At 42.6% G+C, this 141,792-nt stretch overlaps 13 protein-coding genes across 46 annotated transcripts in view; 6 read left to right on the top strand and 7 right to left on the bottom strand.

The window, feature by feature from the left end:
• LOC120902966 (synaptotagmin-7) overlaps positions 1 to 25,659 on the top strand; it is a 26,286-nt gene extending 627 nt beyond the window's left edge. For 2 of the 6 annotated variants that reach the window (XM_040312083.1, XM_040312082.1), the window contains exons 2-8: positions 181 to 553; positions 16,770 to 17,305; positions 17,432 to 17,515; positions 20,064 to 20,460; positions 20,567 to 20,757; positions 22,439 to 22,675; positions 22,760 to 25,659. In XM_040312083.1, coding sequence (XP_040168017.1) covers positions 16,868 to 17,305; positions 17,432 to 17,515; positions 20,064 to 20,460; positions 20,567 to 20,757; positions 22,439 to 22,675; positions 22,760 to 23,044 — 1,632 coding nt within the window. In that variant the 5' untranslated portion in view covers positions 181 to 553; positions 16,770 to 16,867 and the 3' untranslated portion in view covers positions 23,045 to 25,659. Of the gene's footprint in view, positions 554 to 16,533; positions 16,645 to 16,769; positions 17,306 to 17,431; positions 17,516 to 20,063; positions 20,461 to 20,566; positions 20,758 to 22,438; positions 22,676 to 22,759 lie in introns of those variants that run through there. The other 4 variants (XM_040312081.1, XM_040312085.1, XM_040312084.1 and 1 more) reach the window with 4 other exon arrangements.
• Positions 25,660 to 33,175: 7,516 nt separating this feature from the next.
• On the top strand, positions 33,176 to 76,259 carry LOC120900780 (reversion-inducing cysteine-rich protein with Kazal motifs). 6 transcript variants are annotated; one of them, XM_040308240.1, is made up of 7 exons: positions 33,176 to 33,366; positions 36,021 to 36,909; positions 60,747 to 60,802; positions 69,804 to 70,284; positions 70,363 to 70,779; positions 72,864 to 73,973; positions 75,152 to 76,259. In XM_040308240.1, the coding sequence occupies exons 2-7, from the start codon at positions 36,708 to 36,710 to the stop codon at positions 75,949 to 75,951; spliced, it is 3,066 nt and encodes a 1,021-aa protein (XP_040164174.1). In that variant the 5' UTR covers positions 33,176 to 33,366; positions 36,021 to 36,707; the 3' UTR covers positions 75,952 to 76,259. The 6 variants fall into 6 exon arrangements, with proteins under 6 accessions (XP_040164174.1, XP_040164169.1, XP_040164173.1 ...); XM_040308235.1 differs by having other exon boundaries at positions 33,177 to 33,366; positions 35,874 to 36,909; XM_040308239.1 differs by lacking the exon at positions 33,176 to 33,366 and adding an exon at positions 33,434 to 33,604 and having other exon boundaries at positions 35,874 to 36,909.
• Positions 50,549 to 51,913, top strand: LOC120900783 (general odorant-binding protein 45-like). The gene has a single exon (XM_040308244.1). It carries the CDS (start codon positions 50,778 to 50,780, stop codon positions 51,828 to 51,830), a length of 1,053 nt encoding a protein of 350 aa, XP_040164178.1. The 5' UTR covers positions 50,549 to 50,777; the 3' UTR covers positions 51,831 to 51,913.
• Positions 52,214 to 53,804, bottom strand: LOC120900781. Its single transcript, XM_040308241.1, has one exon. It carries the CDS (start codon positions 53,614 to 53,616, stop codon positions 52,282 to 52,284), a length of 1,335 nt encoding a protein of 444 aa, XP_040164175.1. The 5' UTR covers positions 53,617 to 53,804; the 3' UTR covers positions 52,214 to 52,281.
• On the bottom strand, positions 56,195 to 57,554 carry LOC120900782 (general odorant-binding protein 45-like). The gene has a single exon (XM_040308242.1). It carries the CDS (start codon positions 57,517 to 57,519, stop codon positions 56,350 to 56,352), a length of 1,170 nt encoding a protein of 389 aa, XP_040164176.1. The 5' UTR covers positions 57,520 to 57,554; the 3' UTR covers positions 56,195 to 56,349.
• On the bottom strand, positions 68,256 to 69,708 carry LOC120900784. The gene is made up of 2 exons (XM_040308245.1): positions 69,118 to 69,708; positions 68,256 to 69,042 (listed from the first exon to the last, which is right to left on the bottom strand). Exons 1-2 carry the CDS (start codon positions 69,676 to 69,678, stop codon positions 68,854 to 68,856), a joined length of 750 nt encoding a protein of 249 aa, XP_040164179.1. The 5' UTR covers positions 69,679 to 69,708; the 3' UTR covers positions 68,256 to 68,853.
• Positions 76,260 to 80,446: 4,187 nt separating the features above from the next.
• LOC120902156 (digestive cysteine proteinase 1) lies at positions 80,447 to 83,024 on the bottom strand. Its single transcript, XM_040310698.1, has 4 exons — positions 82,848 to 83,024; positions 82,065 to 82,385; positions 81,676 to 81,933; positions 80,447 to 81,597 (listed from the first exon to the last, which is right to left on the bottom strand). The coding sequence occupies exons 1-4, from the start codon at positions 82,888 to 82,890 to the stop codon at positions 80,576 to 80,578; spliced, it is 1,644 nt and encodes a 547-aa protein (XP_040166632.1). The 5' UTR covers positions 82,891 to 83,024; the 3' UTR covers positions 80,447 to 80,575.
• A 731-nt stretch (positions 83,025 to 83,755) lies between these two features.
• LOC120902157 (39S ribosomal protein L39, mitochondrial) lies at positions 83,756 to 85,209 on the bottom strand. Its single transcript, XM_040310699.1, has 5 exons — positions 85,066 to 85,209; positions 84,802 to 84,984; positions 84,489 to 84,731; positions 83,973 to 84,418; positions 83,756 to 83,877 (listed from the first exon to the last, which is right to left on the bottom strand). The coding sequence occupies exons 1-5, from the start codon at positions 85,124 to 85,126 to the stop codon at positions 83,818 to 83,820; spliced, it is 993 nt and encodes a 330-aa protein (XP_040166633.1). The 5' UTR covers positions 85,127 to 85,209; the 3' UTR covers positions 83,756 to 83,817.
• A 1,610-nt stretch (positions 85,210 to 86,819) lies between these two features.
• Positions 86,820 to 94,499, bottom strand: LOC120901134 (sister chromatid cohesion protein PDS5 homolog B). Its single transcript, XM_040308843.1, has 8 exons — positions 94,262 to 94,499; positions 91,994 to 92,471; positions 89,602 to 91,915; positions 88,696 to 88,832; positions 88,542 to 88,618; positions 88,209 to 88,471; positions 87,779 to 88,132; positions 86,820 to 87,709 (listed from the first exon to the last, which is right to left on the bottom strand). The coding sequence occupies exons 1-8, from the start codon at positions 94,497 to 94,499 to the stop codon at positions 87,566 to 87,568; spliced, it is 4,005 nt and encodes a 1,334-aa protein (XP_040164777.1). The 3' UTR covers positions 86,820 to 87,565.
• Positions 94,500 to 99,576: 5,077 nt separating this feature from the next.
• On the top strand, positions 99,577 to 108,160 carry LOC120899971 (flocculation protein FLO11-like). Its single transcript, XM_040306375.1, has 2 exons — positions 99,577 to 100,913; positions 106,091 to 108,160. The coding sequence occupies exons 1-2, from the start codon at positions 100,683 to 100,685 to the stop codon at positions 107,990 to 107,992; spliced, it is 2,133 nt and encodes a 710-aa protein (XP_040162309.1). The 5' UTR covers positions 99,577 to 100,682; the 3' UTR covers positions 107,993 to 108,160.
• Positions 108,106 to 112,838, bottom strand: LOC120899970 (centrosomal protein of 131 kDa). The gene is made up of 6 exons (XM_040306374.1): positions 112,689 to 112,838; positions 110,313 to 112,572; positions 109,964 to 110,240; positions 108,811 to 109,887; positions 108,437 to 108,730; positions 108,106 to 108,346 (listed from the first exon to the last, which is right to left on the bottom strand). The coding sequence occupies exons 1-6, from the start codon at positions 112,713 to 112,715 to the stop codon at positions 108,214 to 108,216; spliced, it is 4,068 nt and encodes a 1,355-aa protein (XP_040162308.1). The 5' UTR covers positions 112,716 to 112,838; the 3' UTR covers positions 108,106 to 108,213.
• Positions 112,839 to 114,503: 1,665 nt separating this feature from the next.
• LOC120901921 (signal recognition particle receptor FtsY) lies at positions 114,504 to 119,962 on the top strand. 2 transcript variants are annotated; one of them, XM_040310285.1, is made up of 5 exons: positions 114,504 to 114,884; positions 115,955 to 115,966; positions 118,330 to 118,571; positions 118,648 to 118,857; positions 118,932 to 119,962. In XM_040310285.1, exons 1-5 carry the CDS (start codon positions 114,866 to 114,868, stop codon positions 119,016 to 119,018), a joined length of 570 nt encoding a protein of 189 aa, XP_040166219.1. In that variant the 5' UTR covers positions 114,504 to 114,865; the 3' UTR covers positions 119,019 to 119,962. The 2 variants fall into 2 exon arrangements, with proteins under 2 accessions (XP_040166219.1, XP_040166220.1); XM_040310286.1 differs by lacking the exon at positions 115,955 to 115,966 and having other exon boundaries at positions 114,507 to 114,884.
• A 4,575-nt stretch (positions 119,963 to 124,537) lies between these two features.
• LOC120900070 (plasma membrane calcium-transporting ATPase 1) overlaps positions 124,538 to 141,792 on the top strand; it is a 65,578-nt gene continuing 48,323 nt past the window's right edge. For 10 of the 23 annotated variants that reach the window (XR_005739138.1, XM_040306619.1, XM_040306618.1 and 7 more), the window contains exons 1-2: positions 124,538 to 124,666; positions 132,318 to 132,980. The gene's annotated coding sequence lies outside the window, so the exon portion shown is untranslated. The other 13 variants (XM_040306599.1, XM_040306601.1, XM_040306605.1 and 10 more) reach the window with 13 other exon arrangements.

Here is a 141,792-nt window from a genome sequence, read left to right as displayed (position 1 = left end):
ATTTACATCCATCCTAAACGGCGCAAGAACGTCCACTTTGTGGAAACTTGTGCAGAAGATGTTCAATATTGGGTCAGCTTAAATCACGGTTGGAAAGTGTCTGTGTTTTTTTTTGTTTTCTAGTTTGTGGTGCGGTTTTTGCAAGTAAAATCAATCTCTGTTTTAACCCCTGTCTGCAAGGTGATGATGTAACCAGAACCAGTAGTGCATTTGGTCAAGCGATGTGTAAAGTGCGATGAAGTGAAATGTAGCAAATAGTGGAATGGATCTCGTGTAACCAAACTTGAACCTAAACCGTGCTTTTGCATTATTGAACAACTTTGTCACTTCATTCACTTACTGGACGACTGAGGGCTCGTTGTACTTCTACGCCCTGCTGGATCAACTTCAAGGAAACAGCTGTTAAACTAGCGCTGACCCATTCGGGGTCGGTCTCTAAATTGGACCTTCAGATCAACGCAAGAAGTGAAGTGTGAAGACACCCGGACCAGGACCGGAAGCAACGTTTGCCGGCTTGGCTTGACGGAAACCATTGGTGGCAGCGTTTGAAGCGGTGAGTAATGATTAGGTTTGACGTTCAACTTGCTCCCTAGACACGGTGTAAACCGTGTTACAGCGAAACATGCTCCATGCTTGTGTTGATCGGGGTTTAGTTTTTGCGTTGCACACTAACGAAGACGGAAGTAACTCGGTCCGTTAGTTTAAAAAGAGAAGAAGAAAAAAAGCCCCATGTACTGCAAGACGCTTGTGTATTGAGTGTTCCTGGCAGCAGTGTTGCTATCCTCGCTCCAGTACCGTCCAACATATTGCAGTGCAGTGGATCGTCACTAATGCAGGCTGAAGGTTTTCACCTGTAATGCTATCGTTTACCGTGAGCAACCGACATCTCTACCGGTTTGTGTCGGTGTGTTGCCGTGCGGTTTATAGACACTCACGGAAGGAGTTAGCTCAGGTTCGAACTAAATCGACATTGAAGGATATTCGCTCGATACACGCTCGAGGTCACGTAAAATTGGCATTTTGCTTAAAGCTCTGCAAAAGAAAACGGCAAAATCAGTCGCTTTGCTACCACAGCACCGTCGGGAATGGGTAGAATGGTTTGGTAATTTAATTTTGAGCCCCCTTTTCAAACCCTTTTACCTGCAATAAAACCAACGGGGCAGGGTGGCTCTAGAATAACTTTTTGCTTTTGAAAGCCACTTAAAGGACTTTTATTTTATTTGTTGGTGCTCGTTTTCGGCACCAAAATGCCTCGCATTTCTTTTGTTGCGTGGCTGTATCGAATGTACAATAGCATATCAAATGTGTGAATCCTTCCAAAAGGCGGAAAAGTTTCATCATGTTGCAAAAAAAATGAAACACGTTGCCCTTTGATTGTGACCCTCGTTTCGATCGAGAAAAGATGGGGAGAGTGTAAAATATATCGATAAACTGTATCTTAAAGGGCAGACACTGTATCAGAACAGATAGCTGTTGTTTTTTTTGTGTTGAATTTAAACGTCAAATGAGTAAGAAAAGTGTCGCGGTATCATTTTTGAGCATCGAAATAACCTTTTTGGTTTGGAATGTAATAACAAGACTGATTTTGATGGATGGGAATGGGCAGCTGGGCATTGTTTTGAACAAGTTTTTGTTTCGTTCGAATAAGGAAGGTATGCAAACTGCTTGACAAAATTCCATACATAATCTAATTTGTAGCTTTAGGGTAGAATATGTTTTATTTTATTTTATTTTATTCTTTTGATGTTTATGTTTAGGTTAGGAATGCTTTGAATTGTTTTTTTGTTTTTACAAATATCGCAACAATGGGCATACCGAAATAACTTCTCTTGTTAAGAATCATTCGAAGTAAGCCTTTGATGTCGAAGCTTCTGCCGTTTTTTTTTGTTTGATAAATTTGTTTACTAGAACTTATCCCTAGACTATATCATACCAAACAATAATATAAGAAAACAATATTTAAAAATTAATGAAAAACATTGATTTTTTAAGCAATTGATCCTACAAAGCAAGAAAATAATACCACCAATTATTTGAAATTCCTGAAGTCTGTTATAATATTAATAATAATAACGTTATTCAATATTTTGAAAGTTTTATTCAGTAGTGATGCATGACTGTTGTTTAGTATTTTCAATTAATTCCTATACGAATATATTTAAGTCAGATAGAATCCGATTTGAAAACAAAAAAAAAGAAGATAAATACACATAAGCGCACCAGTTTGTTACCCCAATAGAGTATAGAGCCGTTAAGTCAAATTTATCTATGACATGTCGTCATATTTACGTATACCTTCTTTTGTACACCCTATACCATTTTATTTCTTTGCCTAGTAGCGGAATTTCGGGCAAGTGTGCCATAGGGGCAAGCGTGCCACCAACAATTTTTTAACATTAAAATTTAGTAAAATGCCCACTTGTGTATACATATGGTTGCGTTCCAATGACTAGCTATACTGTGCCGAATTGCAGATCAATCGATTTTCTCATTGTTTTGAACTGTTTTATGTTGAGTATCAAAATTGAGCAGAAAATTATAGTTTTATAGCCAAATACCAAATAAGCTCTCAAAAAACATAAGAACAATCAACCGATAATATATTTATACCACCGTATATCTGAAAAATCGTAAAATTGTTTGTGGGGTAGCTGAAAAAAATGGTAGTAAAATGGCTTTGAGATTTAATTCGGATTTTGATAAAAAAAGTTTTAGTGAGTTATAACAAGAAATGCTTAAGATGGCACACTTGCCCCAAATTCCGCTAAGTTAGTTTTTAAATTAAAAAAAGTTTTTAAGGTGTAAACTATTGCATGTCTCTAAGCGCTTAACAATCACGTCCGAGTGTACCTTTCTTAAGAACTAAAGTTCTAATTCCACACCCATTTTGCATACATATAGGCGCTTGGTAAAGTCTGTACAGCGTTCGTTATTCAGTTTTATCTTTTATTGTAAATTTTAAATGCATAAATATTAAATAAGTTTTTTTTCAAACTTTTTTATTATTTTACCTACACTTTCATTTGAATGATTGAATGATAGCAATCTTTTCTATGTAACTACGAACAACTGAAGTCCATAAATCTGGTCCGTAACTTTCAGAAAACCAAGATACCATCACAATATTTCATTCTGATTGACGCAAACAAATTCTTTCTCGCCGTGCTAAACAAAAAACGAATACTCTTGCATGTTACACAGCAAACTGAGTGAAAAAGCTTGTCCAGCTGGTTTAAAGTTCGCATGTCGTTGACTGAATTATGGACTGCCACATCGAACCAGAAAGCTTAATCGAACATCGCCCTTGAGAATACACGCGAAAGAAAGAATCGCAATGAATTATCGACCGTAGCACGATTTACCACAGAACGGATGATGTGGGGATGATTTTGTTCTGCTTTGTTTTGTGAAAATTTATTATCCGCCTCTCTTTGTTTTACCAACAACAGTAACAGGTCTAGGATAAACGAAGGGTACTTTACACGGCACCGCTACTGAGGTATGATGAGGTGAACACGCGCATCAACACCATAACCGTTGAGGCGGAAAAAGTGACAGTAATGGCAGTCGTGAAGGGTATAGTAAGTGGCAGGATTGATGTCATGAAAACTGCTTCTATCACCAAAGGTGTTTGCTTGCAAAACTTCCATAAACTAATCAACAAGTCAATCGAGCTCTTTGTGCGTTACTGCAAACTGAAATTGCCACGTACATTTATTTTACATAATGTTTCGCGATTCCTCAGTAAATCAGCCGGAAGAGCCTGCGCTGAAGATGACATAAGGGTTTGACGAGAAAATGGTTTCAACTTTGCTTCCCACCGTGTTAGGCAAAAGTTTTATAACCCTTTTGGTATGTTTTTGTTTCGTTCAGGCGAGCACGGGTAAGTCACGTGCACGCTTGAAACTCTCACACTTGAAGAATGTACGAAGGTTGGGGTCGTTCATCATCAATATCGTGTTTTGGAATAAGGCAAACTCTTTTTTCTTTTGAAAGAGGTGCAGATACGTATTCTGTGCTGAGCAAAATTGAACAGCCAATATCAAATTCCAACCAATCTCTAGTTCGCTTACAAATATCGCTAAAAGTAAACGCATGCATATGACGATAAAAAAGGCGCATTAAAGTATGAACCAAGCATAAGGTCTAATCACCACTTTTTGTTGATAAGATAGCTAAAGCAAGATTAGGCAAACAGCGATTATTCACACGAGCGTAGGATTGACGGTGCAATGTATGCTTCAGAATGGAAAACGAGCTCCGAAGTAGATGTAAATCTTTCTAACGGGTGCTTTAGGAAAATATGTTTTTCACTACCGCATAGCGTCGGCAAGACCGGATCACCCTATAATCACGTTTCGATACGCACGTCTGAATGCTGGGGATCATTTCGGGGAAGGAAAATCTCGTTTCGTGGTGACGCGAACGCATGAATGAGTTTGCTAACCTACAAAAACTTCCACTTGGAAGTGCGAGTCAAGACAACACCCGGTATGTAATACAAACGACGATGAAAATGATTAGAATTGATGATAGTAATTTACCGCCGTCCATTCGGTTGCTTCAAAGAAGTTTCAAAATATCGTCCATGGAAGTGTGTGCGCGCGCGTAACTGTGTGGGCGCGTGCCAGTGTGTATAATACCAACGGAAAACTTTGATAACAGTCATTATCATCAAGCACGGTGTACCACTTGTTCAGTAAGATACATCGACTAGCTTTATGGTACTCGGCTGTGTGTCTCACAAATGGTTTATCTTTCATAAAAAATGAGTTAAGAAAAGATAGAAATGAAAAATTGTTTTATTGTAAATATTACACAGCACACCAAAAAGTAAAGCTTAAAATTACCAGCACACCCAAAAAGAAGTAACGAACAATATCTAAGTAGGAAGATTTTATAATGTAAATTGTATAACTGTAGGCGGTAGCATTAAAAGAAGCTGTCGTTAGTCGTGTTAGCAGACTTTTTAAAATTTTATTTAAAATTATATTATTTAACAATGCTCAACATATTTCGGAATTGCATTTAATTTTCTTCTCTTGATAAACAATATGATGGCATGTGAAACATTTCAGGAGGTTTGTTCACTAAAAGCATCATTGTTTGGCAGGAAGCAACAGGCAGGTGCGTGTGCAGTTAGGTGCGGTAGTGGAGGATGGAAATGGGATGATTTTGATTTTGTTGTTGGATGTTTTGAATTTTTGCTTGCTCTCTTTCTCTCGCTTTAACGTACGGGAAAACGCTAAGGAACGCACCATATTAATGGTAAAGCATGTTGCTTCCCCTTGTTTTATTTTTCCGGGAAGCAAGAAAATCAGTGACGTGTGCAGATTCGCTAGCAATGGGCGAGATGATAAAAGATGTTTGTGTTGCAAATATTTTCTTTATTGAAGAGAGAATTGACGAATGGCATTCACTTCATGAAAGAGGATTATTTTTGCCAGAAAAAAAGATGAAATTTTGACGAATAATGAATGAATATAGAATGAAAATTTTTAATTTATTTCAAGAGACTAGAATATGAGGAATATGGAATGAGTTTTGGGATATTATTGTCTGAACAATGTTTGTATCATTTGAAAATGTTTTTTTTTTAATATTTACATTCATTTTATAGATTACAAAAAAAAACAAAATATTAAAATGAACTCAATTATTTTTTATTTAGTATAAATGGCTACACATTTTTTTAACATAAGTTCAACACTTGTGTAACCTTTAACTTTACGACCGGATACCTAGGTATGATTTTCATTTTCAAACTGATATATGTTTTTGTTTAAAAATGGTAGCTACTTTTTTTTTTCACGTATCGTTAGAATTTTTTTAAAGGGTTTATTTTTCAAAAATTCCATATTGTTTTTTTTAATATTTTCTTTTGATATCCCTTATCTCTACGACTAGCAATACCGGATATCCCATACATTTTGTATGGGAAGTGATAGCTATTAATTTTAAAACTTTAATGACTTTTGATGTAATGAATATTAAAATTTCAAATTTGGTTTGAAGATAAAAGCGTAAGTCTTATTTACATTGTTTAAGAAATGGAAGTTTAAAGTTTCGTTTACTTAAAAAAATCAAAATATAAAAAATAAACTTATAAAATACTGTGTATATTATTTCGTTATTAAACAGAGAAAAGCGTTGCTGAATTAGTATTCTTTATGCAATTCTCTTTTTATGAAATTGTACTTATCAAGCATATATTGTTAAAGTATTGACTTTAAAACAATATAAAACAATAAAAAAATGAAAAATTAATTACAAATCACCTGAAATTTTGATGAAAAAAGATGCTTTCAATGTATAGAACAACAAAAAAAAACTTCCATTGTAAAAGCGAGTTTTTAAACATCAGTATATTTAACAATAGTAAACGAGATTTTAAAAATCTCATTTGTTTATTGAAGTAAAAAAGACTAATGGTTGTACCTTTGTACCAAATTTGAAATTTTTAATTCAACAAAATTTATTGAAGTTTTGGTTTAAAAAAAACTTCTTATATAAAATGTATGGGATACCCGGGTATGCCGGTCGTAGAGATGGAGGTGTAAATTTGGTCATTGAGACAACAATTAAATTATTTGACACATTAATCTTAATAATGAGCAAGAAAAATTGGTAAATCAAGAACGTAGATCGATCCACTGATCTCTTCCCATATTTCATTGCGAGTTTTTTTATTAATTAATTGGTTTACCATTATAGATTTTAATTAAGAAAAGTAAAAACAACCCGATAAACAGAAAACATATTTACTGTTACTGAATCCTTTTTAATAATATAGAAAAAAAAAACAATTACATAATTACTCAAAAAGTTCCAAAAAGCACGATGCAGACCTTTGCATCGCGAAAGCTCTTCAATTTTGTTTTCTATGTTCAATGTAGCATTCTTCATCCCTTGGCATTAACCAGGGCAGCCATTGTGTTTAATGCTCAATGAACTATTAACTAGTCATACGATCTATTATCACCTCTGCTCATTCTTTTTGAATAAAGGTTACAGTCTGGTTGTCTTTAATGCTGCCTGGGAAACATCACACATTACCAAACACATACCGTTGGGCTTTTATACCGTGCTCCAGCCTAAATAAGCACACGCTCATACCATAGGAGTAGCACATTTTTGAACTACATCAAACAAATCCATACCCAAATACTTTCAATGCACAGAATTTTATTTCCCTTCACTATGTGGGTTACTGTGCGAAACAGATTCTCACATTATTCAGTTCATAGAACCCTAGCAGACCCCGTCTGCTGCGGTCACTGTGCTCAACATTAAATTACAGTTTTTTATCAGTGCGCCAATGGGTTGGGTATGCCGCCCAGTGCAAGCCTTCCCTGCATGTAACCGCCACTCATTTGGCCACATTTACTGGATGAGGGTGAGCGAAAAAAACTCTATCCCCTGCCGATGTGAAATAGAATTAGGCCGCAGTATGGGAAGGAGATGGACATGGGGTGGGTGCGAAATAGGGATTCAGTTGATTCCGACCGGTGGGGTAATATGTTTTTGCTCGGTCCATCACTCCCGTCGTGATTGAACGAGACAAAATCATCCGCTCGTAAAGCAATTTTCCAGTTCATTAACATGGTCGCTCACTGTAACTACGAGCCTGCGTGTGTGTGTGAGTGTGTTTGTGTGTGGAAGCATAAGGCTCATGAGAGGTTTTTTTACTTCCCTCTCCTAATGACCGTGTGTAAGCCGTACATGCATGCCGTCGAAGACATCTTGCAGTGGACTGACCTTTTTGCCGAAGAAATGAAGCAATCTTGATGAAGCTCATTGCGGGTCAGCATTGTATGTCCTTTGGGTGATAGCATCGTGCAGCGAACGATATGGAGCGCGTTCATTAGGAAAGCGAAGGACACTGCCACTACCCCCGCTGCCCTTACTAATGCACTTAGCGGCCAGTGGGATTGACAGCACGTCGAGACCGGTAGAGAGTGGTGCAGAAAAATGGATATCATTTTTTAAATGGTTTTTAGCAGTATTTTTACCGAAACTGTTATTACTTACATTTACCGAAATAGTTTTGATAAATCATGGTTATAAAACACACAGATAATGAGATTGCCCAAATCATCCCATTTCATAAAGATCTAATTTAAAGTGGCCATTAAGCGAGGACAACATGATTCTCCCTGAGCAACGAGCGTACCGTTCGTACGCGCACAACTTCATTACAACCAGCTGGGCTGCAACAAATGAAGCTTTGCTGTAGCAGCCGCTCTAAATCTCTATCTGTAATTGGTGGTGTATGAGTAATTACATTTACCCGCGGACAAGATACAACCACACGCACGACGTACGTTTGGTGGACGGTCTGCCTGAAACGGTCTGTTTCGCCATTGTTCTTCCGTTCGCGTACGTTGCGAGCTAATGCAGAAAATTAGTTTTACCACGGAAGCGGGAAATCACATAAATTAAACAGTGAAGCCCAGCGATGACGAACGATTTGCGTATTGTGTGAGCTTTCTGCGGGCTTCGTGCCGGGGATTTATTTGGAGTGAGTTATTTTTGTGTGTTTTTATATCACATTTTATTTTGTGTATGAAAAATTATTCGTTTTTATGGTTGTTGAAATTAATAATATATTATCTGTTGAATAGATAATACATATTATACCCACTTGGCTCGAATGTCACACTCTTCTACCAAGGACCTGTCGTACAGAAATGTTGAACCCATTAATCAGCACAACAGCACACAAACAGACTAATTTCCAGCCTCCAATTGCGCCCCGAAACTGGTACGGCTTCTTCCCATCGAGCACCATCGACGGACGGACGACGCGTTCGTTGACGTGATCGTGCTGTGCGCCACCAGCCGTCTCCATTAGCTCGACCATAGCGGCACCATGCGTCTCCATCGCACTCCATCGGCGGCCAGCGGCGCTCACTCGAACAAATTTGATTAATCCCCGGCGGGAGATGCACATCCAACACACACACACACGACACACGACCAACGGGCTCAATGTTTCGTTGTCACCCGCTGAAAGGTCACCTAGCAAGTGTAATTGACACATTTAGGTATAATTGTCGTTTCCGGACCGAGAGAAGAGCATCGCCAATACTCAGCAGAGACATTTCGTGCCAATGTGTTTGCTGCAGAGTAATGGAGAACTAAACCGAAAACTCCAACCAACCCCATTCTCATTTGCTGTGCAGAAAAGCGGGGCTTGGAGAGGTGTGCCTCGAACGAGCAAACAGTGCGGGACGATGATACACAAACCGTTTGAGGGAACCTCTTACCTTTTGAAATCGATTTTCGGCACATTGACGCGCATCGATCGAACTGAGGCAAGGAAAAAGATCAAATGGTGCAACGTTCTTTTTTCTATTTTTTTGTTGTATGGGTCGCATGTGAGCTTTGCGATAAGCGTTTGAAAGGCAAAATCGTTTTGGGTGATAACGACTTTCCGATAGCGCCATTGATGGAAGTTTATTTTTGGGTACGCGCCGTCAATTCGCTGGAAGAAAAAACTGAAGAAAGAAAAAAATAAAGTTCAATTCAAATAGCAATGTTGTTTGAGGCGTGAGCTTTATTGCTTGTGTCGTGTGAATGAATGCCGATTGTCGTTTACATTGCTTGCTGTGAAATCGCATGGGTCTGGCTTAACATTTCGATGTCAATAAGCTAGTAAAGTTGTTACTTCTCTGTGCTCTGACACAACAACTTGACGCGAGTAATTCGTTTTTGTTGCCTAGATTTTTAAATGATTCGGTTTTTTTGTCTTACTTTGTTTTACGTTTTCTTGGTCATCAAACAAAATATTAATTTAACGCTTCCAATCAGTTGCATTTCAAAGCTTATCAACAAAACTAAACAAGCCGCTTTTGATTTGTATTAGTAGCATTAAAGACTGGTACTGTAGTCCAACAAGGATCTTATGTCACTTGTGCAGCATTGACTATTCTTCAATCGGGCATTCAATCTTTAATTGATAAATAAGACCATCAGTGGCAAAAGCAAGCTTAGGCAGCGCTAGTTAAGAAGAAAAAACTATTCTCAATACAATATTCTCTTTTTCTTAAAAAAAAGTAAAAGAAAAAAATATTCAAGATGTTTATTAAACTTATGCTACTGTCCACGTTTCCAACGCTCTTCGTTAGATTCGGACCAGTCAATTGGGTCGTGTTCATTTTATTTGGATACAAGACAACGCAATGCAGGTCCAAAATTGGAATGATCTCAAAATCGTACGCTCATGAGGTTTTTCGTTCCAGTTAAGTCACCCCTAGGCCGCAGTCTTAATCCTTCGAAGTTGACTCCGTTCGGGATTAGTATTTGTAGTTTTAAAATGATTACTCCTAAACTCACCGCATTGTTCAATAAAAGTATAGCTACATATGTTCTTATCTCTTTCGTGGTACAATTCGATATGACCTGTACAACGAAGAACTAAAAGTAAACAGCAATTGTGCTACATAAAATTTAATACGAATCCATATGACACGGCGATTATATTATTATAAATATTTTACGAGATTATTGTTCTTCCCTATGTCCATGTCTTGGATCTGGCCTAATGATTGTATCTTATTTGGTGCCAATCCAAGACCTATAGAGAACTAAAACCGTCTAAATGAATGGGTTTGTTGCTTAAAGTGATCAACATCAGGTCTTCTGTTTTGTTCTTGTTTAATGCTCTACCTGCACACGCATCGCTTTCTCTTACACTAAACAATAAGCAAATCAGGTCCTTTCTTTGATGGAAAACCTTCCTTGTATTAAGGATCACTTTTTGTAAATCCTTAAAATTTCTACATTAAATTTCCCTACCAACTGTTTGCTAATTATTTAAAAAAATGTCTCTTAGCGCATATACCCATACATTAATTCATTTAAAGTTGTTCAAACGATTACAATTTTGGGATCGTGTTTTGTTGCTGTTGATTACATTTTTGACAATTACTCGACTGTTTGTAATTTATATCATTTAATAATTCATTTAGTAATTATTTTAGTTATTCATACTTTTAGTTGTTTCTTAAGGATTTGTAGATGTTTAACGAATATTTTGGATTTGTTCCACGATGTATTAAGCATTTTTTAAAATATTTTGAATCATCTTCTTTTAAAATTGCTGACACGATCTCAATAAAGCTTGAAAATGATTCAAAATTATGTAGAAAACCATAAAAAAACTTAAGACGAATCCACACAAAAAAGTATCGGGAAACAACCATAAAACCATGGAAAACACTATTATTTTGTTAGTTATGATAAATGCTCTTTCATTCATCAATCACAAATTATCAATTTTAATGCGATGATTATCATTATTACAATGAAAATTGGTATAAGAAGGATGTAAAAGCAGGGGCAGTACCGTGATACATTCGTCAACATGGAACTGCGTGAGACTGAATAAGTCTCAAAAGCCGTACATACCGGCATGTCTGCGTAGCACGTTACGCGAAGTAGAAGAAGAAGATGTAAAATAAAGCATTATGAATAATAATTCATTCAAGCAATTTCGACAGAAATGTTGTACGGTACTATTTCGTAAGATTTTGTTTTAAAGGAATGGAGGTTTGTGGGAGCGGTGCCCACTTTTCACGCATTATTACTGCATACTACCGCCCATTCAGTAGCGATTTGTGGTATTAGCTCGAAGCAGCAAATTTTGTTGATGATGAGAGAAGGGATGGGTTGAGGATTTCGTAACAGTGTTGGAATTGCACATGAACCCATACTGGGTTCTGGGCCTAATCACGAACCCATACCAGTCCTAGACAAGTAGCTGAATCTAAAATGTTGGGAAATGTTTAGGTTCCTGAACAGTGCGTGGTCCGATCCTGTTACTGATTCCCATGATCACATGATCGCATATGGCCGACATTTCCGACAGCATATGTGCTGTGCAAAAATTAGGCCATCTTGAACCTTGAACCATCTGGCAGTAAATCAGTTCAATTCAAGTATTGTAAACATGGAGATTTAGAGCAATATTTAAGCCTGCTTCTTTATTACGAAAAAAAAATCATAATTATCTTAATAATCCATTAAATTTCCTTTAATAAAAGACGTAATTTTTATATATGCTACTGTTTGAAACCCAAAACATTGCGAACACATGTTCTTCATAGCTAAACTTAAGCAATCGCGATCTACTTTTCATTTGACCTCACAAACCACGCCACAGGTTAGGGCACATGCCAGAGCAAAAGAGGTAATGCCATTACCTCGCTTCAACATTTGCAACTTAATCAAAACCGGAACACACCCTGGGGAACTGAACCGAACGGAAACCCTGGATTTGCCGGATAGATTATACAATCAATCACTTTAATGCTGTAGTTTGGTTTAGATCGCATCTACCCAATCTGTGTTCCAATGAAACACACATGCACACACACATACGGGTTGGTGTGCACCCTTGTCTTTGTATTATTTTCGGGCGGAAACGAAAGATTGGTGCTGAAATTGAAATTGATCGACGTAAGATGACACTCCACAATGGCTTTATCAACCTTTACCTCCTCCGTTCGCGTGACGTAGGAAAATGTAAGGTTACTCGAACTCGAATTTCCCTAAACTTTCGTGCCAGTGATTATCGATCAATTTTAAAAGTAAATAAAGCACAAATTTGCCATTGTTTGCAATGATGGAGTGGACGACGGGGAAAATAATGCCGCATTTTTCGAGTCGTATTTTTTTTGCGGAGCGCAGATCAAGAGTCTTCCCCTAAGGCAAATCGGTTTTAAGCAATTGAATGCTTTTACTTTCCGGTTGGGAAATGATACGGATGGAATAAAAAAAAGTTGTTGTTTTTTTCACCATTGTATAAATGTTATGTTTAACGACTGAACGAAGCGACAGCAACGAGGAGCCCAATTATCGCAGCGTGGAAGGCGTGCTTTCAGTATTAGAGACGATTGATTTTAATTAATCAAAGCACCTGGGTGGTGGCTGTTATCGAAGGAAAGCAAACAATCCCTTTTGCAAGCTACCATTCTGCCCAGCACAATAGTAGTTGAATGGCATTTGGTATTTCCCCGAATTAAAGCGTTTTCGCCGTAATTAAATGGATCCTCTTTGTCGGCAACATTGTCTGCAAGACTGTTGAGAGCAGCGCTTCGTTGTTCTGGTGGTTTCTGGTTTAATTTTCATATAAAAGAAGGATGGAAAATGTATTTCCATTTTATTCTATAGTAAGGATTCTTCTTTGTCGGTTTTGAAAAAGGCTTACATTTTCTCCCGAAACACCGGAAACTAAAACTTTGCTCAACTTTGCTTCCATTGGTACTAAGAAAACATCTCTGCTGGAAGAGGATTTTCCAGTCGAACGACTGAATTTGTCTAGCACACCAATGAAAAGGGGTCGAAAGTGAAAACTTTTGCGGTCAGTTTGCATTTTATTTTCCGTGCATAAATTACATTCCTCGAACCAACTGCTTCCCTTCCCGTAGAAAGACAAGGAAAGCTTCAACCAGCTGAAGCAACCGTAATGTGAGCTTGAGCAAACGAAGGTAATTTAAACCTGCACACTAGGTACGCGCACAAACACATTCTCCGAGCCGGGTGAAGAGTAGGAAGCCAATAAATGACATTTTATCTGAAAAAACGAAGGAGAGAGAAAGATAAAAAACAACGTGCACTCGGAAATGTTTCCCGCTGTCCACCATTGATTTTCCATTTCAATTTCCGCGCGCCAACCGGCTCGATTTCCGTCTTCGGTGTGCTTCCATCATCTTGGGTCCCCGGGTGACGGTCTTCCGGCGGATATGATTTCCAAAGACAGGCAGACAGACAGTGTCAGTGGTCGTCATGCCATAGAAAACCGGGCGACAGTTTTCCATGTTTCGTGCAGGAGGAAGCTAATTTTTCAACAGAACTGCTTCGTTGAGAGCAAATCAGTGGTACAGCAAATACCCAACAAAGCATTTTAACGAGTTGAATTCACCGCAAAAGCTCAATCCAGTTGGTAAATCATTCGCCTTATCTTTGTGGCATCTTTAGCCGATAATTGGCTGCATTGCTAGAGGATTTAGCATTCGACTGCTGTTAGTGGAGAGAAAATTTGGTCCAAGGGCTTTTCCCGGCATAGCGATAATAGCCTGTGCGAGCTTAATTCCCTCAATAGTGCACGTAGGTAGTGCCGGACCTCGAGCAAAAGCAAATTAGTTTACGGTAATTAGTGCCAAAGCACGAGCACGAGGCTTTGAGGTGAATTGTGTGGCCGTGATAAGTGTTTCCTCCTTGCCGTGGGTCCGCAAGTGAAACCAATACGTTGTGGCGGAAGTGAAAGTGGACTGGTGATAAAAAATGCATTACCTAATGAATGGGTCTCGCTGGCGACAGGTGACCAAGCACATTACGGTTTAGGCAAGCACGTGCACGATATTCGAGACATGATTAGATATGTTTTGTCGAATTGTTGAATAAGTAATCTATCTCACGGTGCTGTTATTCAAACCACGTGCGGCCTTATACATGTTGATTTGTTGTTTGTACGAATCTTATCTCGTGCCATAACGTGAACTAATGCTTTCCAGGAATTGGCCCCAAGCGAAATTTGTTACTGAAATGCATTAATCATCAATGGAGCGGGCGTAAGGGTGCTCGGTAGGCTCGATGTTACCCTTAATTTATGAATTGCATATTTCATTTGAAAGATGAATGATGACAATAGGCACTAAGTATCAATAAAGACATTTTATAGAGTCGATAATTATCGCCTAAATTTGGACAACTATTTTTATATTGCTACTAATTATATTTTTGAGTGTGTTTTTTCAACTTTTTACGAAGCTTATTACTGCTATGAAATTTAACGAACTGAACATAACAACAGTTATGTAACAGAATTAGGAAAAATAGCAAGTAAAACTCTTCAATTCATCTTAAACAGTGGCTTACTTACGTAATGGTAACATTTTCGAAACATTTTTGCTTTTTTTGCAAATAGCGTCGCTTGTTCTAAGACTTAAATATTTAATGCCATTAGGTAGATAACATTTCTTCGCATCGATTAAGTTTTATAAAGGAAGAATATCTTCCTTCATCTGTTATAAATGATATACCTATGATTACTCTAGTTATAGGAAATGTAGGCAAATATCCGTAGACGATAACGTTCTGCGCCCGAACATTTCGCAACCGACTACGGAAGGTTTGTCCGCCCAGCTTTATCCGGAGTCGTTTGGAATCGAAACCGCTCGAAATCGGAGCCGCCCGGAATTGCCCGAAGTCGAAGTCGGAGTCATCTGGAGTCATACGGAGTCTGCCGGAGTTGGATTCATCCGAAGTTGTCAAGAATTAGAATCATCCAGAGTCATCCAGAGTCGAAGTCATCTGAAGTCATCCGGAGTCGTGCAGAGTCGTGCAGAGTCGGAGTCATCCGAAGTTGTTCAGAGTTAGAGTCATCCGAGGTCGTCCGGAGTCGGAGTGATCGGGAGTCAGAGTCAATGTGACTCGTCCGGAGTCGTCCGGCTCCTGCTCTGGTGTAGTCAGGCTCATGCTCCGGTCGTCCGGCTCCAACTCCGCATCATTCCGACTCTAGACGGTACTAGTGATTCCGATTTTTCCAGAGTCAAAATCGGCCTAACAATAGCCGGTGTCGGATCGGAGTCGTGGGTGCGCTCCAAAGAGCACACCACTAGATTACTCAGACGAATGTACTACCTTTGTCGACATATTTTTATTTTTATGACCATTAAGTGCCACTGGTTTATTCAAACTACATACTAACAACAGCAAATGTCTGTATTGGGCTGAAACAGTTTCATTAAACTCATAATAATGAGGGAACAGCCAAAGGGAACTAATGAAAATATGTCTAAAGTCACACACTCTAAGCTCATGGATAATGACTTAATTTTTAAATTAAGTCAATCTTTGAATACACTAACAAGCATCAACAACATACATTATCTCGAAAAAGACAATGCTGTTAGAATAGAGCATGTTTAATGGACTGTACTAGACTGTCCATGAGACTCAAATCAACTGGAAAACATCTTTAATCACTTGAATGATGATTACACTTTTTGAATTGAATAAACCAATCTTAAAAATTTGATCAGTAACGATAATAATTGTGCTATTTATGGCACTGGTGGTTGTATTAAGTCGTGCCAGTTAACAACTGTACCACAGGACTGTACTACTGGACCTATAATAACTATTTACAATTATAACTGATGATGTTTTACATCGCATGCTAAAACATAAATATTACACTTCTATCACTACAATTATTTATGCACTTCTTAGTAACCTAGTAACCAACATCTATTTTTGTCATGTGAACCCTCTCTTACTTGAGAGGCGATGGGAATGTCGAATAGGAGAGGTTTTTAAATTACAGAGGTTGAAAGTGAATGAAAGGTCCATACAAACAAGAAAGAGACAGAACATTTAGTATGCAGCCTTAACTGTTGCTATAGGAAACTGTGCATACGAGCATACATCATTCAATAACCATGGCAACACCATACACAAATAAGAAGGACACAGATTTTAGAGGTTTTCCAAATTAGAGGAACAAAAATGTACTGGAAATCAAGGGACTGTGAAAAATGTTCAAATAAGAGAGGTTTTTCAAATTGGAGAGGTGTCAAATAAGAGAGGGTTCACTGTATATTGATAACGGTGGTGTTCATCCAGGTGTCTGATGATGTATAGCATTTTTTCTTCATCTTCCTATTCACACTGCCTACCATCTACCCGCAATATGTCATACTGAACTTCATCGTTCGCGTCGCATTAATTCATTTACTCATCTTTCTTTTCATTTCCATTAGAGAAGTATTCCACTCATCGCAATACCGATAGCCAGTGTATCCCTTTGGGACATTCCATCGAGTGTTTTTCATCGTCAGAATTCCCACCGTCCGGCACGATGGTGTTCGTCAGCTCGGCTGTGCTCGGTGCAGCCGCCGGTACCGGTTTGGCCTTGCTGGTCGCTGTCACAATCGTCATGTACCGGTACTACGTGGTACGCCGAAAGGGTAAGGAATGGGCCGAGCTGGACCGACTGGAAGAGAAAAAGGCAGCTCGGAAGATCAATCTGCAGGACTGTAACGTGACGAGCGGTTCCGTACCGATTCAACCAGCCAGCAGCGTAGTTCATCATTCAATTAGCTCGGAGACGCTGGGCACGGGTGCAGTCGAAGTAACGCCCAGCCCACTTCAGCCGACACTGTCCGCTACGGGTTCGACGAAAAAATCATACGGCACGAGCGACACACGCACGGGACCCGGTTGTCGACCGGCTCATGCGGCGGCCTCGACCGCCTCACGTAACAACAGCATGGAGAGTGTTCATTCGAGAAGTTCGGTAAGTTTCCTTGGAGCCAATTTGATCATCTCCGTTATATTACATGTGCTACGGATGAAAAGGATTTATTACAAAAAAAACATATCTGTGTGTGATCGATGTTTTTACTTTCTCCATCTCACGCAGAGCTACCGGGAAAGTGTGCCTAAATTCATGACACACGCTAACAGTGACACTCGCTCGACTACTTCTGATAATCTAATCCTTAGGGTAAGTAGTTGGAATAACTCACTAACACACTCAATATGTCAACATCTTATTGTACAATACAATTCATGTGTGGTAATGCATGTTTATTGCATAGTTTGAGGTGTACGAGAACGTACGTAAAAAAGGGTATAACAAGAATTTTATTTAAAATCCTCTTTAAAGGTTATGGGTTTGCGCGTGTTAATATTTTACACAACATTTCTATCTCTTTCATAAGAGTCGAATGAGAGAGATCATTCCAACAGGCTCAAAGTCACTATAAAAATAAAAAATTAAAATAAAACATATAGGGGAAGGTAGGTAAAGACGGACGCCATTTAAGGAAAATGTTAAAAATCTAGGAATATATAAAAACACCGATTATGAAAATGTGCATACATTATCTTAAACTAATGTTTCACCAGAAAATGTGTTGAAACTTTTAAGTTTCTATCGATTTTTATGGTTTAATTTCATAAAATAAAAGCATGTTTTTTCGTGCAGTCCTGAAATGTTCAGGTAAAACGTACACCTGATATGGGAAAGATGTACACCATATAAAGGGTAAAATGAACACCTTTAGGAAACGTTGGGAATTGAAGAGGAACTTCCCTTTAGGAAATTACTCCGCGGAAAGTCCCCGACCCCAGCATTTTTGTGGGACTTGTTAATAGGACTAGCCATTTTTTCCACCATGTCTAAATTTAACTTTTTGATATTTGTAATCCCATAGATTCTCTGATCTATTCGTTAACGATGTCATATCAGTGCTTCTTCTTTTTGTTAATTAAAGTAGTCCAAGTCGTGTCAAGATATTGGGTTTCGTGAAGTGCCTCACCAGAGTCGAGAGAGTAATAGCATAACCTGCATTTTGATCAGTATTTCATTTCTCGCTTATTTCAATAACTTCACCAGTTGCTGGATGGTTTATACCTTCGGAATACTCTTACATGAGGTGTTTGATGAAATATATTAATTGCCAATTGATGAAAGAAGCAAAAACAATCGTTGTTTCCTGGTTACCAGATTCATAAATTACCAAAAAAAAAATAATAATATTTTTAATACTTTCATTCTAGTTTTTTCGCCAGTTTTTTTTAAATAATTTAATAAATGTAATAAAACTTCCGAAAATCTGAACAAAGCATGTTACAGAGTTTAAGATCCGCAGTAGTCCAATTAGATCCACATAAGTATGCATGATAGAAAATTTGTTTGCCCAATTGTAGATAAATTATGCCAAAAATGTTCTCAAATATGTTGTTTTATCTTCAGTTTGGATGCTCCATTTTTGAATTTTTCGAAAATTACCTTTTGTATGCATTTATGAGAAGTATCCATCCTACCCGTAGTGCCCGTCTTTACCTACCTTACCCTACGTATCACAAAATCCGGTAAATCAATGATATTACAATCATCGAATTTAGTACGTGACGCTGCCATGAAAGTTACTCATAAACCAAACAAAAACAGTTAAAATGAATACACGATACAAACAGAAGCAATATAAGCGATTACGATTGTTCATGTTGTGTGTACGCCTAAATGTATGCACAAATTTGAGACAATATTAAATATTTTCCATTTGCTTTATCATTTCAAAAAGAGCGTGAAGTCTGTTCCCAAGATAGGGGGTTTTGCGTTCCCGAGGAATCCGCCTGAGTCGACTTTCACGTTATTCTGTAAAGATACTATTGAGAATTCGGGGTTTTTAACAAAATTTGGCACTTTATCACGTGCAAAAAATTGTGATATTTGTTGCTTTTAGGCGGATTAATTTTGTTAGTAAAAATTCAATTTAGATTGCATTGGACCATTTTTGCAGGAAATTTTACTGATTTGACATTTGAGCTGTGAAATTTATGAAAACTGCGTATCTCCGAACACGCTTGAGTCGATAACCGCATAACTCGGGAACAGACTTAATGTTTTAAGCCTGAAAAAAGAAATTCTCAGCTTGAGTCTATTGATTAATTTATTTTCTGTGTAGTTTTTTAGTTAATCGATACAGTCAGTTTGCTAGTTACACGGTGTATACAGTCCGATACTACCAATGAATGATTTTCGCTGCAGTGGGTGATTTAAATTATTTTATTATAGACTATATTATTTTTTATGAAATTTTTATTAAAGTATTCAATTAAATTTGAGTAAAATGGTAAGTTAATGTGCAGGTGTATCAAATCAGAAAAAATAACAAATGCTATATCTATTGCAATCTGCCTTAGGTGGCTTTAATTCATGAAATACCATATTGCTTGATTTGATTTAAAAAGAAAACCCCCCGCTACTAGTCAGAGCTGTGAGCTATGTCGCGAGTTTGCATCATTTAATTTACAAAATGTTAAACATAATATAAATAAATATTATTCAAACAAAAAAAGGTTCCCACAAATTTACATTTTTTGTATATTCCATGCATACATTTAGGCGCCATGTCACAACATACGAGGGGAATTATTAAATTGAATCAAACCAATGAAAATTTTTTTTATATAAAAAATTATAACATTCACATAAATCTTGTTCAATAAAATCTATCTACTACTCTACAATGCTTTTTTTAAAGAAATCCCGATCACCAAGTCCGATGCGTACGTTCAGCCTGGAGGGACGTTTTCCTATCGGTGGCCCGAGTAATCACAGTGCTGCTGCAGTACTTGCCGACGGTACGGAACGGGGTAGCAAAGCCAGTCTAGCATCCGTCGTCAGTGGTGGTAGTCCACGCGATTTCAGCTCACCCAAGAAACGCAACAGCACCTTCTCGGGCGTCGTGTCACTGGCTGGCGATGGGAACGTCCCGGACAGTCCCATCGGTTCCATCCGTTCCGATAGCAGCCGTTCGCCCCGACGACGCGTCCCGGTGATTCTAGCGGCAAACGACATCCACTCGGTACTTGGACGCTTTCATCTGCGGTTAAAGTACGACGGCAGCAAGGAAGAGCTGCTGGTACATTTGGTTGAGGGTAAGAGGTTATTCCAAGTCTCTCTCGTGTGACATTATGTTCCTCTACCCGTTTTGGCAAAGCGAAAGCGTGTTCTAACTAAATATCTCTACTCATCTCCTTACAGCACAAGATCTAACTCCGGCTGGAGATACCGGATTCCGCGATCCCTACGTAAAGATGTACCTGGAGCCGGATGAGGAGCAGCGAACACAACAGACGGCTGTGCATCGTACCGAAACGCATCCGTACTTTGACCAGCAGCTTTCCTTCCCGCTGAAACCTCGCAATCTCGTCAAGAGCAACTTTGTGCTGCAGGTTCGTAAGCATGTTTGCTGCTGCAATTTAAACTATCTTGGCAAATCTCGTTAGACGCTTGTGTAATACCACTTGCCGTGACTCTCTGTGCAAAAACGTAAACCTTGGAATACGCAGTGAATCTCGCGATAATGTCAGACAGAAAAAAACCACAGCACTTGTCATTAAATGAATCCTTGTGGAGGAAGGTTGCTTTCCATCGCTCTTCACCATTTATACGGCGCAAGAACTTTCTCGTCGCATTCATTCGGAAACGTTCAAGGATTCGCCAGGAATTTCGTATCCATTCAAAATATGTGTGACCTTCAACCAAGCAACCTCATCCCATCAATCATGGTGCTCTTTTGCAAAGATATCTATGAACCTGCTTAAATCTTGTGGGAATTGTCATTGTGCATGCTCAACACCTTAGACAGCATAGTGTGGTATAGTAGTCCTGGGTCTTCCAAACATATAATAAAAAGCTGATCTGTTGAGCCTTGGCTGTCGATCCATTGTACCCAGTTTGAGATGGGTGTAAAATATTCGCAAAGCTCTTTTGCTTCATTGTTGGCATCTACCGGCGAATTTCATGCAATTTATATTCGTATTATTGTTGGGTATCACCGGTAAACGGTGAGGTTTTTGTTAAATAAATAGGTTTTTATAAGGAAAATATAATTTATCATAGAAATGGGATTTGAAAAGCAAGTATGATTGTTACGTGTGCTATAACAAATACAATCAATCAAAGGAGTTATTGGAATTATTGGAAAAAATATGTAAACGTTTTCTACATTATTTAGAATACCACAAAATTGACGATACTAAGGCAAGCTTTATTCCATAAAGATGAATTTCGGTCCCTATGAGAATCGAATCATAGGGGCATCTGCATCTGGGCTTGTAGGATTAAATGTCATTTGATTACCATCTGCATTTAAAGTGTTTAAAGTCAGGAATCTTCTAGAATATACTTATCAAACAACTCTATAGTTTAATATCTAAATTTGTATACAATATTCAATTTATTAATGATTTCATAGTTTTCATACACCCGTCTCTTTAAAATAATCATTTTTTATGATTTTTCCCAACTTTTGGTACATTCCCAACGTTTTTGGTACATTTTTTGTTGAATAGATTTAAAATTTAGATTTTAGAATTTAAAGAAAATTAAGAATAGAAAAAAAGATTAATTTCAAACGATGAAATATTTAAAAGGAAGATACAGGGAAACTTGTACACGCTGAAGATTGTTTCTTGTTTGATGTCGGCTTAACTACACTCTTTTTTCGTAGGACAACAGCATTGAGATAGTGGGTGAAATTTACAGTAAACAAATATTGCTGATTGGTATCCATCCACACAATTCTGTTCAATGGATTTTATTACATTGAATGATGTAATTTGAAGCTAGTTTTACTTTGAAGCCAATGAAGTATACGAATGGAGCCTTTTTATTTCACAACAATTTCATTCAGTTTAAAAATAGATTTGATGCAGCACACAATTTCGACCAGGACAAAGGTGCACACACGGATTTGAAATGTATTTTTTGTCCCCAGACTTTCACTCTCTGCATCATCGTTATTATAGCTATAGAAAATTAATTCCACTTTCTTAGGAATTTGTAGTGCTTCCTATTTTCACATTTTAATTGATTGATTTCTCCTCCAACTTACATTTTTCGACCGTCTAGCTGTTGGACTATGATCGGTTTTCACACGACGAAGTCGTAGGCGAGATTCGGTTCCTGCTGAACACGTTGGACCTTTCAGGCTGCGAGCTGTGGGGTGATTTGATCGCCGTTCGCAAACCCTCCGAAACGACGGCCGAGCTGCTGATCTCCCTCAGCTACCTTCCCCAGGCCGAGCGGCTCACGGTGGTCGTGATGAAGGCAAAGAACCTATCCATCTCCCATGAACCATTCGTTAAGGTAAGTGTGCGCTTTTTGGAAAGTTTCATAGCCCACAACAAAGATCGTAAACTGTTCGGTCTCTTCACCACGTGCTCTGTATAGCTATATCTGTTGGTAAACGACAAGCGCACGAAAAAACGTAAAACCAGTGCGATCCGAGCGCTCGACCCAACCAATCCGATATGGAACGAGGCGTTCACGTTCGAGTTGCCCTCGTCCCAGCTGCAGGATGCCGGCGTGGAGCTATTCGTAACGTCGAACGAGGCCGAAGGGCAGGATCTGGGCTGTGGGGTGGGTTTACGCGAAGGTGGCAGCGGTACGCAGCACTGGCAGGATCTGATGCAGAACAATCGTAAACCCATCGCCATGTGGCACGTTCTGCGATAAGACGCACACGCGGAACACATACGTGTGCTTCAAAACGCACACACAAATCCACGTTGACTAAAAGCTGTAAACGAAGGAGAAAGGGGAAGGGGTGGAAAAACGATAAACGATCCTTTCGGGAGCAGTAAAGAAAGGATTTGGCGAGATAAAAAGAATAGTGCAACGAAAGGATATAACACCCGGCAAGAAGGGCAACGTAAACCTTACCATCCCCCATAAAACCAAAGAGATGTAACTAACCTGTGAAGCGAACAAAAAAACAGGAGGGCTCCAACTGACAGAACGGGGCCGCGGAAATGGTAAGGCATTATCAAGGTAGTTTTGTTATGCGTATTACATATTTCATGCATGTAGCATACAGCTGTTTTGATGCGAGCCGATATTTTGCCTATCTTATTAACATTGCGCCTAAATGTATGCAATTTGTATATCAAAAGGTATCATTTTTGTCAATGTGGGTGTGCATCACTGAAGCGAACAGCAGACGCGCTAAACGAAAGAGTAGAAAAGAAAGAGAGGACGAATTATGCCAGCATCTGGCTGTGGACCTGTAATGTTTCACGAATTCGTTGGCTTTTTGTGTTTGCAAAATTGTATTCCATGTCGCAATGAGTTAAAGATTGCTTTCGATATGAATCTTTCCAGCCAAAGTTTGCAGATCATGTTTCAAAGCTCTTGTCGGAGGGCGATTTCCATAAAATTTTGCACAAAAAAAATGTTTCAGTATTTCGATAAACAGGACATATAACGGAAGGATCTAGTTATAAAATTGCAAAAGATAATACCCAAAGTATGTTTGCTGTTACGCAAATGTTTCATTCTTTTCTTTGTTCTTTTGGTTCGTTGTTCTGTATGGTCTTATACTTAAAAACTATTTTTTAATTGAATTTTTGCTACTGATTGCTGTGCATTCATTTTTTTTTATTTTTGAACCAATTCTAAATATTATGTTCTATATTTAAGAAACAAAATCATAAGAAAATGACACAGTCCCTTGGATGGAATAAGGCTTTGATTAAAACAGATAAAAGAAATTTGTATTTCGCATAAGGAGATGTAGTCAATTATGTTTTGGTAATGTTAATAAATGTTTCTTCAATTAAAATATCTCAAAAATCATTGAAAACTATACACAAAAACTAAAAGCCTACACAATTCATTGCTCGAAAAAAATCGTGCAAGGTGTGACTAGAGTTGTTGTGTTTTTTTTTTAAGATATGTTATCAAATGTTAATGTCACGGTTTCAAACATTGATACATATTTCAGTAATTGTTGAAAACATAATGTTTTTATAATCAAACAGCATAAAGCAGAGTTTTCTAGATTATATCGAGTTCTGTTTTATTGAGAACAGTTTTACTGATTTCATACAACCATACAAAAAATTACCTTAAGTACTTGCACAAACACCGTTGTAAAATGTAGACTGATGAAAAGTATGATTTTATTGAAATCAAAGGAAAAACATAAAATAAACGAAAATGCTACTAAGAAAGCAAAAGACACATAGAGATAGTATATATTTATTCAGCTCAAGTTCAGTAGAGAAACGTTTATGAAAGGCCTCATATTAATGAACGGAACAATGTTAAATACACGCCAGAGAAAACGAAATCGCTTTGCCTATGAATGCGGTACAAATAAAGAGGGGAAAAAACCCAAGACCCATCTAACGAAAATGGAGCTTAAACGTGGCAGAACAGCAAAGCTTAAATAAACAAACGAAACCAAGTATTGTGAGTGTATGAGCATATATTTATATAAAATATTTTAAAACAAATGTCTAAGCTGGAAAGGGTTAGGGAGAACTAAAAAAACAACAAACTAAGTAACTAAAAAACCAAAAAAAATAATACAAACGCTTCAACACACAGTAAACTATAAATGTTTTATATGCCGTAGGGAAAACAACTTGGAAGATGGACACCATATGAAAGCGAGGAAATTAGACTAGCATGTACAAGAGTTTGGCGACTGATGTAATGAGATGTAGGAGGACAACAACAAACAAAAAACAAAATTAACGTGAAAACGTAATGTGTGCGTGTATGCGTGTCCCATATTATATTCTACTGTAGTAACGTACATTTGTACGCATTCGTATGATTATACAAAATGGCACTATTTATACGTATATTGGTACATATTATAAATATACATATATATATATACACAAAACTAATGGTATGATATGATCATAGAAAAGAAGAACAAACTGCGATCGGTGTCTGTATCAAATACGGAACTGGATCATAGAATTACGTGTACCAATCACACTTAGGATGCAGCTATTTTTGTGAACCACCACTAAATTACTCCCTGTTCATCAATAGCGACAAACAAACATAGAAAACACACATAAAGTGGATAACTATAAAGAACTATCAATTGTACCTTCTGCCGCACACTGAACGTAGCTTCCATGTAGACAAACACAACTAAATAAGATGGCAAATTCACCTCAACAAATTAACACACGAAACAGAAATTGAATCCCAACCTCAAAGGATTTGTTTGAATGCTCATAGATCCTTGCTAGAAGTAAATGGTGGTACTGTAATTAAATAATCAATTACAACACTCAAACAACCCTGCTTGGGCGGGGGGCAACGTGTGTCAGTGGTTTCGTCTCATTCCATCATATCAGAAAACCCCCGAAATCGTCCTAAAACGTGTACACACTGCTCCCCCTCCTCCCAAAAATAAAAAAAAACTCTAAATATAATTGTATTAGACGTCTATTTATCACCCGACCCGACATCTAATCCAATGCAAAGCGTAAAGCTCCTTACAATGGAAAACCCTCTTGCTCCATAACTAATCCTTAAACTGAACTGCTACAGCAACCGACTTGAAGTGTTGAGCTTCAACAGGCTTGTGACTCCTTGGCGGAAAACTTTCGTATTACGTGCTTGTTCCTAAGAGGGCATATTTGCGTTGCGTCAAACACAATACCCCTAGTATCTCCATTCCTACTTGAGCGCACGAAGTTTTCATGTAATTGTACTAACAACAGCAACACTACTCTGTGTGGCAAAGCGTGACAAAGCGTAACATGTACCGAGCAACGAGCAAGTTACAGACAGAGAGGCAAACAAAAGGACTAAAACAAAACATTAAAATGGAAAACAAACTGTGTTGTACTGTGTAATACATCCGCACGGCGGCGGGGTGAAAATATTGGTTTTTAAATAAAAAAAAGTCAAAATACACACTCACACACACACAAACAACAGCAACTACCGGCACAGCACTGTTTCCGTTTCCAGCTATTCTCCCATTGGGGCGGTTCGGCGGTGAAACTCATCTCGTTTGTACGATAGTTCCTGCATTCCGATGAACACCCGATTCGACATTGACCTTTTACCATTTGCATGCCATTTTCATGATTTTACTGAACAGTAGTTATGCCAACGAGGACGGTGTCCACAAGCAAGCAAAGATCCGAATGTGTGTGGAGCAAATGTTGACAAAACTGTGCGCAGTAGTAATAGTTTGCGAGTACCAACCACACAGTGGATTGCGAGAGGTAAGTGTTTTTCCCCCTATGAAACAGAACTATGAATAATGTGTAATACTAATTTAGAAACAAAATCAGAGTAAGGGTCCCCGTGACCACACTGCCCCATTTACTCATTTGACACGTTGGCCCATTGACTTCTATCCTGGAATGCTTTTGCTGCCAACAGCATCATTGTGCTTACTTTGAAAAGCCATAGGAATTTCAGTGCGGTCATTATTTCAGTTTCCTGTGCGCTAATTACACTCACGTGTCAGTGTAATTTAGTGCGACAACTTTGAGTTCCCCTCCCCACAAGCAAAAAAGGTACGTTTGTGTCAGAGCTGCAGCAAGCGATGATTGAAAATGCATGAAAATGTAATAATGTATGATTTGAAAGATGATTTCAAATGAATACTGGCATGTAAGTTTAAAGAGCTTCATTAACGCCTTAACCCTCAAAGCTCCACAAACTACAGGCGTCGCACCACAAGACTTTACAATTATTTTATGAAACACATTTGTATTTAACGTTCTTATTGCGCAAAAATAAGTCGAAGAAGGCATTCACAAGTAAATAGTTAACTTTAAAATTGATTTGGGTTTGTTTATTAACCTTGGGTTAAAATAAAGCTAGTAAACACTTTTAAAAATTTAAAAACTTCCTGCTTTACAAAATGTTAAATGCTGAAAAATTATTAGTTAGTATACGTTTAGTAACCCAACAAAGCAACGAAAATAACAAAAAAATCATTCGAATTCGAGTCGGGTTCAGAAATGAGGTTCGATTGTATTTTAAAATAGGGGAAGGTAGGTAAAGATGGATACCGAATTTATTGATTTATTTTACTTCTTATATCAATTGGTCATGAATAGATTTCATCAAATACGTTAAATAAGGGTATTTGGAAGATATAAACCATCCAACAACTAGAGAATAGCAGCCATCGCTCGACTCTGATGATGCACTCCACGAAAAATATTTTGCCATAACTTGGACAACTTTCGGCAACAAAAAGAAGAAGCACTGATATGACATCGTTAAGGAATAGGTCAGAAAATGTATGGGATTAAAAATATCAAAAAGATGAATTTAGACATGGTGGAAAAATTGCTTGTCCTATAGCGCCTACCACAACTAAGGGAAGGTGGGTAAAGACGGACACGTTAAGGGAAATGGTAAAAATCTAAGGATATATAGGTGCAACGACCATGAAAATGTACATACATTATCTTACACTAATGTTTTATCAGAAAATGTGTTGAAACTTTTAAGTTTCCATCGATTTTTGCGTATTTTTCATGAATGAAAAACATGATTTTTTTCGTGCGGTTTTGAAATGTTCGGGTAAGACGGACACCTGATAAGGGAAAGATGGACACCATGAAGCCTAAGATGGACACCTTTAGAAAACGTTGTAAATTGAAAATTTTTAAAGTATTTTCACAAATTCTATCGCTTTCCACGTCCTGGTACGTTTATAAACCAATTCTAGGCCAATTGCAACGACGATTCATTCAGCCGTGAAATTAAATTAAATTAAAGTTGTTCAAGTCGTGACAAAATATTGGATTTCGTGAAGAACCTCATCAGCGTCGAGCGAGTAATATCATAACGCATGACTGCTATTTTGACCGGTGTTTCATTTCTCGCTTATTTATTACTTTTTCTAGTTTATATCTTCAAAATACCCTTATTTAAAGTGTTTGAAGAAACATATACATCAGCAATTGATATCAGAAGTAAAATAACTCAACAAATTCGGTGTCCATCTTTTCCTATGACAAAGTGTCCTTCTTTCCCGCTTTGGTGTCAGGATGTTTAAACCAGTAGAAAACAAGATTTTTTAATTCTTTCATTCTCATTCTTTCGTCAGTTTTTTTTTGCTTAACAATCATGACAAATCGTTCATGTAATAAAATTTCTGAAAATATAAACAATGCAAGTTACAGAGCTTAAGACCTGCAGTAATCAAATTAGATCCTCAAAGGTGCGCACGATTGAAAATTTGTTTTGTTCGTGAATTCAACCAATTTCGCATATATTACACGGAAAATATTCACAAATGTGTTGTTTTACCTTAAGTTTGGATTCTATATTGTTGAATTACTCGAAAATTACCTTTTGCATGCATTTACGAGAAGTGTCCATCTTACTCCCAGTGTCCGTCTTTACCTACCTTCCCCTATATGGACAGTCGTTCATAAGAGATAGATAAAAACAGTAAATGTATGAGTTATGCAGAATACTATTTCACATCTTTGTATATTTTTTTTCAATTTTTTCAACACGTTTTTACACGACTTATGATGAAAAAACAAATTTATGGTCATATTATAACTATAAAGACACTTCCAAAAACAGGTTTTTTGCGCTAACTAACGCATTTTAAAATCGTTCAAAAATATGAATAACATATTTTAGAAAGGTTTTAAAGAAATACATTTTTGAACGATTTTTGAAAAGTTTTTATAACTTATTTTAAGGTTTATAAGTTTTATAAAAGTAAATATCAAAATATATTTCTTTTAAATATAAAAAAATACAAAATTTTTGTTTTCGCCTGTAATGATTATTTTAAAAATGCAAACTAAAGTATGTAAAAAGTTTATCAAAAGCTATTTTGAAATTGCCATGAGAACCTTATCAATTTTGTGAACAACGGTTCAAAACTGATCCGATCAAACAAAAGCGACACAAAAAGCTCAAGAACGATTTTTTAGCATAATCTAGATATTTGCTGCTGTTGCATCCATAGTTGAGGAATGTAATCCTAGCCCGATATTTTTTCCCTCCCATCACCCACTTTACCATCGATGTTCTTTTAGACCACTACAAAGGCGCCCGTAAAAGTTTTGGAGGAAGTGCAGACGAACACGATATTCAATTGCAATGGGCCTAGAGTATTACTCTTTGCACATATTCTTACTGGCATTACACATACTTATCTAATACATGTAAATACCACATTACTAATTCAGCCAGTCCTTAATTAGGCTCATAAACTACCTAACGAATTCACGACTAAACTCTACAAGCAGACGGCTACCGGCGACTTTGTAATCGTCTATCCTTCAGCTATTCATTTTAATCCAAGAACTGGCCGCCACGCAAGATTTTGAGCTTCGTTCTTCGTGCTACACCTGAGTAAAGCCACATACGATTCCTTCTTTTTCTTCTTCTTCTTATTTAGCAAGGAAAGGTTTATCCTCCTATGTTATATCAGACGTAGGTTCGAAAAAAAAGACTTGAGACGCAGCCGGTAGGATCCCAGAGGGAATCTGATTTCGAGTCAGACGCCTTAACCACTCGGCCACGACTGCTTCTTACATACCATTACTGCGCGATATCGATTGAACCGTATAGTATACTAGATTTTGTTGTAGAAAAAAAAGTCAAATTGTGTGTCGATGTATTAATGAAGAAGAACACCATGAGCCCATCTGATATATACATTCACTTTGGGTAAAACTAATCTCACTATATCAGTCTAGATTATTTCTGATTGAAACATTTGTAAACAAACGCGGATTCGTCGCAGACGCGTTCAGGTTAGCTCATGAAGGTTTTTTTTCCTGAAGAATAAATATTGTGGCAAGCAAGGGTAAAAATAGTTTCTATAGACTTTTTTTAAGTTTGATAAAAGTACTATAACACATTTCGAGCAGAAAAAAAGAAAACGTAACAATTTTAAAATCCATCTTTGCTTGTACACAATTCTAATATCCAATAGGACGGACCATAACTGTCACATGAAGACAACAAGGAAGATGAATACTCTTCCACCGAGAGGCTGAAATTTCAGCTCGTTGGTTGGAAAAAGAATAGGCCTGATTTTTTGAGCAAAAAAGCAATAATTTTAATTTTTTTAAATATAAATAACCTTTTTGCACGCAAGGAAAAAGCAAAACAAAGTCCAAAAACGTCTCGTCTTTTTGACCATAGTTAATTGGAGCTTATTTGGGACAGCTCTCTAGAGTTTCGAGCCGTTTCGTGTAAGATTTTTTAAACTTCCTTTTGTTTATTTTGTTGAAAACTTTTTTTTGAAGAAATTGCTATTCTTTTTAGTTTTTTGTTGAGACACTGAATGCATTGTTTGGTACCTATTTCAACAAGAGAGTATAATGGCAGAACGTGAAAAATGGAATATTAAGGTTTCATCATTTTCGTATACAATGATTATCCAATTTTCATTCTACTTTTTGGAATGTCATACAAAACAGTAATTTTTTAATACACTGAAATCTTAAGAAGATGTAAGAATTTCAGCATAAGGCGAATACAGTAAGAATACGATAGTTGATACTTGATACTTGATAGTTGACTGGCATTCGACATTCAACCAGTGAATTCAGACTGTATTCCCTAAGCTGCATATGCGATTTGGCTGCCTAAATTCTTTGAGATCATTTTTTGAATGGAATCCTAGATGGTTGGGTACTCCATTGAATGAATATTAAAATGAATATTACTTTACGTAGACGGGCCTTTGGAGTTTCACTTCAGAGAGACTTCACTGTCGTTCTATATCTGTAAATACGCGGACTCAATGTAAGTACCCAAATAGCCAGAACGTACTTTAAAGCTGATTTGAGACTGTTTAACAAATCATACAAATCATATGCCCTTTTCGAACCGTTCCTCCAGAATAAAAAAAAAGTTAGTTCCGATTTCGTACATTGTGGGTGATTAATAGATGCAGCGGTACTTGATGGAACCATGAAGCTTTTTAACTAGCATTCGTACTCTTTCGAACTTTCCAGCTGATTAGACTTATCTGTATGGTTTGCGATGAAACTCTTTTTAAGAAGGTTTAGGGAAATTAGTGGAATTTTACAACATTTTAATGCATGACATCGGTACAAGGTGGCTCTTTTCAAAGTGTCAAAAACTAACGCCGTCAATCATTTGTAAGCTACTGCACAAGTTAGATTTGTTATTTGAAGAAGGAACGTTGAGTGAAATGATTACAGTCTGTTCCCGAGTTGATTACACGGTTCTCGACTTACGCGGATTCGGAGATACGCGGTTTTCTAAAATTGACATATTAAATGTCAAATCAATAAAATTTGCTTCAAGATCGGTATAAATTGCATTTTTGCTAACAAATTGAAACCGCTTAAAAGCCAGAAATATTAGAATTTTCTGCACGAATCATAACAAATAAATGATAAAGTGTATACAAGTACTACATTAAATCAAAAACTCGGAGTAATCAATATAATTTTAGTCAAAAAACGTGAAATTCGACTTACGCGGATATTCGAGTTACGCGGATATTCGAGTTACGCGGATATTCGAGTTACGCGGATTCGTTGGGAACGCAGAAACCGCGTAACTCGGGAACAGACTGTATAGTTTTTAGTCAAAATATGTGAAATTGTGTAAAACTCAAGAGTGTTTAGAGTATTAGTTAATTGTGTTCACACAATTGTTTATTGCATTGATGATGCCTTACTTGAAAATGGCATTGGGAAGCTGCTTAAGCGCTATTTAAAAGAGCCACCTGGAACTTTGATGCTGTTTAACTACTACAAGAGGAGAATTCGAGCAGCGATCTTTAACGTGTCAAAATGAGCTGCTTAAGCAATTCTGGCTATTTGGGTTGTATTTCTGTCACAACATATTGAATAGTTACTAAAACACAACAGTAAAATTTTTGAACATTTTTCAAATGCTTCATTCCGTGTGTTATATTTTAGTGAGGTTGAAATTTTTTTTTCTTTCTAAATTAAAAATGCTACATTTTTTCGATCCCAACTGTAGATGGCTGTCGCATGCGGGTATGTTTTGTCGCTTAGCAACGGGGTGTCACGCGAGAGCAAACCCGTGAGCGAACTCAACTGACAAAGACGGAGAGTAATTTTTGCCGGCGAGATTAGAAAGCATCTAAACAGAGAGAAATGACGCACGATGATAAAAAAAACCTTGCAAACGAAACGAAAGAAACTCATGACTAGGTTGTTTAAGTTTGTTTTAAGAATTTTGAATTGTTATATACATTAAACTAATTTTAAAAGAGCTCCACAATAAGCTCAATTCTTTTGACTTTCGGTAACGATACGCTCGTTATGTATAAATGTTGTTTTTTGAGTATATTTTGAATTGACAATAATGAATACGTATTTTAATAATAAATAATTAACATTAAATTAAATTTGTGGATTAGTAGGTTAATATAATTTGTAGTAACAATTTCATGCTTCTTCAATAATAAATCGCACTGAAGCCATAAAACCGTTAAATAAATATAAAAGTAAAGTTGATTTCCACAGACAAATCTTAATGTTAGTCAATAATGAATCAATATTAGGTCATCAGAAACGATCGACATAAGCGCGATAAGCACGTCAATCCCTATCAGCTATAACACATACACACAGCATTCATTCAGAAAGCAAAAACAATCACCAATAAAACCTAAAACATTGAAATATTTTACAGATTCAAAATGCGCATCTGATTGCGCGCGTGATGCTGTAAGATGCATTTTCTCTCTGAATTTCTTCCATCACGCACACACGCGCTCCACGGTCGTTCTCTCTCACGCGCGCGTTCTCCCGTTCTCTTATGTTGCCCAGACCAACGTTCAGCCCTGTTTTGGAGGATCCAACTGATCGTGGCACCTCAGCAGGCCGTTAGTTTTGTTTGCGCCGCGGCGTTCGCTTGTAGCAACGGCTGGACGATCAGTGCGTTACGTCGGGAAGTGGTGCGCGTGCCGCTTCAATCGTCAAATAAAATACAACAAAAAGAAAAAAAAAACCGTGTGTCCACCGAAAATGTGAATCATCATTGTTCGTGAAACGGAGTGTACACAGAAGGTTAGCAAACAATAGTGCGAAACATACGAAAAGGAAACATCAAAAGTGACCGAACAATGTAAAATTTGAATACGTCATCCCGCCACCACTCTTCGGTTGACCACAACTGCAGAATGAAGATAGAATTTGCATTCGGTCTTTAAATTTTACGCACGTACCCTCTGAAATTGCACCATGAAGAGTTACGGAACGTCATTCCATTCATTTAAAATATGATCATCTAATACTCGAGTGGCAAGTAAAGTTTCGTTTCTCTTTGATGTGTGCTTAAGTTTATTGTCAGTTTGAGAAGAGAATACAAAAACAAAACTACAATACAATGATCGTCCGATCACCATTCGTGGTTTTGCGAAACGATAACGATTATTTCATATATTTTATTACCCTCACTGTCGGGATAAAAAAGCTAGGAGTGGCGCCTCGATCGAACGTATCGTACCTAAGTGTTTGTCAAATAAACCAAGTTGCCGCCACCGATCCGGGTGTGTGTATGAGACAGTTGAGAAAAAAACCACACAACCCATACCCTCATCGCATGCCAAGGCACACAGGCCACAGTAATAACAATTTAAACGTACAATCATGGCAAATGGGCACGGTGATGCCCGGGTGCACTTGTGGCGGTACGGAAGGATGCAGTAACACTCTTGATTAATTAATCAATTGAACAAACGGCGACCGTAGTCTGCAGGTTCGCGGAGTAGAAGCAACACTCACTCGCTGTGGCGGTTGGTTAGTTGCAGTGTCTGCGTGAACGGTGAATGGATTTGTCCTGTGACCGTGGCGTTAAAGATACTGGGAAGACTGGGGACATTTCAAAGCAAACAAAATTCAATGCAAAACCCAAAAAGTACAAACAAACAAGTGTGCGTCCAGTGTGGAATTCGTATGTGATCCATTTTTCATAGTGACAGTTTGTCAAACTTTCAGGTTTGGGCCATGCTAATGGACACATCGTTTCCGGTGAGCCAGCAGCTTACCGCTTGTGCTCTTGTGTGGTGGTGGTGTGTTCGTGTCTGTTTTCGCATTCGCGCTGAAAGTGTGTCATTCAATCTTAGAGCTGTTCGAGTTTTGCATTTTGACTTTGTTGTCGTTTTACTTAGGAGTAAAGGTTAGTCCTTTTACTTATGAAAGCAAGCGACTGGAAGCGATACGATAAGGCAGTTGTCCTTCCACCTTCATACTGCTCGCTGATGTTTAGGTTTGCACGCAAGTACTAGCCGTTTATGCAGTGTTTTTCAACAAAAAAAAACTGTCTGAACATTTACTTTGGTAATGTAATTAACAAACGTAGGTAAAATATTTGAGCTTCTCGAAATTGTTTTGAAATAATAATATAAATTATAGAACAAAGTAAGGACGTAAAGGGCGGATGAGGTTCTATTCCTATTTGGAAGAAGTTGCGTGAAAATAGAGTATAAATAAGAGTATCTAATTTTCGAACAATCAGAAACGATAAACATTATTTCTGTCAGTTTCCAAATTATCAAATCATCCAATCCAGTTGGGTTCTTCTTCTTCTTCTATTCGGCGTAACGTCCTACACGTCCTACACATGCTTTCGAAACTTTATTTATTACTACACATAGTCAATCTATCCGCTTGAAAAGGCTTGAACCCATGGCAGGCATGTTATTGAATCGTTCGAGTTGACGACTTTACCACGGGATTCAAGTTGGGTTAGCTAAGTTTAAATTTGATTTGAATTAAGTAGTAGTAGCTCATATAAAAAATCAAATTTCCTTCATTAATGTATTTGTTTCGATTCTGAAGAGGGGAAAACTGGGTTCTGTAATATTATTATTATGAAGCATATTATTTTAGTAAAAAATAGGAGTTTTTTTCACTTTCGTGGCTATGTTTATACATGTGGCTATATGTTTTGTTCATCATGAGATCCCTTAAAAATACCAAAATGGCACACAGAATAATTTTTTACTTTGGAATTTACTTTTATTTTGGTGATAAGCAAAATGGACCCGATTTTAACTTGCCGACCTTTCTAAAAGTGTCCTAGACCATTTTTAGACAAGCATCTAAGAGAAACCAGATTTGAATTGAACCATAGATTATTCCAATCAGTTATACACATGGTCTGACCTTGATTTCAACGCATAGAGTGTGCTTCACTGTGTTTCAGACCACTTGTACTACGCAGCAGCAAATGAATTTAATTTATAATCTGAAGTTTACAAATGAACTCTATCGCTAATCGAATTAATAAACAAAATTAAAACAATTGGCTAACAAAAGATCTTAAAATTTGGAAAAATATATAAATTAAATTAATTTCATACGTAGGACTGACTATCCTGCTATGGGGGGGAATCAATTAGTCACTGAAAGCCAAGCCCATAAGTGGGTACAGGCAGGCCTTGACCGACATCGGTTGTTGAGCCAAAGAAGAAGATATAAATTAAATGAATAACGAACTACAAACTCTACGTTAGTAATTATCAATTACCATAGAAACTTATTAAAACACCTGAACTATTCTTCATTAACAGCATCGCCGTTTCGCTCCCGAGCTGCTCATTCATCCACAATCACTCCCATGCTGCCAAATATGTCCCAAATCCGATAACGTTGTCCTGCTACTCGGATTTGGAAAGGGCACACGAACCACTTCATCGCCGATATTCCTCTCCTTGCAGTAATTATAAACGCATGCCACGCAAACTCCCTCAAAGTGCAGGCTGCAGATCGCAAGAGTGGTGCGTGAATAAATGAGCGATATTTAAAATGTGTTACAAAAAAACGGGACTGCATTCTCAGAGTGCGAAATAAACGTGAAGAAGACAGCACCGTAGCGTGGTGATGAAAGAGAGCAAACAAAAGTGTCGTGAAAGTATTCTACCGCGCATCGAGGGGCAGTGCAATGTGCAGCGTATTGGAAAGGCGTCCCTTCGTATCGTGATGCTGTCAGAGGGAAAGGGTTTCAACCTGCACATAGTCTTTATAGACCGTGACGTCGGCTGTGGTTCTGTGAGCTGAAAGCTGATCATTTTACGTGAAACAAATATTCAAATATGCAATCCGTGCGGTGAAACGTTCAATCGTGTGTGTGTGTGTTTCTGTGTGATCGTTTGTGTGTGTGTGCGTGTCTTGATTCGTTAAATCATCGATAAAAGTTGTATCAAAACCACGAGCAGCTCGCATTGGATCGACATCCTTTCTACTCCTTTTGCTTTTGGCTTCGTTCGTTTGGTCGCGCATTCGTTGGACATCCTGTGTTTTGCATCAAAATTGCCCACCAGCGGCTTGTGACGGGGTGTGTGACGTGCGCACCGTGGTGACCTCATACCCTTGCCATTGTACGTATTCCCCTCCCCGGAGACGCGATGGCGCGATCGATGTTAATATGCTGGCGTTATCGGTTGGCCATTGTTTGTGGATTATTGCTGTTCCGGTGCGAGCAGCTGCAGGCTTATGCTAATCAACATCCACCACTATCATCGCCGGCGACACAGCAGGGTGAAGCTGGTGGCAGTTCGATCGGAGCTGCCGGAAACGGTGCCGACACGAGTGGATTTGAAGCGAGCGGTAAGGACTACTTTTTATTTTATTTTATTCTTTTGTATGCCTTTGATGCCGTTTTTTGTTTGTGAATTCAGTTTTAAACTATTTGAGCACATTTCGCTTGCGGGGATGATAGTTTAAAAATAAATCCACTATTTTATAAGGTGCAAATTTGATGGGTTTTGCGATGAAATGGAGATTGCAATGCGTGATCTATTGATCTATACCAGCGGTCGGCAAACTTTGCGACCGGAAGAGCCAAATTCGTCAAAAATGTTCCTAGAGTTTCACGTGAAGTGCCAAATTGTTAAACCAAGAGCAAAAATACGTGAAAGTTCTATGAAATATATGAACTGGTAAGAGCCACCATCTCGATATCAAAGAGCCGCATGTGGCTCGGGATCCGTACTTTGCCGATCGTGGATTTATACCATACATTCACAATAAAGTTTGTTTGAAACAATAGTCTTGAAAAGCTGGCTGGGGTGTAAACATGTTTCCACAAATTAACAACAATTTTTAACCCAGCGATAAATTAAAGTAAAGCCAGCTGCAACTACGTTGAACGTAATTCGATGTCTATCTAGATTGCCCTTCCAGATGTAATATTCATTATCTAGGATTGAACATTCATTCAATAAGAGTCACCTCTAAGCCACTTGAAACCCGATATAAATGTTAGGTTATAATGCAAATAAAGAGAAGAAACCCTAAAATACACTATTTTTAGTTACAATCTCATGTAGCGTAGTTACTCTATCGCAATGATAAATACAGGTTTCCTCCGAGTTACTCTATTAATGTGCACCGTAGGCAATCACTTATCTCGAATATTCAGGTACAACGAACTTCGAGGTTTTGCAGTTCAATTATTGCAAATATTCGTATGATTTTGCTAAAAATCGTAGATTTTACCCACTTAATTATTATTTAATTTTTGATTATTATTATTAATTATTTGATCTGATTTGAACTGAAGATTAAATTTTTTACCAATTTGTTAAAAAAATATTAGAATTTTGAATATCACGTATAGCGAAATTGCGTATATCGAGTATGGTGTATATCGGAGAACCCCTGTTTAACACGTTTTACAGTATAATTTTGTATATATAGCGAAGCATAATTTGTTTTATTTTGTCATATTTTATCTGTACTTCTTCTACTATTTAAATAAACAGTGATGACAACATCTTGTGTTTAAAGGCTTTTACATAGTTAGCAATACAGAGTGGTACTATTCCAAGTAGTTATTCCTATGTAATTTGACAAAATCCACCTAAGAATCCAATATTTTGAAAGAGTGTTTTACAATTTAATGAGTTAAAAAATTTATAGAGAAAAAAATCTTTAAATCTCTTCAAATTAAAGCTTAAAAATCTCTCTCTTATCTTTTTAAATTCTCTCAGCAACAAAAAAAAAACAAATCAAATCGAAAATGCAGGAAAGTTTATACACAGTTATCGTAATCAACAATTGAGAAACGCATCTATCCATTCGATATGAAAAATACAATCTGGATTATAAATGTGAAAAATACATTTTTGGAAATCGTATTCAAAATTGTAAGTGAAATTATTTATTATAAATTATCCATGATAAATTAAACCCCTGTTGAACGCGTTTTACAATTGACAGATTATGATTCATACATTTTTTGTAACACTGCGTCTTCATTTTTTTCATAGTCGAGTCGCAGCGCCATTATCACTAAAAGTGTATTCTTCGTTTTCTTCGATTAGAAATACTGCCTCTTTTTCGTGCGAACGAACATCAAAATTACCATGCAATCAATCCGACTGTTTGAATACACTGTGCTTTTATTATCCTCCACCTTCAGATTTTACTTAAAAGCTGTAAAAGCATAACAAACCTGTTGGGGACAAAAAAACAGCAGCAAAACTGTTTCGATTAAATTATGCCGTTAAACTTTCACAATGGGGCTCGTAAAGTCAGAAATCATTGTCGTTTGTGCGGCAACTTCCTTTCGTTTTGTTTGATAATGACCTACAATTAATCCCACGCGCATATATGCAAATTGATTGACATAAAATGTATTGCACTCTGTTTACGACCCACTCTACACACCACATATTGGTGATGTATCAATACCATATTATTCAAATTTATATCAACATTATGCGCTATAACACCGTAGCTCAAATCTCAACGATGCTGAAGCGAAAGCCTGCTTTTAGTGGAATTATATCTTGTAGATGGCAGTCATCTTATCGGTCTTGGCTATTATAAACTTCTCAAATCAAAGCAGGCGTATTTCGAAGATGATAAGCTTAAGCCATACATTTAATCATTTTTAATTAATCAACTTGATCTCTAAACATACGAACCAGTATTTCAACACCTTGTAGGTGGATTCGGATTCGAGCATCACAAGTTTGGCCCACCAGATCTGACCCAAACTGCGTTGCGTTGCGTGGGGCAGCAAACCGTGCTGACCTCTCATCAAATTTGCATAACATGGCGATTAGCGAAGAATGCCGTGCATTTGCCGTGCGTTGTTTCGCTGGAGTGATCGAACGTTGTTTATTTTTATTTTCCTGTGCAATATTTTATTTCTTATGGTGTCCAGTTTTTGTTTGGCGAAACCTTCAAATCACATTGACTCGGGCAGGGAGATGCCGTGTTGTTTTGTTTTGTTTTTTGTCCCCGCTTGTTTTTGGCCGCGAAACGTTTGATGTCTACCGACGATGACGCTTGGCTATAAGCACAGTGCCATGTCAAACATGTAGTTTTTGTTTAAAAAATATAATAATTTATTTATTTTATTTTTTAACTTCATTTGCGTTTGTTTAAGTTATTAGCAATGTAAGACTATGCGGCTGCTTTGAATTAAGCTTCATACAAAAGTTAACGTTAATTATTCTTAGATGACAGCCTCTAATTAGATGATTATTTGCAACTTTGTGTTGTCTGTTGATTTGCTGCTCCTGCGATTGAACTATACAGTGATCCCAATCACAAAATGTTTCTTTGTTGCTAGCAGCAACTTAATAAACTGTAATAAACTAAACCCAGAATAGCAAAATAGGACACCGCAAATTAGATAACGACGGGTGACTGTCAATACGATCGATTCTGGAATTCATTATATGGCATTTTATTAGCCTTCCCTAGGGGAGGTATGCATGATGGTGTGTTAATTAGTGTCGGACTAGACGCTGGCAGCCTAATTAATGTGTTTCCACTTTTATCGCTAGGAAAAATGGCATAATCGATCTCATACTATAATTAGATCGCATACATATCAAGCCTTTTGAATTTGTTCACCTTGGGGATATTTATATTGTAAATCCTGCTTTACAAAAAATATTCTTTTTACAGTGATATCGCTGTATGCTTGATTATTGTACAAGATTCCTTGAAGATTTTAAACATTTAAATTAAATACAATCATCATGCACCCAATTTACCTAAACATAAATACAGCTATAAGCTCATAACCTACATCTTAAAAAAAACAGAGTTCTTGATTTTCCCATACCCATCCCAATCGGCTTCTTTATGATAATTTCCTACTCGTATCTCGTTTGAAGATATAAATTGAAAACTTATGTCACTTTGTAACAGGGGATTGTGCGCAACACACTGCAGATTAATAGCTGAAAATGGGTAAAATCTATCACGCGATGGTTAGAAACAACACCCTTCCCCTTCCATTCCTACGAAAGCTCGTTTCGAAACGAGCTTTGGAGGTTATATGTGGAGCACCGGTTTGTGATCCCATTTCCGGCGATTCGCAGCGAACGCGCGAATGTGTTGAGTTTACTTCTGTTCGCGTTTTAACAAACACACACGGCGTGCTGCGCGAACATACGATCGAAGATGATCACCGTTCAGGGCAGTAAAAGGGTGATCGTAAATTCGTTGTGACATCTTTAATGGGTCGATCGTTTTGGGGTGGGAACGGGGAATGATTTGCTTCTTGCCGCTTCTTTGCATCGCAACGGAGATACATTTTATTATGATTATGCTAAATCATGAACATAAAGAATATCGCTAGGCTATTATCTTTCTCAGCACGATAATTTTAAATGCTTCGTTTAAATATTTAAATGTTTGTGTAAAGGAAACGGAGGAACGAAACTACTTCTTTGGCTGTTTATACGATCATCGCATCGAGTGATATTTTGGGCTGGGTCATTGTTCAGCCCAATATAAACTTGTCTTAACTGTAATTTTAATAGCTTAAAAAGTACTCAACAACCTACCAAGGGGCATGAGCGTGATTGAAAGCACAACTTTACCGCACAAACATGCACTCAGCGTGGGGCGTCCGTCGATTAAGCGAACAAACCAACCATCAATTGCATGCTCCGGGGCAAGAGAAAAGGGCTTACAGTTCGCCAATGCCAAACAGGTTACATTAAGTTATCATTTATCTTAAACACCGGCCGATACAGTGGTACCGATTCACGCACATCTCGCTTTATGCAAATACTAAGATGACAGTCGATCGACAGACGACGCGGATCGAACAGCAGTGAAGCGCGCGATGCGTTATAATAAGAAACTTGCGGCGCTAATGTACTTATCAGCTCGTTGACAAATGAACGGCTAGGACGTGCCGGAGGCAAACCAGACAGTCGGCGCGAACTGGCGACCGCGTCGAATCTACGGATGGATTGTGATTAGGCTGTCGCTGGCAGGCGCAGCGAACGTTTTTAATGTCAGAACCGGATCGATCGTGATGGATGTATGTGCTTAATTATCAGCTTAAAGGCTTAACTCGGTCGGATTGCCATCGTTTATAGCAGTTACAATTGTTGCTAGCCTAACTGTGCTCACCTTCACAGGGAGTGTAACTGATGACGTCTTGTATTTCACGCGTTATGTCAAAGCTGTTGCGCTAGCGCTGCATTGATAGCCGCTGTAACACAATCGATTAGGGCACGTGCGATCGAACAATGAATTTGTCATGCATTTGCCATATGAATAAAGGAAGTGTCCTTTATCTTTAACTTAAGCACCGTGCAACAATCGAGTTCTAGTCAGTCACGCGTTCAATTTACCAATTCCACCGGGACCTGTTTAGCAGTTTCGGTTAAGCACTGCACGGGCACACCCCAGCCGCAACACCCGTTTGCAGCATACTAATGGTCGCCATTAGAGCGTTTTTAGCATTTCTTTTGTCTTATTTTACGACCCATCGCAACGACCGGTTTCATCTTGCTCGAGCAATGCTCAAGCTAGATGGTTAAGAGAGTTTTACATTAATAAGCCATTCATATTCCTGCCGAACGATTCACGCCGCCCAGGGGAATGCACAGCGGACCGTTTGCGCGTCGTAATGGTTGCCGGGCTGTTTTGCCGTCGTCGTCGCTGCTGCACACGGATCAGGGAAAAGGTTATCGCGGCTAGGGCGCAGGCACAGGAAACGTCAACGTGACGATGGACAGCGCGAGGGAGCGCTGGACTTGGTTAGGGTTTGTAACGCGAGTATTTGCTTTGCAGAAAATTACCAGCTTTACGACTTTAGATTTCCACACAAGTTTTGTTTGTATGTTTTTGTACAAATCTAATTTAAAAGAATTGATAAGGATTTGGTGGAATAATTACTCAACTTCACAACTCTCCTCTTATTTCATGTAACAGCTCACAGTTGTGGCAAGTTGTACTGGGTTTCGTATTGCGTATCTCGTCCAAGGCTAAGAAAAGTGTAAGAAGAAACAGACAGCTATTTAGCGATAATACAACAAATACTACACAGAAAATTTTCTCATCCTGCTTCAGGAAAGTTTTTTTTTAATGAAACGGTTCAGTAATAAAATATTTTACTGATTTTCAGCATGAATGTCATGTTTTTACTGACATTCAGCAAAATAATTTACTGAATTCATTTCAGTAATACGCATTTTACTGAAAATCATTAAAATAAGTGTCAAATTAGTCGTTTCACTGGATATCAGTAAAACAAATTACTGAAAATGCAGCAATTCATTCTGTCAAATCGACCTGTCAGTTAGAACATCAAAACAAAACAATGTGATACCTACTTGCTCGTGATGTGCAAAAAGTTGATTTTGTAGGCGCTTACAGGCGCCCTGGTGAAATTTCGGCTTACGGGATTAATTTAAAACAATTGGCAGCCGTGTTGGTGTGTAAAATATTTGCTACAATCCACTGTGCTTGCTGAAATTGCGTGGTGTCTGTGAGCGCTTACTGAACCATCAAAACTTGCGGCGGCAAAATACAGTATAAAAACTGTATAAAACAACACAAAACATGTATGAATGTGAACTGAAGGACTGGCAATATCTGCGCATCAATAAAAACTCAATTTAAAATAAATATTTCGTCATTTTTTAATCTCCACAAGTACGGAACTTGAGCTCCTGACAAACATATCCACCTCGAAAACAGGGCAGATCGTTTCATCATATAACAGACAACAGTCATATAATGCCAACTCTTCTAAAAGGCTTATTTGTTCGTTATGGATCATCAGGACACAGGCTTTGAAATCAAACATTTCCTCCAGCTACAGTGTGATCAGTTTGTATCCAATGTGTTGTCGATTATTTGAGCAGAAAATTCTCTACCTATGGTCGGTTGCGATTGGTCATTTGACAAGATTAATAGGCGCAATCATGATTTTTTTGTAAAATGAGATTAGACCAGATAGTTCGTTGGACATCACTATCTAAAGGCATATTGACAATGAGACATGAAAGATTAAATGAGACGTGAAAGCTCTTCACGTGCGTCATCAACCCTATTCAAGAGATGTGAACTTTAGATGTAGTATCGGGTAGAACCTTTTCCCAACACACAATGAGTGTCACAACAAACGACCGGAGGGAGTAAAACGCTTCCTACGACACCATCGAACGAAGCACCGTTTGCACCCGACAAACAATCAACATGAATGTCTACACGGACGGGGTCTTTTTTTTTGCATATGCACAACATATTAAACCACAACCATTTATTCCCGTCCCATGAGCTGCGCTGCGCTGCGTGCACTACTTCCCCGGTGGGTTGGATTAATTTATGCGTCTGCGGCACGGCATCGAACGAAACAAAAAAAGAAGAAAACCCGTTCTAGCTCAACTGCAACTCCAGCTGACAAGTGCTCCCGTCCAAGCGTCCAAACCGTCGACAGCCGGGAGACTCGAAATCTTGCCGACTGACCGACCGACCGAGGGCACCGGGCACCGATAAATCGACTGGCAGCTACAACCTATTTGTCAAACAGGAAAATCTGGCTTTCAACACGATCGCCAGCACAAAAAAGGCGCCCCGGCAGGACACGGCATGTGGCGCGGCCGCATTTGGGCGGTTGAAGTTGAACGCACCAAAAACAAGAGCAAAAGTCGCTTAAGAACACTGTTCGCCTTTTGCCTATAAAAAAACCGCTACTGGTATTCTGTAATATTTCATGCAATTTTATTGGATTTTTTATTACCTTTCTCTCCTTCCCTTTCTCGCACACACACGCACACATATACTTTGCTCGCGGTTCCCGTAAAGGAATTCGAATCGAACTCTATCAAATCGTTTAAATGCTGTCCCGTGCTGAACAAGTTTATTTCCGCCGCCGCACGCGTAAGTGGCCGCCCGTTTGTGTGGGATTTCATTTCAATCCGATTGCTTACCGCTCATTGCCGATCGAATGTCGGCTTGCGCACGGTGACCGTAGGCGTGTTTTTTTTTTTTCATTGCCCCGTGTTTGGTATTTTAAAGCGTCTGCCGAGTTAAACTGTTGCCTCATAAAATGTAATTTACTCTTTCATTTTTTACCGTGGGATCCCCTTTTGCAAGAGTCGGTACAGACAGGCAGGGCACTGCAGTTCCATCCGGTGCAACACTTAGCCTCAGCGTCAGCCCTTGGTCTTAACCCGTTAATTGATTGAAGTGATATAAAACGGTATATCAGCGGTCCATTTCCTCCCGTTTTCGCTAGCCAAAGGCTTTTGCCAGCTGTCAGCAAGGAGTAAAGCTTCACCGTTCTCTTGATGCTTTAATTAAGCTGTCAAGCGTGGAAGCGCGGCTCATGCAATGTAAAACGGCTCACGGTGTTATTTGATGCAGACGAAATCATCTTGCATCTTGTGTTGGGGTGGAAGTAAACCATAAAAATCATGGTTTAGCAAAAATGAATGATTGGAAAATATTTCACACCACTCTCTTCAAAAGGAAGTGTTGCATTGTTAATAGTTATTTATTAAAATAAATTAAAATAAAGCTACTTCCGGTGCATATTCCCTGATGTTGAGTGACAGAGTAATATTAAACAACATTAGTCTGATGACGAAATTTAATATAGAATCATAATTGGAATGGCTGTTTAAACATGTTTTATTGCGTTCATCACATCCAACCTTGGTACGATGGTACATAGACAGACGGAATTAAAAAAACTGAAAAAATGTCTGAGCGTATTCATTTAATCATAAGTGGGAGGTATGCAACGCGGCACAAGTAGAAGCACTCCTTTCCAATTCATTTACTAGCACATGTTTTTAAACGCGAAATCAAAAGGACGATTGCATTTTATGGTGCAATATGCAAGACCTATTATATTACTGCAGCTTTTGATAATATTTGTTTCGTATCGCTTTGATTTCACATTCCATTCTGCTGGAATGCATGCAATAACCAACGCTTTGATTATTCAACAATTGAAGCGTGCTTAATGTTCGCTAAGCTCAGCCATCAATGGTATGTTTTGAGCAGCTATGCAAATTAAATGGTTCAAGAAGAACGTAGACATCAGATGTAAGCTGTAATTAAAATTTATTCAATTTATTTTACTGGGTGAGATGAAAAAAATTGCAACAAGCTTTTATTATTTCCGACTGTTATTATTTCTGAACCGCTCATCTGAAAGATGTCAGATTTATTCCAGTGGCAGCTCATTATGTTTGAAAAGATTTGAAAAGTTAAAAAAAAACCTAGCTTTGCCACCAGAACTTAAAAACCCGAAACAATGTGAGCTGCCATAACCGCCGATGGTCGTATAGACACTCTCTATCAAAAATAGGTCACAATAAAAGCAAAAATCTATCGCCAAAATATTTGGGAGCTAACCCTGGGCACGGAAACATTTTGGCCACATCCCTTGGACATCCCAACAGAACTCAGTACAAACGCACGCAGCATGCACCAGCCACGAATGGTAACAAAACGAGGTTGCTCGATTCGTTTACACTTCACGATGGCCATCAATATCACTAAATGCCAATCCGTTGGACTATTGTGATACTATTGTGACAGTAAGGTTTACACTAAAAAATAATCAAAGTGTCAACCCCCTCAAGCAAGTGATTCGCCAAGAATGGGCCAAAATACCGCAGAACATCCTTCGGACAGCGTACGATGGCTTCATCGACCGTCGGAAGGCCATTATTTGAGCCAATTCGAATAAATTAACAATTGATTCTAAAATATGATGATATTTCCAAGATGTTTTGCTTTCCCTTAAAATAATTAAAATTTGAATTAAAAACATATTCAGTTTTACTTTGTTGCAGTTTTTTCATCTCACCCTGTAGTTTCCCATGGCTGAAGTTTTCGTTAACATGATAATATAATGTTCTACTTTCAGTTTATATTCTAATAATTTATAAAGACTGCAATGCCTCAGCCAAATTACAAAAAAATGCGCCTCAAAGTTTATGTATATTGAATTTTCTATTTAAATAACACTGAATTAATATTTTTTTACGATTAATCGGAATAATAAGATCAAACACGTTACGCTTCATTACAATTGAAGGCTTCAACACCTTTTTTATGTGTTTGTATGCTCTTTTTTAATTATTAATAATTAATATTTTGTTAATGTAGTGCCATTAATCCGAAAATGATTGTAAATTATTTTTTGATCGACTGTGCCACCATCCACGGAAAAGATTTTATCCTTTCTTGCTTCAAAATCAAGAAATTGACAGATTTTCCATTGGTTATAGTAGCTTTGTTGCATAATTTTGTTTATTTTTATACACGCATATAAATATAATTGAATAAAGCCATTGTATACAATTAGAATCCTCAAGTGGAAATGGTATGCTAATATTTAATTCTGGCTTCTAAAATCATGTAATGTTTCACTCTAATGAACGATTTTTCCTGTAACTTGCTCTAATGATATTGCAAATACGATACAATTAAAAATATTTTCATATTTACTTTAACCATGCAAATAACAGAAACCAATTTCTCCATACAATACAGTAAGATGGCTTACTGACTGCTCCACGGACACTACGTAACCCGTCGTTCCACCGTTTGTCACCTTTGATTAGAATAAATGCTGCTTTAGCTCAGCTGAAGCCAACAGCAACAGAAAAAGACAACCACACAGCACGTAACCCTTTTTTTCTCGAACGATCTTATCCAATCGCCCATTTATAGCTGTCACGTTGCATTCCGACGCACATGTACATACCACACGTCCCAGCTTACCGTGCGCACATCAAGCTGTCCGATTCGATCATGCAAACTGCAATTGCATTAGCCGTCCCATCGCCCACCGTACCCGAGGATCGTGCGGTTTTGGCTCTTCCGGAGCATGATCGCCACGACCCACGGCAATGCATTGTAGAACATTGTGGCCAAGCGCAGCCGTCCCATGGTTAGCGCAGGCAGCGAGTTGATTCAGCTTAACCATATCCTTTGCCCTGGGGGCGTGATGAGCCGAAACACGGTATTGCACCCTCAGCGTGCATTTGCATTTGGTTGAATCTTTCCACCAAAGTGTGAGAGCATCGGACTGCGCGGTACGGTATGGTAGTGCTGCGTACACTTCTTAGTCGCACTTTGACAGACGATTTATTTTCGATTTTTCGCAACACGCCGGGGTACCATTTTCCGTGGCCATAAGTAAATACGAGGAGAGACGAACAGGACAAAAAAACAACAAACCACAACTCGCCTGCAAATCCCGTCAACTGCAGCACGCTCACGCGCCTGGCAAAGTTGCGTCGATAAACCCTGCAAACCACCACGAGGGTCATAAATTATTTTTGTGTGCTTCGCACAAAAATAAATCCCAAACCGCAGCGACGTTCCCGGGGGCTCATGTGAGCTGTGTGAGGAGACTTTAGGGATGGGCAGAAGACACCACCAGAATTGGAGAACCTTACCCCTCTGGCGCAGGGTGAAGGTTCTCGCACATTTCGCACAGTCCCGCTTTCATTCTATTTCTCCTCCTGTTATTGTCGCTTGTTGCGCTTTGTTTGTTCAATTTTCTCAGCGACACTTCCCGTTCCCCAAAACGGTGTGAAAATAACGGGCGCGTGAACGGCGCATCGAAGCTGATGAGTGCGTGAGCAGGGCATGTTTTTGTTTTAAAGAGATTTTGTTGAAGGTTTTTTGTGTTGGTTTTCGTACACTACTTTGCGTAATTCTATGTTTGATTTAATCGCACCACTGTCACACAGTTCCCGTGGCTGTGTAATCCCAACGAATCGAGAGCATCCACGGGCCACAGCCCACGGCATGTTGGTAAAACATGTGTAATAAATTAATGTTGCTTTCGGTTTGGCGGCTACGTTGGTTTAAAAAAAAAAATATATATATATATATATATATATGATCGGGCACGATCACCACTCGGCCAGGGCCATACATCCTCCGGACGGCGGTATGTCAACGTGACAAATGTGACAGCTTCGCACAGAGTATCAGGCCATTTTTCTCCACTGCTCGTTGTGCGTACGGGATTAATGACGCTTCCTATGCCCAGTGTCGTGTCCAATGTCGAGCAAATCTTTTGCCATGTAGGAAGTAAAACGGTGAATAAAATCCCTTCTCTAGCACTCATTTCTTTCATTTGGTGAGCGTATGTCTTTGTCCCTCACCTTGTGTTGATTTGTTCAAAGACTCATTGGACAATTTTATGTCCCCGATGAATCTGGTTTTTGATCGAATCTTCCCTTGCCTAACTCAGCACGGCCGGTAAGCGCCATACGGTGCGTGCGTCCAGTGCGTCTCGTGCGTCCATTGCGTCCCAATAGGGCTGATACATGTAAGGTTATGGTTATTTATTTTCCTGAAGTTAATGACGGTTCATTAGGGCGAATCGGGCGGTGCACACAGCCCAGCCAACTGGTCCGGCAGTTTTTAACGCTCGATTTCAATCAGGCGGTAATAAAATAAAGCGCTTCATTAAGTGCGTGATCCGTTGGCGTGATCTCGGTACCGGACGCAACGACCAGCAGCAGCAGCAACAGGACGCCCGGTTTTGCTAGTTTCTGGGGACGTCTACGAAACTCTCCGACGGTTTTCTTGATTTCATGGGCGGAGATGCAAATTATAGGGAGTGGTGCGTGCGTCGCTTCTTGCGCATATGCTTCTCCCGTTGTTTGGTCCCGTTTCACGTTGCATCAGTTTGTGCGACGCGCTCTCTCTCTCGCCTTCTTTTCTTGTGCGAACCCTTTTTCTTTCGCCTGCAAGGGTTGCATACAACGCAACCCTGACCACAGTAGGCTGTAGATGATGAGGATTACTTTGAGTGATTTTATATTCCCGTCCCGGTGCCGTAATTTCAATGACGCTGGTTTATGATGAGAATTTAATTAACTGCGCAATCGCGAAAACCACGCTGGTCTCCGATCGGCCGAAGCACAAATCGGGGCCCTTTGCTTTGGGACAGTAAAATTTATACCAGTATTGCTTTCAGCTTTTTTACCTGCTATTATTGTTATTATGATCGTTTTACATGCAAGAAACAAAAAACACGACGCTACATTCCGCGTGTGCACCTGAGGGGTTTTTCATTAGCAATCAGAGCTGCGGTTTGCGATAAAGTTGTTAAGTTTGGAGCTTTGGAAGGTAGGAAGATAGGGATAACGCTGGGAGAAGAAACACCGTAAATGAATGCGTTTTTGGTTTCTTTTTTTTTCGGTTTTCATTTTTCAAGTGTGCAAAAGAAATGAAAACGACTGACTTTTACACGTGAAAGCGTTCGAAAAATGTGTCACTTTTTTGACACATTTTAACGATTCATTCATGAAAGTTTGTGATTGGACGTTGGAGATACAACGTGAAAGTGCAAATTTTTTGGCTATTTGACTGGCAAAAACTTATCTTTGGCAACTGGTTTTAGTTTAATTTATTGTAGCAAAGAAAAAACAGCATCATTGTAAACTTTTAGATGACAACAAACCAGTTTCGATGCAACACGACACCGCTTGGAGCATTTAAACCATAACAAAATGGCATTTTTTTGCACTTCCTGTAAACACACGTCTGCGTCGAAGCGTGTTGATTTTATTTGCATTAATCATATAAGCCTGATTGTTTGCAAACGCATAAGAACGTACACCGCGAACTGTCCAGTTGGCCTAGTAACCGGAGCAGGGTTCGATAAACGTTGCGTTCGTCTGAAAAATAAGAAACTAAAGTGTCGGATAGTGCCGCAGTGGTGCTCCACCGTCCACTGACCTCGGTACCAAACCTGATGGAGGAGAAGGGAGGCAAGGGAGGAGGATGAATTGCAACCCCTGATTGCGTCACACCGCACGCTGCACGTGCAGTTTGGAGTCAACATAGCCCGCGACGGCGGACCCTCTGCCGGGACACTTCGGGCTAGTGCGGCGGGAAAATAGATGAGCGACGGATGCGCCACAATCGGTGGTACAATCCAGTGGTGAGCAGGACTGTGCACTAGGGGAGGCAGACCGAGACGCAAGGGGTGCCTATAAAAGCTCATCCATATTCATGTCGGTCGTATCAGTTGAGCGTTGCCCGGGACCAGGACCACCCGCCACCAGCAAGCGCACGGACACTCGACCCCGACCGGCAGCGATTTACGGGAGAGCGCGCGTACCAATCGGGACCGATCGCGCACATTAGCGGTGCATCGTAATTGCCGTACAATTATTGGTAATTTCTCATAATATCTTGCACACGCCATCGTCAGCAGCATGCAGCGACGAAACGCCAGTGGAGGGGGGGTTGCCGTATTGCTTACGGCGATCATGGCACTGCTCCCGACCGGATGTGACGCGTCGCTCGATGTGCCGCATCTTACCCTTTCGAAGAGCTTCTCGCGCGCGCTGCAAGACTGCATGGAGTACCTGCAGGTGCCGGGCTACCGGTACGCCGAGTACGCCGCAAACAGCTTTCCCGACGATCCCGAAACCAAGTGTCTGCTCCGGTGCGTGGGTCTGAATCTGCGCTGGTGGAACGACACCACCGGCATGCAGACCGCCGTCATCGAGGGCTTTTTCCATCCCGATCCACTCGACGAGCTGTACGAAAACCGCACGGCGGAGTGTTTGCGTAAGGAGCTGTCGCACGCCGATACGACCGACTGCTGCTGTTTGGCGTACGACAGCTTCCGGTGCTATCTGCAGCACTACGGCAACTTGGTACCCTGCGCCCGGTTCTACCCGGAGGATGAGACGAGATTCGTGCGGGCGGCACAGGACTGTATCGAGTTTCTGCAGATACCGCACAAGCTGCTGAAGAGCTACAGTGCCGGCAGCTTCCCTGATGCGCCCGAAACGCGCTGCCTGCTGCGATGCTTCTTCCTGCGCACCGGTGTGTTCCACGTCGACACGGGCTTCGATGTTGAGCGGTTGTATACGCGTGACTACGAACAGCCGGACGAGCGCTATCTGGCACAGGAAACCGAAGCCAGGCTACACAAGCTGCGCGGTTCCACCGGTGACCAGTGCACGGAGGTGTACCTTGCGTATCGGGATGTGCTTGGCGAGTTGGGCAGAGCGTACTATGAATACGATGTGCTACAGGCGGCAGCCGCCAAGATGACGGTGTGCGAGGTGGCCGTAGAACCACCAGCAATGACCACCACCACTCCCACAACCACTACAGCGTGTCCTTCCACGACCGAGTTCAACTACAAGGAGCTGAACTGTCAGAACTGTGGGCGATTGTTCATATCAAACAACGGTCGAGTGTCGTGCTGCAGGTGTATGAAGTCCTCCACACCGTTCGGCAAGTTCTTCTTCTAGAAGCTCGTGTGTTTGCTTTGAGCGCTAAGTTTGGTTTAATAATTTATTACTCTATCAGTTAATAAAAGGTTTAGTACACATTTGATGAAACGCCTATCTCATTCTAAGCTGCATAATTCCGGAATGTGTTGTCCATGACATGAGATGTCCAAACCGCACGCGTAAGCGCGGACTTGTTTCACAACAATTAGAAGCCATCCCAACACGGACAGTGGCCCGCTAGTGACCACACAGTGTTATTTATGTCTTGCCACTCCAAAACAAAACGTGCGCTTTTGTGCCACATTCCTCGTAACCAAATGCATTCCGTGCGTATGACGCGTGAGTGCGCGTTATGTAAAAGAGCTTTTGGTTGCGTATGTAAAACAAATCAACACAATGCATTAAAATGTATTTCGTTTATTAAAAAAACATAAATATCAAATAGACAACATGGCTATGGCTATACTACCTAAAAACTACGTCCAAAGTGTTCTGCCTTGCATGTACGGTGGAAGGAGGGATAGGGCGATCGTTGTGCGTATGATCGTGCCGGCAGTGCTGACAGGGCCGTTGCTGGCTTATTGATTTTGTGTGATATACTGACAGGTGCTGGTTTCGTACATGGTAGTGGCAGCTCAGGATAGACCATCGGTTGCGGGTTTACTGTTTTCTCAAAGGGTCCTGTCCTACGTACCGCGGGATACAACGTTTCGACAGGCACTACCTTTGGGACTGATCCACATGTAGAGCACACCGGTGGCCGATGGCTGCATGTAGGCGACGTGCACTTAACAACGTGCACAGGTAGTGTTGGCTTCGGTAGTATTGGTGGGAAAGCTACCCTTGGCACGACCGGTTGATAAGAAGCGTAACTGTAACCTTCTTCTTCTTCTACTTCTTTTACTACTTCTGCAGCAACTACTTCAACTGATAGTGGAAGCACTTGTTTGTCCTCGCAGCACACACCAAGATTCGTGAGTGCGATGCGGGACGCCTCAGCAATGATACCGCTCGTATACCCATCAACACCGATACCGCTCAAACAGTCGCGGTGCGTGTTGTACACTTCCGAGCATACATCACAGCCGGACATTCGAACGCGATCGCGGCAGGCTTTCGTTTCCTTGCTCAGGTACCGCAGATCGTTCACCTCTAGATCGCGCACGTAAAACCGTGACAAATGTATGCCACTCTCGGTAGTGTACAGGCCGGTTCGGTGATCGATACAGTGGTACAAACAGCGCGTCTCCGGCACATCCGGCAGATCGCCCTTGCTGTAACACTGCAGCAGATCGGTCGGCACACGGAGCACGGTTAGGCAGTCGAGGGCAGCCTGCGTCGCCTGCAGCTTGGTCGCGGGCACATACTGTGGGCAGGTCACTAGATTACCAAACTCTCGGAAGTAACACTGGAAGGTTTCGTACGCCTGGCAGCAGTTGTTCGGTAGTTCTGCTGTGTGTACATTCCGCTCCAGGCACTCACTCGTTCGCTTCTCGTACTGGCGATCGCCCAGTACGGGCTGGAAATAGTTCATGATCGCCGGAACCTGCAGCCCACACGTGTTGTTCCACCAGCGCAGATCCGTACCGACGCAGAGGATCAGACACTTGGTTTCCTCGTCCGGCGGAAACTCGTACGCTAGATACTGGACCAGCCGATGCTTCGGCACCTGCAGATACTCGGCACAGTCGTGCACCGACTGGAGAAAACTCTTCTCGATCGTCAGTCCCTTGGTGTCGTTGGACAACACTTCCAGTGGCATCAACGCCAACACGCAAATCGTCAGCAGCACCAACTGCTTCATGGTGACACACCTTGTTTTCAACTTGTCCGTACGGCACGCAACACCGGTACCGAGTGGCGCTTACTTTATGTGGTAACTCGTGAAATGATAAACGGGTTATATACTTTTACCAGACTTAGGGCGTTAAAGCTTGCAGTTGCGGCTTCATGTGGCACGTAACCTATGTTGGTGCGTTGTCCACGCTCTGTGTCCATCTGTATTGTTGAGTGGAAAAAATAAAGTTTATACGTCGGGTGGTAAGCCGAAGATGTGGAACGTTGTTGTCGAAACTGTGAAGATAAGACTAAAGCTGACCGGATAAGGCTAGATAGATTTCGATAGGATTTTGGTTACACTGGATTGTTTACAGCAGTTCTCAGCACTTGATCACGATCCTGGCATTTTTAGCTGTAAACAGGCAGGTTTGCTTACAAAATATAGAGCAATGTGAAAGGCGCCTATGAAATAAGACCCAGACTTCAAGGTTAGAGATATAAAGAAAGAAGCATTCGTTGTCCATGTTTACAAATTTCTTTCATTAAACGCTTTAATTTATCGTGCGTAATTGGATAGGACATTTGAAAGTGAGAACAAATACATTAGCCACTGTTAAAAATTTTTACCGAGCCTCAACTTTTAGTGAGATTGGCATAGTTGAGATCTTGGTTAGGAACTCGTTTATTTTTATGCAACCAAAATTCTTGGTGTGGATTGTTATTGTCCTAAGATTTTCGGGACAGGTAAATTAAGTTCATTACTAATAATGATTAGATGTGGAGCGTTATTTTGATAGCATGCAACCATAAGAAACCCCATTGATCAACAACTTATGGAGTTCTTGTGCATAACCCGAAATGACTTATCTACAGATTTGTGTTTCTGATTTACCTTATATCCTGCGCTTTGAGTGTGTCCAATATTACCACTATTTTGTTTAATTTTAACAGTTTTTTACGGGAAACTGTTTGTAAATCGTTGAAAGAATCCAAACGTATTAAGGAAGCAAACCATACATCATGAGAACAATCATAAACAGCTTTTTGCTTATATGTGTGGCTATGAATACACCATTGTTAGCTAGGAGCTAGGGTTGCTTGCAGGCTTAGTTTTTAGTGTAAGTATTTGGTTCTACGCATTAAGCACGATAATAAAACGGATTCAATGGGTTTTTTAATTCGATAGGGGTAATTCAATCGGAGCCAATTGAATCTGTATTCGTTCGAAGAAGCGGGATTCGAAGCCATATTTATTTCGGAGTCAGATCCGATTTAATAATGACGGAATAGGAGTGGATTCATGAATCCAATCCGGAGTTCCCATCACTAGTTCCTAGTGATTGTTGCCAAATACGCTTTTCAACTTTAATTAAAGTTATGTTAAAAAGACCGAATAGTTTCTGCAGTATCTTAAAAAACGTATTTAAATGTAGGGTGTATTGATTGGTAGTTTTATTCATTTTTATAGTAATAGAACGTCCTTCTCTTATTTGTCAGCCATTACTTCGTTAAAAAATAAAGTAATGCATGGCTTTATTTTTAAAATAATTTTAATAGTACCTAATTACAAAGGTTTTAAGAAACATCATATGCTGAACAGCGATTACTACTTACTTACTTACTTACTTATCCGGCGCTACAACCGCTTTGCGGTCTTGGCCTGCCTCAGGAGTGTCCGAAACCGCTCACGGTCTCGCGCCTTCGTCTGCCAGTCCGTTATCCCGGCCTTAATGGCGGACGCTTCCACGCCATCTTGCCACCTCAATTTGGGCCTACCACGCCTCCTCTGTCCTTGTGGACGGCCTAAAAAGACTTTACGGGCTGGGTCGTCCGTTTCCATGCGTATAACATGGCCAGCCCACCGGAGCCTGGCGAGCTTTATACGCTGTACGACAGTGAGGTCGCCGTACATCTCGTATAGCTCGTCATTATAGCGGCTCCTCCATTGTCCTTCCACACATACGGGGCCAATTATCCTTCTGAGCATCTTCCTCTCGAACGCGGCGAAGAGGGTTTCGCGATTACTATATTCTTATATTCATTTACGTTATGAGCCTGGCATAATTTCCTAAATTTAGCCAGCCTGTGTTTTCCAAGAGATCACAATTGCAACAAAATCAAGACTCAAAGATCCGTATATACTATACTATACTATTATTTGTGCCTTTGATAAAACAGTATATGCGATGATAAATAGCCTTTTCTATACCTTTCAATAACCACATGATTTTGAACAGGTTTTATCTACTGTCATTTTTTTTTGTAGATGAGATGAATATAGCAACCAACTGCAAAACAACTGGATGAGGAATGGCCTAGCTGTTTGCTCATTTTAAACCTTCCAATTACTATAAAATTGACAGAAATACTAAAGTATTAAAATATATTTTTACGTCTGAATAAAGGAGCTAAACTTAACGGGGAACAAAATTTTTTTTTCAAGATTATTGAAAAAAAATAAGAATGAACTATAAACAATTTTAAATGGCGTTTGCTTTATAGCAAGCTTTTGCAAATTTTTCTTTTTGAATAGTTCAGTGTTTCTCTTATATGTTACTTTTCTTTCAATTCTTGTTTTCAGAATGCAAGTAGAGAATCATGCCTTTCAAATTCATTTGGTTTCATTTCAATATGTTTTATTGAGAGTTGTCATAAATTAAATACTGTTCACTAAACATAATCACTACTTCCAGTTACACAGTCTATAAAGAGGACGATTTATCCAATTGAATACATTTTAACTAGCGCAGCACGTTCACTAGTGACCTCGGCCACCACATCGGCTGCAAGAGCTCATGCGCGACTTGTAGCCAGGATACGACAGGTTGTAAACCTGTCCCGTTCCTGAGGCCTTGCTGCATGTTGGCGACGGCTTTCGGCCACCGTAAGACAGTGCTACCGCCGGCTGTACGCTAGCCGCTGGTGATGAGTAAGCTGGTTTGGCCGGCTCATGTCGGTTACTGCACACCGAGCAGGGTGGCTTGGTCGGTGCCGGATAGCCTTTCGCAGAGCACGGTGGCTTCATCGGACACTTTGTCGGATGGTAGGGCAGATAGTTTGTGCTTGGTGTGTGATCTGAAGCGCAACCTACACACAGGTTAGTTAGTGCAATCTTGGCCGCCGCCGTAATGATACCGGATGTGTAACCTTTCTCGCCCAGCCCGGACAAACACTCCGTGTGTGTGTTGTACACCTCCGAACACTTGTCACATCCGGACTGACGAATGCGATCACGACAGGCCTTTGTCTCCTTGCTCAGATAGCGCAGATCGTTGTAGGCCGCATCGCGTACGAAGAAGCGCGGAAGCGAAATACCATTCTGCGTGTACAGTCCCGTCCGGAGGTCGATGCAGTGATACAGGCAGCGAGTTTCGGGCGAATCCTCCACCTTACCGCTTGCGTACACCTTCAGCAGCTTCTCGGGATAGCGCAGCATTACCAGACAGTCGAGTGCGGCCTGCGTCGCCTGCAGCTTTGTCGAACGCACATACTGGGGGCAGGTGACCAGGTTTCCGAACTCCTGGAAGTAGCACTGGAAGGTTTCGTACGCCTGGCAGCAGCTGTTCGGTGAGTCGATCGCTCCCACCCGCCGCTCCAGACATTCCTTGGTGCGCTTTTCGTACTGCTTGTCACCCTGCACCGGCTGGAAGTAGCTCACGATGGCGGGTACCTGCAGACCGCACGTGTTGTTCCACCAGCCCAGATCTACTCCGACGCAGAACAGCAGACATTTCGTCTCATCGTCCGGCGGGAACTCATTGGCCATGTACTGGCCCAATCGTTCCTTCGGGATCTGCAGATACTCGGTACAGTCGTGCACCGACTGGAGGAAGCTCTTCTCCACGATAAGTCCTTTCGTGTCACACTCGGCGACAATCAGATTTGGTGTCACCAAAGCAAACACAACTATACACACCAGCTGCTTCATTTTGCCGATTGTTTGCTCGAGCCTCTGTAGAAGTGTTGTGATGCCCATTTGCACCCAGGCATGAGTTTATATACGTACTCAGTTGTTGGTAACACGCTGCTCCGCCAAAAACCATACAGCACGTTTGTAAGCATTTGTTGTCGTTTTTTGTACCAACTCGTTCTACTATCATGTGCCAGTCAAGAAAGTAAAGAAAGCATGCGCTTATACGCGCTGATGTAACAAGGGCGTGCGTTTACACAACTACGAGCACGTGAGACAGTTTGTTATGTTTTTTGTTTTCCCATTCGGCTGGGCGCAATGCGTGTTCCAAAAGGTAAAACTGGCATGGTATGAGAAGTCTCTTTGAATTTGGCTGATGTTTCCACTTCTGATTGTGCTCTTAGAAGCGGTGCTTCTTAGCGGTAGACAGGAAGGAAACATTCGTCTAGACAGTTTTGTTTGTTTTGTCTCCAGATGTTGAATGCAGACAATGGACTTGCAAAGATGTTCCTGCAAACTAAAAATACATTCATATGGCACAGGTTTATCACCTTCTTCATCGATCGATGTCTTATTTTTTCCCCCAAACAAAGCGGCATCATCCTTTTGGTTATTGGGTTTATCGCTGAATAGTGTGGATTTCCATCTGTCAGCAAAACGAAATCCACACTTCGATATTCAATATTCTGAAACGTCAAATATTCAAGCACATTTCCTCAAAGGTGACCCGCGAAGTGCTTGAGTGTGGGTAATACAAACAAGAAACGCACCTCGCATCTTTGGTCGGCATCATTTTCACACACTTTTGCACTCATGACAAACAGATGAACGGTCGCTTTGCGAGGTGAGATATCTCGTGCCCCGGAACCCAAACATTTCCCTTAGAATGGGGACACACACGCACACTTTGCTTTGTATGGGCGGCGCGCCGCTGTTCAGCTTCTTCGATGGCGTGGAAGGGAACGACTACACACTCTTGATGTAGGCCAAGAACTTGTCGTGCCGTGGTGCGAAGATTTCGTGATGATAGATGATGAACGGTGATGCGAACTGACGGAGGACAAACTAAATTTAGCCGCGCGTTTGTCCGCTCCGCTTGACGCGCTTCGCTCGATATGGAAGCGAGACGTTGAGGTGATCTTTTTATCGTTTGAATTTTCGCACCCATTCTCCGTCTGGATGCAACATGGCGAAACGGGGAATAATTATGTTTCCCCGCACAAAAAAGGGAAAAGCGATGGTTCCGGGGAAACTGCGCGAGCCCCATGATTTAGTACGGTAATTTACGCGATACAACAAACAAACGAAGTGAGGTTCTCTCCGTACTGAGTTACAATAATTTATACTCTTGCTTATTATGCCGAGTTTAAGCAAAAAAACAAGGTTACTAATCAACCACATCCACCAGTATCACCAGCAGTGCTTAAGTTCATTGACTATCACGTTTGGTAAAACATCTGGAGAAAGTTATTACTAAAAATAGCTCCGTTTGAGCGTTTTGGATTTGGAGTGTCTTTGTCATTAAAGAAGCGATGGATTGTAGGTATTCTTCTATTAAATACATTTTGCCAAGACAAACTGTCCAGAGAAAAGCGAAAAAGGAGAGATGGGCCGTATAGCAAAGAGAAGAAAGGATCGTGTAGAAAAACGTATCACTGACCGATCCTAAGGTTCTGTGGTATATTTTTTGTTGAAGCGTTATATCATGTTTCATGTCCATGTAAGCAATCATGCGGCTGAAATTGCTGCTCAGTTATTTTGGAATACATCTCTTAGTATCAGCTGCCAGCCCAAAGTAGTTTCAAATCATATTAAGCTCTCAGATGTTTAATTATATTAACAACCACTCAAACCGAGTTTAAAATGGCACTTACCACATAGTTCAATACGGTTGTATCTACGTTCTCAATTAAACGCCAAACAGAATAACGATAGTTCTTCATAATTAAAACATATATCTTTAACATAAACCTTATCGCTATGCAATTGCTTAGACAGAGACCCGCTCATGTGTGTCTCTTAATTCAGCTCGTAGGGAAGTGAACCTTTGTGCTTATTTCGTCTCTTGATGACAGTTTCTATCACCTGAGAAAAACAGATTTTATTTTTGTATAACCGAGGACTTTGAAAGCTTGACTGTAAAACCGCTGAAGAAATCGCAAGCAATAGAGGCGCATGCAGATCACAAGCGGTATTATTCACACCATTCTAAGTCGTCATGTGGTACGATCTAACAACATACTCGTCATAGATTCAAGCCGTTACACTATTTTCCGTGTCAGTTTCTAATGTAAACACCATTTTTCAACGCAATAGTAAATAAATCAGTGAGCCAAACCCATCAATGACCAAGCCGGCTGGCTTAGTTGGTACCGTAGTTGGTTGTTACACCAATAAAGAAGAGGAATTCCGGTGTATTTAACGGAATTCTTCCATGCATTTAACAGAGCATCCATAAACAGAACCGCCTACGTGCTCTATCAGCCAATTAACTGCGTGTCATAACATATGATAAAAAGAACAAAAACATTTAGAAATAGAATGCGAAATTGAACACAACACTTTTACCCCTCGTGTAGCCCTTGCTAACCTTTTCAAACACTGGGAAGAGTTGCTTTACTATAAGTTCAGCTTTGTTTAAACTAAATCCAACAATTGGACCAAACCAAATCCTTCAAAGCGGCTTTCAAACTCTCCAACACTCATTGCAGCTGCAGCAACCTTGCCCTAACCTGAATTACAACCAGGTGAGAAAAGTCCATAATCCCCATTCCAACACACGATGGGCTTTCGTGTTTCCCATTGTGCCGTCAACTTTTTGCAATCTTATAATTGATTCTGGGCTGGCACAGCTTGGTACCATTATGGGTAGGGCAGAGCTTAACATTTGCATAATAAATTTCACTCACCTTCTTCTTCTTCGTCGTCTTTCGGTGCCTTTGTGCGGTACCTTAAATCCGTCTGCTCGATTTAACACCAGCGCCGAGCCCACGCAAACTACGCCCGACCTGAAAAAGTGCACCAATCAAAATCGGTGGTAGAATGCAACGACTGGTTGTGGGGCTGGTGCTCTGCCGTACGCAGTTGAGGGGTTGGGGTTATGTACGCTGTCGCCTGCCGCGTTTAATTCATTATCCGTTCATCTGCGGATGTCATGTTGCTTTATCTTCACGGCGAGCGGTTCAAGCGCTTACCGATACGTACGGGCATGTATCTAATATTTCCTTTCCTCTTCTCCTTCACAGATGTGTTCCGATGTTGTGCCGAGGTTCAGGGCTCTTGCAAGGCGGCCTGCGAGAATGTAAGTATCAATCAACATCCCCCCATTCGAACGCACCTTACTTCCCGCTGAGCAACAGCACCCGATCGAAAGAAGAAAACAAATGTCTTACCTTGATCGCATCAAATGATCATGACGACGAGAGAGTACACGTGAAACACGCGATATGAGAACTGGTGGAGGTTATGATGGATCGACGGAGCAGCGTTATCGTAACTGCACGTGGAGCACCCTTCGATAAATGTCTTACTTAGCCACAGGTATTCCAAATCTTAGCCAAACCAATGAAGCCTGTGTTGCTTGGATGGTTGAGCATGTAACCATTTTCAGAAATGGTTGTTCTGACGTTTCACCCGTTCCCGTGTGTTTTTTGGTAGGGCCATTATCGCTGAAGAACCATCTGTCATTTTATTAATTTTCCAAATTCATATTCTATCCCGGTTTCTCATACCCCTCTAGACTGAAAGTTTCCTCTCCCTGTCTCCTGGGGCTCTCGACCCGGGTGCTATCCCAAAATTCAAATTAATGTGTGTGCGCCATGCTGCGTACTGGTAGCAAGTCTCAAATAAATTGAATAAGCAAGAAGAACCGAACAAATACAAGGCAAACAAAACGAAATTTTATTCATAAACTCCCTAAACGTGGGCCCCCTCTTTATTCGACACCAACGAATTTCTTCTTGGAAGTGAAATCATAAGAATAAGCAAGTATGATTTATTTCGCTGGTTGCTTTTGGGGTTTGGTCGCTGGTCCCACATACAGCCATACTGGTCTTCAGGGAGTTATGCTCAAGTTCTCGGTATTTGAAACTTCCTTCCTGGTGTTTGAAGCATTTTTGTTCTCGAAATGATCACATTGTGTTGCTGGTTTTTTCTTTCTTTTAATGTTTTATTTAATCCACGGGAGTCCTCTCTGTTCGATTATCTTGATCTGCGTGCCCTTCCTGAGTTGGCTCGATAAATGTCGGCTTCTCCCACCCATTCAGCCGTGGTTTGATGATCGAGAGCTCATCAGAACATTGAATGCCAAATTTTGGAACCTACCTTTGCTCATTTGAATATACGGCGGCAGTTGCGAACAGACAACCATCAGTGCTAATGTTTTAGGTGATAGCGTTTTTACGATTATCGGTTTTCGGTGCTGTTGCATTTGATAGGAATGTTTGTGCATTATTGGCTTATGATTGCAAGTTGATGGAATGTTATTAATGTGTATCAAAATAAATTACTGCTCTGACCTGTTCTTTGTAGATGATAACATTTAGCACAGCTTTGCATAAGCCAATCGTTTGGTACTTATTTTAACGGATATATAGCGAATATTCGATCCTCCCGTTTTCACTGTACGATTGTTTTACATTTACATTTTTCAACATACACCTGTTCTCATTTTCAAGTTCTGTTCCTGTTCTCATGAGTTCTCAAGTGAGAATAGGTGTAATTGTGAATCAAACTTATTTATACTTTTTTTCGTCATTGATGCCTTCTGTAATCTTAAAACTTCAACTCAAATTACACAACAATCGCCAAAAGTGCAATTAACAGAAAAAGAAGAAAATTTGAAGAAAATCTGAAATAAAAGGTAAAGTGAAAAAAAATGAGATTGATCAAGAGCTTAGAGCAGTGCTGCAAAATGTCACTGTCTATGTCGTATGCCAACCAGGCCGTCCTTACGAGAAATAAACAAAAAACTCAATGTCAGCGTCATTATGACATTCCTTTTTATACAATTTTGTTTGCGGAATATGCGTCACATCTTATCTAATCCTAACTTTCATATTGTTGTATTTTCTCAAGCGATGGTACCGGAGGAAATAGGCTTGTAGAATTTAGTGTCATTAGATTTTCTAGATACGATCGGCACCACAATTTAAAAAACGTATAATAAAGGTTCTTTTGGGAAATAAACCAGCTCGGATGATTAAAATATGACAAAATTTTCCATGAATGTATATGTATAAACTCAGTTTGAAAATACCCTGTGTTAGATGCACCACTGAACACAAACCAATATATGAGGTTAAATTTAATTAATACAGAAGGTAACAGTGTCATGCCATAATGTAAGATTGTTACTCAATTATATAACAAACCAATTCCAATGCCGCCTCCAGCAAATCTTAGCTGCAGCTTAGTTAGATAAACTTTATTGATGACGCATCAATGCACAAATAAAACAGCTGGATGAATTTTCTGTGTAAAGAAATATTTACCGGATTATACCTTATCTCGTGACGGCTAAAAAATTGACGACTTAAAGGCGTGATAAGCTACCGCTAACGATGGTCAATCGAATTTATTTCGTAAAAGACGGTCTCTCGCTCTCTCCCTGTTTGACTGTCGTGGAAACCTGTTGAAACACCACGGCCGAACTTCGTTTCACACCGAACCTTTAGTATACGAAACCGCTGTCGATCGGTGCACGGTTTGAAAAAATCGTCCACAATCTGGTTGAAGGTTTTTAATTCGGCTCTTTTTTTCGATCCCCTCGATGTCAGGCGAAATGCTTTGCGGTTACGATTTGTTGCCAGTTTGTTTTCAAGTTCATTCTAGCGTTCACCTTCAACGGTTTCCACGCGGAAGGACAAACAGAGAAAAACTACACACACACACAACAACAAGCAATCGTCGTCACACGATCAGCAATAAATTATGAGGCATATTTCTTGACCACTGATTCCTCACTGAATCTTCACCTCAAAAAGATGGGTGAAAAAGAGAGCTACAAATAGGTATAAATAAGGGAGAGAGAGGAGGAAAAGAAAAAGTATCTCTTCCATGCACCTTCGTCAAACGGCTGGAATGCTCATGAGATGACATTCACTCGATATTAAGATTCAGTTTTTGTGTTGCTTTGTTTTAATGACGATCGAATGAAATTTCTGATGGAACGTACTTCTGTCGTCATGTTGCTGCGGCACTACAAGCACACACACACACAGTGAGAGCTCCAATCGGTTTGTTTTTTTTTTTTGAATAATTTTGAATTTTTAATTAACCAACCTCCGAACGATTTCGCCGTTTTTTTGTTTTCGGGAAAGGGATCAGCTAAAGGTTGGCCACGGTTTGCCACAATTAGTTAAGCTGACACACAACAGACAAAACATCGGAGAGCGAGATATTTGATACCACGCTCCACCAAACAGGGTGGAATGCTAATGTAAAGTCAACAGGTTCTCGGTTCTCCGCCCAAGGACGTTCAGTCAACTTTACTGACGATTTCAAGTAAACGAAGATAACTGTAATTAATACACACGCAGCAGCTAATGATCCTGCCCGCTTGTATGTGTGTGTATGTTTTTGTTTTTCGTGCCGCCATCGACGACACGTTCTATTTAGAACTTTCACTTGCTTTGGTTTATTGCGAAGCCGCAGCAATGCCCACATTCACTTGCACTAGCAGCAAACACACGATACCCGGGATGTGAAGATTGATTCATTAGTGGAATCATGATCCGTTTCCTAATACTCCCGACACGCTGAACACGTTCGTCCGCTATATATGTCACCATCAACGTCCTCTGTCCCATCCCGAAGGACGATGCTGGCGTAAATTGACCACATCGCGCACGGGATGTGCATGTAGCGAATTCCTTCCAGACTGATGCGTAGGCTTTTGGGATGTGAAGTGAAAACGCACCCGATGACGGTTTAATGGTGCAGCTACCAATTAATTAACACATGGCTCTGTGGCCAGTGGCTCGGTCCGTCGGCTTGGCTAGCTGGTTGGTCCAATGAACGGAATGCAATTAGCCGTCGGGATGAAGCGTCTCCAAGCGAAAACCAGTTCAGCATTCGTTGGCACATATTCGGAGCGTTTTCATTATTTTTCTCCACGCCGGCCTCCGTTTCGCTGCAAAACGGCCGGTCAGTATATTATTACATTGAATTTACGATAATGTTTCTCACGATGGTGGGTTTTTAGCATACACATTTCATAGAAACGGTGGGTGTTGTTGTACTCTTTGCATATGAAATTAAGTCGGTGCTGTAATATGGATGACCGCGAAACATGAGAACGATCATCTGATCTCTTTCCTATAGTCGCCTGAGTCTGACTACCTTTGATAATAGTTGATAAAATCCATAGGTTTGGACCTGACTAACTTAAAATGAGCTATACTTGATTGCCGTGGTTTATGACATTTCGTTTAAAAACATCTGCAAATTTAATTCATTAATTTTAATCTTGAATTAATCTTGGATGTGACTAGTTTACATGGCATGTTCGCATGTGTTTTATAGGTCATTGTTACCTTGTTGGCTTTATCTTCAAAAATACTTTCAAACATAATGTTTGAAAAACTATGTTTCAAGATATGAAAATCGCTAAGCATGTTGGTTTAGACCTAACTGTTCTTGAATAAGCATGTTTAAAAATTCTTGTTTTTGCAATCTGCTCTTCTATCAGTAAACCTATACCTAACGCTTATGGTTTCCGTTGTTGCGAAAATAACAAAAAAGGCAACCTCGTACCTGGCATTCACGCATGATGTTAATATTTGGAAGAAAAACACCTAGAATGACCCTTTTTGTCAGCTAATAGATTGCATAATATTTAACAAACGTGAATAAAATATGACTCCCATTCGCTCCATGCATGCCATAATGTTATGTGAGAAACATGTTTATCCAGTTTTTGCCTAGTACTACCATGGCTTTTCTCACGGTACATTTGATAAATCTACGGTGTCAATGTACTCCAGGGCACAAAAAAAACCCTCGAATTGAAAGGAATCTCTTATAGAGTGGAAAGAGTAGTCCATTATTAACTAAATTGTGACCCAAATGAAAAACAGTTATGTCTTTTTCCTTTCAACTTGTAAAAATGCATGTAGCCTGCAAAAATCAAATTTTATTTGAAATTTCAATTCTAATAAAATTCAAATTCAATTCAATTTCAATAAAATTCAATTTTATTTTTAAATCCAAATTCTGTAATTATACTTCACACAGATCATTTTGTGCTCGTCATCTAATGTTTTGGATTTACTACCACTTTCTATCCTTAACTTATTTAAGAGCAAATTTTCAAACAATACTGTGCTAAAACAGATGTTTGTATCATTTATGGCAATTTTTTCTGCTTTAAAAGACGTTTTTAGACAATCAAATTACGAAATACAGATAATTCCAAATAAGCTGGTCAAAAACAGGTGCGGTAGAGTAAACTTCCCATCACATAAAGCTCACTTCCCTCAAGAAACAGTCAAGAAAGTTTCCCAAAGTTATTGTGATTGTGGAGGACATTTCGGTTTTTGTATTAGTCAAGTTGATTCTTGGGCGTTTTTCAGTTTGTATGACTTTAAAATCTCAGATACATCGAGCGATTATAAGTATCGCCCAATTCAAGCCCCGAATAGACCGTGACCCCATACGTAGGACTGACTATTCTGCTATATCAATCAATCAATAAGTCTGTAAAAGCCATGCCCACGAGTGTGTGGGACAGGCAAGCCTTGACTGACATCGGTTGTTGAGCCAAAGAAGACGAAGAAGAGGATTATTCTAATGTATAATTATGAAATACTAAATATACGTAAAACCCATAATTAATTTAAACAAACAAATAAGCCAAATTAATTTATACGCGTAGACACGTCGAGAAAAATTCTGCCAATATGATAAGTTTGTAATAATAAATAGAATAATAAATGGAATAAACACAGCATAGAGTCTTTTAGTAATACATCGGAGATTTGAACTAACCCAAAATTAAAATAGAGCACAATTATATAAAATACCATTTGCTTAAAAGTTTTCAAATTCTACGACAACAACAGACTTCCAACAACAACAGAAAATGAACGCACTATGTCAATACTGGAGCCTCGCCACGATTATTACCGAGCGCAAAGTAAAACTGAACGATCAGCAATCAACGCATATTCCACATGCAAAAATAAACCCTACATCTCTCAACCTGTGCAAACCCTTTTACGCTGTTGACCGAGCCGAGCGTTTCATGCCTCGCTTATTTATGTTCCATCCGTTGCGCTTTTTACCCTCCGCACCACCGATCGGTACGATCACGTCCAATGCCTTCGGTGCACGTTGTCACCACATCTGCGCAGAGCTCCGGTCACCATCGGGAAGGTGAAAATGGTAAAAAGTGTCCACCCAGCGGTGCAATTACTGTTTGCCTACGGCAAATCGATAAATCAATCCTTCCGCGCGAACCCTCACGCCCAGCTTTTCTCTTTGCTTGGAGGCGAGTTGGATCAGGTGCGTCTAGGGTTCGGACGAAAAACCACCACCTCTCACATCGTTATCGCCATTCGCTAGTTAAAGATCGCGTTCTAGACACTATGTCCCGCATCGTATCATTCATCAGCCCTGTTCCGCTGCTCTTGTTGCTCTCGCTGGACACACTACGCGGTGACCCGTTTGTTGCGCTGCGTACATCCACCACCAATCGGACGCTGCTCTGCTGGGCCATAAAACTGTCCCCGACGGCGTACGTAACCGATGCGGAGTGTGTCCGGTCCCATCGAAAGCACCAAATTGTGATGATTTATGGTGACATTGCACCGAACCGGACCGTACAGAAGCGCTTGGGTCGAAAGGTGGCTGGCTTGCGGCAACCGGCCTGTCGCTATCGGGTGCCTTCGCTGGTGCTGGTCGGTGCCCCGGACGACAGCGAGCGATCCGTGCTGAATCGAACGGTACGAAACTTTATCGCATCCTACGGTATGGTGCAAAGCGAGCAACAACAAGCGACCTGCCGGGAGTGTCGAGTGCTGGCAATACGACGAAACCTTCCCTGTCCGGTCACACCCGGCACGATGGCCGTGGTGTACAGCGACTGTCTTAAGCAGGTGGCGTATGCATTCCTAGTGTACAGACTGTACAGAAAGTAAGCACCGCAACGTCTTCTATCTCTCACGCATCGCACTAGCTGGACGCCATCGAGATCGAACACGCTGCCAAGGTTACGTCGCAGTGGGACACTTGGGCCTGGACGTTACGGCGAAAGCTCAAAGCAACACTGTACACCGATCTGGAACGGATGGGCCGGGCGCGGATGGAGATGACCTTGACTGAATTATTTTATTCACTCTATTGAAACAGCTTGCAGGTGAAATAGTTCTTTTCACGGAGATACTCCTGATCAGGGATGCACAACCGGTAAAATCTACTGTTTCTTCGCCCGCTAATGTTTGATAATTCGAAAGCTCTTTCAATTTTAGAATACAAATTTTCAACCACGATGATTCAACCACGCTAATTTTAAATTGTTTCCTTGTAGTATACACTAATTGTCCTTGATTTAGCAGAATTTATGATTTGGCATATTTATTTATTAATTTATATGTTTACAATTTATATCACTACAGTGAGCCGTAGATTATTATATAAAAGATTATTTTATCACTTAAACTTCTAAACTTCCATAATGTTATGCGTTTTTAAACGTGAATATGTAATGAATATAGCTTATAATAATGTAAAAGCTAGTAACTAATTCTAATAAGTCACTTTTAGCTTATTTTATTCATATCTGTTGAATGGTATTCCTGGTATTCCAACAAGTGTGACGTTTTTTATGAATATTAATATCTTTGATATTGAGCATGAGAGATAGAGAGAAATAAAGTTTTGACAAAAACCGTACCGAAACATTAATTGAACGAACTTACTAGTGAGGAACTATTGATGGATAGATTTCATTTTTTCCCCGAAGTCGGATTGATCCGAGTCCAGGCAGGCTCGGAGTTAGATTCGGAGTTACTTCTGATTTTACGAGCGGGGATAGAGGGGAGGTCCAGATCTGGACTCGATCGGACTCGGTTGGAGTTGTGGAGTTTAATCCGGTTTTGGCCCAGAACCGTCTTCAGTTTTTCAGATCCAGAGTCGGAGTACATCGATGATTCCACTCCAGATTATCCAACACCCCTAGGAACCAACACTAGAATGCTTACAATCATAATTTTATGTTCATCGAAGGTCATTTTATCTACCGTTATGATACAAATTACGGATAGCTTCAAACTCAAATTTAACAACTGTTGCCTACTGCACTATCGTTTTTCTTGCCCTCATCTTACAATTTTACTATAGCTGCGCGGTTCCTTATATTGAAATGGTTGCCGACCCCTGATCTACAACACTGTTATCGGTGTAGAAGGATTGCCTCGTCTTCTCCAGAAACAGTTTATAGTAACGTATGCTTTCTGCGACAAAGCTACCAGTGGCGAATCCATAAGACAAAATGCCCACCAGCTCACTGTTCTCGTTGAATATAGCGGCCCCTGGAAGACCCTGTTGTATCAAGCGAAAGACATTCAAAACATGTTACAAAGTTTTCCATTATGGAGTTATTTTTGCTGAACCTACCTCAATTGTTTGCAACTTTTCGATGTCTTTTCCTACTGGCTTGAGACATATCTGTCGCCCACAATCAAACACTGCGTATTCTTTTTGACATACCCTGCACTTTTGCAGCTTCATGCGAACGTTCACTTTCTGTAGAGACTTATCAACTCCTACAAGTGCTAGATAATCTACATTTTTCACATCACTCATTAAGGTATTTCGTGTCGACGATCGATGAATGCCTCCACACTTCACTTCCATTAGTCCTATATTGTGACTCAGAAAAGTGTACTTCGGATGTAGCTCATAACTAGTTACATCACACTGTGTCTTTGGAGGAACCATTCGAGAGTCTTTTGTACTGGTCAACTGCAATTCCGATGGCTTACTTGAGACTAAACAAGCAGCAGATGTAACGAACAATTCACTCGCAATCTCAACAGCATTGCACACATGTTGTCCATACTTTTGAATGGAATTGACACTAGGCAATGCCGCTGCGAATGTTAAACGATCCTCACTTAAACCTGTCGACAGCAGGCAGACAGCTAACAGGATCAACCTACACGCTGGGCAGAACATTGCTCGACCTCTTAACTTCCGGCTCTGCAACTGGAACTGTTGCGTGGGCTACTAATCGCGACTGCATTTATAGCGTTACCGCTGCTAACCTATCTGTGTGTTTTCTTTCTCTCTTTTCCCCGCAGCTATCGCTGGCACGCATCGCCTCCGAACCAGGCTCCCGGGAGGCCAAGCTGCTGGACGTGCGCAAGTACTGCCCCCGGCAGCAGGTCCCCTTCTGGCAGTGCATGAACGAAACGATGGCAGCGGTCCAGCGGGGAGCCAGCTGGCCGGGGCGCATCTGCTGTCCGCTGGCGATGTCCCTCAGGTGTCAGCACGTGTGCGCTACGGGGTCATCGCAGGACGATCTACGGACGGGCTGTCGGGCGAGTGATGAACAGCAGCTGTACGGCTGCCTCAAGCGCCAGGAGGACGGCCATCGGTGCTGCAGCAGTGCCCGCACCGCCGAATGTCTTGACGCGTGCGGACAAGTGTTCCAGCGCTACCAGACCCCTTCGAAGGCGTTGCGCGAACGGGTACTGACGGGTTGTCGCACCAACAACAGTAACGTGATGCAGTGCATCAAGGGATTCATCGATGTGACCTTCAACCGGAACCTGAAGCGATGTAAGTTACCGCAAGCGTACGTAACCTTCAATCGATCTTATCCTTTCCCTCTCTCTCCCATACTCCCTGTCACACCAGATGTGCCGTGCTGTGATGCATCGCCAGAACCAAAGTGTCGCCGGGTCTGTCACGAGACACTCACTGCCGGCGGTTCCGACACCGACCCGTACACGGTGGAGGAAATGATCGATCTGCTGCAGCACCGGGGCGGATGTGGCGCACTGATGCCAACGCTGCCGCTGTGGAAATGTTTCCTGGAGGCCGACAAGCAACGGTCCGCCGGTCAACAGGCCAACTCGAACGAGGTGTCACGTATCAACCAGATCGGTATGGATTCGGCCAAGCAGCACTGCTGTCTGAAGGCCGAATCGGTCCGATGTCGGCGCCTCTGCTCGACAACCTACGCGAACGAGTGGACGACGAATTTGGTTGACTTTGAGCAGGAATGTTTGGCGGCACCGGAAGAACACGCCCTTCGGCAGTGCATCGACGAAGGTAAGGTGTGCGAATGGTCACCCGATACGGTGCGGCCTCGTTGCGCCGCCGTACACTGACCCGGGGGACGTTCCCCCGGGTCCCAGGGGCCCCAGGGCCCATATCTGTGCATGTGTGTGTGCGTGTCGTGATGCGTTAAGCTCATTCACTATTCGTTACACGTTGCAGCGGCGCCATGCGGGAAAGAATTGTTTGTTTCTTTGTGTATTTTTTGCTTGTCCCATTTACTTTTTTTGTTTTCTTGTTCATGTTTACATTCCTTTTTACTTTGTCTTGTCAATGGAAATAATATACACTAATGCATGAAAGCAAACCACATGAAAAGTTGTGTTTTATTTCTAGCCATATTAACTGCATGCTTACGTAAGCTATTAAGAAATTTGTGAGTTAAGATATTAATGGGCAATTATCCATGAAAACTCCAAAGATGTTTAGTCATGAGAGTGCAATATTTACACCTTTCAATTATTTATAAAGATTCACAGATTGACAGGGACTTTCAGATCTTCACATGGAACAGAGAAGAAGCCTGGAATCGATGCTCGGGCTGTTCGGAATGACTGAATTCTATGACAAAATTTTATGGTGTAACGACTTATTGTGCTTCGCAATAGTGGTGGGTCAAACGATTCAACGATTTCGGATGGGGTATTCAACATACCTTGACCCACCCTGACCCGAACTCGCTGCACGAACGGGTCAGAGTCGCCTATTCTTTCTTGAACCTACTAGAATCGTTGCACCTACTGAACCTACTTGTACCTTTCGGATCGGCCCGATCGACTCCGAGTCGCTTACGGATGTTTCCGACCCGATAGGTTCGATCCGATCATCAATATACTTCGGATAGTTAGCTCTTGCTGGGGGAAGACGGGTCGTGAAAGGATTCGTTCCGTCAAGCCTTTTCCAGAAGCCAACGAATCTATAGAATAAACAATCCTTTTTGTGCGCTTCCGACAGCACATTTTCTGCTAGTTTGCTCCAATCGTTGCATCAATGACTGAGAAATCGAAACAAAACCCGATGCAACTCGGCATTAGAACCAATCGAACCTCCATACATCCTCTACAGAAGTAGCTCTTTTGAATTATATAACTAAACTGTGGTTTGGCGATGCTACCGAGACAGTGACTGGTGTTAATGAGTGATTTTTATTTTTATTCAATGTTACGATTTTAATACTGGACCGATGGTTTGATTCCAATCAAGACTCTTCTTCTTGTACCTAGGTCTGTGTCTATCCAGTTGTGTGCTAGTAACATGTCTGAGAAAAGTGTGGAACAATTCTTCTACCGTGTTTCTTCTTCGGTTGATAAGTGCAGTTTGGGTTAGTTTAGGTCCTCGTTTGACCTTTGTACCTGACCGTATGCTAATAATCCAGTGGTCTTGCACCCGTTTCGAGGAGAGAAACAATAAAGAAATTTAGCAAGTGGATCAAGTGTGCACATTCGAAGACGATCAGGAAAGAAGAAGGTCCTCTGCCTTCGGAATTCAGGCCTTAAATTCAAATCAAAACGTCTCATTAGTCTTCAAACATTATATTGCACTAATGGTTGAAGAATTAAACCCATAAACAAAGACTACTCATATATTGCTCTTGCTAGAATTCTTTCCCAGAGCGATTACTAGCTTAATAATTAGCTAATAATAGAGATTAGAATTGGTAGCTTATGCTTCACAAACATCATTCGAGAAAGTGCATCTGACCAATTTTGAATTAATGGAGCATGTAGGAAGAGATCCCATTTTTCTCCTAACCATTCATCAAAAGTCTTTCAACAGACATTAAAATTATAATGATACTTATACTACTCAGTTCAACCATTATTAATCGAAAATGTAGGAACAAAATTAAATCAAATAAAATAAAATAATAAAATAAATAAAATTACATTGTTACTAAAATCAAAAAACAAAAATCAAAAATATTTATGTACCACTATTACGAACCAATTGCGAATTGCAAAATTGCTAAGCATGTCTCGCATGAATCTCCCCTCCCTCTCTTCAACCAATCAACCTTACACCCTCCCCCCAAAAAAAACCCACGTGTCCACATATGTGCTTCGCTTCTCCCGTTGCAGTCGACGAACCGTGCGAGCTGGGCTGCGATGGGCTGTCGTTCTGCAGCAACTTCAACAACCGGCCAACGGAGCTGTTCCGCAGCTGCCGGCAGCAGTCGGACATGGCCGCCCGGAGCGACGTGCAGCAGTGGCGCCAGCAGGGCTTCCTTCCCTTCCCAGGCAACGTGCTGCTGCCGATGCGCAACGAGACCGAGTGTTCGTACGAGATCTGGAAGTCGATCGCCTGCACGCTGCAGATCAAACCGTGCACCAAGGGCTACCACACGAACCACATCTGCCGGCAGGACTGCTACGAGGTGCTGCGGAACTGCGTCGACTGGGAGCGAATACCGGGCGGCCATACGGTGTCGTCGCTCTGCCAGCAGCTCGCACCCCAGAACAACTCTCTGCCCTGCATCTCGATGGGACGGTTCCAGCCGCACGGTTTTGGGGCGGCCGGAATGGACGCGGACCGCGAGCGCATCATAGCGGACGTATCGCTCGTGTCACCATGCAAGGGTAATCCTTGTAATGCGACACAGATCTGTGTTGCCAATCGCGATGGTACATTTGGTTATCGCTGCGTTAACGGATGTCCACTGGGGGAGGCTTCGTCGTACCTTGTGCCGGTCGGAGCGTTCGTGCGTATTCCGGTGTCGGTCACGCAGAAAGGTTGCCTTAAAGTGTGCCGCTGTGGTGAGTCGGGTCGGATTGAAAAGTGTCAACCACTGCCGTGTATTAGCTACGATTCTTGTACGCTGGCGGGGAAGCGGTTCGCGCATCTGACGCACTTCTACGTCGAGTGCAACGTGTGCAGTTGTTTCGCGGAGGAGATTACTTGCACCAAGCGACAGTGTCATGTGCCAGGGCTGACGGTCGATCGGTCGTTCACCAGCTTGCCGTGCAACTGTCCGGCGCACTATGTGCCGGTGTGTGGACGCAACGGCAACACGTACCCGTCGGCCTGTGTTGCCAAGTGTGCCGGCATACAGGAGGGTGACATCGAGTTTGGACCGTGCCGGGCGCGAAACCCGTGCGATCAGATCGACTGTGGGCCGCTGTCCGTGTGTCTGCCCGACTGGAACGTGTGCCTGTCCGGAATGCATAAACCCTGCCCGCAGTATCGATGTGGTAAGTGGGGAATTACTTGTGTACTAGTGTTTAGAGGTAGTGTGAATGTGAAAAAATGTGTTTTTAGTAATACTTTCTACACAACAAGCATAAATTTGATTCCTGGTGCATCTGATGGATGAATATGTTAATTCAAATTAATCTCTTTTAATACTCTTCATTAATATTTTCCTATCTTCAGAGAATTAGTAGCCTAAAATTATCGACGAACGACAAAAAAAAGATTATAGGCATCATCCATTAATTACGCAACGCATTTTATTATACAGGTTTTTCCCGAGTTACGCGAATAATGCGTTAAACAGACATTCGCGTAGCTCGGATTTCGCGTGAGTTGAATATCACGTTTTACAACCAAAATATGTTTAATAATGATTCTTGGTTGCATTACGTTCATTTATGTAATTAATTATTTATTTAATGCAATTCGTGTAGAAAATTAGGTTATTTCTGTCTTTTTAGAGATTTTTTTTAAATTGCAATTTATTTTTCATTTGATGGAAGCAAATTAATTTTTCAATTCATGGATACCGATTTGACATCTGAACTGTCAAAAATAAAAATTCTCGTAACTCGAGTGTCGTGGAACTCGGAGAAAGACTGCAATATTAACCCATATCCTTTCGAATTCAGTCTGGTATTAAAGAAAATGAGATTAAGCTTAAAGCAGTGTAGTGTTGGTAAAATCGGGATTCAGAGGATTCGAAGACTCATTCAACAAAAAGATTTATGACTGATCGTATCTCATTTGACGAATTCGACTTGCATTCGGAGAATTGCATTTGTGGGTTCGATTGGGATTCGGATTGGCGGTTTGAGCTGGATTCAAATAAATTTCGATCAAAATTTCTGTGAGAAGAGATTGGAGGATCCAATGATGGCCAATTGGGTTTTAGGCACAATTCGATTACACTGCACAACAGTTTTAGTGTTACGTAATTAATGGATGGCACCTTGAGAGGATGGATGGCACCTAAAATGGATAGGATCAGTTTGACCATTTAATTACCCTTCATTTGTGCGTAAATACTTATTTTTGAGAACTTCTGTTACAGAAGTATTATTGAAAAACTCAACATTTCTTTCTCACTTTCACTCAACCTGTATACGTACCTTAAAACAGAATCGATCGTACAACTAACATCCTCCCCTCTCAACAACTCAATCTCTTCTTCCAGTCAATCTTACCTCCACGAACTGCTCCACCATCACCGACATCCGTGACACGAGCCTGGGCTACCATGCGAACCTCTGCAGCATGGCATTCGAACGAGCCTCGTACGCGTACCAGGAGAAGTACCGCAAGGTCTGCGAAACCTCGCGCCGCCGTAGTCAGGTGTGCGGCGTGAACGGTGTCACCTATCGGAGCGAATGTGAAGCGTGGAGCGATTACTCCACCGTCGACTACAACGGACCGTGCCAGGAGGTGGGCCTGATCAGCCCTACGCTCGATGCCCGCTGCTCGTCGATCAAGTGTCCGCGGCGAAAGCTGACGAACTGTAATCCGGTGCTGCCGCCCGGTGCCTGCTGTCCGGTGTGCGGCACCGCCCTGCGCATCGTGTACTCGCGCAAACAGATCGATCGTGGCCTCTACGCACTGAAGGGTCAGTCGACGGAGTATCTTACGCTCAAGTCGATCTTACGCTCCCTGGAAGCGCTCCTGCAGACGGTCGAATGTCGGCTGAGTGGTCAGCTAACGTTCGAGAACGATCTGTATGTGGTGCTGGAAACGTTGAGCCGAAATCCGTCCCGCCTGCAGACAGAAATTTGTGCGCGGGAAGCGGAACGGCTCGTGACACTGGTGCGCACGCAGAGCCATCGGATCACGAGCGAGCTGAACCTGAGCGCACTAACGGTGGCGACACTGGTGACCGAACCGAGCGGTGCCAGTCGCTTGTACAGTAGGTTAATGGCAGGTTTAGTTGTAACGATAGTAAGCTATCTGGTCGGTGCCACATCATGGCAGTCGCGACTGTGAGTTTAGTGAATTCGCACGTGCCAAACTAGGGTGTAGGGATGGGAGGGAAATCAGGGATGGAACACACCAAAAGCGTTTGGTTCCATCACTGAAAAAGCCACCAAACTGTGATGCTAGTTCGTAGGTAGCGTAGGAGTACGGGAGCTAGACGGGGGACGTTAGCATTATGACCGGTTGATTCGTTCGTCGTTCGCCAAAGCAAAAAACAGCAAGCAGCAATCATTGTCTAGTCTAAGCTTAGCAGAATTCATCACTCGTTTGTAAGGAACGATGCCGCAACGCCATATAATTTAAAGATACTTTCCTAATGCTGGGTTTACAATCATTTGGTGATATATCCGAAGATTTGTGGAAATGTTTTTGTTTTTTCTGATAATAGCATCAAAAGTAAGTACACTTTTAATGTGGTAAGTAAATATCTACTTAAATCTATGCAACAAACAATTGCTGCATTTACGCAAATATCATATTGCGTATAACAGGGCTCGGCAAACTTCTTAAGATAATGGGCAAGAATTAAGCAATTGAAAAGCCTACAGGTCAGATATTTCAATGATGCCTTCTTATTCTGATAGACTGTTTTGCATTTGAAAAATGATGAAATTTGAGAAATTTATCAAACTTCTAGATTTTCAAAAAGTTGTGCTATTGCTAACAGTTCTGTTTTTCAATGATTTATTTTCAATTAAAATTTAAATTATGCTCATAGCAGGTGAAGTGGTTCGGTGCGTTTTGTATAACTACACTGTGTTTCATAATGATATACTCACCCAGTTTTTGCCCATTTTGATCGGAAGTATAGGAACCAGGAGCCTCACCAAGTACATGAGTATCGTAACATTTTTAAACAAAAAATCTCTGTAGACTGCACGCACAAATATTTTCAATAGATTTATTAAAAATCTCGCAGGCCTTTACAATTGAATTAATCATTGGATCGGTAAAGTTTCAATTAACACTTATTCCACAATACAAGTTGTTTTTAAAAGCACATATTGCCAATTTGGCCGGTCTGGTGATACAGTCGTCAACTCGTACGGCTCAACAACATGCCCGTCATAGGTTTAAACCTCAAATGGACCATGCCCCCATACGCAGTACTTGACAATCCTGCTATGAGGTAAATCAATAAGTCACTGAAAGCCAATCCCAATAGTGATACAGGTCGACCTTGACCGACAGCGGTTGTAGTTGTGCCAAAAAAGAAGAAAAAGAAGAATGTTAAATTTATGTTGCTTGACACCCACACTTATTTATTACACACAATATTTCTTAATATCTAGAATATTTCATACATTTTGTGTATTTTTTCCAAAATATTGTTCAAATGCAAAAACGTGACTTTTTTCTTCTTAAAATTTCTCTGATACACGAGGATTAACGAAAATCGTCAAAAATAGTTGATGCTATGATTATAAAATGCATTGTATCAGAAATTAAATTAAAAACTCAAAAACTTTAATAAAAAAAAAACTTAAATTGTATCTTTACTTATAAATCATTTTTTTATTTGCTTTTATTTGTCAAACTAATATGCACTGCATGTTCAAAAGGATAATTTAAAAAAATCAGGTTTCAGTTGTAACTTTTTTCAAATATTTTCATATTTCACCAAATCAGACAAGGCACGTTCAGAATTAACGGCAATAGATATCCTAGGGGAAGGTAGGTAAAGACGGACACGTTAAGGGAAATGGTAAAAATCTAGGGCTATATAAGTGCAACGACCATGAATATGTGCATATATTATCTTACACTGATGTTTTATCAGAAAATGTGTTGAAACTTTTAAGTTTCCATCGATTTTTGCGTATTTTTCATGAATGAAAAACATGATTTTTTTTCGTGCGGTTTTGAAATGTTCGGGTAAGACGGACACCTGATATGAGAAAGTTGGACACCATGAAGGATAAGATGGACACCTGTAGAAAACGTTGGAAAGTGAAGAGTTTTACAGTATTTTAACAAATTCTATCGCTTTCCACGTCCTGGTACGTTTATAAACCAATTTTTGGCCTATTGCAACGACGATTCATTCAGCTGTGGTTTTAGAAATTGTAAGCACCGCTTCTAATATATCGTAGAATGCAGAATCTAAAGCATTATTGAAATATCGCGCACTTACAGCTGACGTTGCTCCAGCTTACAGAACAACAGTCTAGAACTGCCTTTAAGGAAATTACTACGCGAAAAGACCACGACCCCAGTAATTTTTGAGGGACTTGTTAATAGTTTAATCCATTTTCCACCATTTCAAAATTCAACATTTGATGTTTGTAATCCCATAGAATTTCTCATCTATTCCTGAAAAATGTCGTATCAATGCATCATCTTTTTATTGTTTAAAGTTGTCCAAGTCGTGACAAGATATTGGATTTCGTGAAGCGCCTCATCAGCTTCGAGCGTGTAATAGCATAAGGGGCGTCCATAAATTACGTAACGCTCAAAGGGGGGGGGGAAGGGGGTTCCCTGTAGCGTTACGGTTTGTTACATAGGGGAGAGGGGGGGTTCACATTCTGTTACGTAACGTAATACAATCTTATCACTGGTCACTGACAAATGATCGCCCACCTGGGTAAGTTTTGCAGTTTTATTTCTTTATATCTTTTGATAGGGAATACGAACTTGACATTTATAAAATACCAAAACAGAGGTTTGACAGAAAATTGCCATGAAAAAATCCACCGTGTAATACAGGTTTAAGAGCCGTGTGTTTCAGGTAAAGACTGTAGTTTTCAATCTTACCGTCAACAAAATTCAAACAATTACATGTCATTCTACGCTAAACGCATCGACCTGTATATTATTGTTGGTAAACAACAGTCGTGCGGTGCTGTCAAATATAAAAATATAAAGCAATCAAAAATAAAAATATATAGGGTTTCTCAAGCCAGCTCAACATCGTAACACTATTTTTCGAACACGTTAAACGATTGTCAACATCGTACATACAATTTGAATCCGTAAACTGTTTTCGATTTGGTAACACTAGGTTTTGGACCCGTAAAATCCCAACTCGAATCTGGAAAATGTATAATGGGTGACAAGACAGCCAACATACATTTTCCAGATTTGAGTTGGGATTTTACGGGTCCAAAACCTAGTGTTACCAAATCGAAAACAGTTTACGGATTCAAATTGTATGTACGATGTTGACAATCGTTTACCCTATTCGAAAAATAGTGTTACGATGTTGAGCTGGCTTGAAAACCCTGTAAACCCATATTTTTTTGTATTTGTTGATGCAAAACCAAATTAAGGGGGGGTGTTCGATCATGCGTTACATAATTTTGGAAGGGGGGGTCTCCTCCAACGTTACGTTTTGTTACGATAGGGGGGAGGGGGTCAAAAATCCCAATTTCAGCGTTACGTAATTTATGGACGGCCCCTAACGAATGGCTACTATTTTGACCGGTGTTTCATTTCTCGATTATTTAAATACTTTCTCTAGTTACTGATTGATTTATAGCACCGGAATAGCCTTATTTAAGGTATTTGAAGAAATATATTCATCACCAATTGATATAAGAAGAAAAAAAAATCAATAAATTTGGTGTCCATCTTTCCCTACAACAAGGTGTCGGTCTTTCCCGCTTTGGTTTCAGAATGTTTAAACCACAATACCAAACAATATTTTGAATAGTTTTTATCCCCGTTCTTTCGCCAGTTTTTTCATTAATGATCACGACAACCCATTCATGAAATAAAATTTCCGGAAATATAAACAATACAAGTTGTAGAGCTTAAGATCCGTAGTAGTCAAATTAGATCCACAAGGATGCTCATGATTGAAAGTTTATTTTGTTCGCTGATTTAACCAATTTTGCATATATATTGCCAAAAATTTTCTCAAATGTGTTGTTCAACTTTAAGTTAGGATGTTGCATTGTTGATTTTTTCGAAAATTACCATTTTGATGCATTTATGAGAAGTGTCCATCTTACCCGCAGTGTCCGTCTTTACCTACCTTCCCCTACAAATAATGACATCACCAAATACATTTAGCATGGTTTTCCCTTATTTTCCCACGTACAAAAAATACCCTTTATACTCAGAGGTACCGGCCAAACTCCGAGGAACTTTCGTCGCGATCTTGTGCGATCAACGTTTTTTAAAGAATGAGTTGACCAGTACGGGTAATTATTTCATACTTCGTATTATTCCAATTCGTTTTAATTCTGCTCTTAAACATCTGCCAGTATTTTTAAACTTTTATAATATACGCATTCTATTAAATTAACAAAACTTAAATTCATGTGTCCTCTGTAAAGAATACCCCTTTCATGCTGTGCAAAATTTTGTCACTGGCCAGATAGTTTCTGTTGAAAAGCCCTGGCTTCCAACGTTGCCTATTCTTGTTTCCAACGCGAAAAGCACGCAAACAGCAATGCAAACAAAGCAACCTTCGCCGCAACCCCAATTGGCTGCGCTTCATATGAGAAAGGCAAACAAATGCCGCAAAAGTGTCGGTTGAGAGATGACAAACACGAGGTCGTTGACTTTTACGGTGAAGCATGTTATAAGAAACATTTTTTTTATTGAGAAATTCATGAAATTCATACTTAAACGAAATAAACCCCCCGTTTATACCAAAATAACACCGGACGACGCTCCGGAGCCGCACTCACATCAGCACATAGGTGGCGTCAGTCGTCAGACCACAGTTGTTATCCTTTACCGCCATCAGTGCGTACCCATCGTTGCCCCAGTAGTTGGACCACGAGTTCTTGATCAGCCAGTAGTCTTCGCCGTTCAGCTGCCCGTACCCGACCGCCAGCACCGCGTGGTCCAGCTCGTCCAGCTTGTTCTTGCACTCCGGCTCGTAGTACACGCCGTTCGAGTAGAAGCTGAATGATTTGTGTCCGGCATCGATCGCGATCGACAGTGGGCCGTGCTTGAACAGGGCCAGCTTGAATGCGTCCGGATCGCCCGACGTCACGTTCACCCAGCCGGTGATCGGTGCGTACAGCGTCATGTTCTGCACGTGACAGTACCCATCCTGTCCGAGGTAGCCACCGTACTCGTCCTCCATCGGGACACCACCGACCTCCATCATCCACTGGTACGCGCGGAAGTCTTCTCCACCGTCGCACCCATTGTTACCGTATCCCCAGGAGCAATCGATCAGGGCCTGCTGCGAGAAGCGCACCAGCTTCTGCGTCTTGCGGAAGTACGCGCCCTCGATATGTCCGATCGTACCGAATGACCAGCAGGAACCGCACACGGACTGATCCTTAACCGGCGTTACAGCACCGCTAATGCGCCAGTCCCAGCTGTCGGGCAGATCGGCCATATGTTTGAGCGTGTCGTACGGGAACGGTTGGCCCCCGTTGTAGGTGCCGGACGAGCGGAAACCACGCAGCGCCTTCAGCTCCTCCTCGGTCCGATCGGCCAGATGGTTGACGGCCACGGTGAAGCCACGGTTGGCACGGTTGTGCGAGTGGATGAAGCGCAAGTTCTGCCGGAACACGTTCAGGCGACGCTCGTGTTCGAGCGGGCTGGCGTACGATTTCCCATGCTTGTTCTTGAACCGACCGAACTCGTTGTGCAGATGCTCCTCCGAGCGCGGATGCACAAACTCCTGCATCGGGTTGAAAGTGGCGTAGTGTCCATTGCCCGGGCCGGGGAAGCCAACGCATGGGTCGCCTGTCGGAGTGAAAAGAGGTTCAAGGAAGTTTAGTATGTTTTTTTCATTAAAATAAAACAAAACATAGCTACACTTACTCAGCTTCACCTCGAACACGTCCTCCGGAATGTCCTGATGGTCGTACGATTCGTAGTCGAGGTAGTAATGGTCGTAGTGCGAACCGAGCAGCGTATTGTAGCCCTTCATCTCGTACCGGACCGGGATGGGCATGCGGGCGGCCGGATACTTGGGCGATTTCACGTACCGCACCCAGAGCGTGTAAACATTGCGCTTCTGCCCGATGACCTCGGTCAGCCCGAACTTATCGCACTGATAACCGCCACATTGCTCCGTGCCTGGGGAGAAAGAGAGTCGCGGAATGGTGCGTCGCATTAGTGATACGATTCGCCACTTGTTTACGAACGCGATCGATCCATCCGCTTGTCCCGATCGGTTGAGTCACCACCGATCGACGGGGCGAGCTTACCGAGCAGCTGGAAGTCGCGCACGTACGGCAGGATGCCCTGCACGTCGATCTTGTACGAAGCTGACCCATTAACTTGCAGGCAGGTCTCTTTGTTCATCTGGTTTTGCGTCGTGACCGGGGCCAGCTTCAAGCTGACGCCGTAGTCGCCCTGCTTGGTGAGCTGGTACGTCTTCACCATGCCGCCATAGTAGTCGACTCGGGAGCGTCCGTTCGTCTTATCGTACCAGGCGTAGAATGGTTCGTTGATTTCCGCGTACGGTATCGTCAGCATGCCGCTGACCGAGTACACGTCGGGCCATTTCGGGGGTTTGGTGGCAAAAGCTAGGCGATGGGAGAAGGAGAAGTTAAATATTAAGCGAGACCTGTTTGGCAAGCGATGCCGAAGATTGAGCGGGAAGCGGAACATAAAAAGCATGCACCATTTTGTGCCCCTTGGATGACCCGCTTGGTTTCCATTGCTAAGACGCCATTTACAAAAGCGATTCTAAGTGGCGTAATTTTGTGAAAGTATTTCATGGTAGCCTGAGAGACTTTCTGTTTTAATATTTTTGAATATTCCTTTAAAATTTATGATTGTTTCAATTTTTGAACAATTCGATTTAATTAAAGCTCAATTATCTTGTTTTTTCTGACACCCTTGCCACTTCCTAGACGACGCACACGACGCTCTCTAACAGGGTCATCCAAGCAGGTTGTGCTTATGCCTTCGAAAGAGAGGGCTAGAGAACCCAAGGCAAGGAAACCGTAACTTTACGCAATTTTTAATAACTCCCTCGTACTTACCGCCTGCCAGCAGGCAACTTAAAACTACCAGCACGAATTTCATCACAAGAAAACACACAGTTACAACACAACACACACAGAACTAATCCTATTTAAAATCTGCTCCACTCAGCGCATGGACGTCCTTTTCCGTTGACGGTCCGCGAGCAATTGTGGTTCGTCGGCAACGGTGTGGTCGTCTTTTACTGCGCCACCGCGTCTCATCATAGCAGGCCGTTGTCGGACGAACGAACACATCAACGTAGGACCCGGCATCGGTCGTGTTGTGTGTGCACTAGTATGCTTCTTCGGGTCGCTTACCCGGGTATTGTGAGGTGCCCGGTGTGAGGGGAACAGATTGATTAAACGGCCATTATCGCCGACAGACAGCGGCAGCAGCAGCATCTCCCGTATAGCGGGGATCTTGATTGTAGTGGTGCCCTTTTCGAAAGCGTTAGAACTGTTCACTTCCATCACGTTTTTTTGCTCTTGTTCTCCCGTAGACAGGCAGTGTCCCGATAACAAAAGCAGGCCCTGGAAACGCAGGGTTCGTTTGCCGCCTGCTGTGCCTGCTTGGTCTTTCTTTTTTCTAATCCCCCTTTCGTGGTGCGTTCTTTCCTTCTTTACTTTGCGTAACCTTTTTTCCTGCATTCACTTTTCTGTTTACGCTTTGCTTTATGTGCATCAGCTCTTGCGCTCACGTGTTTTACAATGTTGTCCTGAGGATTAAATTGATGCACTTTTGTCCGACTGCACGGAACGTAATCGTGCGCATAACTCTACTAGGGGGTTATGATAAAACGTATTATATTGATGAAGAGGGTTATTTTGTAATTCAATGTGAAATATTTCTAAAATATTTTACTAAAAAAATATTCAAATATGCTAAATCGAAAAAAAATAAAAATATGTTAAAATTACAGCAAAAATTCGTATTGAAAGTGTTTTTTTGGTTTTATTATTCACTGATCCTTCTAATTTATTACTCGCTTTATGCTACTTGTTCTGCAACCGTATCCTCAAATGGTTCATTTGGTAACTTGGCCGAGTTCTAAACACATTGAAGGAAAAAATAGAAATATTTTGATATAAACCATTTAATTCAAGCCCAACAACCCTTTTAACCTCCTTCCAATATACACTTACCAGCTTCCGCGAACGGTTCTCCAGTATGTTGTATGCAAAGTGGCCGATGCGTAAAACGGCCGGCAGCGCAACGCCCTGCATCCGGTAGAAGTGCTTCCCCCTTTCGCTGCCCTCCTTGATCGGGTGCGACGCCGAGATCGTACACCGGCCGAGCAGTCCGGTCGAGCCCATCATCGGTCCCTTGCTGATGTCGACATGCTCACCCACCCGGTACACCGTAACCTGGCCATTGTTCTGGGCCGCCACGCTCGGGATCTGTTCCCGCTTGAACGGATTGTCGTGGAACATTTCTAGCGCCAGCTCACTGCTCACATCCAGCCGCTCGATCGGGAGATCTTGCTGCGACAGTTTGATCATTTCGATCGATAGCGCACGCAGCTCGGGGACGGTCGGATTCCAGTGCTCTTCCGCCAGTACGATATCGTGCACGAAGCTGCCAGATTTAACTGCAAATAAGGAAACGAAATAGAATTTCGACACGCTCGAAGAAGTCGTTCCGCTCCCTACTGTACGTACTGTTCGGTTTCGGGAAGCTGTGTAGGAACAGGCCAGCTTCCGGCTTGAAGCTCGCCTGCAGCACGGCCCCGAGCAGAAAGGAACAGGAGCGCCAGAACGCCTTGTTCGCGATGTGTGGTTCGGGCGAGGTGAAGTTCAGCAGCTGCAGCGTGCACGAATCGCGCAATGGTCGACGCATATCCCACGGCGTTTTGTTGTCCAGCAATGCCAACGCCGACTGCCTACAGTACTTTTCACCAATGTCTGCACAGAAAACAAAATCCAATAGATGTAATTACCATGCCCAATCTAGCTCCTTGAAGAAAGTACTTACGCCTCGCACAATCGTACGGTGTGGAGAGTTCCCGGTTCATCACCAGCGTCGTGTCGTTCGGTAGGCCAAGATATCGGACCTCAATCTTTTCGATACGGCCCACATTTTCCCGCTGTCTGCGCTGTTCGTCGGTGAACAGTTCGCTCGCCTTGGCAGTGCTTTTCGAAGCGACGGAATAGTGCTCTGAATCAACGGAAGGTACCAACGCGGCCATGAAAGCTCATTTTAAGAGAAATCATTTTAAAAACAACTTTTGCAACTTACTCTTTATCACATGGTGTAACTGCAATGCTGGATATCTGATTCTACGTATATTGAGAGACATTTTTAGCGGTTTTGGGAAGAATATGGTCGCGAAAATGTGTTTCTGTTTATTTGCCCCCGGCACTCGCTTATGTCACATTTGTTTTGGGGCGCAAGGGAAATGTCAAAACCGGCAACGGTAGAGCTCTGAGCCGCGTCGGGAGGTTCTGCTGTTATACAGATGCTGTAGTACAGTTTCAAAAAAGAAGACGTATAACATCTATCGAGCAAACGGACGCTAATGAGCTATTTAAAAAAGAGGAAATTAAAGTTGAACCCTCGATCTCCGACAGGTCTCGCTTCACCTGGTCCAGCCATCGAGTTCGCTGTGCTCCCCTGCGCCGTATGCCGAAGTGGGGATCGCTGTCGAACACCTTCTTGGTGGGACATGAGTCCGACATCCTCATGACATGCCCAGCCATCGTATCCTGCCAGCCTTCGCCATCGTCAGGATGCTCGGTTCGCCGTACAGCTCAGCAAGCTCGTGGTTCATCCTTCTCCTCCACGCTCCATGCTCGAACACATCGCCAAACATGGTCCGGAGGATGTGTCGCTCAAACATGTCCAGATTCTCCGGCAACCAGGAATCTCGTCTTCGTCACAATGATTCTCAATCCAATTCTTGCTGCTTCACGTTTGAGTCGGATGTACGCCTCACACACCTTCGCTGTTGTTCTGTCGATGATATCGATGTCATCCGCGAAGCCAATGACATGGAAATTGGAGATACCGGTAGAGGATCGTGACACGGATGTCGTTGTCTAGAACCGCGATTCGAATGACACTTTCCAGGGTGATGTTGAAGAGCAGACAGGAGAGTCCGTCACCTTGCCTCAGACCCCTGTGAGGCTCGAACGATTCCGACGCCAATTTCGATACTCTCACCTTGCACTGCACCCTGTTCATGGTGGCTTCTAACAGCTGGATCAACTTCCCAGAGAAATGGTACCGCTGGATGATGCTCCATAGCTCATTCTGGTCTATGGTGTCGTAGGCCGCCTTGAAGTCGATGAACAGGTGGTGCGTAGGAGTCTGGCGCTCTCGGCACTTCTGGAGGATTTGCCTCCAACAAACCCATCTTGGTAGCTGCAGACAAAATCTGTAGCAAGGGGCGCAAGTCTGAGAACAGAAAAGGATCTGGGACAGGATCTTATAGCCGGCATTAAGGGAATTAAGCAGTCCAGCCTGTCGCCCTTTTTGTAGACTGGGTGAATGACAGTTTCCACTCCTCCGGTGGTTCCTTCTGCTCCCAGATATTTACGATCAGCTGATGCATTTTGACGGTAAGCCTCTCCGGACCCATCTTGAAGAGCTCGACCGCCAGTCCATCGCTGCCAGCAGGCTTATTGCTCTTAAGCAGCTTGATGGCGCTGGCAATCTCATCCAGAGATGGCGGGAGCACCTCGTCGTCTGTGCCGATGCTGTCGCTGTTGTAACTGCTGTGCTGCTGCTGTGGTGGTTGCCTTGTTCTGCCACTTGCGCCAGCCTCTCCTGCCTCTGCTCCATTCAGGTGTCCTTCGTAGTAGCACTTCCACCTTTCGATCACCTCCCGCTCGTCTGTCAGGAGATTTTCTTCCGCATCCCGGCACATCGCGGTTTTTGGAGTGAACCCGCTCCGTTACCTCCTTTAATCTCTTGTAAAAAAAACGGATGAAATATGAAATGTATGTAAACTGTTTTAATAAAGAAAATACTAAAAAAATACCCCAAATGCGTCATTTTACCGTACTTATTTTTTATATATTTTTGTCACTTTTGTAGTCAGCATCATTATAGCTACAGGTGTTGTATTTCATAGTCTCGCAATTCATAAACGTTTAAGCTTTATGCTTAGCCCCCTCTCTGGTATTCAAAAAAGCGTTCGTTCCTTTTTTACCTTTTTCGCAGAGTCCTTTCTGCTTAACAAGGTTCTAGCAGTACGTATTGAGAAGTATCGTGTCACGCCCTCTCTTTCTCTGTTAACAAAAGTAAAAGGCCCGTTTTGAGTATATGCAGCGAGAGAAGGTGGTAGTGGTCTGATAGTTAATGCCCTCTACTAATGTTTTGCGGAATCACCACCAGATTCTTTGCTCCTTTTAATTGAGCCAACACACACACACACGCATGCATGCAGCCTTCCGAAAGGTTGTTTTTTATTATCAAAGAAGGTGTTTAGCAAATATAATCAACCGTTTACTGTCGCTTCGGTGTCCAGTGGGTGTGTGTGTAGTTACTTATGTTCCAAATTTGGATCTATGAGCATGTCTTTCGCTAACCTAACAAAAACATCCTTCGCGCGCCGTTCTTATGGGCGTTTGTATCCCCCACTCGTCGCTTCACCCGTCTAGTCTTTGTGTGTGTCACTGTACATAAATAACTTATAGCATACATCAATCTCTCAGTTTTATAAAATAACCACGCAGCACGCACGCCGAAAGGGCCTCCTATCGGATGGGATGGTGGCGTTGGGGCCCGTCATTGCTTATAGATTGACACCGTCGGCTGCTTTGTAGGTTCGCTTGGAGAGTGGTGGACCGGTATCTTCTCCCTCGTCCTGCCCATTGTTGTGTTCGTCATCGTCGTGAACTGCTTGGCGAGCGAATTTCGTTTTGAGTTTGTTCCGTTCCTAAAATAAAAACATACGAAACATTAATACACCTCTCTAAGAAACAAGATTAACACTCGCAATCCTTACCATCGCTGACGAACTAGACGTGACCGGTAGTGTAAGCGATGAGGAGGAGGACGCGCAGGCTGTCGCGCTGGATGACGAGGACGAAGCGGATGCGGAAGTGGTCGGGGCTTGGGGTTTGGGTTTGGCCGCAGGCGCCAGCGTCTTTGAGCCGGACGGGACCGCACTGCGACCGCTCCGGTCCGTTAGGTTGTACATGTCGTCGGGAATGTAGTAGCGCGTGTTTTGGAAGTCTTCCGGTTGGGCCTGGAAGTACATCGACGGTATGCGTGCCTCGGCCGGTGCTTCCCGCATATCGTAGAACGTTAGACGGGTGAGTATGAGCCCCATCGCGACGTCACAAATGGCCCACAGTTTCTGCAAATTGGAAGGACACATAAGCACATTGTTGTCGCAACTTTACACGCGTCTATGATGAGCGTTGAAGACTTACGTGATTCGTTTCCTCGTCCTCGGGCTTGAGGGCGTCCTTGTGGTGTTTAATACGTTCGATCAAATTTTTGTAAAAGCTAAAGCAGAAGAACTCCTTGTTCATGACGAGTGGTTCCAGCACGAGCCACAGGCACCGTTCTATCTGTCGCAGCTGGGCTGGATCGTTCGGGCGCGTAAAATGAGGATCGTGCGTCAGAACTGTCACAGCGAACACGAGCATATAGTCCGGTAGAATGTGCGGCAGCTGACTCATGCCACGCTCGACTGGAGGATGAAAAGGGAAACCGATTAGTTGCGAATAATCAAAGGGACGCAACCCCTTTACGACGCTTACCTGTGGTGAAGTTTTTCACGTACTCTCGTCGTCTGTTGACGTCTGTCTCTATGTTGGATCTGATTTGAGCGAACAAACTGCAAAGTGTAAAAAAAATATAACGAAAATGTTAAATCAAATCTTCGAACTCCTGTTTAGCTTTCTCCACACTTACGTTTGATCTGTTTCTCTTCCACCGAGCGCATAGTAGCCCATGAAATCAAGCGGAAGGCACTTGTGCGGAATGCCCTTGCTCAGGCCTTTGTGTAGCTTCTTCACGAACGTATCGCGCACCTCCGGCACTGGATCAGTCTGAGAATAAAACACAAACAAGTAAAAATTCGATGCCCTCCGAACTAGTGATGGGAAAAGTTAAGTTTTTGTCGGAATCGATTCCGGCTAGCTCCGAAGTTTTCTGTTATTGGTTCCGGAATCGGTTCATCAGAAATGAAATCAGATGCGCAATCGGAATTGAGTCCGAAATCAGAATCGGCATCGAAACGGAGTCAGTTTCGGTATCTCCATAAGAATAGGCGTTTGGGTCCAATGATGCTACGTATTGATAGCCGCAAAGAATCCAAATTTACTTGTAAACGATCCATTATCATGGAGATTCGCGGACAAATTTCGCTTCTGATGCTTATTTTTTTCAATTCAAGAACTGATTCTCATTCCGAAGCTAATTCAATTTCTGGAGTCAAGCCTGATTCCGTTACCGGGGTAAATTGCGATTCCCAGGTCAATTCCGATTCCAGAGCCGATTCTGATTCCGGAGCCGATTCCGATTCAGGAGCCGATTTCGATTCCGGAGCCGATTCCGATTCCGGAGCCGATTCCGATTCCGGTGTCGATTCTGATTCCGGAGCTGATTTCGATCGCTGAATCGATTCCAGAGCCGATTCCGGCTCTGGAATCGACTTCGGAATCGGCTGCGGGATCGACTCCGGAATCGACTCCGGAATCGGAATCGATTCCAGCATCGAAATCGACTCCGGAATTGATTCCGAACAAGGAATCGGATAGGTCCGATTCCGAGCCCCTCCCCCCCCACTACTCCGAACCAATAATTTCCGTTCCCTACCATCAACTGCGACAGGTTGTAGAACTGCTCCGCAATGAACTGATCCCCTACACCCTTCTGCTCGCAGATCTTCAGCATCGCCTTGCCGGCACTGAGGCGGAGCCACGACTTTTCCGCCGCGGACAGTGCGCCGCCCTGCTCGAGCAGGTCGCCCTTCTTGCTGATGAACGCGTTCAGCATGCGGAACGTCTTCTGCGCCGACAGCACGTCCTTCTTCAGCCCGAGCAGCCAGCGGGCCATCGTCTTCAGCCCCTCCACCTTGCAGCGCGTCTCCTCCGGCAGATCCTGCTCGTCGCACCAGTCCTTCGCCGGCACGTTCGACCGCCCGTCCGACGTTTCCTTCACCAGCAGCTCCTTCACGATCTTGCGCGAGATAATGTTCTTGATCTGCACGTGGAACTTGTCCGGCAGATTGTACGCGATGTGCCCGAGCGTCACGATCGCCGTGCGGTAGTGTTCGCTCTGCGGGTGCAACGTTTGCTTCATGCCCTCGACAATGTCCGGGAAGATGTCGATCGCGCTGAGGTCCGATCCGGGCGCACCCGTCGCTAGCGGATCTACGGCAGCGCTGTTGCCCGTCTGCGTGTTTACGAACATACAGCGGATCGCGTGCTTCGCCTGCTTCGGTGTGCCTGCGATCGCAAACTCTTTGCAGAGCGGGGCCAACTCCTTCAGGATGGCCGGGTGCGACTCGATCAGTGACTTGTAGCGGCCAAGGTACGTGAACGCCTTCAGCACGTACGGCGCCACGTACGGCTCGTCGAACGACAGCAGCCCGATCATGTGGCGCAGTATCTCGTCGTGCTGGAAGTGGGCCGAAAACACGTACGCCAGCACCGTCAGCAGCTTGAGGCCCCGCTCGCCGGCCGAATCCGTCGGCAGGCTCACCTCCTCGATCACCTCCTTGCCACCGTTCATGCACTCCTGGATCAGCTCGATCAGCACGCCGATCGACTGCTTGTCCACCATCACCGAGGCGATCCGCTCGAGCAGCATCTTGACCGTGTTGTAGTACGTGTTGGTCATGATCGGCTGGCCGAGCTTCTTCAGCACGATCGCCATCGTGTCAGCACACTCCTTGCACGACACGTCCCGCTTCAGGATCGTCTCCATCTCGACGATCAGCTTCGGGTCCTTGCGCATCTGGGCGGAAAACTTGAGCAGCAGCTCCTGCGCCTTCACCGGGTCCGGCAGCTGCTTCGCGATGTTCGTACACTTGACGTTCATCTCCTTCAGCACGGTCGGCGTGAGATCCTTCAGCCGGTGCAGTTTGATCCAGTCGGCGACGCTGCGCCGCACCTTCAGCTGGTTCTTCTGCAGCTCGATGAACGCTTTCGTCGCGTTGTCGTCGATCGTGCCGAGCAGCTGGTACAGCTTCTTCATGCGCTCTTCGGCCGGCAGCTGGTACGGCACCAGGCAGGTGATGAGCAGCCGCTCGACCAGCAGCCGATCCTCCACGCCCGTCATGTAGTAGCCGTGCAGTATCTTGTCCTTGATCCAGTTGACGGCCTTCTTCGTGGCCGCCGGCACGTTCGTGTCGCTGAGGTACTTCTTGTAGATCATCGCCAGCCCGTTCATCGCCTCCTTGCGGATCTTGTACTTCTTGTCGAGCGTACGCTCCTTCACGAACTCGAGCAGGTCCTCCGACTCGGACACGATCTGCAGGTCCCGCTTGGCCGTCTCCACGATCGCCATCACCACCTCGTAGCGCACCGTTTCGTCCGAATCGTGCTGCCGGATGCGCAGCGTATCGATTATGTCCTTTCGCAGGCTCGGATGGTTAATCAGGAAGTGCATCGTGCTCTGGACGCACTTGATACGGATCGGCACGGCAATGTCGTAAAAGCGGCCGAGAAACTGCTTCCACAGCGGCCCGTACTGGCGGGCGAGCGTTGAGCCGGGCTCGGAAAACATGCGCGCCAGCGTGGACACCGCTTTCAGCCGTTCGGCTTCGTGCGTCGATTTCAGCTTGCACTCGAGCTGCGGCAGCACGGACAGCAGAATGCTCGGCGTGATCACGTTCAGCTCGTAGATGACGTCGTAGATTTTCGGCACAATCTGGTACTGCTTTTCGTTCTTGTCCAGTATGAGGATCTGGTTGAAAAAGGCTTGCGTGTACGCCTCGAGCCAGTTGGACGTTTTGATGATGAGTTCCTTCGCCAGTTCGTATGCGTTTCGCTTCTGCGTTCGCAGCGGCTCGACGATGTTGATGTAGATCAGATCGAGCAGATCGTACGACACCGAATCGGACTCGGTGATGAGCGGTGCGAGAACGTCCAACATGAAGGATTTCACTTTCGGGCTGTGTTCGTCACTGAAAAGGGAAAAGAAGAAAGCATTAGAACGCACACTAAATCATTGGGAATAAAATGTTGGCAACACGATACTTTACTTGACAATTTTAAACATTAAACTAAACAGCGTACAAAACACCTCCTGGCAGTCCTCCAGCTCGAAGCACATGTTGAACGATTTCACGTACGCGAGGTTCTCGAGCAGATAGAAGTAGCGCTTGAACGCCGGATCCTTCGGATCGCGCAGTCCATTCAGCTGCCGGATCAGAAACATAAAGATGCCCTTGATCTGGTCCTGATCCTTGTACGGTGCTTCCGGTGCGTACACGCGCAGCACGTCCGCTATGCAGCAGGCAATCAGCAGCTGCACGTCCCGGGACGGATGCTGCAGAAAGAAATCGTCCGCCAGATGGACGGCCAGCGGAATGTACTGCGTGTACATGCCGTCCTCGTCCTGGCCCATCGCCTGCAGTGTGTGGGTGAGCGTCTTCAGCCGGCGAATAAGCTCGTCCTGCCCGAGTTTTGCTATCTTTCTCTGTACTGCCCCAGCAGTCAAATGCGAGCTTTCTACGGGGTCTTTGCGTCCAAAAAGCGCGAAATTGTACACTCAAAAACTTTTCCGGGTACGGAACTACATTCGATTATTTATTGCACCGTAGGCCATCATCTTCCAAGCGCCACCGAACGAACAGTACACCAAACCAATGTTTTGTTCCACCACCACCACCACAAGCGCGTTCTATCGCACTCGAGCCGCTTTTCAAGGAATAGCAACACACACGGCAGCAGCAGCAGAAGCAGTCTTTCGGCAGAAAATTGACGCGCTTCTTGCGTCCTTCGCTTCAGTTTGTTATGTTAACCGCGTACACGCTCGTCCGTAGGGTAAAACTCTCAATTTACACTTCCACACCTAGCGCGCACTTGCAGCTTGTCAGATTGGGTAAGAAAATAGTGTTTATTTTGCTGTTTTTGGTTAAAAACTTGTTAAGAAATAAGAATAAAATTCTGCCCCGCTTGCGTTGGGAGAAAAACCTTTCAGAATAGTCAGACGTTTGAAGCAGACGATTGCTTTCCTTGCATTCGATCGTTTCCTTCTCTTTCACACGCCAAGCGTCTGATGACTGATGAAATCGTTCAGGTTGGGTCATTCGTTGCAGGCTTTTAGAATTTGATGACATAAGTGACAGTAGTAGACCATAACATGCATTTCGATTTGGATGTTATTTTCGTTGATTTAAAATAAACAATCACTTGAATAAGGCTAAGAGAGGTAATTTTTTGTTTCATAGAGAGAGATAGAATAATTCTTTATTTGTAGGAATTTGCTGATGTCATCCGGGACTGTTCCAAGACGATTACGTAAAGGTTGTTTCGATATTTGGTTTTAAATTCTAATTATGGTGCTGAACCTGCACCAGACCTGGAATGTGTCCTGGAACGATCTCTAGCCTTCTCTAGACGTCAACCCTGGAATTTATTTTAATGACTATTATGTCCTGGTATTGGTCCTGGAACTAGACCTGAACCTAGTCATAGTTTATGGATATAGTCCTTAATTTATTATTACATTATTTTTGAATGAAATTTGTTGCTAAATCTAAGCTAGTTCGGGATATATTCTCAGATTGTTTTAACCTGGAGTAAAGAGCCAAATAATTAGGTATAGAACCTTTAAATTTAAGTGTTTATATTCAAAGCTTAACTATAGGAACAACCCGTTATATGATTGAAAACAACATGTTTTAGTGTGCGTGATTTTTTGTTACGTCTGTTAATCCTTATAAAAAATATTAAAAAAATATTGTAATTTAATGGTAAAGCTCGAGTTACAGCTCGAGTGAAAAAAATGTGTGTTTTGCTATATTTCATTAAATATTATTCAGAATATGGCTTAGCGTACACCAAAAGAAAGGAAATTAAATTCCACAACTGTTTAAACTAAAAAACACAAAATTCTAGATCATTTTCTTCCGAGCTGTTACCCGGGATTATCTAAAAAAACTTTATCAAATTCGTACCATTATAAAAATGATTTATTTCTCTTTTTCGATCATAAACATGTGTAAACACTTAAAAATAATACTAAAATAATTTATTGATGCCGCTTTTCGAATCATGTTTCACTCGACCTAACGATTAATTAGTACCCCACGAACATCTACCGATCTAAGTTGCCAAATAGATAAAGTAGTCATTTTTTCCTCCATACAGTCATATTCGTTTCCACAATTGTAGACTTAGACCCATTTAGGAGACACTCACAAGACACAGCCTTCACCCGTGAGTCCTCATTGCATCGCACAGTTTGCACCAAAACTGCCACTACAATCACTTAAAGTTGCCCTTCCGGCGCAGCACAGCCGAACTGCAGTCACGAGTTTTGGTCGGTTTCAGGCTCACACCAGCCCTAATGTCGGCCAGCAGCCGATCGTTGACTTCTTCCGCCGGAATGCTCTCGGCGGACGGTTTCTTCCAGACGGTTCCCTTTGATACTCTGCCCGGTCCACCCGTCCCTGCCAGGAGTGGTGGTGGTGGTGGCGGGGCCAACCCGGAAGCTGGCGGAGGTGGTGGAACCGACGCTGCTTGCTCAGAAGAAGATGCCATTGCGAATGTGTAGTTTTGGGCTGGAATGCACACGGCGACTCTTTTCCAGCAAAGAGGAAAATCAACTCTGGACGTGATGTCTCTGCAGGCAGTGTTGTAGCGTGCAAAGCTTGTTTCCGATAGCCAAAAATCGAAACAATATTCTGCTGAATCACACACTCGGAAGCAAGGGTGGTCGGTTTATCTTATCAACAGCCACAGGTATTAGCGTGCAAATATGATTCACGCACTGGAAGTGGACTTGCTGTTCCAAACCCCAAAAAAATGCAACCTTTTTTCACCCTACTATCGGACAATTCCCTTTTACCGAACCGTATGACTCGCAACGATCGATGCAACGGATGAAACTGTTCGAAGGTGAAGAACAGAAATGAGCTATCCCATATTGTTTGCCGAAATTTACGGATCACACGCATACTCTCCAGCAGATAGTGAGTACACTTGCGCAGAGTACTTACACATTTACCACTGCGCCGGAGCGGGCGCATCCCTTGCGCATACCCCTCCGTTGCGGGTGGATTGATTGCTCGCACCGAAGTAATTACGCGGGGCCAATACCGCAACACATGGCACAGCTCGAAATCATAGTTGGTACGAATGGTAGGTAAATCATGAAGAATCCAACCATCCCACCCCACCTGTACCTGTGGGGAAGGTCACTTATGGTTCCTCCCGCTGGTTCGTTTAATGTTGCTCTTTGTTGTTTTGGGTAGGTTTGTTTTGTTATTTCCGTCCTCCGTTCCGACCCCCTTCTCAGTAAAGCTCCATCCCCCACAGGCGAATGAAGATACAAATCAGCAACAAAAAAAGAGCTGGAATGAAAGTAGTTGATGTGGTGTGGTAGTGGTTTGGCATAACTCTTTCTCTCTCTCTCTCTCTCTCTCTCTCTCTCTCTCTCTCTCTCTCTCAAACATCGTGATTCATCAAGCACAGGCAAGAAACCTCGAAATGCATGTTATTTGGTCCGGATCAATATATTTTTGACCACTCCATGGGGTGTGTTGTTTCATCACGTTCACCAAGATAAAAGCCGTCGCCATCAAACTGGTCAGCACGCGACAAGAAACCCAATCAGTGTCCCTCGTTTCGTTCGCGTGAGTCATATGCGGTGCGATGGTCATTATAACTGGACAGTGGGGAGTTTTGTTTTAAAATTCATTGTGCTAAACGACCGTTTGGTGCTTAATGAGCAGTTTAGCGAATATGCCATTCATCTGTCATGATCAAATGTCCACAAACACGAATTATCATACATAGTTGGAGTACCTCCAAGAACTCTATACATTCCCAATCATATCACTCATATCAGTCGAGGACAATGAGTTTCTTTTTCATTTGTAGGCGGGCTAGGTGGCAAAAAATGCACTAAAACAGCCATCTCTCTCGCTTGACGTCTCGATCGATCAAAGCGCTTAATCCTGCGGGTGGGGTGTTTAATCAGAACTGCACACGATAAGCGCATTTGGGTGAATGCATTCTCTTATCGGGCTTGCAAGATTGTACATATGCAATAAACTTCTTAACCATCTTCTGGTTTACCCAGCTGCATGAGAAGCGATAAGCTCGTTCCCACTTTGAACCATCATGAAATACACGAGGTAGACATCTTGTAGGACAAACACGCAATTTAATCGCCTCGCTGAGGGTTAAGGCCTTTGTCGGGCGGTCGTTTCGAGACGTGAAGGAAGTAAAGGAATAGGAAATAGATTGTGCGGCACTACCGTTGCGTGGATTACCTTGATGCTTTACGCAATTGCAATTAAGAGATGCACAACGTTAGTCTATCAAGTGCTCAAGTGCTATTAAACGTAGGGTACGGTGGGGCAAAAGTGCTCGTTTGACTCAATGAGATAGTTGGTTGTTATAAGAAAAAGCGAAAAAAATAAGATAATGGTAAGTAGTATTGGTAGTATTAATATTATTTTTAGTAGTAACAGTAGTACTTATAGTAGTTAATAAAGAATATTTAGTCTCTTTTGATAACCAATAAAAAAAATTAATTTAATTCAATTTGATTATGATCATGAAAATCTATGAATCTTGTTTTAAATTGATTAGTTTAATTTAATTCATTTTATTTAATTCATGTGCTATTTTCACAGTCTGCCTAGTTTAATTTAAGCATAATTACAATTAAAGTAATTCAAGAACGTGACGAAGAAAAAACAATTATATAAAAGAAAACATTGAGAGTTAAAAAATCTACTAAACTTTGAAAACAGAAATTAAATATAAAGAAGTCAATAAAAAGATAAGGAAGACGGACAAAATGTAATAGTACGAGAGCAAAAAGAACTTATAGAGGAGTTGAAGTTAAAGAGATCATGCTAGTAGTTAAACCATCTGAAATAGGACAGAAAAGGATCATTATGACAATACAATGTATTCATAATTATATAGGAGACCGGCGACGAAGGCCGCGGGATGGTACATATAGACAAATAGAGGCGAGCAAATCGGAAACATCAATAGAGGAAACAAGTAACCCGCCGATGAAACATGCTTGGCTTACATGACGTCGATGGCTTAGTGATGGCAAATTAAACTACTGCAATCGCGTTTCGTAGGGAGGTAGTTGTGTAGAGCGAAATTACGTCGATATGCAACCCTGGTTAAATGTCTTGGAATATTTTCTAATCTAGTGCATCCCTCAATACTAGAAGGACTGAAATTTCAAAATTCAATAAACTTTTCCATTGTTTACCTCAGATGTGTTAGCCTCTTTTTATAAAACAAAAGTTTCGAAAGAAAAGCTTTTAGAACAACAAAGGAAAGCAGCTCCACAAACTAGGTAGATTCTATTCCATTATTTTAATCAGTATTTCTCATAATTTGAATAAACGAGAAGACAGAGATGTTCTCAGTGACAACTTGCTAATCAAGATTTTATTCTTAACTATTTACATACTTACAGGGTTTTCCAAGGTTGTTTTGGTTGATTTTCGAAAAAAAGCTTGCTTCCCATATTTTTACAGGATTTTTCGGGCGTTTACCAGAAGTTTTTGATTCTACTGTATTGATGTCCAATCGGACGATACCAATACGTGATACCGAACTTAATATCCCATAAACGATGAATAAATTGTGAGATAACCCATAAAAAAATATGGGAATCAATCAGTAAATCGTGGGTAACCCTGTAATAAAAGTTATATGAATTTTGAATGGAATTGGTAAGTCAAACGGCATTTTACAGCGTTTACCTCGTCAGGAAAATGAAGTGAATTTATCTGTGAAATGGAGTCAACGACAGATACATTTCGGAATTATTCCTGTAATATTATAAGCCCTTTACTCATAGACAACCGATTAACATTCACGTTTTACCCCGAGCACTAATTGTAACTCGAAACAATATAATTTATTTTGACTAAGGTTTATGTTAAGCTCAATCATTCTTCTTGTATTATTATTTATGAAGTTTTTTTTTTTAAAAACCCGTCTTTTGTTCAGTTACATTTTCATCACTGAGCTGTACTCGTAGCGTAGTAGATGGATTTTTTTCAATTTAGTGGTAATTCAATAGTTACACACTTTACTGGAATAGTTACACATTTTACTGGTTACTGGAATTTTATTTAAACCTTTAATAATTAAGCCACAGTTCAGTCACGTTTGTATAACACACCAGGTTTTCAAAAAACGTAATTAATCTATTGGCTTTAGGATTAATTCCTATGATAGTTTGTATAGCACAGGCACAGAGAATTAACAGGCTCAGGCTCAATAGTTGCCAGACAATCAAAGTTTAATTAATGAGTTCTGACCACAGATTTTGACAATTTTCAAATAATTTTGCCGGCGAATAAAAACGACATTTTTTTAAAGAACTTTAAAATTTAATTACTTAATAATTTTATAATTAAAAAATATTTTCATAAAAATTATATGATTAAAAAAAACTAAATAAAACGATAAATTTAACTTGCTCTCATTCGAATTTTCAATCGATGATGATGGTGCGCACTTTTGCCCCTCCTTACCATACAGCTAGAGTTGAGGCTCCAGCGTTACTGCGCTTACATTATCTTTCCAACGTTAAATGTAGCAATTTTTCTTTACTTATATATTCACAAGAACATTTTCCTTTAAAATGTCATATTTATAAGCACGTTCCCGACGCACAACCGGTCTCAGCCTAAAAGAATCTTTACAAAAATAGCTCCAGCCACCACTACCACGATGATGGATCCCTGCGATCACGATCACTTGAATGATTAACAGCCTTTGACTCATGTGCGACGCTTGCTGGAGGGGTAGTGTGTTTTTTTTGCCCCCTATCCCTGTCCCGACGTTCCTGTGTAATATATTCATCACCCTGGCCACATGCACGTTGCGGTCAGATTGCATGCAAAAAGCGGGTGGTGGGACCCATCCATATTGACCCATCCACAAACACTATCTTAACGCTATCAATGTCACAGTCGAGCGGGGTAAATTGACGAATGAAGTCCTCGCTGACTGTGTAGCAAAATAAAATATAAATTGAATTTAAATTGATAAGTTAATTGATAGATTTTATGGAATTCCCTGTCGTAGGGTAGATCGATAACTCGTTCGATGATGGGAATGAGTGTTTACCATAGCATTTTGCCACGATTTGGAGTTCTTGCAGGTTTTGATTTTTACAGAACACAGTATGCCGTCATATCTCAGAACTTGTTACCACGATCGTTTTGTTTTGATGGGAAGAATTTAACTAACCATCACTTAAAAACACAGTCCTCTTCCACTCTTTCGCACAGTTTCACGGTCAACTCACACACTCTCCCAACCCGATGGGGGGATTTTTTTTTTATGTTGACTGATGTTAAATTCAAAACAGATGATGAATCACCGACCTCCTCTTCGACGGAGCGGTTTCAAGTGAGGAGGAAATATGAGTCGACAGCGAACCCTTCCGGGGGTGCCACTGGATTGGCGGTGCTGCTGTTTGTTTGTCTCCCACATCAGAGACAGAGAGAGGCAAGGGAGCAAGCTTTAAACTATACGACCATTAGAGATTTTGCGCCGTCGACCCGCCGACTGAACAGGTTACTGCGGCGCGAGTCGACGGTACAGAGACGATTCAGCAGCCAGCGTGTCAGGTCGAAAAGTGGAGCTGCGAACGCGCACGTGTTGATTGTGCTTGTGAAAGGAAAGCTGTGCTGAGCCGGTTGTGTTGTGCCGTTTTATATTGTGGACGTACCAAAACGATTTAACGATCTTTTTTTCTTTGCTGTTGTTGCTGTCTGGTGTGATTGCTTTAGTTTTCGGGTGGATCGAGATCGAGCTTTAAGTTTATTTAACGGCCCAGGTTTTTTTTTCGGGGGGAACCTGCTGCTTTCGCTAATTTGTGTAACAAATGCTGTGTGCCACGGGTTGGTGGGAATTTCGTTTCTCCTTTGCCGGCGCGCATTTTCTCGCCCAGCTAACCCCCTCACTATCGGTGAGCCAGGTGATAGTAGGTGGAGCATTTTAACCGATCTGCAAGACTGGCCAGAGACTGTGTACGAAAACACAGCAAGACATGGAATGTTAAGCATGCTGCCCCGTGCACAGCCACTAGAAATTGTAAGCAGATAAAACAACATCACTGCGGTGCAAAAACAAGGGCGAAGAGAACTAAACAGTGTGATAAACATACGCAGCGGACAGCCATAAAGCGAAGCTCCTCACCCTCTTTTCTCCGTCATTCGAACTGCTTCGAAATCGAAAATCGGAACCCACCCACCCCTTACGCTGATAAGATAAGGGCGCTTATCTTAATGCGAATCCAATCTGCAAAGGGGAAAGAGTGCTAGTGTTAGTGGCTGTATGTAGTAGTAGAGGTAGTACCAGTTGTCATCGATTTCAGCGCTGGAAAGTACACGCACCACATCGGGGCAGTAGCGCGTTTAGTATCCAGACAGTGGCAGGACGGGTTAGTCGTCTCACGTTAAAGGTACCTTTGCTGTGCTGTGCGCGCTCGCACTTCAACCCGATATTGAACAGTCTGGGGGAAGGGTATTAAGATATCTGGTGCCCTTGGAAAGGGGCTAACAGAGGGTGTGTTTGTGTGTGACGTGGACATTCCTGTGAGACTTCCGCGTGAGAGGGTTAAGACCTTAGTGCAGTGCAGTAAGGTTCAAGTGCTGTGTGGCATAGGAGATCGTAATTTTGAAGTGATCTTGCAGACTGTCATAGTTAAAGTGTGGTGCGACCATGACTCCACCACCGCCGCCACCTCCACCAACACCGGGAGCTACGGTGCCGATCGCTCCACCAGTTGCACCCAACCTCACCGCATCCGTACCGGGGCCGCCGAGAGGTACACCCGTCGGTAATGGTGGCGATCATACCGATCAGCTGATGGCTGCCATTCGTAACGGGATCAATCTGAAGCCGGCCAAAACAAACGATCGCAGTACGGCCGCATTCATCAAGCAAGCTAACGTAAGTTTAGGGCACTGTAGTAACTAGAGTGGAAAGCTTAAAGGGTAGATCACTTATGATTCACATTCCCTAACACTGCTGCTTTAATCATCGAACTGCTCAATAGAGGGCGCACACGAGGTACGTGACACTCTCGAACCGGTGCAAATGGTTATCATCTCGTGCACGTTGTTCAGTTTAACTTCATATCCCTTCACACTTTGGGTCGTGGAATCGCTTTATTTTTTCTTCTCTCGATCACGTTTAATCGAGAGCTAGTTTCTGTTTGCACGTGTACGCTTTCGTTGGGAGGGAAATGGAAAGATTGTTTTCATACTTTTAACAACAACTTTGAGGTTCTTCAAAGGGGAAAAAGCGATAAAACGACAATAAATAAATACAGCCCAGGGTTGTTTTGGGAGGTGTAAATTTGCAGCGCCCAACCAAACCTAACCAATTCAATGTTTCAGGAGATTTCCTTTTTGGGGCTTATTTTTTGGCGGCCTGTTTTTATGACTTTTGTTTCACGTTGGCAAAAAACTTTAGCTTTACCACGTCCGATTTCTCGTTGGATGGCAAATTCCCCTTCGCTTTGTGTATTTGTGTGTGTGTGCGCGTTTGTTGTTTGAACAGTCGCGGATACGCTTACAATTTTTATTGCAACGATGCGCTTTCGTGATAAAATGCTAATAATCTTCCGACCGGACCTGAGAAAATCCTATTCCACAATCCCTTACGGGGTGAGGCTTCTTTTTTATTCTTTTTTCATTATCATTCGGCGCGGGCTGACGTCAACCGACTCGGATGCTCATCGCTTTGGTGGTGAGGTTAACTGGTTAGGGTGGACCGGAGCTGACGGAGGCTTTGTTTTGGAGCAACTTCCATGTGTACACAAGCAACCCCGGGGCAGGTTCGTCACTGTTGTCTTTGGAATGCATTATTAAGTGGGTTTTGGTTGATGTAGACTGAAAGTGTGTGTGTGTGTTTGTGCGCATGTATCGCGTCCCCCGGGCCAAGGATTGTCCATTCTCAACGCATGAACGCTTGGGGATCTCTCAGGAAGATATTGCGTTCTATAACTTCAAGGAACTGAAGTCAATCCGTAGACTTCCTATACAAGATATTTGTTTTTTTTATTCGTTATAATAATGCTAATAATGCATTCATATCTTATCTGGAAGATATTTGCCTATGGACGATAGCACTTAATGTCACTTATCATGATCGATTGTACTAAAAAATACTTCTATTCAGCACTGTCCAGAGTGTTTGAGATGATGAAGGCATATCTAATCAAAGTCTCTATAATCTTAATGATGATGTATTTATCATATGTCCTGAGCCAAACGTTTCAATCGAGGAATCTTCTCCAACTCAATTACAGATAAACCGTAGAACTTTACTTCCAACTTAACAAATAGTTTTACATGAAAGTTCTTCTCATTGATCCACATATACATAGAGGACATACATTATGTAGACTTTGTTCAAAGCCTCTTCATCAAATATGTTTAATTATTATTCTAGACATGCTTGTTGGGAACTTAATCTTGCTCGTGGTAACAAAAACTGTACAATATGTATTGTAATAAACTTGTTTATTCCATCAATTTTTCGCGGAACACGTCTGTTTACACTACGGAGCACAAGTGGTCCGTGAACTATAGGGTGAAGGATACGTATAGTGTGTAAGATCTAGAGCCCTTTTATACTTTAGGATTTCTACCGCTAGTGATCAGTCCGAACATGTAAGTGCAAATTGGACAAAGGATAAGAAAATTCTTCTCAAAGAGAATGAACAATTATTAAACGTATCTTTCTAAAGCATCTAAGTCAGTAAGTTTGAACACAGCAGAAAATTCTTGGCTTTTTTTCAAAAGACTTTAACAAAGTAGCTAAGAATACGTTGGATCATCAGGAGGACAGCCATGAACCGAGCTACACGGAGAACGGTTGCCAACCTGGTCATGTTAGCACGACGTCCTCAACCGTGAGCGACTCATGTACGAAAGGAAGAAGAAGTAGAAACGTAACGGCACATACACCTCGGTCTTATGATTTTACGACGGTCAAATTCCTTTACCTTGCTTGGTGTGGGGGCGCTGTATTTTGCTCTTATTATTGTTTGAGGAATTCCGTCTTATCGTGCGCTGGCGGCTTGTTTTAAAAGCACCAACCCGATAAGGAGAGTTGCGCACGGGGCAAATTATAGATCGCTACCATTCACACAAGGTTGAACCTCCCGTTAAATACTACTCTGCTGCGGTGATCTGTGAAGAGATGTCTGTTTGCAAAACATAACCAAGTATTCCCCCTTCCAGGCCTCAATTAGCTGCTCGCAATAGTTCCAGCGAATCTCTCGCAACGTGTGATGTCGTGAGATTAAAGTCACTTAGTACCCTGAGACACGACGATAGGTTTAGATTGGTCTAGATTAGCAAGCTGTTAGCATTACAGGTGTTGAAGTGGATCCAATGTGGAGGTGCGAAAATGAAAGTTTCCCACTTGAAACTGTGAACCGAGTTCCCATCCGCTCCGAAGGTGGTGGACCATCCCGCCGTCGCGAAACCGACGCTTGCAACAATGCACCGAACCGTGGGGCTACCGTGGGAAAACAAAACGGGCACCGGGGCATGGGGATGGGCGTGGTGGGCATGGGAATCTAGCGTCGCTACTGCTTGCATTACATGCAAAATGTAACATTGTGTTGGGGCCAACAACGATGCACGCAACGCCGGCGTCCGGCGGGGTAGGAATTGCACGTGCAAAACAAAGAAAGCAATGGTCCGATTTAAGGCGGTTTCCGGAAGCGGTGGCGTTGAATGGGCAGAGGTCCGCCTCCGAAGGCCAGCTCATGCAACTCGATTGCATCTGCTTTCCCGGCTGTTGTCGTGAATGGAGAGCTTTCGTAAGGTGGGGCTGCCTTTTGTTTTGCGATGGACATCCCTGGCCCTGGTTTCTAATCTGCCGCTGGGTCACAATCGATGGTAATGGAATCGTTTCGTTACCTCTGTCTACGGGGTTGAGATGCTGTAAGCTGCTGGTACCTTAAGAGGACAATGATCATTTGTGTCTGAGAGGTAATGGAGCAGCTTTTATAATGCGGAAGATTTCTTCGAGTCATGAATAATATTAATATTATAGATTTAATGATTTTACAATGAAACGTACTTTGCGGTTATTGTTACCTTGTACATTTTTATTGCTACGTTTATTACCCGGTGTCAGAAGCCTCCAGTGGTGTAATGGTATATGCATACAAAATCCCACAAAGCTGGATACGGTTCGATTCCCATTTGGACCGTGCTTTCATACACAGAACGTACAAGTTTGTGGCCATAAAAACTTTACATAGAGCTTCAAACCCATTAAGGTTTGTTGTATCGACCATCGACCTGGGAAAGACCCACAACGCGACAGACGAAAAAGGGGCGTCCAAGGGGCTTATGTGTGTGTTATGTGTGTCGTGTCCAACCTTCCTTCCCCCAAATTGGCTCCGAAAATGCATGATTTTTTTTTTGCAATAATGATCGATTAATCGCAAATTTCGGACACAATCAGCGCGCAAATATATAGCTTAACACCGACAAATCCTACCCAGCAGTAGTAACTGCGGTACCGCAATGACGCACGCCAACTTACGCAAGGGTGTGTGTGTATGTGTATTTATGTGTGCAGTTGTTGAGAGTGGGGTAGCCGACAAATCATCTTCAATTAGTAACGGCCAGAAATCGAACATTGTCGCCTTGTAGATAAAGCCGATCGAAATGGACTGATAAAATGCCTTTCAGCACACCTCCATACACATACCTAAGTGTGCCCAGCGGTACAACAGCAGAATGTAGAGGAGTCTAAAAGCAGAGCAAAAGCTTTGGCGATGGCTGTTCAAAGTACGGCTTGGGTTTCTGCAACTGTTTCTCAATGAAATAAATGGTTTCAAGTTGGTTGGTAAGTGAGTAAAAGTGAATCATCCTCACCGTGTTGATTGTTCTTTTAAGTCTCGCTATCCGACGGGCTTATTCGACTTGTGTTATATCGTTCATTACGCCAGTGCAGTTGTGGCGCATTCGTTTGCACAGCTTGACTAATTTAGTACACATGCCGCTGGCGGCTATTGATGACAAATGGTGCGTTCCATGTGATGGCCTAGAACGTGTTATTTCGGTGTGAATGTGTTTTACAATTCTAACGAGCAGAGGAAATAGCGTAGCATGAAGTCACCAATGCTTCAATGATATCAGCTGTTTCAAGCCATTCTGAGAATGGTTGAAATTTTGAAGAAAATATTCGAAGTGTTTGGGAGTATGCATTTCATTTTGAATGAATGATGAGACTGAATTAAATCATGTTGGTATTAACTGATAAAATGGCGAATATACGATGAATTAATAAACAAGTGAAGGAATGGAACGGGTGTAGGATGAATTCCTAAGTAGATCACGGTGCGTGCTAAAATAAGAATAGAAAGCCCGTAGGCTGTCATGACAGCTTAAATCGTAAGCCATAGCACAAGTAGCAGTATTTAGAAGCCACTTCAAATACATCAATCATCCTCGCAAGTGTATAAAATGTACACAAATTCCTGTGGACATTGATAAATTAAAGCAAATTATGGCCCTAAGCGACCACTCCTGCTAAAGTGTGTAGTGGGAGAGCGTGAGAGAATTTTTTTTTATTCAGGAGGGACGGTTTTGCCGTATTGCTTATGCATGAGAGAAGTTAAAGGAACATAAAATTAAATAATCGTAAGAGCCCGTTCTGTCTAGTTATTGCTAGATTTGGATGGGATCATTACTATTTTAGAATAAGGATATATTTAGGAACAACTCAAATTTGGGATCAAGAGAGTATCGTGATGTGTTCCTAGACTGTAGTAGGTTCGAACTCAATTCCTGGACCTCGAACCTCGTAGAGAAAAATAGCTTCATGATCAGTGATCGTGATGATGGCAAACTTTGCGACCGAAAGAGCCAGGTGAAGAGCCAAATAGCTAAACCAAGCAAAGAGCCGCATGCGGCTCGCATGCCGTACTTTGCCGATCGCTGGTCTACAAGATCAGTGCTAGATCAATTCGCCTGTGAGATGTCTGGCTTGCAGTTTATCATATCTCCAATGCGTTACGCAGCCCTAATAATTATAAAAATAATTTGAAAAATACAGCAACAATTCATTAACACATTGTTTTTTCACTATTTTAGGGTGTACTTGATGATAATGACGAACCTGCGCCATCCGTTCCGTACGACAAATCTACCTCCATAGACGAGATGAAGGATGCGCTTCAGGCCGAGCTACGCAACACACTCAAGCGTAAGATCAAAAAGCAAGATCTCGAGGAAGGCGACTGTCGGAAGAATGAGGAAATTGAACGATCGATCGAACTAACGCGCAATGAGGTACAGCTGAAACTGAACGGTCCATCTCCAACGCCCGATATGCCCAAGGTTGACAATCCATTGAAAACGATCGTTGATCTCGTCGACAAGGAGCGTGGCATTGCTCCGGTGAAGCAACCGAGCCCAGTACTGGGTGTACAGAAGAAAGCTGTCTCAGTACCATCTACACCGACAGTGCAGCCAGTTGTCAACGGAACTTCCACACTGCGGAAAGTGTCGGCAACGCAACTCCCGAATCACAATGGAACAACGACTGTTATTCAAATTCAAAATGCACCGTCACGGAACGTTGCTACAGCGGCAGTTTCCACGCCAGTCACAAAACCAGCGATCACGTCGATGAATGGTAACTCCGTTAAACCAGTCAATGGTGAGGTAAAAGAGCAACAAAGTCCAACACCAGTTCCGGTCGGTAAAGTGATCTCAAACGGGTCTTCTACTGCGGCTAGTCCACAAGGTTCTCTCTTATCAGCCAGCGTAACGTCTAAAGCTGGTGCTAGTCAAACGGATTCGCCGATAAAGGTAACTCCTGGACGTATTAATGTGGCCCCGTCTAGTCCTGCAAAGCTGGCAAATGGAAGTATTCCGACGGGTAGTTCTGTGTCGAACGGAATTGCATTCAAAATTAACAGCTTCCAACCGAAATCACCTCCAACAAGCTCTACAAATCAAGATCCAGCTAAGATAACGAACGGAAATTCCTACTCAAACACACTTCCAAGGGCAAATGGAGTATCGAGTTCGAAGGCCACTCCCAAAACATCGATTGGAGCAATTCCGACTACGTACACTAGCACCGTAAAAGTGTCCATCGGAAGTTTTGGAGATAGTTTGCGTGGAGCCAGCGGTAATCCAAATGCGGGACTACGATACGGCAATCCTACCAAGTCCTACGAACCACTTACCATCGATACGACATCAAACGGGGGAGCAAGCACCGCCAATTCGTCGCCAACCACTCCGAAAGAACTGCTGTCGCCACAGGTACGAAGTGGTGCCGCTTCGATACGGCCGTCACAGATTCGAACCCTTACCAAGGCGGGCAGTGTCGTCAGTCACACGGACATCCTGGAGACGGCCAAACCGGTCAACAAGCTGCCTGTAACCTTGGTCGAACCGGCCCCCGTACTGACTGCTGCTGCTGCCGTATCACCCCCACCGAAGGTGCCAAGCGCCAACAACACGGCGCCTCTTCCTTCACCATCACCCGCCAAAGTGGAGCGTACTCCGTTGTTTGAGAAGGCTAACAAAGAGCCACCGAAAAGTTCATTGAATCGGTGGGCTGACAGTAGTAGTAGTAGTGGCAATAGTTCAGTTTCCGGCGGTACAGCACGCAAACTGTTGCTCACACACGGACGACCCAACTTTACGATCAAACGATCCAACTCACGGCAAGGGTTCGATGTGGATGTGGCAGACTCGAAAACCGATTCCGCCAAGCCGGTCTTTCGCATTCTGACAGACTTGGAGAAGATGGAACAGCAGGCAGATGAGGGTAACCAAACCGTAGTGACCGGTCCATCGCAACAAGCGTACGTTTCCTTTGCGAAGGATCTTGCGAACGCACCAAACAACCATCCGGATGTAGTAGTGGTAACGAAAACCAGCTCGAGTACGGCCCCGACCGATCCGTTCCTAGCGAACCTGAAGGACATTAAGATTGACATTAGCGAGATGAAGATAGTGAATGCGAAAAATTCGTAGATTATTGAAGAGATTTTTAGAGACAATTGACAACCCTGGGACTTGTAGGTTAGACATAGGACGGAAAAAGAGGAATTTTCCAATAGTGTTGTTAAGGTAAACTGTACACAATGTTTCGTCTAATGTTATTACATATAAAATAAATAAATATTCCAAATCGTAAGCGTACACCAAGCCCTACTAAATGCGATGGGATCTACTCAGTTTTTGTCGGATATATCCTATTTTGTACAGTAATCCATACGCTGCTGTCGTATGATCGCGTCCTGCTTCAAGCAACGTTCCTTCAGCCCGGCAATCTCCTTCTGAAGGGCCGCTATAGTGTTGTCCTTCTTTTCAATTGCCTGTTGCACTCTAGAATACGGATTTGGATAGAGGAATTTTTTAAATCATTAGCAATCATTAGCATGATTTTTCAGCAGAGTTGTCCACTAAAGCACATACCTGAAATAGATCCGTTCTATCTCCCGTTCCCGCTCGCGCTGCATGTTCGCCATATCCTTCTGCACCTCCCGGCGTGCCTCATCGCGCATCGTTTCCTTCTCCTGTAGCAAATCATCGCACAGCTTCTTGGCGTGATTGAGCTGTATTTCGGTCTGCTTGGCCGTCGCCTTCATGTTCTGCAGTGTTGCCTCCGCCTCGGCCAGCTTAACGCGCGCATCCTGATACTTTTGCTTCATCAGTGCTTCGGACGCTTCCGCTTCCTTCTGCTCCACTTCATGCTTTTCTTTTAGGCGACTAAAACATCAAACAGAAATTATAAGTAAAAATATGCTTCAAATATACGTTATCGCTCATCTCCAGAGGACCATAATTACCTCATTTTGGCATCAAATTCCTGTTGATATTTTTGCGTTTCCGCATCAACCTTCGCCACGATGCGATCGATTTGCTGATCCCGTTCCGTGCGGCATTGCGACCGTATCTCGTTTTCTCGCTGCTCCAACTCTACCTTCGACTTCCGCTCGTGCTCCCGCTTCCAGATAGCAAAGTCGGACTCGTACTGCTTCTGCAGCTTCTCCAGCTCGTCCTGATGCTTCGCCTCCCTTTGCTTCAGCATCTGCACGTACTCTTTCTGGGCAAAGTCGAGATTTTTCGTATTTTCGCGCTTTAGATCCTCCAGCTGCGATTCGGCGTACTGCGCCTTGCGGGCTGCCTCCTTCTGGAGCCGTTCCTTTTCTAGATCAAACTCGCTGAGCAAGTGCTGTCGCTGCTGCTCGAAGATGTTGCGCTCCTCGGTTACCTGCCGATCGAACCGTTCTAGCAACGCTTGCCGTTCGCGTTCCAGCGTAGATTCCCGCTCCTTCACCAGCCCTTGCCGTACGTCGGCCTCCTTCTGTTCGTACTGTAGCTTCAGCTCCTCGAGCGCACACATCATCTCGTCCTTATGCTGGCGCTTTAGCTCACCGATTTCTTTCTGGTGCGTTGCCGTCATCTTGTTTATCTCCAGCTCTAGCCCCTTCACGGTAAGCTCTTTGATCTTTTTCGTGTTTTCCCGCACCCACTTCTCGCGGCGAATCTTCTCGGCGGCCAGGGCCGTGTCGCGGGCACGCTCCAGCTCCGTCTTGAGCCGATGCTCCCAGCTTTGGTTTTGCGAGTCGAGCCGCCGGGTTAGCTGCGTCACCTTGTCGCACAGGCCCGACTTATCCTTGATCAGCTGATCGATAAACTCCTGATGCCGTCCGATGATGTCTTCGTAGTGCTTTTTCTGCTCCTTCAGCTTCCCCTGCAGGGCACACTTTTCCGTGCGGATTGCTTTCGCCTTGTCCGCCCGCACCGTGGCGATGTGGTTTTTCGACAGCTGCATCGCGTTGCTTAGTTCGTTGGCGCGCAGCGACAGTTTGATCACTCTCCGAGCCAGCTGATGCGGTGGAAGCTCTAGCAGATCGTTCATTCTGTTTAGTGCATAGAAGAAAGAGCAAAGGTTTTGTTAGCTATAAATGAACTATTTTCTGGCAGAGGTACGCTCACTTCGGTATGGCTTCAATATAGTCCGGTTCGGCAGCAAAATCCAGCTCGGAGCGGTCCGACTCTGAGGGTAGCACACCCGCAGAACCGGCAGCTCCTTTGAATGCACTCTTTTCACATTTCAGCTCGACCTGATCGAGGTAAGAGAAAAGGTCCTTTACCTTGCCTTTGGCCGGTTGGTCCGACGGTTCACCCTCACAGCCGGAGCTGACCTGCGAATCGGTGCAGTCCAATATGTTGCTCAATCTGTACTCCACTTCATTCTTGAGTGCTTGGAAATCTGTACCGCGAGAAATAGTGGGAACCTCGATTAGTTAGAATGCATACAAATAGGCCAACAGCCCTGACATACCTGACTTTTGTTTGGCACTTCCGCTTACGATCGAATCATCGTCATAGTTCGACTGAACACTACTACCGATCTCCTCCGGCTGTTCCGATTTCGCTCTCGGCACACTCTCAAAGCTAACACCATAGCCCGTAGGTCCATCGGTCGATTCCGGCATCCCCAAGGTAGAACCACTCTCAGTAACAGTACACTTCCGCTGCTGCTCCTCCCCAGCCACATCGTCCAGCACTGGCCCATCCGGGACGGCCGGGAACGTATCCTCATTACACGACATCCAGCTCACCACTTTATCCATGTGAAACTCGGATATGTTGCTTTCCTCTCGGCACAGGCCTGCCGAGAACTTGCCCGAACCAGCACTTCCCCCGTTCGAGCCCGTTCCGACGCTGTTGTTTTGCTTTTTCGCATTACGCAAAATGGACTTGTGCGCATCGGCCGACTTTGGCTTCTCCTTGCCGCCTTTCTTCAACGACAGTGAGTTCTTCGAATGTCCCGACTTGCTTCCGGTAGTGCTGCTGCTGCCACTTCCACTCGCCAAACTGCTCGCACTGGCGCTCACAATGTTCTGTTCCTTTACCTTGAAGTAATTCTTGATCACTGGATTCGAGCTACTATCTAGCCGGTTCTTTTCCGTGTTTGAAGACTTCGCCTTGCCGGACGGTAGTACGACTCCCGATGCGAACTGTTTGTCCTTTGGGGCACTTTTCGTACATTCGTTGTTTAAGTTGTGCTGGATCGTGTCCTCTTTTTCGTCCATTGATCCGCCCAGGCCGGGTAAGCTGAGTCGGTTTGGCTGTCGTCTCGCTGGCGATTGCTCGGTGATTATTTCATTGATACACTCATAGTACTCATTGATGATGTTCTTCTCCAGCAGCGTGCCACGGCAGGCAGTGGGACGGTCCAGTTCAGCATCCGTGTCCTCGGTCGTGCTCTCGATCGCTTTCGTGGATACTGAGTTGACGAACAGATCTTCGGGCGTGTCGGAGGGCGTAAAACACTTCGGATCGTACGGTTTCGATGGTACAGAAACATCTCCCACGGAAATACGCAGCTCCATGTCGTGGCGTCGGTTAAGATCCGCAATCTCCTTCTTGTACTCTTCAATGATTTGGTTCGACTCTCGCACATCACAAACGGGCGATGGGGAAGAGGCCGTTCCTACTGTTGCCCTACGGCTTTCCAAGGTAGACTTGGCCGTATCGTCACATTTCGTCTCATAGCCAGAGCTGGCTGTAAGATCTTCCTCAAACTTCACACTACCAAATCGCACCGACACTTCCTCCATCAAGGAATCTTCCTGAAACAGCCGCTCGTCGTACATCGCGCTGCTGGAGGAGAATGGTTTCTTACTGTTCGTGTCTTTCATCTTGCTCGGTTGCTTCGATTTCGCTTCCTTGGTGCTGGTGGCGAACTCATTCTCCTCGAAATCACTGTAATCGATCTCGTACGGTTCGTTGGAGCTGAACGAAACCCTTCCGGGTAGATCAATCTTACGGTACTGTGAAGATTTTTCCGGCGATGTGTTGTTCTTCTTCGCACCGCCGCAGGAGCTAATTTCGATCGCTTTCCGGTTGAGTGGTAATGCGACCATAGGCAGCGGTGGAGATCGTTTCTTTTCCTCGCGGGTACTTCCACCCGCCCCCTTTCCCCTCCAGATGCCTTCCAATTCGGCCTCGTTGTTTGACTCCTGCGTGTCATCCATCTCGTCCATCGTGCTGTCCGCTTCGTCTCGATCGGGATCTTCCTCCTCGGTACTGTCGCGTCTCCTTCGGCGACGATCGACGTTAGTCTTCTGTTTGCTTCGTTTAGTAGCAGTCCCGCTTCCCGTACGCTTCCGCGGTCTGGTGTTCGCCACCGGTCGTGTACTACTCTCTATTGCTTGCGTTTGCGATCGCTTGTGCTGGCGTATGCGTTCCGCGCTACTGCAGGACGAGCCACGTGTTGATGTCGGTGGCACAGACCTGGCTAGTGTTCGCGATTCCCAGTACCGTGGAATCGGTTCGGCCAGTAGGCTTTTCAGTAACAGGCTGGATGAGGATGTACTGCGCTGGTGAAACGGTGACGTTGCTTGGTGGGGTATGTCCACTGTACTTCCGCTTGAAGATGGCCGCTTCCGGTAGTGGTACTGCGTGCTGTCTGCCGACAGTGGACGCCTTGGGTGCGGTCCGGCCGCCGAGCAGGGTCGGGTAGGGTGTTGCAAAGCGGACCCTGGCCGCTCTCGGTATTGGTTTGTGGTGGTCTTCTCGCGCGTTGCTAGGCTAATCTGTCAGCGAGTGAAAAGATGGGGGGGGCGGGTCACATCAAATGTCACTTTCGAATCTTCTAGCCCTGACCTACCCTGTGGTTGGGGAGTAAACGGTAAACTACACTGAAACTTACCTGCGAACCATACAAACTCAATTCCATACTGCTGCAGCAAAACCTTCACTACGCTTTTTCACAAACAAGCATTGTTTTGAAGGAAGTTTTCACTCATGAAATTCACAATTTCTTTCCACGATTTTGCAGGACGCACCATACGCTTCAAGACTGCTACAAAACTTCAAATGTTTTGTTGTTGAATAAGTGTAAATATGGCAACCGTTAGCTATGGCAAGAAACTGCTGCCAATGGCAACCAGGACACAGGGCGACAAGGGACGCGTTGCCATGGAGCCTAGGGGAAGGCAAAACAAACAGAAAAACAAAGATGCAGCGAGACCACGTGCTCGGGAGTGCACCTGAGTGGTGGAGGCGCTCTTTAATGTTATTGTTGATCGCGAGCAGATGTAGGGCAACGACACAATGTAGAGGAATTCACGCATGTAACGCAATTTACAGTGCTGTATAGGATTGTGGCAATTCATGCGTGACCTTGTAATAGATTTTATTACCGAAATATGAATGTCGCTCAATAGGAGGAAATAACTCAACTTAGTCATGACGAAGTTCAAGCAACTCAATGTTTTAAAATGATTTTTTTGTTTATATTTTATATGTAAAATTAATAATATCTTATACACATAGTTTTATTTCAGTAGGTTATTTCATAGTTTTATTAACAATAATTTGGCAGTTTCAATACCTGTGGATAATTGAACAAAATAATGAAAATGAAGCCTAAAGTTTTGTTTGATTACACCTAAGCTAACATTTTATTAATTCCAGTATAAACTACACATGAATTTAGAGTACCACCAGGGCGGTTAAACGCCTGAAACTATGCAATATGAAAAAATAGATTTTAATGTTTATTAGTCATGGAAATATTTAAGAATAGCTTCAGATCACTATTAAAATAGTTACAACCGAATGAAATTAAATATTTAAAGCACACAAATTCGTAAGTGCAATTCTGCTTAAATCCGGACTACATCTATTTGTTGTTTTGTTTAAATAAAATAAGATGGATTGGCTGTGTTCATATTTAAAAAAAATAATAAAAAATAATTCCCAGCAACCGCAGTTTTGTACAACTTTAAAAAAAAAAAAATCGTCACACATTTTGCTTCACTATCGACCGCATACTAGACCGTTACCTAACCATACGAGAGGAGACATCGCTAAATTGAGAGAGAAAAGGGAGAATGAGAAAGAAAACTGCAGCGCTGAGAGGAAACCAGAAGGCTGTCGTATACACCAACCGCTGCATGCAAATAAATGCGCAATAGAAATTGTTTTGAATTACTTGACTTAAAAATCAAAACTCCTTTTTATTCATTCAATAATTATTAAACTCTGTAGTGGAAATAAATAAATGAAACAAACTAAAGAAATGGGACGTGAGTTAGGCCAAGACTGAAATTTCGCTTGATGGAAGGAATGTATGCTAGCGCCATCTATCGAGGACTAGCTGTAACATAGGAATAGTGTTCTCTGCTTTCGATGGATTTTAAATCACGATTTGAGTACAGAAAAAATGTTTAAAAATATTGCAATTATAAAACGTAGAGAATAACAATTGTATTATCCCACTAGAGAACGATATCACTTTAAGATTATTTAAAATCATTTTTCTTTGCCTGCAATGTTAGTTCTAAACGATGCAAAGGGAAATGGGTGGGGGTGGGGGAGGGGTTGAAATTGAGAGAGAACGTGTAAACAACAACATTCCCCCATTCCATCCAACCATCCAACCAATCTTCTCAGAGAGCGTATTTCCGTATATGTTCGTTGCTGCCTGCTACAAACACGCCTCGTGCGCATTTGCCAAGAGAAACATCGACCAGGCGCATTATTTCGTTGACATAGCTCGCGTAGTGAAGACGTACATTGTCCCGGCGACAGAGAGTTCCCGTGTGTTACTTCCACCATCCCTTCGTTTCACAACCATCCCCGGAAAGCGAAACCAGTTCCGGTAGAATAACGACGAACCTGCAACCTGCATCTCCAACCTCTTTCCGTCCTCGACTTCTGGTGCACTTTTAGAAAAAAGCGTGTAAATTCGGGCAGCTGTTTGAGTTGTGTATTGCGCGCGTGTGTGTGTGTTTGCCCATCCAACCAGGCACAGTTCAAGGCCAACCGTTTTCCACTTGATTTTTCCTCCGAAACGACGCTAACCAGCGAAGCGGCCAAAAGATGTTCAGTGGAATCACTGGTAAGTAGTTACGAACGAGTAAGGAAAGAAGACAGTGAAAGGGTGAATTCTGTTTAAGGGTGCATTGCTGGAAAAGACTCCAATATGGAGATGAAAATAGTTACATCCATCCCGCTAAACCGCACCATCGCGCAAACGTGCGCGTGAAACCGCATCACCTCCACAATTCCACTCCAGTTGACTATTACGCATCAAGTTTTATCCCTCCTCACGCATCACCCTTACACGGCAGTGAGCACAGACATTCGAATGCTTTAATTCTAGTCCACACCCCTTCCCAGTCAACGCACGAACATTCTCAAACGTTCTTGCTCTTCTGCTGCTGCTGCTGCGTCCTTCATGCAGAAGGAAGCACCATTTGCATGTTTTGTCACCACACAGGTTTCATTATCAACAAAAAAAGACACTTAATGTTCCCGTAGCATTTGAATTTTAATCGGTTTTGATTACGTTTTTTGTTTGTTTTTTGGAGGTAATTCTTGCCTCGTCTTCTCCCCAGACCCATAAGAGTGGTTGGGGTTGTTTTGTGTTATTTTCTTTTTTTATTATTCGTTTGCCCTCCCTCTTTCCGATCCCGGTCGGAGACATATGATGCGCCAGTGTGGCGCGTCCGATCGGAATTCCAATCATGCGCGGCTTCGTTCGCCGTTACGGTTGGGAGGAAAAGATGCGCTGTTCCCTCCAGTCCCTCGCCCACCCATCCACCCATCTTCGCAGCGGGTCAAGTAGTTTCGTGGCCCCCCACATTGGTTGGTGGGCGCTACCATTTGTTTTGGCCTTTGGGGTGCCCCTCACCGTAATGAAGTAATTGTGTTCGAAGAAGCAGTGGTCCCCGCTATAATTTGATTAAATCGTGTTCTAATTTATTTAGATTTCTCGTACAAGCCGTTATCAAGGTGTAGAAGAATGTCTTCGTTTTCGTTCTTTTTTTCGTAGACTTTTTGTAAACATGTTTTGTTTGAAATTTGTTTTGATTTGAAAAGATCACGTGCACAACACATGATCAGTAACCTTCATATGTGTATTTATAATATTTTAAAACCATCCTTTCCCTTTACTGGACGCTGCAGGTGGAGCAAAGTGTAAGTGTAAAATGTTGAACCTCTCCCTAAGACTTATCGTTAAACAATCTCTCTTACGCTGAGGTCAAAGGGTTTATATACGGTGTGACCTAACCAGGGTATCAAGGAGAAACTGTAGTAGACTGATCGATAAAAGTGTAAGGTCCGTCGTCGCATCAGCAGCAGTGCGCCAGTGGAATGCGCTGGAATGCGATGACGAATGATAAATGGTTACATTAAATTGTGCAGACATTAGGTCTGCGGTACTGAATCATCTGCAAAATTTGCGGTGTTCACCGTACGATTCAAATGGCATTGAATACTAATGTAGGAGGATGGTATGAATTAGTTTTAAACGATTTAAACGACGATGACGTACAATGGAAAACGATTTCTGTGAAACACCGTTTTTTATGATAGTTATTGAAGTCCCAGGGAGCATTCCAACGTTTGTAGTTCACCCATTTCTTTGCACTCTAATCGTCTGTGGATCGAAATGAACGGCAATAAACGTTCCACACGTTAGAGAGAAAGAGCAAACTGAGACCAAAACCGGCACGTTTCACAAATTAAGATATAATCGGGCAAACGAATGAGGCTAAAACAATTCACCAACACCACAGCCCGTGTCACACATCATTCTGTGCTTTATAATAGTGGTTGTTGATGTTGGATGGAGGTCACCCACCATTGCGGTTTTTTAAAATCCGTCCATCAACAAAAGAGGAAGTCCGATGTGACATCAACATTCCTTTTCCTTCTCGATTTTGCCATTCTCGTTCGACCGGTAAAGGACACTGCGGATATTGAGCAAAACATACATCTTCCGGTGTAGACATCGAGCAAACCGCCAGCACTATAAGGCGAACATTGCTCTACTTGCAAAGGTGATGCATTTTATCACAATCTTGCAACTGCAAATGCACTTTATCACATTTCTTTCAAGCAAACATTGCATACACCCCTTACTAGCAGCAGGGTTTTGTTGATCCAATATAATCCGCGAGTGTGCGGATGGGCACAGCTTGATGAGGCAGATGATTTCTTGGTTTAAAAATAGCTCTTCTGCTGTATCTTCTGGTTGCGGCGAGAATCGAGAAAATCACTTCCGAGATACGCGGTAGCGAAAGACGGAGATTTCGGAAAACAGTTCGTAACATCTGAGGGAGGTCGCAGAAAAGCTAGAGTAAAAAATATAGAACTACATTAAACATTTATAGCCCTCTAAAACCACAAGGACACCAGCACACCAGGGGCTGCGGTGGATGGGGAAAATCTTGCGACGTTGAAGTGCTTTTCGCTCTGGAACAGTTTAAAGAGGGTAGCAGTAGCAGTTTACAACCATTTTTTAGCTCCTAACGTGCATTCGCGTAACCACAAAAAGGAGAGTCAGCAGTAGTACCGCCGCGCGATCGATTTCCATTTTGCCCCGCTTGCATGACATCATCCGATGAGCGGGGGTCGGTCGTGTTGCTGCTTACGGCAACACCACCACAGCGGATTCGACCAAAAACGGTAACTCGGTTTGAGATCCCAAGAAATAAGTATAATTTTGTACATTTTTTCATAACAATCGAAACGATATGCCAATGTAAATTTAAAGAACCCACTACCGTACTGTATCGATCGTACCGGACCTCGCCCTACAGATCGATACAGTGACTTGGCCTGGATACTTTTGGAAGCATTTGACGGACGGACGGTCACGCACCGAGAACGTGTTTTGGATGAAATTAATTCAAAATCAAAAACTAAATCCCCATTTGAAACACGCGGCCCAAAAGTTTTGTAAGCCAATCGACGCCAAAACCAGACCTCCCCCACAATGTAATAGTACCATCTCTCATCTGTGCCATCTCAAAAAACATCACACTCAAGTATTATGATACGTTTGAATGATCCCCGGTGCTGGTCGGTGTGGTCGTCGCAGCAATTTTCAACATTCTCGCTGCTCTGACCTTGGCTGCGCGCCGGCGGTCTGTGTCTCTCACCGCGGTGGAGGCCTCCCCATCGATGACATCAGCCCTCGGGCACGGATGGGAGAGACTAACAGCACACGGTCCCGTGGCATGCCACACCGTGCATGTATCTGACTAGCATCAACTTAATGCTAGTGGTATGAAAAGTGATGCAAAAAAAGGAACAAGAAAATGAGAAACATTTTAAATCACTCACTGTACTGTGGTGTCGATCATCACACATACGTCTGATCGATCGGGCGCGTTTTGTAAACATGGAAATATTGAAGCCCGAACGGCGGTTACTCATGGCGACAATCAAGCAAGCTGGTGGCGTTGTTTGGGTTCCTCTTAAAGTGCTAACAATCACATCGTGTTCTTATCGATCGCCTCTTTCCCTTTCCCACTTTCTAAAACGCTAATTAGCCTCGTTGAAGAACCTCGGCAGCAAGGCCGAAGGGCTGTTCGATAAGAAGAAGAAGGAGGCGCAAGATCTGGCCAACGAGAAGGTACAGGCCGCCAGCAGCATGGCCGAGGAGCAGGCGAAGAAAACGCAAGAATCCTTCAGCAAGACCAAATCCGACGCGGAAGCATTGGCATCGTCGGCTGCAGGAGAGATTGATGCCACCAAGCAGCAGGCTACAGCTGCTGCTGAGACAACGTCGCAGGTATGTGTCGTTTGTTGTTCTGTAGTTATGGAAATAAAAATGAATAAATTGCTTTTTCTTTACGATCTCTCCACAGGCGGCCGGAACGTTGATGGACCATGCCAAACAGGCGGCCGAAAATGCCATCGCCCAGAGCGCCGTCGCCGTGGAGCAAGCCGTCGAGGAGCAGATGAAGGTGGCCGAACAGAAGGTGGACGAGGGTATGAAGCGGGCCAGCGAAGAGGTCGACCGGAAGCTACAGGAAGCGAACCGTGTGGCCGATGAGAAGCGGGGCGAACTGGAGCAGGTAGGAAAAGGGTTCCTTTTTTAAGGGTTGCTCAGTTCTAGGAACTCATCAATTCCGTTTATCGATCCTTACAGAAAGTGACCGATGTTGCCACGAAGGCCCAGGAATCGGCTACCGCCAGTGCTGCCGGGCTGCTGGGCAAGCTGAACCTGGGCAAGTAAGCCGTGCCGTAACGAAGGTCGATGGCCAGAATCTCCAAGCATGCAACAAGATATGAAAGTGATGATGCTTCTGCACCAGGCGAACGGGAAGAGTAATGCCGCTTTCGCTGTCGTGTCCTAGTCGGTGTGCACAGTACACGCTTCGCGATTTCGCCATCTCGAAATGCCCGTGCAACGTGATGATATTAAGCTTTTCGTTTGAAAGATTTTGTATTTTTTTTTATTATTATTTTTTTTGTTTGTTTATTCTTCTTTACAACTATAATTAATGTACAATTAGCATGCTGCAGCACCGGATGTCTAGAAGATGAAGTCACACAAATAACAGTTGCGATCACGCGTTCGCTGTGATTATTGCTGCCTCGTACAAACAAACCACCCATATACCAATGAAAATGATTGCCTTACGCCGATGCCGAGGGGGGATCCGATAACCGTTCAACCGGAAATGGTAAAACTCCCCGCATCGGTGCTGCACAAGAACAATAGAACCGGAATGCTCAACGGCACAACAAATAGCAAAGCAACGTAATGCCTAATATGTGATGCCTTATCGTGCCGCGTTGAATGTTTGCTTGATGGCTACAAAAATACAGCATCATGTCACAATCATTCTACTACTACTCGATGCAGTACAGCAGCCAGTGTATTAGATGTAGGCACTGCAGCAATGCAGCACTTTCTGAATAGTTTTCCACCAATCGATGTCGGTGAATTTTAATGAAGCAAAAAGAAAGTAGTGTTTAACGTTTAACAGTTTAGTTTGTAAGTTCGCTCGAGAAGCAAAGCAAACAAATATCATTTCGGTGTGCATAAATTCGACCGATTTCAATTTGGTTCAAAACATTTTCCCTTTATTTTTTGTGTGTAACAACCTCCAAAGATTGATGGAAATTGCTTTTTATACTGTAGTGGCAAATAAATAGACCGATATACAAACCAAATCTGGAGCTTTCTTTTGTGGACATTGTTCTTTTTAACGGCTGTTGACCAATTGCGAATTCTTGTTGGCGCGGCACTGGAGAAATAATCTACAAAAAAATCCTATTTTGAAATTGAAAATAACGTGCGTTTATGTTTAGCACGCGTGCAATAAATGGGCTACTTTCGCGCACAAGATTTTGAACGCTGATGCACTATGGGTGGTTAAAACAAAAAAGCGAGTAAAATGTTCTACTTATTGGACCCTGCCAGACACAAAAAAAACTTTATATTGCTGTCCTTTTCTTGCTATGTGTTTCGACAAGTTTCATCTTATCATGACCTATACAGCCTTCTAATTTTTTGAGCAAAAATCTATCCCAAGTGTCACACATCAACACGCATACTACATCTACAGTAGACTGCCATAGGAAATGATTCAACCCAAGTTGTTCTGGGTTTGTTTTGATATCACCGTGATATCCCTTGCTGTGTCCAGTTGGAGCTTGGTAGTAGTAATGGGTAATCCGGAGCGGAGTCATAGATCAACTCCGACTCCGGTGCGCAAAAAATGACTCCGACTCCGGATCATAGCCGGATTTGATTCTGGATCAGTCCGGATCAGTCCGGATCGATCCGGATCAGTCTGGAACAATTTCCCTTTTGATCAAATGTTAAACATTATTTCAAAAGTTTAAAACTATTATATTCAGTGAGAGTCGAATTAAATAATCAATTAAGTGACTAAAACTACCCTTTACTTACAAAATTTTACAAAAATAAGTGATATTTTGGTTAAAAATCACGAGATTCGACTTACGCGGAAATTCGCGGTATTTTGCAGCCATTTTGGGATTTCGATCCATTATGCGTGTATCTCGGGGATCACCCGTGTGTTGAAACGATGGTTAAATCGTAATGAGACGAGCTCAAAACAAATTACGGGAACTAACCAATAAATTGTAGGGACCCCGTAACGGGTTTCAAAGTTCAAATTTAAAAGTCGACCAATTCAAACCAGACGGCAGGACCATTGTACGCCCATTGTGGAACCGCTACCCGGTTCAGAGTGACCAGAAATAATCTGTATTCCTACCGATTTATTATATGCCTACCGATTTACAGATAAGCCTCCTAAAACTACCGATTTTTCATTTAACCTACCGAAAATCACAGAATTTTGATTTTTCAGTCGTTTAAGCTTAATCTGAGGCGCTTGGGATGCTGTTTCAAGGATTGCTAACCTCATTTGTTACTTATCGCGCTGATGCACGTTTGTTTGCCTGGCACTTTTTATTTTTATCCGTTAAAATGTAATGTTCATAATAAGTAGAAAATGTCAGTTGCGTGGATTCCGAGAATTGCTCGTCAAAGAAAATCAATTAAATTTGAATTTGAATCTCGCTGTCGGCGGTTAAACCTTACCCGACAGACAAAGAGAATGAAATTTTCAGGCGAGGGGAAAGTACCCAAGTGCCACAAATCCACTAAACGACCACTAAACGGTTTCTAAACGACTCAAGTTCTCTACGTAAACGGAATATAGAAAGACTTCGTTTAGCGGACGGCAAACGACTCATGCATTCTAAAAATAGCAAAAAAGCTGGTGGCGCTCTCTGTTGGTGGGATACCCCAACCAGTTGAGCTTCATGGCTTGAAGGAGAGCTTTCTCATTTCCTCTGTACTGTTGTATGGTTTCGCATTGAAGTTATGCATCGCTAGAACTATAACGGCGATACGATTGCTTAAATACTAAACTCCAACGGAAACCACCAGTACTGAAGAAAGTGAAATTTGAGTAATGGTCGTTGGTGTTGATACCCGCGTATCTGACCACACGACCATTCATATAGATTGTTGCTCAGAAAGTTAGAAGGCTATATTGGTCATGATAAGATGAAACTTGTCGAAACACTTTGCAAGAAAAGGATAGCAATATAATGATGAGTTGTAATACGCCATCTATTGATCAAACCAATGAAACTGTGGAGCTTTCATTTTTTTCTATGAATATTCAATTTTCCAGTCGTTTAAGCTTAATCTGTGGCGCTTGGGAACAACACAGTTCCCTAGCAAAATCTGATATATAGGAAACGATTATTGAATCCGTTCAGTCAGCGAGCAAGGAGAAGTGTACCAAGCGAACCAAATATGAATTTATACTGAAAGTGAGGAATTTATCAGAGTGCCAGTGCATATGTCCTTTGCTCCTGTTCAACAGACTATCGAAATATCTCAAATATCGAGCAAAATTGTGAAAATTTTGGATAAAGTTAGTAGTGAGTCCATAGAAAATTCATCAAAGCATCCAGTTTGTTATGGATCTAACTGTCAAAGCAGGGTTTCTTCCTATTTTCGTTTTTAGACGTCAAATTGCACTGGATAAGCCCACCTGATATATCAACTAATTTTGCATTTAACCTTTGTTTCTATGATCAAAAACACACCCCCATCTTTATGATCACCTACCCGTGTAGGTCATACATTTTGTATGAGAAATTGCTCTTTTGCGTGGTAAATTGATCATATCTTCTGTTTTAGTTATTGAAATAACTTCAAATTTTCAGGAAAGCTTGAAGTTAGGTGTATCTTGGAGACCGCCTGTATATGAAAAATAATTAGGAAAATCCCTTTTTTATACTGGAAAGAACAAAGTTTTATGCAGTTGTAGCGACCAGAGCGCCATCTGGTGCGCACACCTAGAACTACCGACAGAAAATGTTTAACGGGCTAGTTAGGCAGGGACTGCACACAAAGCTAGAGCAGGACAAACGGTGGTAGCATGCTGCACCGCAGCTATAAAAACGGTGGCTTGCTCCATACACGCTCTCTCTCGTCCTAAACGTTTCAACACCGACACGCGCATATCCGTCCGGCTTACCCAACACACACTTCTTCTCCGGCAACTCTCGAACGAACAACACTAATTTTCGCGTCCCTCCCGAACTCACCGTTCCGCGGCTTAAAAGAAAAAAATAAATCGAATTCTACCAAAAACGTAGTTCGCAAAGCGTGTGGCGTATCTCTTTAAAAAATTAGGGACCACTTTTGTGGCGCCCCTAAACAGTGTTTGAATTTCTATGTATATATTGATTTGAATTATATTATGGCATGAATTATGGGATTATGGTAACGGGATTAGAAACAGACAACACTTGAAGCCTACAATATAAACAAGGAACTAGATGAGGATTAACTGAACTATGTAATGAATTATAGCATGTACAAATGATCTCAAACAGACAAGTGAATAAACATTAGCAAAGTGAAAGTTCAACCGTCTACACGTCATTTTCTTATTCCCAAAATATCACAAGTTTTCCTCCAATTTCACACCCGGTGTAATTTTCTACATGCAGCTTTCCTGAAAATTTAAAGTTATTTCAATAATTAAAACAGAAGATATGATCAATTCACCATCCAGAAATGCAAACTCCCATACAAAATGTATGACCTTCCCGGGTAGGTGATCATAAAGATGAGGGTGTATTTTTGGTCTTAGAAAGGAAGAAATGGTTGCGTTCTCAACAGTGCTCCTGCCGAAATCTGCCAATATAATCTGGCCACACTGGCCCGCAGGGCAAAAGCTCACTCGAAAGGTCAATAACCATCGCCAAACGTCAAAAACGACCGTCGCCAGCGCCTCGAAATCGTTGCGAGTTTCGCTCGCTGGCGACGTCGGTTTGCAGTACATGCGACGCCGGTTTTGACGTTTTGCGACGGTTTTGCGACGGTGGCCGCCAAAAAGCTCGCTTTGCCCTTGTGGGCAAAGTGACCAGCAATACCGATGTATATATATATATACAACCCAACTGGCTAGACGTGCATATAGTAAAAATGATCCCATGACTGCGATGGCTCTTAAATTTAACGCTAATTATGATAATTTTGACTGGCATCACGCGACTCATTTTTCAACTGTTTACTGTACTGTGCGTTATGTAATGTATTTGTCAGGTTACTGTTAAGTTATGTAATGCTAGATTTAAGTTTTTGGGTAGTATTAAGTAATAAGGCCACTTTGCTCGGCCAATTAGTTCCACCATAAACTATACTATACTATACTATACTATACTATATATGTCTCAATTAATTTAGAATTAATTATTTTGGAGGAAAAATCTCAATTTTTTATTCATTGGATTACAAAACTCAGCCAAACAATTAAATCAATCTAAATAATCCAGCGAAAATGAAATGACAGCACGTACGATAAAATCGTATCTAAGGAGCACTGCTGCGGTCCTAAGCGGTCGCGTGGAGCCCCGAGAAAAAGAACTTGTCACCACAAAAAAAATGTGCATCTTAGCCTTCTTTGGCTTATAATTCCAATTTTCAGATCGACACTTCAGAAAAATCTTCATTTGTGTAACCGCTGAACCAATTCTAATCCATATCCTAAATAAAGGATGCATATTCTCGTGAGATGAAACTTTCATTTTCCGCATTAGCACCCCCTCCCATCCCGCTTAACACTTCTTTCGCCTTGACTTCTTTTAAGTTTCGAGTTTTAACCTACCGAAAACTACCGATAAAATTTTGATGCGCCTACCGAAAACCGCCAAAATAATCTGGCCACACTGAGCCGCTTATCCGTTTGACGGGCGATCTTGGACAGGTCGGAATTCCGACGACGGCAGGAGCGTCTAACAAATTGCAAACAATTGCCCCCGGAGCCGTACAGCGGATTTGTGCGAAAAAGAAAGGATAAGCTTGCGGAAATTTCGGTAAGTAGCAGAGTGTGTGTCTGTGCTTTTTTCCGTTTTTGGACATCGGTTTCCGCTTTGCCCATACACGTTTCATGGTTCTCCCCCGAGGGTTTCGGTGCGATCATTGATTTTTCATCCTGGTATGTGTAGGTGTAGTGTGCGAAATGAAAGTTGTGCGTGTGTTACCCGGGGGAGGATAGGTTAAGGTTTCTGTTACGACCGACAAATTGAAAGGCACAAAACGCTTTCCCGTCGTGTGATTTCTGCATTGGAGTGGGATTTAAAACTCAGGTGCAAATTTTCCTAGGGACGATCTCTCAACCCAATGGAGAAAGCGGTGTGTATGTATGTTCAGCTATGTTTGTGTGTAGGTGTGTGTGTGCACCGGGCGTACATCGCGTGTTGGGGCCATCAGTGTGCGCAGCGAAGGAATTTTTTTCTTTGGTTTGTTAAAAGTTACACACTCCACCGAAGTGCCGTGAAAGAATACGTGTGTGGAAGCATGCGGCGTGTGTGCGTGCTATCGATCGATTTCAATCGCCCAGGTGGCCATTAAAATCGCTTCCAAACGTCGCGCGCGCCCGATAATGCATCACCTTCGTGTGCAGACGGACGGGGACGGTGTGTCCAAACTAAAGGTGACTGACGCGAGGAAGCAGTGTGCGAGAAAGGTCGAGTGGATGTGTGCATATAGCAAAATCCATCCCCAAGCGCGGCCTACTGTGCCCGATTTCCGCGGGTACTCGGAGGCAATCTCGCGCATCGCCGCGCAGGTGATAAGGGCCAAGCCGTGCGGGTAAGAGGTGCCATGGTTCGGTTTTGTTTACATCCTTGAAGGCTTACACTTTCCTTTCCACCGTTGCAAGCGCAAGCGAGTGTGCGGACGTTTGGAAAAGCTCACCTCCGACCGCCTCCCCCGGGGGTTGATTTATGGTGCACATTAGCAGCGGCGACCTGGATGCAATTGCTCTGCTACCCGATAAGAACGACGTGTGCCTAGGAGAAAGCCCGAGCAAGCCTGAGAGGCGCGCCGTCACAATGGTGACAGGTAAACACACACATACACACAAAGAGCGTGTGGCTGCGGCTCCGGCGGCATCGTCTTGTCCTCGACCGGACCGGGCTTTTTTGCAGTACCCCCGTCCACCCGACGGACACGCTCTTACCAGCCGTAACGACATCCGGGTGGCAGCCTCAATTAGTGATGGAACGGGGGCCTGGGCGTCATGTGGCCCCGAGGCGAGAGAGAGAGAGAGCGAGAGAGAAGGTGTTTGAAGCGCGTGCACCTGAGCGTGTGCGCGGGTGCATCATGCCGCACCGGAGGTGTTTTTCTATTTGACTTCGCTTTTTTTTATTTGTTTTGTTTTAGCGTAAGGCCATCGAGAAATGAGGGTGTAACATTTATGCTGTCCCCTGGCAAAATGCTTAAAGCCTCCGCACTGCCACGTAGAGAATGTTGCCGAAGGTCGCATCTAATTATTACAAAGGGGGAAGCGTTTCGGCACCATTCACGCCGTTACGCTCCCTGCCGTGGAATGTGCTCCAAACACACAAAAGGGTCGAATAGGTGTGGAATTTTAATCGAGTTTATTGTCCTCTTTCAGTGTATTTTTTGCGGAAACTAGAAGAAAATCCGCACCAGAAAACACCCGCACCGCCACAAACCGCGCACTGGCGGACAGAATGCGAATGTGCGGAAACCGCTGCTAATTAGGCGTCCGGGGCGCCCGCAGCAGCAACAACAGCATTGATTGAGCCCTTTTTTTGTGCAAGGCTTTTTTCCATTCCATGAAGAAGGGCCACCACAAACTGCACCACAACAGGCACATCACCACCAGGCTGAAGGGTGGTCCTTTTACAGTTGAGGGCTATTTTTAGCAGAATCGAACCGAAGCAGAATGGTCGAAAAATAGGCTCTCCACCCACCTGCAACACCCACCCCCTTGTGTGTGTTAAATTATGAAAATTGATTAGCAGCTTCGCTGGGGGAACCGGGGGGCCACGACCGCTAGGGACACGGGGTGCGGGCTTTTGATTTGCACATGACAAAGCCAAAAAATCAATCTTCCATTTTCATTTATCCCCACGCTCTCATATGGTCGGTGCGGAATCATGCAAAAACTGCCCCACATCCCCTCCTCCAACCACATCCGGGATCATCGTCACTCCTCCTTCGCATTTTCCCACAGGCACGTTGCATAACAGCGAGCTCGAAATTGAATTTTCCACCTTTTTCGAGACGCGAAAATCGATCGATCGCCCGTCCTGCCCGTCCACCGCCCGCCGGAGCACACCGTACGTATGTGTGCTCGTGTTGATTCGTGCTCGACCGGGGGGAGAGGGACAGCATAAATTCGGTCGGATTCAGCACGGATCAGCACGGGAACGCACAACAGGAACAGGTCGGTTGAAGTAGATTCAGATTGTGTGCATGCATGGGTCCGTTCTCCCACAGACTCCCTGCGATCGAGCGTGGGGACGTTCACCTTCACCACGCTTTGCCCCCGCCCTCCCCTCCCCCATGGCTGTTGTGTTTGGTGCATCTGGCGTCTCGGAGTTTGGCGTTTTGGGCATGATGTGTGAAACGTTTTTCTAAATATAAACATTCGGACTGTGCCTCCGCTGGTGGTGGTGGTGTGCTTGAAGCTGCCGCTTGCTTCCCCATTGGAGGGGCTTCCCGGAGGAGGGAAAGGGAGGATGTTGCTATGAGAGTAGAGGTTTTCCTTCCTTTCCCCCCGGTAGTATCGCCAATCGGGATGTTCCTCAGCCAGCCGTAGTCGAGCGTTGTTGGGCTAGCGTTGGACCGAGTGTCTGTGTGGAATAAATGGTCGGCTATGGGGATATAGAGGAAGATAGGAAACAAAAGTAGGGCATAAGCGGGGTCACACACATGCACACACACACACACACACACACAAAATGAGGACTTGTGACCAATAATTCATGCTAACATTTTGATTCGACATTTGGAGACTGCAAATTGTTGTAATTTTGTTGGCAATTCTAGTCACAAAACAGATTTAAAATGTTTCAATTTTGCCGTTCATCCCAACCCGAGGCACACTGGAAGGGATATTTCGGAATGTTAAGGAGTTTTACGTTTAAAAATATCATTGTTGTCTACATCCTTTAATAAACCTCTTAGAAATAAATATTTAGAAAAAAGGTTTTAAGAAAAACATACGAAAGTAACTGCTTAGATAAAAATCCTATAAATAGAATTGTACAGAGAGAAAAAAAAATGTTCCAACCTTTGATTATTATAAATATGAAATTATTTACGTGCTCCACATTACCGATCACTATTGGTGCAACTATTTTTAGCTGCATGTTGATAAGAAAGTTCGCCTATAGCTATCTAATCTACATTGCGCCCCTCATTCCAATACTTGATAAGAGGCTAAACGTATCAACTGATACAGCGTTAGATATTATAATTGCAAAGCAATTGTGCGAGATTGTGTCTGGCTCGTTTTGTAGGCTACGACCGCGTCAGTTCGTTAAATAATGCATTGTTTTGTGTTACATCATTTTTGGTGATATTTTTTGTTTATTTTGTTCTTTAAAAAAAAGTCTGAATTTCTCTTTCTTTTAGGCGACCAAACACACGCGTTCGGTGAGTTCCACGGGCTTGTATTAATTGCGTGTGGGTTCCTTTTGGCACCGAGATCGGGTGAGGGCTTTTCGATAAACAAGGCTCACACAAGCTCATGGCCTACTGCGCTCACATCCACACCACACACAGCTGACTCACACGAGCGGAATCCATCGAATCGGGCTCTCCCCCGTGCTCTTGCTCTCACCGTCTCAGCCGGAAAAGCTCACGGGAAAATGTGTACCGCTTTTCCAGCAGCTCTTCAGCAAGTGCGCCCCCCTGTGAAGCTATTTCTCACGCTTTTCCCTCCACATGCCACCGCTGTTTTGAGGAAGATTGAGTTGTTATTCCCCGTGCCCTCAGCACACACATTGCAGGGCACGCCGAGTGTGCTCTCCGTTCACCATCTGCACGCGAAACATCCATCGCGCTCTCCCAGCATGCATTGGAGCATTGAAAGTTCTCTTCGCAACCCTTACATTTTTGGGACTGACGGGCTTCTCTCTTGCTCGCTCACTCTCTCTATAGTATCGTACATATGGCCCAGTGCGCTCCCACCGAACACACAATAAGGTGTGGGGGTGGCGGTGCGGATTGCCCTTATGAAATTGGCCCCCGCGATGTGAGCGCAGTACCGCCTCGGGAGCACACTGCCAGTGCGAGAGCACACACGCTGCAAGTTCGCCGCAAGTGGTCGCGCGCTAGTCTCGCTTTCCGTGTGGTGTTGGTGCCTGTGTCTGCTTGAGTGTGTGGCAGTTTTCCGTTCTGCAAGGTGAAAATATCTAGATAGTTAGTGGCGCTCGCTCGGACAAGGGTGATTTTCGTGAGGCACCTTTCACCAATTGCTAATTAGCAGCAGGGAGCAGAAAAAGAATTCTTGCGTGTTGCGTGAAACACTAAATTCTATGCACACCTTCACACACACACACACACAAACACATACGAATGCCATATGCAGTGAAGCACAGGTGCGTTACACTGTGGGATGATCTTTATTGGTATCAATCGATTGGTCGACTCCTCCGAAGTGACACACCAGGGGAGGGAACAAGAAGAGCGAGGAAAAAACCGCTCAATAACCTATAATTTCTGTGACCCTGAAATATGGAATTAGAGTGTGTGTGTTTGTGTGAGTGTGTGAGAGTGTGGTTCATTTGGTAGTAGGAGAGGGGGAGGGGGGAGGAGAGAGGGAACGAGGAAAAGCTCTATAATAGCTAATGCATGGATGGATATGGTGTGACGATGATGATGATGGTGATGTGTTGGCAGTGGTTGAAAATTTTCGTCTAAAATCGATCAGATCGATCACATATACTACCGATGTGTGCGTGTGTGTGTGTTTGTGCGCGTGTGGGGAGGAAAAACGAATAGAAGAAAAATCGACGTTTGCTCCCCCGGTTGGTTGGTCGAGCGCAGCTCTGGGGGTCAGGCTAGGCGGACGGGTGGGGGGCGGACAACCAACCAATATTAGGCGACTATATTAAGAGCGCAACACAAGCATATAGCTGGTACGGCTAGTTCACATTAGACACAGCGCCGACAATCGAGCAGACCGCAGTCACAGCCGTGGTGGAAAGTAGATTTTTTCTTTCTTTCTTTCCTTCTGTTGGCTACGGACTGCCGCCGCCATGATCGCGCACATTTTCGTTGAATTTTAATTTAGAATCGCGCGCTGTTTTTTTAGGGGAAGCAATAGCTCACCCCACTACCACCATCCTGAATCAATAAAAAAGGCGGTCGAAAGTTAGTCGACTGTGCTTCCTTTCCTGCCAGCGCGAACACACAATTAAAATTGAACCATCGTGTACGAAAATCACTAAAATGTTCCGTGATTGACACACACACTAACACATGTGTTTGGTCCCGTTTTTTTTTAGAGGCGAAAAAAAATGTGTAAAAGTGCACGGTACGCGTGTGTGTGTGTGTGAAATGTTCTTACGGCTGTGTTTGCTATAGGTATAAGGTCACATTTTCGCCTTTAATCATGCTCGTCATCGGAAGAAATTATGTAATAAGTTTTGTATGTGGACGTGTGTGTGTATGTCGTGCGGTGGTGGTGGTGTTGGTGGTATACAGCATTTCCCAGCTCTCAGCTCACACAATTTCCCTCACCGAGTGAACAAGAACTCCCCGCTCGCCTTACATGCCGCTTTTCATCCGCCGCATCCTACTTCCTCACCAACAACGATCAAGTCGGACGGACGGACTTGCCAACCTTCTCGGTTGTTGGTGCTATGGGTCGATTTTTCTCACCCATCCAGAGCCTTCTTGTTTGAAGAGCCGCAGAGACCATCCAAAGAGCGAAGGGAGCAAAAATCGAAAACTCTCAGCGCGTGGGAAATCGGTGAAAACGGGGGAGAAAGAAAGTGAAAGGAATGGGGAAAGGGGGTTCTTTGGGGACCATGCGTGTGTGTTACGGGAAAATGAGGGAGAGAATGGTGTAATGGCTAGCTTTCTCTAAAATAGCTCAACCGAGAGCAAGAGTGAGCTGCGCTAGCCAAAGGAAAGGTGGAAAATTTTTGACGTGCGGAAACCGTATGTTTGTACGGAAAGAGAGGAGAAGAAAATCGAGTCTCTCAGCGTGAGAGTGGGAAATGAAAATCGCCAGAGAAGTTGTGGGAGAAAATTGAGCAAAAGCTTTTGGGAAAACTCGGCAAATCGTGTAGTCGTCGTGGTGAGAGAACCTTCTGCGGTGGAGCCAACCAACCAACAAAGCAGCAGCATCATCATCATCGTCAACATACGAAAGAATAGGAAGCAGCAACAAGGAAAAACTCACAACAACAATTCCACAGAACGATACCGTTTTGTACAGTCGCGAGAGGAGTTTGCTCGCCCCCGCGTGCTGAAGAGTAGAACCTATCTCTCGCCACATGGGGGGTTTTCCTCCGAGCAAGAATTTTCCCGAGAAAACTACGAGAGAAAGGATATGATGTGTTGGCCGTGCGACGGTACTGAAGGGCTCACTCGTCAGTTTTCCTCACAACGTTGGTGCGGCCGGAGTGTGTGTGTGTGCGCAGTCTGGTTCGTTGATTAAGGTGGTCACCTTTGTTTTTTGGTTCATTTTCTATTTTTTTGTATCCACCCCGCTCCTTCCTCTATTTGGACGTTATAGCTCAGTAGCAGGGACTTTCGTCCATTGATCCATGGTGCGTGGTGTGTTACACAATATCCACTCTAGCCACACCGGGCAATATACGGTCTATCCTTGCCGGAGGCGTGGGGTGTTGGTGTTCAGTGTTGATTAAAGATCCAGAGAGCACATTGGTGACACGGGGCCAGGGATTGGATGTGTAATTTTGACGTGAAAAATCCTCGAAAATGGAGGCAACGACTCGAGCAAAGTGATTAAAAGTGGCACATGCATCACAGCGACGACGGTCCATTGGATGTTGGAAAAGAGAGCGCTTGAGAGGGAATGCTTGCAGTTTGATAAAAGAGAGTTGGTGGTCGTTAGTGTGTATGTTAAATCTGTGTATGTGTGAGTGTGTTGGAAGCAATAGAGTGACGTTTTTGTTGCTGTGGCATGTGGACCAAACTGAGCTGTCCTGTTCGTTTGCCATGGTTCCGGAAGCAATCTCTTCCAATAATAAGTTTCCTGCTAATAGAAGATCTCTTCAAATACTAAGTCGAGGACTTGGCAGATATCTTTAGATGTTGTTTAGACTACAAATTGGACGGAATATCTCACAATAAGCATCATCCTCCTGGTAGGACATTCTAAGTATTCATCACCTGATACACTGGAGACATTGTTTTATTGGAATAGTAGATACCGGAAACAGTAGATACTTGATATCTTCTTGCTAAGTACACTCTGCTTTGGTAGATATCTGGCGATATGTTGTAATTTAGAAATTAGATGAAATATTCCATCAACAATATGCTCTTGGCAAGTGTTGACATTGCAGTGTAGTAGGCATCGCTTGGTTATGTCAAGCCTCCTCTTCACAGTGACGTGCATTCGCCCTTCCGTCTGTGTGTCAGTTGAGTCAGCCAGTGGTTCCGTATCCAGTCAGTGTGGTGTGTCTATCCTTTTGGTTGCTTATTGGTCTCTATCTTTCTCTATTATAGCCAGCCGCAGAAACACCGAACCGTTAGGAATTGTGCGAACGACCACCATCACCGATCACCTGGAGAAACCACGTACGGTGCCCGCACGTGCACACAGCTGCTGCAGCACACATCCTCCTCCAGCTCTAGCTTCGTTGGTGTTGTGACAGTGTGCGCTCACCGACGGGATGGTGTGTGCGTGTGTGCCTGTGCACGCGTTTAGTGTCGTGTTTGTGTAGCTGTTTGTGTATGTGTGCGTGTGCGTTGTGGTGTGCGCCCGTGAATCTCTTCCGCCAATTGATTTTCCGCGCAGCAGGGCCTTTGCTCGACCCTCCCTCCGGAAGTGGATTCGACTGCTGGTGGCTTTTCATTTTACGACCGGGCCAATTATAGATAGTATTATATATAATAACGTGCAACGGGGGAAAACACGGTGTGAAAATATCTCACGTCACTACCACCGGAGGTTGTGGTAACTGGGTGTGCTGTGTATGTGCCGCCGGTTTGCTATTATCTCGTGCTGCTGGAAGTAATTGTGTGTTAAGGTGTGTGCTACTACTACTACTACTGCTGCTTGCCCGTTTTGGAGATCCAGTGCCGGACCGAAAGGGCGGAAGTTTGTTGTTGTTAGAAGTTGGATGTATTGTGGGGAATAAGTTCGTAAACTTCAGAAGCAAAATTGAGGTAAGTGTGCTCGTATAAAAGTGGATGTTGAGGGGGATCGCATGCTAGTTGAGCAACAAAAATTAGCAGTATGTAGCATGATTGCATCGCTCTGTGTGCATTGAACCGTCCCTAAATCATAGCGCGAATAGTCCATGGTTATTGAGATACGGTCGGTTTTACATAATTATTTGTGAAAAATCGATTTTCCTTCCGACTGGCTAGTGGTGAGCCGTAGCCTCAAAATCAAACGTCGCTGGGAAGTCGCGTGTGTGTGTATGTTGGTGAGAAATGGTGACCCAAAAGCGGGTCGGGAGCGTTCAAATGCACGAAGAAGTACTTGCCTTCGTCATTGCTCAGTTAAACGTATGTCGAGAAGCGGCATGCTCACCCGTGAGATGTGTGTATAGCTCTCACTAAGCTAGGATATTGTTTTTGCACTTTTGGATTTTCCTTCACTTCAGGTTTCTGCTTGTGAGGAACTCATTTTCTCACTGTTCGGTAAAAGTTTTCAATTTTTGAGCGGGTACCTAAATCAAAATTCTTCCCGTTTTTACTGTCAGAGAATGCAAGAGCATGAAGCTTTATATTAATTATTGTTTAATAATAAAAGGTAACATTTTTATGATATAATTCAACATTGTGGAGATTGAGGCAGTTGCAATCATATCAAGCAATTTGATAGTGTGTTCTGTATATTTTGAATAATATTGAGGACATCAATGTATGCTCTTCTAGCTCTTGATTGCATGTGTAGTATGTCCTCTGACACGAGAGCAGCTTGCTTAATTGTTCCACGAAGCAGAAGTGTGCCAACGAGTATCGATTTTAAACGTCGAGAAAAGACACACTTGTCCATGCCCAGCTGAAGATTCTCTGAATGTTTGCTGTGGTGGACGCTAAAGGAGGATTTGTCATAATATGCATAAAAATCATATAGATTTTGTTTTGCTTATTAGGATGTTCAGACATTGTTCTTCTTTTCGTTTTATTTGGCGCCATAACCTTAGTCGGTCTAGGCCTACCTAAGCCGCTAATGGCATTGGATATTTGTGACTAAAATAATATTGAGCCTGCGAAGACTTATAATTTTTGGAGCTTTTGCAAGCAATAATTAAAAATCTCTGCTGATGTGGAGAGCAACCTTAGTTGTAGGTCACTGTCAAAGTATAAAAGCTTCTTTCATGGACCAGCAATCTGTAACTCATTGGTTTTTACCCATAGAAAATTAGTAGAAATCCTCCAAAGAACGGTGAAAGGACAAGATCCATACGAGATTCGAACATAATGACACGTATGGATTTTAGGTCGTACGTCTTGACGACTCAACTACGGGGCCTTAACGACTTAACTTAGTTGTAATCTTTGATTACAACTTGGTTGCGCTTTTATCATCAAATGTAGTTTTTTAGTGTTGCCTTCTATCTTGTGACATTGTCTTTCATAATTGAAGGTGCTCATTTGAACAATATGCCCTTTTGTCTTGGTGTTGCGTGATTGCGATTGTCTAATGTAACCGCTTTCAAGACGCTTCGCGATGGGAACTGTGTCTTTCCATTGTTTTGTGCTTGTGTGGTGCACTAAGAGAATAGTAAATTGTTGCAAGTTTATAAAACATTGTTCACAGATGAAGAATAGTTCATTTGTCTAGCTAGCAAGCTGATTACTTCAAGTTTTCTTGTTAGAATTGGCTTCAAGATTTTTTTCAATTTGAAATTTAGAGGACGTAATAATCAGAACAACACTCACATCAAAATCACTCTCCAATTGATCAAACACAAAATCATTTAGTCTCAAAAGCTTCAAAACCCACTGTAAACCCAAGATTATTAAATATACAGTTAATATACAACAATTTAAAATTGCTAAAATGACCAGAAATATCGTTATTTATACACCAGCTATAAAATCATTAAGCATACCCAAGTATATCTGTCATTTGATGTAATGGTCGTTTGTTTGCCATTATCTCGTAAAATATTGGGGCACTCTCGAAGTTATCCATCGCAACCAAAGCCTTTTATCCCTTCTTTTTAAAGCCTCAACTTCAAAAGACATTCATATATACAACAATGCCATAAGTTTGTAGACGCTCGCCTAAAGATAACGCTGGAACCCGTTCGAATCGGCAATGGGTAAACACAACGGGCCGAGGTCTCCTGATAAGTTGGGTTATTGAAGCTTTGCTGTGTTGTTGGTGGAGTTGTTTGTGATTGTTAATTTTTGTGACGGATAGGCTCCACTTCCCATCGGGCGGCACACATAGGAAGTGAGTGAACGAGAGAAAGCCAACCAGATAAGAATGAACGCACTCTACTCTGCCTGTGTGTATGTGCGTGATATGAAAAGGGGAGAGAATCATAGTCACGCTCAGGGTGAAGGAGTGAGTGTGCATGCACTGGAAGAAATTGGTGGTCCTAAGGGTCTGGAAAGCACACTAAACTATGGGTAGGGTGAGTTGGACTGATAACACGCAAGAGCTCGGCATGTTGTGGATGCCACATCATCGAACAAGTTGTTGACCTTCCCTGCTCTGGTGAAGTACGGTGTGAACTGAGCTTGAACTTCTTCCTCATTTCCATCATCGATCTCTCGGGGGCGAAGAAGATCATTGCAAGCTGATCAAATATCAATGGCCATAGACATAGTGATGACAATCAGTCCCGTACCTTCTATTGTTTTTCCCAACAACGAAGAAGTTCTCAAAGATCTAGCGAGATAAATCGTTCCTAGATGCTTGCTGTCAGATTATTGATAGTAGATTAAACAGCATACGGGGGATAGGGGTCGCCCTAAGAAGAGGACCAATGCCTGATAAGGGTGAAGACGTAGGATGGGTGCTTAAAAACTGATACGGAACCGGAATTGCTGCACATACGTACATACTGTCCGTTCGACCTAGAAAGGTCAGTCGTTGAACCGACCCGGGCATAATCGGTCAGGAGAATCAGTGACCGGATGAGTAATTGCATGTACACACCCAGCGGCTCAATATGCGTGAGATCTAGACATTTTTTTATTGAGAACTTAAATAGCTAAAAAGCGTACCGTGACATAAGGGGAGCAGCAACAAAAAAGGAGTGGAATGGGGGGAGATTTTTAACAAAATTATTTCTTTTACCTCTGAGTATAGCTGGTGTGTGTGTGCGTCTGCAACTGTGAGACGATGCCTAGGGTTAAACATTCTCCTGTCAATGTGCTGCTGCTGCTGCTGCTTCGCCAAAGCATCTTGCTGCCCGCCAGTGCTAAATGATGTTTCGATCACGCTGTTTAGATTTTCACTTGTCTTTCAGCGAACGGGTTTGACAGGTGCTGCAGGCGGATTGAAAAATTGAATTTTCGCCAGAATGTTTGCATGGAATGGCCGGTGGTGGGAGGCTACAATTCTACAGTGTGTGTCGTAATTATGCGTGTTCTTTTGCTTGCCCTTCTTAGTCGTCGCCGTCGGTGCGTGGTTTGCAATTTGAAAGCGAGAAATGACCGCTGTCAAGCGACGGATCGATCACCCTGGCAAGATGATGGACCTGCTGGTTTCAAGCTATGATGTTTACATCATCGTTCTTTTACTCGTGACGGGCGAAAAAAAAAACGATAAAGTGTACTATTTTCCTTTTTCCTTTTTCTTTTTGTCCCAACGTTACGGTTCGTACGATTTTGCATGAACAAACCCCCCAATCTTGGGGTGTATCTTCTACTAAAATGGCCACTGTAGGCTGCCCTGTTGTTGGTTGCCCTGTTGGTGGGCTGACAATATAGTTGTCAAGTTTATGTGCCGTTTTTTGTTTTTGTATTCGTTAGTGCTGCTCAGTGGTAGTGGATCATTAAGCAAACCGCCGACAAGCTGACGATAACAGCAGCAGCGCATGGTTACTGTGCTGTGTTAAAAATTGCAAAAATTGTGTGACCAAAAAGGCGAAACCCAGCACTGAAGCTCCCCAAGTAAACTGAAGCTTGATAGTGTTGGAATTAGTGGAAATGGTTGCACTTCAGTGTAGTTAGTAGCAGCAGGTGGTAGCAGTTTCTAAAACGACCGGTGAAGATGCTGAAAAGCGAGGACAGAGAGTGAGAGAAAGAGACCATTGTCGGCAAAGACGTTTCTGGTTAAGGTTTAGTACACTTTCTCGTAGCAGTGTACCGAACCACCGCTGACTGAGTATTCTGTTTCTTTTTCGATTCTCTCTCTCTCTCTCTCTCTCTCTCTCTCGCTCTCTCTTACTGTCTGCTCTGTGCGTCTCAGGATAGGATTCGTTGTATTTTTCCTTTGCGGCTTTCGGCGGATTCGAGTTTTTCTTACACGCGGAGGCGGTTACATTCCATCCGGCGCAAGGTGGTATAGGAATGGAATTTTCCTCTGTTTTTCCAATCCATTTTTCTCAATTTTCTTTTTGGAGAGGGAACATTGGAGGGTTTAAAAAAACAACTCTTCAATGTCCGTTAGGATTCGATTGTGTTGAAAAAAAAAGGAGTCTTGTTAGAGCGTTTTTCACTTGTGCCAACCGTTTTCTCTCAGCACCCTCAAGGTGCGCGCGTTTGTTACATTACCTTGGCGCGTATGGAGGAATACACATTGATCCTATTTTTGTACAATCGAATCGTTGTGTGCCCCCCCATTTCCCCCTACTATCACCCCGCTTTTAGTACGTTCTGTGGGGCGTTGTACACTACGAACCTACCAGGGGTGTAGTAGATGGTAATGCAAAATTGATGGGAACTACGTAATGATTTATTGATTTGTTCTTCTTTCCTAAACACAGAATTACTCCTGTTTCTGAATATATTTACCATTTTGCTCAAGTCAAACCACCGGCTTTCGTTAATCAAAAGAACATCAAGCCTAGAAAATGCAACCAAACTCACTGAACACGTTCGCTCTAGCCGATCGATAGCGCTCCTTCCCTTGACTTGGATACTATTTTTGTAGCAGCAAAATGGAGCAGTCGTCAGTAGAGCATTAGTGGTAACAGTTTTAATCTCTGCAACACAGCATGTGCGCGGGTTTTCAAGTAGAGAAGTAGAGGTTTTATACTTTTTTTTGTATAATGCCGACAGCCGCTCAGCCAGAGCCAATATCAGTTGCACGCTGCTGCTACTGCAAGTGGATCATAAAATTAAACTCGAAAGATTGCCGGGGTACAGCAGCAGCAACGGGGCTGGTTTACACACACTCTAGCCCGCCGTCGGGCATGTTCCGGCAGTAAAAGTTGCACCACCAGTGTGAGCTTCTTCCCTTCCCGGTCCTTTCAACAGGGTAACGCCGCACAACACACGCGCACACGCATCTACCCCGTCTGTGCATTTTCTTTTCTGCTCGGGTAGGTAATAGGTTTAAAGAGTGAGGTTTGTCGACGGGCGATGGATGGTTCAGTCTCTGGACGCGCACGGCCATATGGATCTAGCCGGTATCCGTGGCGGTATGTCCAGTGCGGCAGTAGTCGTGTGGGGGTAAAAGGGTGTGTCGTAGTTTTTTTCCAACAGCTTGAGTCCGCAACATACACACAACACCGTTGGCCATTTCATCGTTGACCTGAAAACGAATTAATTAGATTTGAGTAGTAACAACAGCACGCTCTCGGTAGCTGTTAAGATCCCAGCATAGAAATCAGTAAGGAAAATGGGTTTTTTTTAAAGAGCTGTTGAAACCCGTAACGTAGATTACACGGGACGAGGGGGAGAGAGGTAGGATGAAGGTTTATGCCTGTTAAAGGCAGAAGGTGAGTCAGAAGCTAATAGAGATTAATTTTTGATTAGCAGACGGATTGCGATTAGTTGAGAGAAAGCAACACTCAGAGTGTGTTAGAGTAGACAGTAGCTTGCTGCTATTAGGCTGCGGTCTGTCTGCTCTAGAGTAGTAGAAAGGGGCATGGTCTGACAATCTTGACCAAACAAATCAAACGACGCTTAGAAAAAAAAAGCATTTCCTCGACAAAGAAAGACAAACATCGCAGTAATAATTATCGGTGTAGTTCGATACTTACATACGCTGATAAAACAATTGAGGTTAATATTACGTATAGCTTCAAACTTTGGGTTTTCCTCATATTTGTATTGAATTTATTCATATCCTGCCTCAGGCCAAGTCGATTTTTAATTTTTCGTGAATGTCATGATGTACTAAATTCAAATGTGTCTAACTACTGCTGGGTCCTGATGTCACCGTAAATAAATATTTTATACGAGGCTGTTTCGTTTCAAACCGATTCTAATGCAATTTCTTCGATAATTCATATTAATATGGTACATTGTAGTATTGAAGTACATTGTAATCTATTGTTGATATAGTTATCTACATGAAAACAACAATGAATTCAAAGCAAGACGTTTTATCTTGTTTAAAATTTCAGACAGCCGAATTAAACTGTGACTAATCGCACAAAAATGACAGTGATAATAGCATAAAAACAACGACATATGAAGGTAGATTAGACGAATGGATTGATGATCTTATTTTTTTTCAAATTTGGAAGGTTTGCTTCAGTTATGTCAATTATGCAGAGGTATGACCTATAAAATTTGAATTAGTAAGAAACTATTCCATCCCAAAAATATCTTAATTATCATTAATTCGAAGCAACACGGTACCTTGACTGTGAGATGCTTCCAAATGCTTCACAATAGGCACAATTGGAGCCTAAGTATCTTTTTTATCTTCCATAGTATTATGAATATTGCTAATTTTCGGTCATTCATTTCATATTTTTCAAAATGGATCAAAATTTAAATTTTATTGCTTTCATCCAAATATTAAAATATCCAAAACAACCAAATATTTGAATGCTCTGGAATGTCCAGAATGCTCTTGTATATATATTCACTGTATGTTCTGTCATAAAATATAGCTTAACATTGTTATTAAAATTTATTGGTTTTTATTTTTGTTCAATATTTGTTAAACGTTACCAATGTAAATTAAACAAATTCTTCATTTAACACAATTTGTATGTGTGTAGTGAATGGTAGTTTCATATAACAGACGAGATTGCACTGAAAACGAAAACAAAATCTTGTTTCATTGGCTCATTCGATCGCTGACAAAGCGCTGCCTCAGTGAACTAATTTTGGTTGTGATTTTCAAGTGAAATGATTTGTATTTAATCATGCCCAATTGTGGCGATTACATTTTTCGCCTACCGACATTGAGATACGTTTGAATATGTATGGAAGAAGCTAATGGTAGGAACAATATAGCAGGAAATAAGCTATCTGGGCTCTGACTCGCTCCAAAAATCCCCAAACCCATATCGGACAATCCTATGTGTGTTTGGCTTGTATATAGTGGAAGTGTGGACGTCGGGTTACGCTTATATCTAGCTTTCTTCTCTATACCCTTTACATTACATAATGGTGGGGTGTAAAGGTGCGTGTGGTGTGGTTGGTTTTATATTGGATCAAAACGACGATGGCGGCCCACAATAAATTGTGTTCCGTTCGTGGTTCTGCACACGCAAAAGCAGTTGGCATTGAAGCTGCCAAAAAAAGAATAATGATGCGAAGAGCGCCAAGCGAGGAGCCGTCCCAACATGGGCAGAAACCGCCGTCATCCCCATATCCATCATGTTACCTCGCCACGGTCAAATTGGCATTGGTATTTTGGGGTGTGTGCGTGAGCATGTGTTTGTATGTGTATGTGTTTGTGTGTGTTCATAACAAACCTCCACCGTGACACGTTTGATGAAGAAAAGATTTGGCCACATGCGTGATAGTTTTGTTAAACGCATGGAGTAGCACTATTGTTGGTGCTTTTTTTGTTCCGTCAGGATGAAATTAGTGTCCATCCATTTTAAGGATTTTACTCTTAACATACAATGAATATTAAATCTTAAGGTAGAATTTATTTCAAAAATTGGTGGTTTAACGCTATAATTGAAGAGTAAAATTAACCCAAAAGTAAAATATCATGCCACATTATTGTAAGGGGCACACTAGTCTTAGCTATAAGTCAAAATGCTCATATATCGTTTATAAAACGAGCTGGCATGGGCCATAATAGTAATGAGCTGGTACCGGGCTAATGTAATTTAAAAGTGTACAAGGAGACATATTCTAAGATCATTAAAGGAAACTTTGAGGTTCCTGGGTGGTGTTGTCGATTTACAGAGGCTTTAGTTGTCGGCTATATTCGTATCTTTTACTTGTGGTTGTTACTAGTCAATGAGTCTATTAAAATCAATGCCATGTGTTGTGATTCTAAATGGCAAGGAACTTTTAAGTATGTATATTGGTATGTACAGCTAGAATGCACACACATTCAAATCAGCTTAATCGTATTTGAAAGTGGCGATAAAGAGCATCAGCCAGCATTTGATTCACCATCCAGGGCCAATCTAACTATTGCCCTCAATGTGGAATGTGAAAAAAATGATAATACTGGCCTAGTTTTCTACTCTGGGTCTTTTTATTTTATTATTACGATCATCATAAGCCTTCCAAAAATCAGTATTCTAGAAAGAAAGAGAAAGAGTATCTGATGAAGGGAATATAAGCAACATTTCTACACTTTTCACGTTTTCTCATTTGTTGACATTCTCATCGAGCAAGTGAGTTGTGTTGTGTGTGTTGTCTCCCTCAGCATCAACACTTTTCTCACCATTAGATATCAAATCGATCTTCTCACCTCAGATATGAAATAATCTTATCTCAACTCAGCGTACCCGTCCTCTTGAGAAAGATGTTGAACAGATATACTCTCCCTCTCTCGTTCGCTGTGTACGAGAACTCTTCTCTTCCCTTGCAATTGGTGAGATGAGAGAGGAAGGGTTCTAGTCCAAACCGTAGCGATCTTGAAGAGGTGCGCCACTTCTCACCAGCTCTTTTCTCATAAGTTTTCATAATTTTC

This window comes from Anopheles arabiensis, chromosome 3 (assembly GCF_016920715.1).
Source record: "Anopheles arabiensis isolate DONGOLA chromosome 3, AaraD3, whole genome shotgun sequence".
In the NCBI taxonomy this organism is placed as follows: Eukaryota; Metazoa; Arthropoda; class Insecta; order Diptera; family Culicidae; genus Anopheles; species Anopheles arabiensis.
The sequence above is the reverse complement of the archived record's forward strand: the minus strand, read 5'-3'. Positions and strand labels throughout refer to the sequence as shown.

Coding starts and splice junctions, on each gene's coding strand:
- LOC120899971 (XM_040306375.1), top strand. CDS start 100,683: ATGACTCCACCACCGCCGCCACCTCCACCAACACCGGGAGCTACGGTG. Junction 100,914..106,090: donor CATTCATCAAGCAAGCTAAC/GTAAGTTTAGGG, acceptor TCACTATTTTAG/GGTGTACTTGATGATAATGA.
- LOC120900780 (XM_040308240.1), top strand. CDS start 36,708: ATGGCGCGATCGATGTTAATATGCTGGCGTTATCGGTTGGCCATTGTT. Junction 60,803..69,803: donor GCAAGGCGGCCTGCGAGAAT/GTAAGTATCAAT, acceptor TTTTCCCCGCAG/CTATCGCTGGCACGCATCGC. Junction 73,974..75,151: donor CTGCCCGCAGTATCGATGTG/GTAAGTGGGGAA, acceptor CTCTTCTTCCAG/TCAATCTTACCTCCACGAAC.
- LOC120899970 (XM_040306374.1), bottom strand. CDS start 112,715: ATGGAATTGAGTTTGTATGGTTCGCAG. Junction 112,573..112,688: donor TGAGTTTGTATGGTTCGCAG/GTAAGTTTCAGT, acceptor ACTCGCTGACAG/ATTAGCCTAGCAACGCGCGA. Junction 108,347..108,436: donor ATAGAACGGATCTATTTCAG/GTATGTGCTTTA, acceptor TCCGTATTCTAG/AGTGCAACAGGCAATTGAAA.
- LOC120900782 (XM_040308242.1), bottom strand. CDS start 57,519: ATGAAGCAGCTGGTGTGTATAGTTGTGTTTGCTTTGGTGACACCAAAT.
- LOC120902157 (XM_040310699.1), bottom strand. CDS start 85,126: ATGTCTCTCAATATACGTAGAATCAGATATCCAGCATTGCAGTTACAC. Junction 84,985..85,065: donor GTTACACCATGTGATAAAGA/GTAAGTTGCAAA, acceptor CCGTTGATTCAG/AGCACTATTCCGTCGCTTCG. Junction 84,732..84,801: donor ACCGTACGATTGTGCGAGGC/GTAAGTACTTTC, acceptor TTTTCTGTGCAG/ACATTGGTGAAAAGTACTGT.
- LOC120900784 (XM_040308245.1), bottom strand. CDS start 69,678: ATGTTCTGCCCAGCGTGTAGGTTGATCCTGTTAGCTGTCTGCCTGCTG. Junction 69,043..69,117: donor AAAAGTTGCAAACAATTGAG/GTAGGTTCAGCA, acceptor TTGATACAACAG/GGTCTTCCAGGGGCCGCTAT.
- LOC120900783 (XM_040308244.1), top strand. CDS start 50,778: ATGCAGCGACGAAACGCCAGTGGAGGGGGGGTTGCCGTATTGCTTACG.
- LOC120902156 (XM_040310698.1), bottom strand. CDS start 82,890: ATGAAATTCGTGCTGGTAGTTTTAAGTTGCCTGCTGGCAGGCG. Junction 82,386..82,847: donor AAGTTGCCTGCTGGCAGGCG/GTAAGTACGAGG, acceptor CCCATCGCCTAG/CTTTTGCCACCAAACCCCCG. Junction 81,934..82,064: donor GCGCGACTTCCAGCTGCTCG/GTAAGCTCGCCC, acceptor CTTTCTCCCCAG/GCACGGAGCAATGTGGCGGT.
- LOC120901134 (XM_040308843.1), bottom strand. CDS start 94,499: ATGGCATCTTCTTCTGAGCAAGCAGCGTCGGTTCCACCACCTCCGCCA. Junction 92,472..94,261: donor GACCAAAACTCGTGACTGCA/GTTCGGCTGTGC, acceptor TTGGACGCAAAG/ACCCCGTAGAAAGCTCGCAT. Junction 91,916..91,993: donor TTAATGTTTAAAATTGTCAA/GTAAAGTATCGT, acceptor TTCCCTTTTCAG/TGACGAACACAGCCCGAAAG.
- LOC120900781 (XM_040308241.1), bottom strand. CDS start 53,616: ATGAAGCAGTTGGTGCTGCTGACGATTTGCGTGTTGGCGTTGATGCCA.
- LOC120901921 (XM_040310285.1), top strand. Junction 118,572..118,647: donor CTGCTGAGACAACGTCGCAG/GTATGTGTCGTT, acceptor ATCTCTCCACAG/GCGGCCGGAACGTTGATGGA. Junction 118,858..118,931: donor AGCGGGGCGAACTGGAGCAG/GTAGGAAAAGGG, acceptor CGATCCTTACAG/AAAGTGACCGATGTTGCCAC.